This window comes from Rhamphochromis longiceps, linkage group LG22 (assembly GCF_057381845.1).
Source record: "Rhamphochromis longiceps isolate RC_006_pf linkage group LG22, R_longiceps_female_GT1.1, whole genome shotgun sequence".
Lineage (NCBI taxonomy): Eukaryota > Metazoa > Chordata > Actinopteri > Cichliformes > Cichlidae > Rhamphochromis > Rhamphochromis longiceps.
This window is the reverse complement of record NC_140577.1, coordinates 20,226,606-20,368,836: the sequence shown is the minus strand read 5'-3', so window position 1 is coordinate 20,368,836 and position 142,231 is coordinate 20,226,606. Positions and strand designations below refer to the sequence as shown.

The window sequence follows — 142,231 nt, the reverse complement described above, 5'->3', positions numbered from 1 at the left end:
TCATCTTTTTTATTGATTGACTGGAGGAGAGCAGTCTGAGAACAGGAAACAACAGCCATCTGGTCATGCAGCCATACTCCGGCGCTGGACACAGACCCGCCTGGCTGCATCGAGTGGAAGTAGTCATTTATATTGTATATTGTATATTTCTGTCTGAGTACATATGTATGTGTGTGTATCTTGTGTCCAACTCAAGAGAGAGAGCCCTTTCACCTAGATTTAAGCGAAAGTCAACAAGCCAACGCAGGTAACCTTGAAGAAGTAGGAGGAAAGAGTAGAGAGTCATACACTGTCTTGTTATCTGGGAGAATTTGCTGTTCCAGCTTTGGCCCGGGAAATTTTAGCTGGTGAGGGAAGGCCACGTGAAGATAGTGGTTGTTTTGGTTTGGTTTAGGGTGAAAAACTGCATTCCGATTCTGCAGTTGATCTAATGTCCATCACTGGTCCCGAGATCTATCAATTTCCCGTTGTAGAGTCGCTAGCTTCTCCATGATTTTCACTATGTGTTAACATATGGAGGACCACAAGAGCCACGCTCATCGAAATAAAGAATTCTGTGCTGAAATAATGAAATGTAGAATAAATTCTCCATTTGTAAATTCATTTTTGAATTCCAATTTAATAAACTGATTTTTAAAATGCTTTTTAAAAACTTCATTTCAAAAAACATTTTTGAATTCCAATTTAATAAACTTCATACAAAAACCTTTTTCCAATTGCCGTTCAGCCTCGGGATTTACACTCGGCTCGACACGGATATGTGAAGAATGAAGGGACCCTGCAGCGAAACAGAGAGCACAACCTCTGACTGAGTGCCTGTTTACGCAGTCTGACCACCTGTGAAGGTAACGTGCTAACATGGCTAACGCTAGCATCACTGCACGTAGCCCCGTTCAACACGAGGATATCAGATCGTCTTTATTTTAAGGTCATCTTAGCATATGAAAAATTTACGTCGCAGCTGTACGAGCTAGCTACATGTTTTGTAAGCTGCTGTGCTCTTCACAAATAAAGCTGGAAGCAGTTCAGACTATTAGAACCAGCGCTGAGCCCTGTTACATTTATACAGTGTTAGAGCAATGGCTGCAACCTACAGCCTTTAAACTAGCGATTAAAATGCTGACAGTAAACTCGTCAGTCCAGATGTTACCACATTACTTTGTGATATTTAGAGTTAAAACAACTGAGACAGGCTGATTAAAATAACAGCTGTCAGTTGGAGATCACACTACTGATTTTGATTCATTTAATATGTGAGTGCACAGATTCATTCTCAACTGCACATAAATGATGATCAAAGGTTGTATATGTGATGAATTCATCAAATCCCAGCCTCTAACACAGTGCGCTGAATCTAAGCTTTGAATGTCCAGTATATTCTAATCAGTACAATTTAAGCATTCACTGAACCTACAGTATCTACACCTGTGTGGCAAATGTGTGGTAAAGATACAGATAATGAAATTTAATTATTAATATAAAAATGAAAGCTGAAATTGATTCAGTTTAGTACTTTTCTCTGTATGTTCTGTGATTTTTTATTTTTATTTTTATTTTTAAAGGCCTTAAATTCTGTGATATATACTGTAACTCAGCGGTCCACAACCTTTTTTGCGCCACGGACCGGTTTATGCCCGACAATATTTTCACAGACCGGCCTTTTAGGTGTCGCGGATAAATACAACAAAATATAACTAGTACCGGTACCGAAAAAAAGATTTATTCATAACACACCTGAAAAGACCCAGGAAAACCGAGTTAACGATAAAAACGATAACAAAATGACGCTGAAAACCGATTAAAAACCCTGAAAAACATACATTTCACACCTGAGCCTCAACTCTCACGGCCCGGTACCAAACGACTCACGGACCGGTACCGGTCCGAGGCCCGGGGGTTGGGGACCGCTGCTGTAAATGATTTTCACAGAGGTCTTAAAGTAGTTAAATCACTGCTGATAGTCTGGTTGTTTATATTTTCACATGTTTTTGTGTCTGTAGGTCTGTTTGATGACTCCTCTGGGAGATGAGGACACACCCACATCTGTTCCATACTGCAGCCATTGATGGTGTTGCGGCTCTGAGTCAGCTTTGGGGCATCAGACACACACACTGGAAAACCAGCACCTGGAATGCTTCAAGACTGCCTATATCTGTCTACCATGCTGCAGTTGAGTCTAACACACTGCTTACCAGTGTGGTATACAGGCTGCTCTGTAGAAGACAAAACAGGTTTTTGCAAGGAGCGGTGAGAACACCGGAAAAAAAATCGCTGGCTGCCAGCTGCCATCCATGGAGGAAATCACCAACTCTCACTACCTCAAAAGAGCATAACGGTTTTAGGGACTGCCCTCAGCCTGTCCACCATCTGTTTGAACTGTTACCTTCTGGGAGATACAGATCAGCCAAAACACACACCTGTAGATTCACAGACTTCTTCTTTTTAAGAGCCATTTCTGTCCCAAATACTTAAATGCATCAATTAATGTCTGTACTGATAACTAACTTGTGCTGCTACTCTCTCCTTTTAAGTATAATAACTCATTTATAGTATTTGTTTTTCAGCATTTTTATGTTTGATGTTTTATTTTAAACCCCACTTTAGAGTTCCACTCCTAATGTTTTATTGTTTGGTCTGACAATAAAGCTATTACATTCTATTTTCTTATCTGCGATCAATTTAAATGATTTTTAGTTTTAACCTGTTTTTTTTCTGCTCTTATTACTATTACTTTAATTACTACTTATTACTTACTATATTATTTTTCCACCCACGATGAACATTTGACTCATTTTTAGCTCAGATGAATGGAAAACACGCATTCAATTGCTACTCTTCCTACAGTGTGGATGAGAATTTAAGCAAAGTTCAACACATTGATCACCTAATGCAGCGGTCCCCAACCTTTTTTGCGCCACAGATGGGTTTATGTCCGACAATAATTTCATGGACCGGCCTTTAAGGTGTCGCGGATAAATACAACAAAATAAAACCAGGACCATTACCAAAAAAAAGACTTATTCATAACACATGGGAAAAGACCCAGTGAAAGGTGAGTTAACGATAAAAACGATAAATAACAATAAAAACCCTGGAAACCATAAATTTCACACCCGAGCATCAACTCTTGTGGCCCAGTACCAAACGACTCATGGACCGGTACCGGTCTGTGGCCCGGGGGTTGGGGACCGCTGACCTAATGTGTCTTCACCCAAACTGTGATCAAGAGCAGTGTCATATTTGTCATTTCACAGGTGACAACCTGTGAATTGTGACACACTGTGAACTGGATGACTATTTGAGTATGTGACCAAAGGAACAATGGGAACTGTGCCTGCTGCCTCAAAAGAACATGAGCCAGTAATACACATTTGAAGAAAAGACATTATTCCCAATGTCTTTGTTCCTGGACCTCAACAGAGAATAACTTAAACAGCTCTAAATTTTCTACATGTTATCACACTTCAATTACACTTTCATTATTATCGGTTATTTCATTACGATAAACTACACTCCCAGAGTTACTTGCAACAATTTCTGCACATTTTTACACTGTTGGATTCATTTTCTTTGCAGGGCACTATCTCTTGCCAGTGGCACAAACGTTGGGCAACAAGCCCTCTAACCAGCAACTACTAGTGCATATCTTTCACAGGTTTACCAATGTCCTTTTTATACATTATTGGTCACCAGTTTTGAACACAGGACTAAAGTCCACAGTTTTTTTCCAGTGTGTCTGCTACTCACTAAGACCTTCAGTGTGCTAGCCCACTACAAGTAAGTCCCAGTGCTTCATACCCGACTTTTTCCATTGCTTGAGTTACTTTCAGTATTCAAGTAGTCAAACTGAACAGTTTTTAATGTTACTCAATAAAGTATTGAATAACATTTCTCTTTTATTTTTGTTTCAGCCCTGTCATATACAGGGAGTGCAGAATTATTAGGCAAGTTGTATTTCTGAGGAATAATTTTATTATTGAACAACAACCATGTTCTCAATGAACCCAAAAAACTCATTAATATCAAAGCTGAATGTTTTTGGAAGTAGTTTTTAGTTTGTTTTTAGTTTTAGCTATTTTAGGGGGATATCTGTGTGTGCAGGTGACTATTACTGTGCATAATTATTAGGCAACTTAACAAAAAACGAATATATACCCATTTCAATTATTTATTTTTACCAGTGAAACCAATATAACATCTCCACATTCACAAATATACATTTCTGACATTCAAAAACAAAACAAAAACAAATCAGTGACCAATATAGCCACCTTTCTTTGCAAGGACACTCAAAAGCCTGCCATCCATGGATTCTGTCAGTGTTTTGATCTGTTCACCATCAACATTGCGTGCAGCAGCAACCACAGCCTCCCAGACACTGTTCAGAGAGGTGTACTGTTTTCCCTCCTTGTAAATCTCACATTTGATGATGGACCACAGGTTCTCAATGGGGTTCAGATCAGGTGAACAAGGTGGCCATGTCATTAGTTTTTCTTCTTTTATACCCTTTCTTGCCAGCCACGCTGTGGAGTACTTGGACGCGTGTGATGGAGCATTGTCCTGCATGAAAATCATGTTTTTCTTGAAGGATGCAGACTTCTTCCTGTACCACTGCTTGAAGAAGGAGTCTTCCAGAAACTGGCAGTAGGACTGGGAGTTGAGCTTGACTCCATCCTCAACCCGAAAAGGCCCCACAAGCTCATCTTTGATGATACCAGCCCAAACCAGTACTCCACCTCCACCTTGCTGCCGTCTGAGTCGGACTGGAGCTCTCTGCCCTTTACCAATCCAGCCACGGGCCCATCCATCTGGCCCATCAAGACTCACTCTCATTTCATCAGTCCATAAAACCTTAGAAAAAACAGTCTTGAGATATTTCTTGGCCCAGTCTTGACGTTTCAGCTTGTGTGTCTTGTTCAGTGGTGGTCGTCTTTCAGCCTTTCTTACCTTGGCCATGTCTCTGAGTATTGCACACCTTGTGCTTTTGGGCACTCCAGTGATGTTGCAGCTCTGAAATATGGCCAAACTGGTGGCAAGTGGCATCTTGGCAGCTGCACGCTTGACTTTTCTCAGTTCATGGGCAGTTATTTTGCGCCTTGGTTTTTCCACACGCTTCTTGCGACCCTGTTGACTATTTTGAATGAAACGCTTGATTGTTCGATGATCACGCTTCAGAAGCTTTGCAATTTTGAGACTGCTGCATCCCTCTGCAAGATATCTCACTATTTTTGACTTTTCTGAGCCTGTCAAGTCCTTCTTTTGACCCATTTTGCCAAAGGAAAGGACGTTGCCTAATAATTATGCACACCTGATATAGGGTGTTGATGTCATTAGACCACACCCCTTCTCATTACAGAGATGCACATCACCTAATATGCTTAATTGGTAGTAGGCTTTCGAGCCTATACAGCTTGGAGTAAGACAACATGCATGAAGAGGATGATGTGGACAAAATACTCATTTGCCTAATAATTCTGCACTCCCTGTAGAGGGCATTCACAGCTGTAGCACTTTAAACCACAGAAGCCAACTTCTCAGTTTCATTTTACCAAAAAGAAATGTATTTGACCAGATGTTTAAGTTGCCCTGTCTCTCACGCTGTAGGCCGAGTCCGTCTTTCTTTCTTTATCTGATTAAAAGTCATTTTTACCAAAGCATGTAGCCCCCAGCACAGCATCACTACTACAGGCAAAATAAAAATGTAATATCCTGCAGTGTGACATTGAGTAAATCACTGTAAACGCAGGTTGTTTGTTAAAATGTTTTTTTTTTAGCCAAGTGGGTGTTCGTCAGCATCCTTGTGTGAAGTGCAGGGCAGTCATGTCAGATTTCTTGACAACAGCTTTTGTGTAGAATTTGTTAAATTTTGTTTATTTAAAGCTTGTTTATTTATTAGGTTTAGTTTTTGTATTGTAAATTATGTATTGGCAGCTCCTTTCTTAAAATCAGCTGAGGACAGGGTAAATCTGGTGGACCAGAGGTCACTTGCTTTGTCATATGATCATGACTAAAACCACACCTGACAAGTTAATTGCAAAATAAAAGAATGACACAGATTTCACAATAGCTGATTGCACGAGTAACTAAACATGTGCCTTTAAATTGCTGAACTGTTCTGGCTGCCCCAAGCGGTAACTTTTATATATGTTTTTTAGCATGACCAAATTATTGGACAATTCAGGACAGAGATAGGAAGATATGTAGAGAATTTCCTTAAGAGAGCAATGCCCTTTGCCATCTTGGAAACAATATGCTCAACAGGATCAGACTGAAATAAAGAATTATGCATCTACGTGCATCTTGTAGAGAATCCCTCACCTTACACTGCTGCTTTGAAAGCTTTCAAAGTACAGACAGCAACATGTATTTTCAATCTTTATGGGTAAATAATAAACATAATCTTGTGTTTTGTCAACTTGAACTTACAGTGGAGGGCCAGAAAAGTTCTCGTAGCATTAAATTGTCAGATTGGTGTGATTTGGACTGTAAGGCAGGGTTAGGAGAGGTGTGTTCACATGTTGTTGACATACTCTGCACCATTCCGGCAGGTGTAAATAAATGTTGATTTCTGCACAGCAACTATCTGGAATTTTGGCTAAGTTAAACTTGAAGATGTTCATAGACTTGAGACACATTGGCGTGTCCCAGGAGCTTTAGCGTAATGTGGAAACTATGGATACATGGGTTCTGTGCCGCGGTGTTAGCCAGAACATTCCTGTTGGCCAGTACAATAAATTTAATTTTGGCAATGTTCAAAGCCAGTTTAGTACATTTTTGACCTTGTGACCTGACTGCTGGTTGCTGTTGCAGCTGATTATAGAAATTCCATTATTGTGAAATGGTTTTCAGAGACATGTGCTCTTTGTTCTCCCTGTGGTCACATTTCAACTTTTCCAAGAACAAAAAGAGAAGCAGTGAGAAAAAGAAGAAATTCACTGTGAAATGTTCCTTATAATTTCCCATTTCAAGTTACAGTTCACAAAGCAGTTTTCTTGGATAAAGCGATCTTGTATATTAATTGAAAGTCAAATCAATTGCTAAAATGCAGAATATTTTATCATTTTCTTTGCAAGGCACCATCTCTTGCTAGTGCCACAAAAGTTGGGCACCAGCAATTACCAGTACATATCTTTTTGTCCTTTTTATACATTATTAGTCACCAAGTTGGAGTTCTGAACACAGGACTGAAGTCCACAATTTAGCGATCTTGTACATTATTTGAAAGTCAAATTAATTGCTAAAATGCAGAATATCTAGCCCTTCCGAGGGATAGATTTTTTTAATATCATTTATATTAATAAATAACCAATTTGAATGATTATTTCAGTTTGTTTTTATGTGTAAACTTTGATTGTTGTGGATGTGTGCTGTGGTTTTCAGTCTATATAAACATCTAGTGATAGTTGTAAACACAAGCGTTTGTAAACCTGTAAGCATAGAACAAAAGGAAAAAAAACAATACTCACAAGACCTGTAGTTTTCTGCTCTTTTCTCTGCAGTAACAAAATTAAGCAATAAACCATCTGCTGCCTATCAACTAACGGCTCTTCACCTACATTTCGTCATTTAGTAATATGTGAGCTGGATGAGCACCAATTTTGATGTAACTAAAAAAAATTTGTCGTAGTGCCTCATAATTCTAGTAACGCCTTTATATACAATAATATTTTGCTGAAAGTAGAGATACATTTATTTTTAATTTTATGACTTTTTTTCCCCAAGTGTGGAGCCGAAACAATGGGAACTGCTAATGTCGCAACAAAACACACACCAGTGTGACATTATTTCCCACACTGCTCATTTCACTCTGGGCGGCTCCAGTGAGGTATTTTTATATTTAAATGAAAACATTATGGAGAGTCGGAGATAAACATTTTGCATCTTTAGCATGAGTTTGGACCTTTAATGCGTAGTCTTGGGTGCTTCAATCTGTTCTCAAAATGTTCTCATGTGGTAGTCCATTCAATAATTGGCTGCACCATTTTCATTGGAGGGTACTATCCTTAGCTATCTTTTGGAGCAACAACAGGCTACCAATACATATCGTTCTCTTTTTTCAACACAGTAGATTAATGGTCACCATGGACTGAAGTTCACACTTTTTTAGTTTTGTTTTTTTCCTCCCCAGTGTCCTGCACTCACCACCATGCTAGCCCTCTACAAGTTAGCCACTGTGCTAATTACCTAAGGTCTTCCATTGATATACATGAGGCTGTTGGGCTGTGCGATGACTTTGTCATGAACTGCTATCAAAACACTTGGTATAGTTAAGGCATACTTGAAACTCATCCCTTGCTGTAATTGTTGTAGATATGTGATTTGATTTGAGATTTTCTGTAATCAAGACCAGTGTTGCAAGTTTAGCTAGCAATGGCAAGAAGTGGAGAAGAAGTCAGCTCCCGCAGATGGTTATCTTCAGGGTTCTAAGCATGTTCAAGACAGCAGCGTTCACATAGCCACGTTGTGCAAGAAGATACAATAATTGTGACAAAGGTGGTGTGTCTTCTTGTTGTTGTCGTACCATCTATTGTTTAACATAACAGATGTCAAACCGACTTGAACATAAATGGAGGGAAAATAACAAAGACAATCCTGTTGGTGCATCCACCACTGGTGCTTATTGCACACAATGGCACAAAATAGGCAGAAATGTATAATTTATATGTTATTTAAAGTACTACATTCAGCCCTTAAAGCAGGCCAAAATGATCCAAAACAACACTTTTTGGACCAGATGTTTGCAAGTTGCTTCTAGCTAGCACTACAGAAGAGAAGCGAGCATAATGGGAGCAGTGCTTTATAAAATCCAGCATTTCTAACAGGTCAACAAATATTTGCAAACACACAAACTGTTTGTGTGCACTTTCTCACAAAAGTGTGTCTGCTTGCTAAAGGTACGGGTTACACATTTGAGGGAGGGAAAAAAAGTTAATAACTTCAGAGATAGAGAACGATGTGAGAAAGACAGGACAGGAGGGGAAGAACAGGTTATGTACGAACGTAAGGACTGCTCAGCAACTGTGATAAATAGTACTCAGTAGTTCAATCTCTGCTCCTACATATTGAAGAATGTCTGTACTTTTGCCAGCTCTGTTGTACTTTGATCGATAGGTGAGGCTTACAGACCCACTCCTTCTTTATTGTGCATATACAATCATGTCATATGAGGACGTGTGGTGACTGTATATTAAGCTGAGTAATTACAGCAGTTAAGTAGTGGATTTGAACTTCTGCAGTTCCAGAAATTTTCAAAACCTGTCTGTCTTAATATGAGAGTCACGAGATAGAGGGGTGTTACGTGAAGTTAATCTTTCATTCTTACTCAGTGGGAGTGTCTGACCTGTACTATATAGAGCTGTGTGTGATACAGCAGAGGGGAAAGTGTGAAAGGCATCACAGGAAGCTGCTGAATTTCTTCACTGAATTTCTTCAAGGTAACATTGGACTTTAGTGTGTCACATTAAAGTTACAAACTCTGACCTTTTTAGTTCAGAAAGAAAAAAATCTGCAAAGTCATGTTGATTCTGTCTTCCAGATGTTGAGGATCACTCTGTGTTTGTCATTCGGTGTGTTTCTGTGGGGATTTGCTTCATGCTCTATGTGTCCTGATGGGAGTACTTGTTCAGACACTGCCACCTGCTGCAAGACTAATATCGGATATGCCTGCTGCCCATATCCAAATGTAAGTCAGAAACTTTCTGCCAGTGCAGTAACTTGATTGTTGGTTGTTAAAAAGCTCTGCTCGTCTTACTTACTTTGCAGGCCATGTGCTGTAGCGACCTGCTCCACTGCTGCCCGTCAGGATATCGCTGTAACCTGGTTACCATGAATTGTGAGAAATTAGACCAGCCGTGGCTGACCATACCCATGGTGAAGAAGGAAGCTGCAGAGAAACCAGCCCCCCCTGAACTGCCTGGAACTCCACTCCAGGAGCTTAAAGAGAGCCACGTCCCAGATCAAATAAAGACTTCAGTGGTCTACTGTGACAGTTACACCTACTGTCCTGATGGCACTACTTGCTGCAGACACCCACAAGGAGGCTGGACCTGTTGTCCCTACTCTCCTGTGAGTCAGCCTAAACACTCTTGTGCAATAAGACACATGATTTTAATAAAATTCCCTTTATCTTCCACTGACATGAAGCAAGTTTGCAGCTATGATAATTATTCTTTTGAGAGACTAAAAGTGTTTCTTGCAGGGCAAATGTTGTCTGGATGGCTACCACTGCTGTCCAATTGGATTTGACTGTGACCGAACCTACCAGCACTGTGTGAGGGAAAAACTCACATATCCTTTCCTCCGCAAGCCAGCACTACCTTCAGGACCTGCGTCCTTCATCCCAACTTCAGAGGACAAAGAAAACTAGAAGAAGGTAGGAAACACCACATTCTAACCACCTTCACATGTGGAGAACATCCTGGGATAATTTCACTGCATGACTCACTGTTCAGATCAATTTTAAAGGCTACAGACCTTTTTTTGTTTACTGGTGTTTTATCAAGTCATGTGATACCAATGCATACCTGAGCACCAACCAGGATTTAAGCTAAATGTCGTGATAGTCGTGGGCTTGGTCACTGATGTTGACATACTGTCACATGATGAACCCTGTGGTGATGATATCACAGAGAGTTATTACTGACTCATTGGCTTTCTTCAGCTCTGAGTATTTTTTCTTCATAGTTTTGCAGCCTTGAAAGATTTTAATAAATCCGAAGTACACTGGCTTCAAACATGCAAAGAGCATGTAGCAGCTAAATAACCACAAATCTCCCACAGAGAAATTAATATTTTGCGTTGATTCCAGTTCAGTGTCAGCAGTAGAGCTTATTTCTGCTGCCCCTTAGTGATCAAATGAGGCAGAGAGTTACAAGCTGGCTCGATCGTAGAGCAGCAAATATTGCTTTTTGCAGCCCGCCAGGTTTAAGTTTCTCCTTCTCTAAACATCCCACACTGTGATCTGAAGGGGCAACTTAAATAGATGCTGTTTTAGAGTACACAAAACATTCTGACCAAAATATTTTGTTCTAACTGAACAATTTGTAATCATTTCAGGGACACAGGAAGCAGATTTTCAGCTGCTGTGACTATAGATGTACCTGCAACCCCTCTTGCGTTATGGTAACACATGCTGAGATGGCTTTAAAGTCCACTGTGATAGATTTTTTTTGGTTATTTTTGTTAAAAATTGCCCTAAAATTCTTTTTGCCATGCTGAAGAATAGTACACAGGTGTAAAAAATTGTGAAAATTAAATCTTATACTTTCAAATGAACATTTAATTTCTTTTTGTTTTAATTTGTCAGAAGGTTCAATAAATCCTCCACTTTCAGAAAATTTTAATTTTCTGGCAATTATTTCATGGATGAAGCTTTACAGGCTTAAGCTAATGTTACTGCATATTTTATAATGGAGAGTCACCAATTATTGCTTGAGTAATGGAAATGTGGTTTTTTTTATCTATTCCATTGTCTTATATTGCCCCTGTGACTGAGTGTCAGTGAGTATAGACCAGCATGTTGAATTTAAGGTAGTAAGGTGAAAGGCTTCTGATTTGTTTTATGGTTTCTTCCTTCCTTTGTGTACTTTTCACACTTAACCAATAAAAATAACATCTTCTTCCAAACTGGGTCATGGAGTCATTCATTTATCTTCTTTTCACATCGCAGTCTGAGTGCCCATGAACACCACAGCCTGCTCTACACCAGTCCAACATAATGAATTACAACTTTATCGCAATACTTCATTAAGATAAGACTTTGAGGGGACCACTAGGGGGACGTAAGGAAGATGGCAGCATAAACCTGCAGCTCCCGGTCAAAACTCGAAAGAGAACCAGAATTCGAATATTTCCACCGCTAAACCGTGTAATAAATGCCATGGAAGGTGGAAGAAGGTCAAAAAGACAAGGAAACATTAAGGATTTTGTGAAACAAGTGGAGCTGGTAAGAGGGGGCAACGCAGACATGTCCGAGAACAGCGTGCAAGGCGAGCAGATGGAAGGAGATGTAGCTAGCCACCCTCACGCAGACTTCCAGGACATCATTAAGGAAATTCACTCACTTAAAGCAGAGTTTAAAACAGAGTTTGCCACGTTTAAGAAAGACATCACACAAGAAATGAAGGACGAATTCGACAGCTTCAAGAAAGACATTAATACAAAGCTGGCAGAAACTGCGAACGAGCTAGCTAGCCATGAGACCAGACTCGAAGAAGCTGAGAAAAGACTGGAAGAGATGGAAAGGTGGAATTTGGCCGCAAAAGACGCTCTAATCCAGTCGCTTCAGCAACAACGGAATATTCAGACGAAACTGGCTGACTTGGAAGGCCGTAGCCGACGGAACAACATTCGCATTTTTGGCCTAAAAGAGGGCTCTGAAGGAAACTCTGTGCTGCAGTGTGTGGAGGACTTGTTGAGAGCTGAGCTTTCGCTCCCGCCGGATTCTGCTCTAAATATTCAGCGGGCGCACAGAGCTCTGGTGCCAAAACCCGGACCAGAAAAACCGCGATCGGTGGTGGTTAATTTTCTTCAGTTCTCAACCAAGGAGATGGTGCTGAAGGCAGCGTGGAAGAAAAAGGTTGTACATCAGGATAAGCAGCTTTTCTTTGATCATGACTACGCTGCCGACGTGGTTCAAAAGAGGAAGGAATACGCTGGAATTAAGAAAGCCTTAAAAGAGAGAGGAATTCGCTTCCAGACGCCTCTGACCAGAATCAGGATCCACTGGGAGAGCGGCGCCAGGACATATGACAGTGGCCGGGCGGCGGCGGAAGAGCTAAGGAGGAGAGGAATACAGGTGGAGGTGCCGCAGCGGAGCGGGGAAAGCACGATGCTGGAGGAGCGACTGCAAAATGCATTGGGATGGCAGCGATCTAACACCGAGAACTTATAAGTGAGGATACAAACATTTGAATCCGGTGGAAATGACTGAACAGTAGAACTCTGAAACTAAAGGTTCATTACTCTGTTACTTTTCAAGGCAAGGTAGACCGGAAAGTGGTAGGTTTTCTTTTCTTTTTTTTTTCTTTTTTCTTAAGGAACCTATGTTGGATCTCACGGGGGCCCCTAATCTGAAAGGGATATACCCCACGAACCACAGGGACGCTGTGGGTAAGAAATACGTATTTTCAGTTTCTCTTAAGTTTCTTGTTATCTTGTTCCAAGTTCTTAGAGTTAGTGTGGGATGCTATGATAGTGATAAGCCAAAAATAAAGCAAAACTTAACAGTGAAAAGATGAGGAATATAACGCTGGTGTCAATGAATGTCAATGGGATGAATAACCCAATTAAAAGAAGCAAAGTGATACTCAAAATGAGAAAGCTTAATGCCAATGTAATATATCTACAGGAAACACATTTGTCGCAGGAAGAGCATGATAAATTGAAGAAATTTGGGTACAGAAATTCTTACTATAGTACTTGCAAGAAAAGTCGTAAAAGGGGGGTAGCAATACTTATTAAAAATTCAGTTAATTTTGAATGTTCTAAAGAAATTCGGGACAGTGAGGGGAGATACATTATTGTAAGAGGTAAACTAGAAGGGGAGGCGGTGACACTAATCAATCTCTATATTCCCCCTGAGAGCAACCAACAAAATGTGAAGACTCTACTTACTACAGTCATGTCAGAATCTGAAGGGACTGTGCTGTGTGCAGGAGACTTTAATGTGGTATTCGACCATAGAATTGATACAACAAGCACAAATAGAAGCAAAAACAGCCTGGCGAGAATGGTTAATACATTTATGAAGGAGCATGGAATGGTAGATGTATGGAGGGAACACCACCCACTGGATAAGGAGTATACACACTACTCAAAGACTCACAACACTTACTCAAGAATTGACTATGTCTTAATGAACAGATGGGATCTACACAGAGTAACTGAATGCACAATTGGAGTGGCAGATATTGCTGATCACTGTGCCATTCATTTAAAGCTAAATCTAAATAGTAGGCGTAGAAATACCTGTTGGAGGTTAAATCTGAGCTGTCTGAATAATAAAGAAACGAAAGACCAAATCAAGAAAGATATAAAGCAATACATAGAGGAAAACTCCACTGAAGAAATTAGCCCAACGGTGTTTTGGGATGCATTCAAAGCTGTGCTCAGAGGGAAGCTTATTGCTATAACTTCAAAACAACACCAAATGAGGAAGGCCCTGTACCTAAGCCAGGTGGAGGAATTGAAAAACACAGAAATATTATACCGAACAACTCGGAATGTTCAGCTCCAAGACAGAATTAAAACACTAAAAAAGGAAATTGACAATATATTGACTGAAGAAGTGGAAAAAAAACTTAGATTTTTGAAACAGGATTATTATGAGAATGGCCCAAAGGAAGCTAGACTGATAGCACGGCGTCTTAGACAGCAGCAAGCTGTTAATACGATTCACAAGATTAGAGACCCATCTACAAATAACCTGCAGTATACCCAGGAAGCAATAGAAGAAACATTTAAGAAATATTACGAAAACTTGTATAAACAACCATGTTCCTCAAATAAAGATAAGAAAACTGCTTTTCTTAACTTCCTAGACTTACCACGTATTGGTACGCAGCAAAACAGCAAACTGACTGCCCCCATCAGTCATGAAGAAATATCTAGAGCAATTTCCAGTCTGAAAGCTAATAAATCACCGGGGGCCGATGGGTTCCCCTCAGAGTGGTACAAGAACTTTAAGGAGGAGTTGATACCAATGCTTCAATCATCATTCAATCATACCCTTGCGGAGGGTGTAACACCTCCCTCATGGAGAGAGGCGATTATCTCAGTAATCCCTAAAGAGGGAAAAGACACCGAATATTGTAACAACTACAGACCCATATCGGTTCTTAATGTGGACTACAAAATATACACATCTATAATCGCTAAGCGATATGGAGCAATTATGACAGACTTAATTAATGAAGACCAAACTGGCTTTATCTCAGGACGTAGAACTCAAGATAGTATAAGAAGGACCCTCCAAATAGTTAACTCGATACAAACAAAAAAGGGCAGTGCGGCCCTAGTAAGCCTGGATGCAGAGAAGGCTTTCGACAGTGTAGATTGGAACTTCCTATATGCCGTGCTTGAAAGGTTTGGTTTTAATGACGGTGCTGTGATGTGTATCAAATCTATTTACCAATCTCCTACAGCTCGAATTAGAATCAATGGCAGCCTAACGGAGCAAATCTCTCTCGAGAGGGGTACCCGTCAGGGTTGTTGCCTCTCACCTCTTCTCTTCACTCTATATATTGAACCCCTGGCACAGGCCATCCGACAAAGTGAGGAGGTGAGAGGAATAAGTATTAAAGGGGAGGACCACATCATCAGCTTATTTGCAGATGATATCATACTCTACCTAGAAAATCCAAACCAAACTTTAATTCCAATGTTTAATGTAATTAATATCTTTGCTGAACATTCGGGGTACAAAATTAATGTGACCAAAACTCAGATACTGGCTTTCAACTATTTGCCATCTGAAGAGGTTAAAAATAAGTTTAGACTGAACTGGACTGCAAAACAAATGAAATACTTGGGTGTAACCGTGACTAAACAATTGAGTGACCTTTTTAAAACAAATTATGATAGGCTGACCACTCAGATTAAACACGATCTAAACCGATGGTCAACTCTTACACTGGACTTTAGTGCAAGAATCACAACAATAAAAATGAGTGTCCTCCCACGGTTATTGTACCTTTTCCAATCTCTGCCAGTTAAGATCCCAGTGGAAAAATTCAAGGACTGGGATAGGCTCATCTCTAGATTTGTATGGAATGGTAAAAGGCCTAGAATAAAATACACAACATTACAACTATCTAGGAAGCAAGGTGGTGTGGGACTCCCTAATCTAAAAGATTACTATCATGCGGCCCAAACCAGACCGGCGATAAAGTGGTGTGATCAGAACTTTAATGCTAAATGGAAAGATATTGAAATAAAAGTACGGGATGTCCCAGTCCAGACTTTTCTTGGAAATGAGCAACTTAAGAAAACCTTACAGCATTTCCTTGATCCTATAACATCCCACACTCTAGAGATATGGTTTGGCCTAGTTAAACAAAGTAAGTTGGAAAGGGAGGTTAAGATGTTAAACTGGGCTGCCTATGTTGTTGGTGATATACTAAGTGCTCACGACCCAGGATTCAGGAAGTGGGAACAAAAAGGAATAACAGCGATTTGTACAGTAATGAAAGATGGCCATTTGATGAGTTTCCAAGATTTAAAAGATCGGTAGCACAGCATGGAAGCACATCATACGCACGTGTTTTGGGAGTGCCTGAAACTGCATAATTTTTGGAAGAACGTGAGTCTTGTAATAGGCAATATCTTGGGCTACCAATTACCACACAATTTTAAAACTGTATATCTTGGGAATATTAGAGAGTATGTTCTGTACGACGACTTGTATTTGACAAAAATCCTATTGATAGCTGCAAAGAAAGCTATAACAAGAAACTGGTACAAACTGGATCCGCCTTCATCAAAAGACTGGTTAAATATTGTTGGAGAAATCTATGCAATGGAAAAAATGACTTACATTCTCAGATTAAAGGAAGATATTTTCGTTGCTAAGTGGGAGAAGTGGACATTGTATGGCACCAAGGAAAATTAATGAACGAACAAAACATTTAAGGTCTATGACTCTGTATATCTATTGATGCATGCCTGTATAAAAGTACATATATAAGCTGGAGTATGTATGCTGCTGAGCAAAGGCAGGCATGCATACGGTAGTTGATTAGAATTGGCACCCACACCTTTTGTTCGCTTTAGTTCTGTTTTGTTTTGACTGTGTGCTTGCATGGTTATTTCTCCTGTAATGCAAAACATGTCTATGTTTAAACTGTGACAAAACTATCAATAAAAATTACAGTGTCAAAAAAAAAAAAAAAAAAAAAGATAAGACTTTGAAGTTGATGAACAAACTGAAAAAACAAACAAAACAAACCCTTGTTGGTCTTGCCAGCCTAAAAAGCTTCCAAACTGCAGATCCATTACTGCTAACTTATTCCATGTTTTGGTCACTCTTTTGGAAACGGGCTGTTTGCTGCTGACACCTAGTGTTGAAAACACAGAACAACATCACAGCAAATGGAATAAATCTGTCCCCCATTTGCAACATAGATATTTGAGTTGGAGCAAATATTTATCTTAGATTCCTCACGTGGTCAGAAACTACGAGTGGAGCCTGGTGTTGCTAGACAGGTTATCCACATGAACATGCATATCATGAGGAGGGTTTGGAATAAACCCCAGAATACTCAACAACGGCACCATTGAGAGGCTGTATCACAACCTGGTATAGCACTTGTAATGCTCTGGACCACAAAGCTGTGTGGAGGATGGCCAGATATGCACATTGTATCACCAAGTCTGAACTGCCAGCCATCCAGGACCTCTACAGACAGCACTGTAGGAGGACAGCCCAGAGGATCCTCTTTAATCCAGCCACACACTCTTCAAGCTCCTGTAGTCAGGTAGGAGTGTACATGAGCATCCACACCTGCACCAGCAGATTCAGGGATAGCTTTTACACAAAAGCCATCAGGCTACTGAACTGCTGAAATATCAGAATGTTTACAGACAGGTTGTTTACAGCTTGCTTCTGCTGACCCTTAGTGGCCATTTTGAAGGATGGATGGATGGAAGGATGGATAGATGGGTAAGACCCGCCCTCTTCTCATTTCTCAAATTGCACATTCTCAGTTCCTCTCCTTGACTCCTCTCCTCCCTCCCACCGGAGAGTGATCAGGAGACGAGAAGTTGTTTAACTAAATGAGTCATCCTTGCTTTGTCGCTTCATTTTAAATTGTTTCATTAAATCACTTAAATATGTTGTTTGACAGAAGTGCATTGTTAATTCTTTACACTTTATCATTAGGTGTAACACTGTTTATGCCATGTTTTACATTTAAGGCCACGTTCAGTTAAATTCACAGCACGGAGCGAAGTGATGGAGATTATAGGCTACCTTTTTTCAGTCACATAGAAACACCGAAGGGCATGTTAAATAACTGAAGGGTCCCTCTAGCTGTGTGCAGTGGATAGCTTGGCTTTGTCTGACACTAGTGTACATTTTTAAAAGAAATATTTAAAAACTATTCATATATTTATGCATTTATATTGTATTTTCTGTGACGATGAGTGGTTATTGAATTTGTAATCCCCTATATTATAATCATTAAGACAAATAAAAGTTCAGCTAAAACATAAACATTTAAATTAGCATTTCTAGAGAGCTTTTCTACGCACTTTCAAAGTGCTTCACCTCTCCATGCTGCAGCCATCCAGTCACACACACAAGTACACAATACAAGTGATTTTTTTTTCTATGTCTAAGCACTTTTTACACCGAAGTTTCACACACAGACTGATGGATGTGCGAGAGACAACTTGGATGTCAGAATCTTGCCCAAGGACACAGACAGTAAAACTAAACTGAAATAAGCAAGAACACACTGGAACCTCACTCAGAATCAACCGGAAACAAGACAAAGAAAAAAAAAATCCAAATGATATAAATTATTGTGTGTGAACTTACCTTACTTACGGACGTGCTGCTTCACTTTGTGTATTCATATCTTCCTGTTTATTTTTGATGGATGGAACCAGGTACAGAGGGGGAAGAAAACTAGGGATTTGTTTGCTTCAGTTATGTATGCATTATTGTAAAATGTAATGGCTACACTTTAATAGTGTGTTTTGTTGGTGGTAAAAAGCAGCATCAATAAATGGATGAGTATAATATTCAGTCTTACCCATCATATAAAAAATTCCTTTAGAGACTATTTGTTTGGAACGATTGAGAGTATTTAAACAGAAGAACTCAGTTGTTCAGGAGGAGAAGACCAGGTCAGTGTAGCTTGGTGCACTCAATATTAATTTTGGTTGTTTTAAATTCAGTTATATTTATTTGCCCAAGCTTAACATTTGAGCATTTGATTTGTGGAGGTTTTTGCAAAAATAATTTTAGTCACATTGTTTGTTAAAAAAACATCACCTGCTACAATGGACAGCATCTGTTTTCTGCTCTTCTTCAGCCACTTTGGCCACGCTATCTCACACAAACTAATTAAAAGATGCATATTAGAGCTCTACCACATGTCTAGCATGTATAAAAATCAGAAAATGCATCACCCACAATTCGTATCCAGAAGTTCCCTCTTCCCCATACATTTATACCCACATCGAGAAGTAAATCCTTTATTAAATCATATCAGTGTTGTAAAATTGATATATTTTCCTATATCAAAACAGAAGTTTTGGAGTATTGTTACACCTCTAGTTTTCACACCTAAACAGGTAAGCAGATTAGTGGGGTGAGAAAATACCCAGTGAAATAAAAGCTTTCCAAAAACTCTTACAATTAACAATACATAATTTAAAAAAAGAAGAAAGAAAAACACACACAATCATAGTAAGAGAGAGAGAGGAGTTGATAGGGAAGTATTCTTTTTGGACAATACATTCAACTCACTCCACCACAGCTTGTTGTTTAGTAAGAAAAAACAAAGAAACCTGTTTGTGTTGCAAGCTTAAAATACCTCTGAATTCCTCCTTTGGTGCTACCTTCCTGCATGCTTGGCAGTTATGGAATTAAATTCCAGTACAGCTCAGTTGGAAGCAACCTAAAGTGGTGACAGTGAAGCTCATACTTACATGGACAAAAGTACTGAGCCTGCACCTACATACATCTACTCATGGATGTTTATCATTATCATTATTTTGATGGTTGTTACAGTTATTTGACATTTAGACTTTGTTGTGTGAAGTGGTTTCCAGTGACTGTGTGGGCAAATCCCGTGTTTCAGGTTTAGCTAGCAGTAGCAAGAATCCTGCAGGAAGTTCTCAGTACTTGTGATGAAATGTGCATCAGGTCATACAACTATATGTTACAGTAAAACAAAAAAGTAGAAATGAGCCAGTTGAGATCATTATTTTTAAACTGTAAAACCTACTGCTGATACAGCACACTGGAGTGATCACAGTGAATGTTGGGTCGTGTTGTTAGTGTTTTACTGTAATTTAATGGAAATTCTGTTTCACAGTGCGCTGATGGCTTTGGCCCTGTCACACGTGATCAGTGGTTTATGCTTATTATAAAGCACAACAAATACAGCAGGTGAACCTCACTAACATTTCAGTGTTCATCAGTGAACAACTGAAACCGCTACAAATCACACAACTCCTGCAGGAATAGGACGAAACAAATTTTTTAGCACTGGGGAGAAGGCATGCATTGAGGATGTGTTCAAATATACTTTTGTTAACAATGCAAACATTTTATATCAATTAGATCCATTCAAACAGCATCATTTTTTCTCAGTAGAGAGTTTAGCAATAAAAGGCAAACCATCTCTTGGAGCATATTGAGATCTTTAGTGTATGTTTGGAGTCGCTGTTTTGCTGCAGATTAAAACAAATGAGATCTGTCACTGAAGGGATGTAGAGGTGGAAAAAGTAGGTGAGGTTTGCAAACACATTTGCAAGGAGTGGTGGCATAGAGTGAGTTGTAGGGTACAAAGAGGTCATCAGTTTGTTGTCGGGCTAACACAGACAGACAGGCAACCATCTGCACTCACATTTACCCCTCAGGACAATTTAGAATCACCAATTAATAAACCCCCACAATATTCATATCTTTGGACTGTGGGAGGAAGCCAGAATACCAGGAGAGAAACCATAAAGAACACGCAAACATCCAGATGGTGGATTCAAACCCAAAACCCTCTTGCTGTGAGGAAACAACTCTAACCACCACGCCACCATGCTGCCCCATATTTCCTCTTCAGTAAACATAAATGTTTTTGTCAAAGTGTTCATCTGGGTACTGTTTTATATATTCCCATTTATACATGGGTTTATTTTTACTTAAAAATTTATTCTGCTTTCTGTTATTAACGGTTTAGTCTAATAACGGGGAAATGTGCTTCATCACATTACTAAAATCCAGTTAAAGGCTTCCCTTTTTAACACACTTCCCCAGTGAAAATTCTTCCCTACAATCATCATAACAGGCTTAACTGCTCATTATGCAGAATGGCCTTATTGTTATTGTCCCTCTTGTTCTTATCTATTGTGTTTTTGGATTTTAGTGCATTTTAGTGAAATAAAGTATGATTAAAAGAAGTGCATGGTAAGCCATAATGAAAAATGCATTTGTTCCTAACTATACTGCTTGTGCACATGTAGTTAATAGTTTGTTTATTAAGCCAAGCAGAACAGTAGTTGTGGATTTGACCTTCTGCAGTTCTGAAAACCTGTCTGCCTTAATACGAGCATCACGTGACAGAGGGATGTTACAGTTTACGTCAGTGGGAGTGTCTAACCTGCATTATAAAATGTGTAACCTGCATGCTTGATTCAGCAGAGGGGAACGTGTGACAAGAAGCTGCTGAAGCTCTTCACTTGCTGAAGGTAAGTGACTGAAAAAAGGTAAAGTTTCTTTAAAGTCTTGAACTGAAACTTGACATTACCGCAGCCGGCAACAGAAAAATCTGAAGTTTAAGTAACCAAAGAATAAAAAGTCATGGTGACACTCTTCCTTGCAGATGTCGGGGATCACTCTGTGGCTGTCAGTTGGTATGTTTGTGTGGGGATTTGCTTCATGCTCCATCACATGTCCTGATGAGAGTCTTTGTCCAGATGACTGTACCTGCTGCAAGACTGCCCATGGATATAGCTGCTGTCTATATCCAAATGTAAGTCAGGTGTATTCACACACCAGTGTAGTACCTTAATTTGTGGTAGTTGGAAGTTTTGTAGAAATTTGTTTTATTTGCTCTGCAGGCCATGTGCTGCGCCGACCTGCTGCACTGCTGCCCTTCGGGATATCGCTGTAACCTGGTTACCATGAATTGTGAGAAATTAGACCAGCCGTGGCTGACCATACCCATGGTGAAGAAGGAGGCTGCGGAGAAACCAGCCCCCCCTGAACTGTCTGGAACTCCACTCCAGGAGCTTAAAGAGAGCCACGTCCCAGATCAAATAAAGAGTTCAATGGTCTACTGTGACAGTTACACCTACTGTCCCGATGGCACTACCTGCTGCAGACACCCAAAAGGAGGCTGGTTCTGTTGTCCCTACTCTCCCGTGAGTCAGCCTAAATACTCTTGTGCAATACAACACATGAATGTAATGAAATTCCTTTTATCTTCCACTAACATGAAATCAGCTTTCATCTGAACGTCTGCAGCTTTTAATTAAAAAGTGCTCCATTATTATTGTTCGAGAGACTAAAAGTGTTTCTTGTAGGGGAAATGTTGTCTCGATGGATACCACTGCTGTCCATTGGGACTGGACTGTGATCACACCTACACGTACTGTGTGAGAGACAAACTCGCATATTCCTTCCTCTATAAGCCAGCGCTGCCATCAGCACCTGCTTCTCCCATCCCACAGACAAAGGAAAGCAGTAGGAGGTAGGAAGTGCCACACTCTAACCTTCGTTTTGAAGAATATTCTAGGATAACGTCTCTGCACAACTCACCGTTCAGATATTTTAAACTTTCCACAGATGAATGAATATTTCACTTAGGTTCCTCGTGTGGAAAGAAACTCAAAGAAGCAACAAGTAACTCAGTAGTTCATATCATTGTCAGCAGTACAGCAGTACAAAAGGTGACTTTATGGATAGGTAGGCAAGAGTCAGGTTTTACCACCCATAAGGGTCAACAAAACAGTGATCAGTATCACCATGTGTGAACAAAAATGTAAAAAAGAAAAAGTGTTTAATATTTATTTCCTTTTGGTCTAACAGGGGTAAAAACAATTTCAGGGCCGATGCCGCGTAGATGAACGATCTCTGTGAGCACGAATGTAGCCACGGCCCTCCTCCTTCTCATGCAGAAAACTCGAGCCTACCCTTGGGACATCCTAGGATCACAGAAACATGCCTAAAATGTCCTGTGGCTATTTTTTTTTTAAATAGTTTTTTCTTTTATAAGAGTTTCCTTTTACTATTATTATGGTCAGAAATCTGTTGAAATGCATTTTGCATCAAATTTGATATATAAACAGATCAATCTTGGAAAAAGACAGTTGCTGGACAAATGATCTGACATGTGCACAAGATTGTCTGTTTGTCTTTAGACTAGAAAATAAAATATAAGACTGAATGATTTTTAATTGTAATTGTCTTTATTGTGTCTTTGTCTGTTTGAATGTTTTCTATTTTGCCTCACCAATAAAGACCTGTTGTGACCTTTGTAAGTTGGGGGACAGAGCAGATTTTCTGTGTTTACCTGTATATGTGGCATAAATGTCGGACCCGACCACATAGTTCGTTCTTTTAACACTTTATTTCGGTTGCTATTTCCTCTTCTCTCTGCTGCAGCTTTTCAGCTGCCAGCCACACACACAACAACAACACCTCAGGTCCTGGCATACTCTTTTATGCAGGGGAGGCGTGATGAGCTGATGGAGTGTCAGCCTCCCCTGCTGCTGAGCCACAGTATAATTATGGGGAAACGCAGAAGCTGATGGACCAAAAAAAGTGCCTTCAACAAAAAGGAATTACAGTGCTTAATAAATTTAAGTTGTAAGAACAAGACAACACAAATATTTTAAAAAATCTGTAAAAGTAATTTTACTTTTTTTAATGGCTGAATTCACATTTGTATTCACAAAATTTGAAGCTGATGGACCTTCAAATGTTCAACCGCAAACAAACTTTTTAATTATTCATTTATTCAGGTTCAAAAATTCAACCTGCTGAGTAATTGCATATGAGAGCATGAGGGTGGGAATGGCTGTTTGTATCTGTGTGTTTGTATCTGTGTGTGCCTGTTTGTTTGTGTCTATATGTCAGGTTGGGTATCAGGGGGCCTCTGGATGTCTGGAGTTTTGATCTCCTCCATACCCGCTTCACACCCCGGAGGACGGGGCTGTGGCCCCCCCACACACTCCCTAGCAGATCATTACATGGAGAAACCTTTGGAATGCAAGCGCGCAGATCCACACAGGTATGCACACGGGTGTTCACTGCTCGTAGACCCAAATTACACCTTTCTTGGCTGCTACTTCGAAGCACATCTGTCCTGCGTGCTGCACAACAACATTGAATATTTAGTATTTACTGCTGTTTACACTTAGCTAGATTAATGCGATGGTGTTGTTTTTAGTATGTTGCTTTGTTTTTTTTTTCTGCTTGTTTTCTATTCTTCTCTCAACAGGTGATCCAGGAGATTTTTATTTTTTTTCTCCCCCCCTTTCTCACTGTCCCTCTCCCCTTCTGTTTTTCCTTTCCTTCCTCTTTCTTTCTCCCTTTCCTATCCCTCACTCATGTCTGTCCCGTCTGTAACATCTGAAAATAAAATATAATAAATAATAAAAACAAAGATCGACCAAATGGACCAATACGGCAATGCCACGATGATCCATTTGGCAAAGTAAATCCATTGGGTATCCTTGTTGGTCTTCAGACAACAATTCTGATGGCTAAAGAACCAAATGGGACAGGCAGGAAAAAGAAAAAAAAAAAAAAGGTTGGGTATCAGACGCCACCTCTCTAGGGACATCTCAGGCCCTCCATGGTATGGAGGCCTATCTCCCTCCACCACTCCCCCTGCCAGTGGCAGACGCCCTCAGACATCAGTGCATTGGTGGTTCTTTGTGTCCGGGGATGGGCGTCCAGGTACCCGCTGGCTCACTCCTGGTGGCTGCTTGTTGGGGTCTGGAGCCTTGATCTCCTCCATACCTGCTTCATGCCCAGGAGGACGGGGCCGTGGCTCCCCACCCTCTAGCAGATCATTACATGAAGGAACCTTTTAAATACAAGCGCGCTCACGCTCACAGGTGTACACACGGGTGCTCACACACACAAACTACACCCTTTTTGGCTGCTACCTCAAAGCACACTGTGCGCTGTCGATCTCTTGTGCTGCACAATAATGTTTAATATTTAGTATTTACTGTTATATTCACATAGATCATGGCGGTGATGTTGTTTATTATATTGCTCTCTTTTTCTTTGCTTGTTTTCTCTTTTTTCTTTCTCAACAGGTGATCCAGGTGATTGATATATGTATTTTTTGTCTGTTTGTTTTGTGGGTTTTTGTTTTTTGCCCTTTATCAATGTTCCTCTTCCCCGCTCTTTTTCTTTCCCTCTTTCTTTCTCCTGTTTCTTTCCCCAGTCAAGTCTGTCCCATGTTCAGCAAATGAAAATAAAATAAACAAAGGTGAATCAAATAGACCAATACGGCAAGGCTGGGATGGTCCATTTGGTAAAGTAAATCCGTTGGGCATCTTTCTTTGCCTTTAGACAACAATTCTGATGGCAAAAGAGCCAAACGGGACAGGCAAAAAAAAAAAAAAAGGCTCAAAAATTGAAGTAAATGACTGTAATTTTGAAAAAGAAAAAATAATAATAATGTGCTTTCATTTTTTTTCATTAGTTTGTTTTTTTTCTCTGTCACTGAAAACCACAGTAAATAGAATTTTAGCAGTAAAAATGCCAATTTGATTAAAGAGCTTATAGGTGGATTAACCATTACAGAAACCTAAAAAAAATCCCTTCTCTTCCGCTTGCGATTTTAATAATTATAAGTACTGTTCATTCAGGGCAGATGTGGCATAAACCTTAAATTATTTAGTGGTCTAACAAATTTGTTACCAAACGTATATCTGGCAGTACTGAAAGACGGAGTATAAGAGCTTGATAAAACAAAGAATAATAAAGTATGTGCGTACAATTTTAAATAGTTCAAATAAAGTACAACAAAATAACACAATAGAAGCAGTTGTGTCTCCTCATCAGGCTTGACGCACGTTAGGATGAAACTGTTACACTGACACTATGTAACCTTTGGGAGCAGCAGCACCGCTTGTCCCGCAGTTTCCATCGGAGTCGGAAGAAGAAACAGAGGCAGCGGATTCGCCCTGTGGGGTGAAGGTGAGTCAAGTGGAAGAACGGAAGTTGTCTTCAGACGGCTCCAGGCTCCTGCTTCTGAAGTGCTTGGTGAAAAAATACAAGTTACAAGAAGCAGGCGACCCATCCAAACGAAGAAAACGAGCATAACCGCTGGACAGAGATGGGCAGTAACGCGTAATCTGATTATTTTTTTCAAGTAACGAGTAAAGTAAGGGATTACTATTGCAAAAACGGTAATTAGATTACCGTTACTTTCCCGTAGGAACGCTGCGTTACTGCGTTACTAAAACCGTGATTTTTTTGCGAGAATGTCTCACGACAGTGACGTAAGCAAGTGCGCCGTTAGTGACAACAGCTGTGTGCAGATCAACAATGGATCATATATCGATTGTGGGAGAGAGTATGAGCGTGCAGCGTTTAAAGTGTGGAAGTACTGACCTTACTTTGAGTTTGATTCCATAAAAAGTGCCAAAAACATTAGTGTCCGTTGTGCATGGGAAGAAAACTTCTTCTTTTTACAGCGAAAAAAACCCCTAAACTTCCAAGTAAGCACCGAGTGCGCAACGACGTAATGAGAAATTCACAGAGAAACTCGCGGATTCTTCCACTGACCGCTGCGGCACACCTGCACCAGGGTAAACCTCCGCCTACCGCAGTCCTGCTTTACAGGTGAAAATAGAGCAAAAGGACCGCTGAGTCTTTGACTTTATTTATTTTCTGCTGTGTTTTACTTGCATCTATTTGAAAGACTGAGTGTAAACACAAAAAATATTTTATTTCATGTGCTGGAATGTGTAGAAAATAGCTTTAAATGTTAAACTAATTTATTCACGTCAGAGAATGTTGCATATAATTAAATTTTTGCTTGATGCATAAAGTTAAAAGATTAAAACTGATAAAACAAGTTAAAAAAAAGAGACTTTTCCATTTGATTACATTTTGTATGATGGATTATGTAGAAAAAGTAGAATTGGGCTGAAAGATCTATCGCTTTATCACCTCTTCAGGTTGTAAATCGTGTTTTTAAAAAGTAACTAAGTAACTAAGTAATTAATTACTTTTGAAAATAAGTAATCAGTAAAGTAATGGGATTACTTTTTTGGGGAAGTAATCAGTAATTAGTTACTGATTACTTTTTTCAAGTAACTTGACCAACACTGCCGCTGGACAATATCATCAAATCCAACTTAGCCGGGGCTTCAGATTGGTTCATTGAACTAGCAGATGATAAATGCGCCAGAAAATAAACACTTAAAGGGAATGTGCACCAGTCCAGCTGTTTGTTTGTTTGTTTTACTGCTCCATGTATCTGACACCAGTGTTAAACTAAGCAGCTGTATTTATCCTCACTGTGAGGAGGCTTTACTTTCCTCACTTTCAAAGCACATCACCAACTGTGAGAATATCAGTTTACCGGATTGGTAAAATAATATGTAACACGATCAAGATGTATTTAATGGGGGGGATGCACAAATTTTTGTATTTGCACTGTTTCGGCTCAGTGTGACAGTGTTTTTTGGTGTCAGCTCAGATTGCAAGGACATCTCTTGTGCGCAGCCCTCTTCAGGGCACCCCACAGATTTTCTGTAGGATTTAGGTCTGGGCATACATCTTTGTGTTGGTTTGTTTTATTGAATTTGATTTTAATATCACAAAAACAAATTTTATATCCAATATATGATTTTGGGTTTGTTTGTTGTTGTTTATTAGTTTAGTTTTTTTTGTTTTTTTTTTACCCTTCCTCAACTCTCAGTTTCACTGTTTCACTAAGAGTTAAGGTTATGGTTGACAGAAACTATATAGAGAACACATTGGAGTAGAAAAAAGGCTTTCACGTGACTGGTGTATGATTTTAACATACCGGTCAAGCTGCTGATTCTCATTTGTAGCTTTCTGTGCTTTTCCTACAATGACAGCTCAGAAAATAATGTCACAATGTAGCCATTCTTAATGTACCAGCAAAATATTTTATGAAACTATTTGTTTAGTACAATAATGAGTGTGTGTTTTGCCCTTATGTAAAAAGACATTGTTTGTGTTAGTAGTGCCTTTAAATGTGATGCAGACCAGTACATCGCTGGGTAATCATGTCTCAGACTCCAAAGTCCAGAGCAAAAAAATGTAAAAGCTTTGCTTTTTTTTTTTAAATTATATGTAATTTTTCATTGAATGTGGCGCTATTGTATTTGGTTGTGTAAGATTTCACATTTATATGTCACTGAGGTTTAGGCAATACTTTGCTGCTATACCAGAATAATACCCCTATCTCCAGATTATATTCCCTTGTTGTACTGGTCACCTAAATTATTCTCCTCAGTGAAACAAATTCAAGTAAAACTCAACACATGCAACAAATCTCTGACCAGAAATGATTATGAACTGCCCGCAAGCAGATCATCCAGCACTTGCTGTGTTAATGTTTGTCCGGTTACACCTTCCATCAACATTTGACTACTGTTGCAGTGTCTTTTTTAGTAACTAAATCCTCAAATTCACATTTATTTTCCAGACTTGTTGTGTGTCTTCTCCTCATGTGACCTCATTTATCACTGCTGACATCACACCAATCTGTCTGTCACTCTCCCCTCACTCATGAACAAGGGGAAAGTATGTCTGGGTCTTATTGTGTTGTGCTTTTAATGTTTTAAACTGGACTTTAAATAGCTTTGAAAAGGTGAAGGCTTTTAATTCAGCTGTTAAACCTTTGAGTGACAGACACACATCAGACGCAGTGCTCACAACTGCAGATCAAAGACGAGGAAAAAGGTAGCAATCAAATGAGAGAACAAAGTCTAGAGCCAAGCCGCCCCCAGGACTCTGTCGTCATTGACTATGTGAACAGTTTTATTTGAAATATGAGTGAAAGCAGCAAGGGATTCTCTCTTTTTGCACCTTCAGCTCAGGCAATGGAATCTCTTCCCAAATGCATGGTGTGTGATATATCGGCACTGACTTGGGAAACTCTGCACTCTACTGGAATCAGTGCAGGTTCCAAAGATGGAAGATGCAGCAAGACTGAGAAGTCAAAGGACACAAAAACACTTTGCTCAAGTTCAGATGCGCTCAGATCAAAGACAAAGCTGTGTGTGAAAAGATTGTTACCTCCTGTGAAGCCAGATATCGACCAATCAAAGCTCCAGTTTCCTATTCCTGTGTGGGAAGATTTTCCATTACATGTACAGACTGAAAGCCCATGTGCAAACACATACTGTATAAGGGATAAAAACCATGTTTGTGGAATCTGTGGGAGACATTTACCATCTGCAGAGTTTAGTTCAACACCTGCAAAGCCAGACCAAGAGTAACAAGTGCAGTACTTGCGGCAAACAGTTTTCCAGTAATTCCCATCTAGAACGGCGCAGGAGGTTTTACAGACCAAAGGGTCTCAATCCCATGTGATCACCGTGAATGTTATAGCTGGATGGAATTCTGTTAATGCACGAAAACCTGTCGTGTCTTGGTATATGGATCACTATAGGGACATTTACTGACTGGAAAACATCCAGTTTGATAGAAACAATATGTGCATATTTATTGGTTTGTTTGTTTTATGTGTTCAAAATAAAAGCTGTCATCAACATCATTGCATGCATTGTTTATTGTAAATATCTGGTAGCGGTAGTTTGTTTTACAAGTTGTAATCGACTCATAGCCGAGATATGCTTGTGTTATGCCCAGCAACCAGACGCTGATTGCCTCGGTGAGTGCCAGTAAACTTTTTGCACGTTTGCAGAGATGAAGCAGTGGACACATTTATATGTTTTAAAAGATTGTGCAGAATTGTAATGATATGTACAGTTGTATTCAGAAGTTTACATGGACTTATCAAGGACATAAAGGTAATGGTCGTTTTGTATTTTTAATTTATTTGAACCGTAAAACATACATATTTAGTGACTTTAAAAGATCAAGAATTTAATGCATGAGTTTGAATTTATTTTGGATTTTCTCTAATCCACACAGAGTTAAAAGTATACATACAGGCTCAGATATATGTATACATATTGTTCATCCAACTTGATGAGCTCTATTCACTTCTTAGTGATCATGATTGACTACAACTGGTAGCTTCTCTTTGCCAGCATAATAAGGGTTTGCTTGACAGCACTCGGTGGATTGACCAAACAGAAAAGTCCAGTGAACTTGGTGAATACCTAAGAAGGAAAATTGTAGAAACTTTTGGAGAAATTTCTAAGAAACTGTTTAGATCATCAGTTATTATTCAGATGTTCTCCCAAGGTCTGTGAGAAGACCCAAACTCTCACCCTCAGATGAGAAGAATTTGGTTAGGACTTTCAGGAATAACCCAGGAACCACCAAGGCTCAAGCCTGCAAGAAACTGGAAACTGCTGAAACAGCATGACTGTCCACAATAAAGTGAGTTTTATATTGCCAGGGACGGAGAGGGTGCTGACCAAGAAAGACGCCCCTGCTTCAAAATCAACACCTTCAAGATGTACTGAAATTTGCAGCTGCCCACATAGCCAAGCCAAATGCCTTCTGGGAGAAGGTTTTATGCTCAGATGACACAGAATTTGAGATGCCTCAATGATAAGTGGTATGTTTGGAGGACTAAAGGTGGGGCTTTAAAACTAAGAACACTGTGCCAGCTGGTGGTAGCATCATGCCTCACATGCATCATGTCAGTAAAAAAAAAGTGGTTGGAATAGTAAAGAAGAAGAAGGGATACCTCAAACTTCTTCAACGTCACCTCAAATTAACAACAAGACGACTGAAACTTGGATACAATTGGCTGTTCTAACAGGACAGTGATCTGAAACACATCGCATATTTGGATGGATAAAGCAGGCTAACATTAAGCTTCTGGAATGGATTCAACCATATTGAAAATTTATGGACTATGCTTGAAATTCGGGTCTGTGCAAGGAAAGAAACCAATCTTAATGAATTCTACTAAATTTGCAAATAAGAGTGGTCCAAACAGAATTATGCCGAGAGGTTTTTTGATGACTACTAAAAGCAATGTCCCCTTGAAGAACCAAATATTTGTGGGGGTGTATGTACATATTTGAGCCTGTGTGACAAAATCCAAAACTAAATTCAAACTTGTGCACTCAATTCTTATTTCTGAAAGTAATTAAAGATGATTTTAAGACTTTAAAATTTTGAAATAAAGCAGTTAGGCCAGAAATTCACTGGCACTATCTAAGACAACTTCCGTTCTTCCACTTGACTCACCTTCACCCCACTGACTGAGTTGAGAACGAGTCATTCCAAAATATTCCACTTCCTCACCTTCAAGAAAACAAATGCAACACATACAATGATGTGATTACCCTTAAACTAAAGCCGGTGTTCCGTTCTCAAATTCATTTTATAATAATAATAATAAGCTTCTGTTACCAATTAAATTTAAAAATGGTGTTGTGTTTCTGTTAATTATATATTGACCTAACTATATGTTTTTATAATACTGAACGCTGAAAATTAAATAAAAAAATATTTTACTTCATATGTTTGTCTATAGTTGCTTCATGCCTTCACACTATGTGGCACAATGATTGTTTTTACTCTGTACAAACAGGAAAAAATGTGATTTTGAATTTATCTCAGCGTAGTTAATACAAAACTACTTTATTTTCAATCAGTATACAATTCATATTGACATATGGCGAGGGCGCTGGAGTCTGCGTTTTGTGTTTATGGGAAACAAGATGATGATTTCCCTGATAAGTGGGATACATAACAGTGAAAATATGGGGAAGTTGATGCTGTGTATTCCCAGTGAGTGCGTCCGTGACAGGAAGAGGGAGAAGCCGCCGCGGAGCGTCTTTTCCCTTTCAGTCTACCCCGGGTAATTTACAGTAACTCCCGTGCGAGTTGCTGCCTCCTTTGGTCTTAACTCAAGGAATATGGCTGTGTTGAAGATACAAGACCAGGTAATGCTCACCTATGAATTCAGTTAGTTGGGGTGTAGTCAGCTCGACACTTTTGAGGAAAACTGATTAACGCCAGTTTGCTCGAGTTTTTACAGTATGGAGATAAGGAGCGGCGTGTCACGTCGACTGCTTATTTTTCCTTAAACTTGTGTAACATAAAACTATTAGATTTGTCGATAGTGACTTAAGCCTGCCGTGCAAATGTTATTTTTGAAATAAAAGTCTAAATGCTAGGCTAATGTTGCATCATTCTTATCATTAAGTCAACTAACATGTTAGCTAACTAGCTATAGCAGTAAACAGAAAAAAAGAAAAAAAGAGCAAGAAGTATGCTAACGTGTGGCCATCTGTTGCCTTACATTAACTTTGTCCAGTTAAAGTAGTTTCATGCCAAAGGCTCGGTGCTTTTGACTGTTTGTGTGTGTGTTGCTGGTGGTGATGGACCGATGAACACAGCTGGATAGCTACGAGGTTATCTGGGTGGCTAGCTAACTCCTGCGCCCTGTTAAATGTGAATAAGCAACCGCAATCCTTAACGCGCGGTACACCTTGCCAGGTTAATAACGTAAAAGTTAGCCGATATCGTGGATTGGATTGCACCTTCCAAATTAAAAGACTGCAGATCGAATTTGTTGCCCAGTAGGTTTGTCAGCTGTCCGTCTCAGCCCCCGAGGGCAGCTTCGGGCAGTCACCTGTTGCTGGAGATAAGAAAGGCTGTCACAGGAAGTAGCAGCTGGTGCTGGCCCTCAAGTCTGCTCAGCTGTGTTCACCGGTCAGACATTATCCTCAGATCAGCTGCTGGAAACGCTCCTGTCTTCAGGGTGGTGATAGCAAGTGGGCGGGTTGATCATTAGCCAAAGGTCGGATTAATGTTTTTGCCACACACTATTTATTTATTTATATTCCACGTTTGGCCCACTGGGAAGCCAGCCACATTAACAGCAGTTTGTATGTTATATAACATTTGAAAGGAAAATTGGTTGGTTGATTGGTTGATAGATAGATGTAATAAATTAGGAAATCAAGTGTGTAAGCTCATATACATGTATGCATTTTACTTAACAGAAATAAAAATAGAATTATATATATGTATATTTAAAAAGAAAATAGTATTGTGGAGCAATCTATTTAAAAGACAGAATATTTTTTGGCATGGAATTTGTTGATTTGTCAACATACATAAAGAACAGGTTAACTTAGACTCAGACTTTTACACCGTGAGTCAAAGTACTGTGTTTCTGTTCGAGTGCTGGTGCTAAACTTCTTAAATAATACATTTTATAATAAAGATGATGAAACTGCATTAGGCTAAAATTATCGATTTAACTCTTTCATTTTTTAAATTTATGTTTTATGCTCTTAATGACTTATCAGGGGTTCAGTATAGTGACACTGACTGCTTAGAAATTCAGTTATATGTTGAGTCACAATTGGCTTTGATTGAAGCTCTGATGAGTTTGGTCAAGAAAAAGTGGGTCAGGTATTGTGGGGCTCAGTGTCCTGTCCTGGCCTGAACAGTCTTCCAGTCTTACATCAAGCACGCAACGAGCGGAAGAGTGTGTGTGGTCAGATCTCCCTCTCTATTCTCTATTGTTCTCTGTGCTGTTTGCTGACAAGTTGACAAAGGGACAAAAATAGTCACACTTAGAGTGCTCAGAGGGCCAAAGTGAAGACGAGAATGTCATTTTTCTTGGCAACGGCGTATGTTTGTCCTGCAGAGGGCGTCCTGTTGCTTAGAAACCAGGCTGTTTGACCCAGCTAAGAAGTAGGGCTGCTCGATTATGGCAAAAATGATAATCACGATTATTTTCACTGAAATTGAGATCACGATTATTTGACGATATTTATTTAACCCTTTAAGACCTACCATAGAACCAAGTCCGCCAGAGCTTATATTATTTTTTTACATGTTGTAGTGCCATTTGTGGGAGCATTTCAAGTTGCTATACATCAATACAACTGTTATAGCCCAAATTTTAATAATATGTCTGCATTAAGTCCATAGTAATTACATTAATTGCAAAAAAGCGCAATAAACTACAAAAAAAATTGAAAATCGTTTTTGTTTTTTTTTACATATATTTCTACTTGGAGAAATTTAAGAGGTTTATCCCTCAAAACTTTAAATACAAAAAAGTTGCAAAAAATAGTTTACAACAACAGGAAATTTATTTTGAGTGTCTTCATAGTTTTATTTTGGAGATACACCAATTTTTATATATACTGCAGGAAAAACAAAAAAAAAACAATCCTATGATGCAAATTTGCAAAGAAAACAGCATGTGCATCAAAATAAACTATTTCTAGCAGTGCAATTCGAGTTCTAAGCATCACGGAATCTATTCAGAAAAGTCAAACATGACTTATAAAAACACCAGTATAGGCTTTTAAGGCCTACAAGTAAAAAACTACATTTTCCGCGAAAATGACGTCACTTCCGGTTTCGGGCAGGAAATGCGACAGTTCACGTTGACGTCTTTTTCAATGTGGGAAGTGTTAAGAACAGCTGATCAGATCGGCAAAGTGTTTCTGGAATATTATGTTTTTGTTCCTGCAAGTGCTTTTTATGCAATTTTTGCAAAGCTTTATGTGGAAGCAAACCGTGACTTAGGACAAGCTGATGGCATAAGATGTAAGTACAACTCCTCTGGTTTCATATGCAAAACAAATTATTGCGCTAGCTTACATGGTTCAGGTTCTACAGGGATTTAAAAATAGTTACACAAAACAGAGCATGCTGCTCTGACTGGCTTTAAAGGGTTAATAATAACAATGTATTGAATAATGACTTTAAAAAATAATATAAAATAGTGTGCAAATACTGATAACAGTGCAAATGTTTGCAATATAAGAAATAAATGAAAAATGTAAACATCTATGTTTAGTGAACTTTGCAGTGTTGCTCTGTGGTGCAGCTACTACACCATAGCAAAGTTTACACACTGTGTCTACTTGATCCACGTCTGACTCCGCGAACCCATAATGTTTCCACACCACTGAAGTTTTTTTTTTTACCTCTCTTTTCAACCAACGGCAGTCACTCTCCTGTCCAAATAACTTCTGCTTAGCTTTCCGAGCTTTCCTCGGGTCCTCTTAATTGTTGTGACGCGTGTTCGAAATGCAGAGAGGTGCGCTCGATTTACCACACGGAGCAGCGCGAGAGTAAAGCACGAGGGAGGGAGGGGCTAATAATCGGCTCAGTCATTTTTAATGATCGTTGAAAGCCCAGATCGTAATCGTGATTAAAATTCGATTAATTGAGCAGCCCTACTAAGAAGTGATTGAATCATTTCTTCTTCTCCTTTTTTTTTTTTTTTTTTAAATATACTATCATTAGTATTTCAAATGTTTCTCCTTCTATGTGTTTACTGGCCTGCGACTTCTCAAAAGAACTGTCTCTATTCAGCAGAATCGTGCGATGCAATAGCCGGTCACCAGAGAGCTTCTGACCATCATGCACCAAGTTGTTTGGATAAGTGCAGTGTGTGCAGAATTTATACAGCTTAATTGCTTTATTGCTTTAGTTTTCAGTTTTATAGTCCTGGAGAGTATGTAGTCTATTCTAGGTTAATCTGGCTAAAAGTAGTGACTTATACAAGAAAAACCATTAGGAGTCACAGTTTGTTTTAGTTTATTTAGTCATAGTTAGTGTAAGTTTGATCAGAATTTGCAGATCTGCGAGTCAGCTGGGGTCCGCTTGAGGCCGCTTGTGTCTGAGTGACATCAACTACACGTGCGCCCAAGGAAGTGGAATTTAGGCATAGTTCATAGAATTATAACGGGAATAACTCCTAGTCTGTTGGGTCTCCAGCTGTCCGTGTCTGTGTCTGAGTATAATCAAAGCGTAAGCTGACCCAGTGGTTAAAACTGACTGTTCTGTGTTCTTGTTCTTTATCGGCGTTCCTGTTTCTCCCGCATTAACAATACATTAAAGATGATCTTGGCTCAAGGTTAGATGGTGTTAAAATAAATCTGCAGAGTTCTTCTTACAGTTCAAATAAAGGATTTTAAAAGAAAAAGGTAGAACTTCACATCACATCAGATTTTCACTAAACAATTAACCAATTATCCATTTAAAACTAAATTAATCAGAACAATATAATTGCCAGTGCTATAGAAAATCTGCCAAAAATATTTTAAAAAGCAATAACTGAATCAGTCAAATTCTTTAACTCTGTTTATTTTTGTTTAGTATTTTTTGGAAAATGAATTAAAGTCAAAGAGATGGTGAGAATCTGTGACCTTACATTTAAAAAAAGCCCAAAGCCAAATCAGAGTTATTTAGATTCATATGAATGTCACTGATACAATATTGATATTTCATTTTTAAATATCACAGTTATTGTCAGCGCAGTCATTGTGACATACCTAGTACACATCATACCAGTTGTGTCGCATTACCAGTAAGTTAGTAATCGTTATCAATATCTTGAGGCCAGTTCAATATCACAGTAATAATAATCCGGTTGTTCAGTGATGACACGACGAATCCTACTTCCGGTAGTAGTCTGCGTTTAATATGGCTTTTGTGTTGTTAACATGTTTAATGTTATGTATTTTCTTCTATTTAATCTCAAAAAGCTCCTAAAACAGTCAGTGATCACTGTTGACCTCCCTCGGCTTTTATTACCGCTAATCATTTATTTAAGCTCAGTTTTTAAAACCTTAGGATGTAACTACAGCCCAGCCCATGCAGCAGTATATGAATGACTAACCTCGTATTGTGGATGGATTATCTCAGTTGTTCTCCTGGCTGAAGTTTGGTCCTTTTACAGCATCCTGCCATGCGATTACATTTGTTCCTGACCACCGTGAACACTCACGTTAACTTTTATCGAGTGGAAAAAAAGTTAGCTTGTTTATATTATGCTAACATAGCTGTGTCGCTAGCGGTCACGTAGCACATCATTATATACCAGCTAGCCCAACTTCAGTAACCCTACAAACGTCACTGCTGTTTAGTTTTCTGTCTTCATTTATGCTGGAAGTGATAACAGAGCTGTAATTTGTTTCCAAAACCCCGCAGTCAGGACATGCTATATTGTATTTAGATAGAAGCTAGCGAGCTAACTCCCTGCTAACTTCTAACTCGTTAAATGTCATAAATTCCGTTTTCATGGATGCCTGGATGTTAAACTCAATTGTTACACCTGGTAGAACAGAACGCTGATCATTTTATTAAAGATGAAAGACTTTAGGCAGTTTTTCTACTCTCAGTAATGCCATAGTGATCGTTTGATATATGGACCTGCAGCGGAGTTTAGGCCCAGACACGGCTAGTGACGTCAGACTGAACAACCGGATAATTAAAAAAGTCTATCCCGCGTACTAGTTCAAAAGTTGTATTAAAACACTGACGTGATGGTAGCAGACCATTTATTTAAAATGTTTAAATAATTTGTTGATGGGAGACAGATTAAAGTGTTGAATGGATGCAGAGTAGGTGGTTAACGATACTATGAGGTATAAAGTTAGTTAGATTATCTTAGCTTAAGCAATTTACAACATTAGCCATTACAAACATTTCAGCCTATCATACAGATGATTTCATAACGGTAATATCAGCTTTCTTGAGCAAAATGGTAACCTGTATTTTAGGATAGCAACGCACAGTACTTTCATACATAATGAGTCAGGGGAGAGCTATCGCAGCAGCTGCACTAATCGCCATCTTCCACTTGTAGTTTTTGCTGCTCTGTTTGTAGTTTTTCTAGAGATATAATAGCTCTAGATGGCTCTGGCTACACATCAAAACAGCAAAGTTATACTACAGATGATCTCATGATGATCGTTGAAACCTTTTAATATATCTCACGGTATCAGCTGATATCAGCAGGTTTATTACTGCTGTCTGTGCCAGCACACACACTCACACACTGCCCTTTGTGTTTCTGGGATTATGTTACACACACCGTGCATCCTATTGCTGGGTCAGAGCAGAGGTCAGTGCAGGCCTGCATACTTTCTCTTACACATGCACACTGTCACGCCAGGTCTCTCATGAAGTAGCTGCAGTCACACTGGACTTTTCATACCACACAAGACCAACCTAACAAAATGTTTATTTATTTGTTAGATTGTTTTTTCACATGATGTTGATCATTCATTTTACTGTATCTGGAGTTTTCCAGCCTGTTCCACATCCACTGCTTTGGCTTTGCTTTTGAGTTTGGGTGGATACAGACAGAAATACTCACTTCTGTTTAGCGGATTACAACAAATTTGCTTTGTAAATATCTTCGGGCTGCTCTGCTTAGAGTTTCCCCAGTGCTAGCAAGTGGGATAGACAAAACGCTGGTTGTTTACATGCTTTGCTTCGTGAAAATCATTCTTTGTTTGTGCTTTTGATGCAAATCTGTAATGGCAGAGTGATTACTGTAGGAAAAAAGAAATTGTATGTTGTGTTTCATATTATGTTTCTAAATGCTAAAACCATTAGACTTAAAATTTAGGCCTGCACAAAGGCTCTTTCTAAATGAATCGCTCTCTCTCATTTGCCTTGCGCCGTCCCTCCCACTGAGTTAATAGGGATGTGTGGCTTGGCAAGATTGCTCTTTTTAGGATCTGCGTTGAATATGAAGGAGACACACACACACACACACACACACACACACACACACACACACACACACACACACACACACACACACACACACACAGTATTGCACGCACAGACTGGTCTTGTTAGCTACCCTCACATTCTCTGGCAAAGCCATTTGGTTCCAGTTTTATAATGAGGAGATGGGAACTTCTAAAGCTATACCACCAGTACACCAAAGAGGACAGGGGCACACACACAAACTAAAACAACAACAATGTGGTATTCATTTTCTTTGATTCTTCAGCATACAAAATGAAAGGGGACTTCTATTGTAGCACCAGTTTTATAAAATGCAGATAATTTACACCCCATTTAGCTAAAAACAGCACTACATTTAAGTGTGTATGTGTATTTGTTGTTGTTGTTGTTGCTTTTAACAATCTATGTTGAATATAGCTTTTAAGATGCCTGAAGATGCCTGGCCAGTTAACAAAATATGAGCAGCCTTTGACATTATTACTTTAATGTGCAATAACAGACACAGGAGTTTTATTACATCGGTACTTAATGATAAGGCAAAGGGTAGACTGAGTCAGGTAGAGTTGTAAACAAGCAGGGATCTGGACCGAGCTCAAACGTCCAACAAACAGCATGGTTTCTGTTCCTTGAGAGGGAAGCTTTTACTCTAAAAGCATTATTAGACTTTCGCTTTTGTTCTTACAGTTAAAACAGTGGAAGTATTGTCATACTCGTTAGCTGGACAGTCAGGATAAGCCCTGACCAGGAAGTGACCTGGTTACAGTGACGCATCAAATAGCTGTCCTTTGTCCCAGTAAATCTTACTTCTCTCGTCACTCTTTTTATAACTTGATTCTCTTTTATCTGCTCTTCTTTTTTTCCACTGTCAACTTACACAGCTGTTCTGTAGTGCTCCAGGTACCTGCCTACAATCATCCCCTCCCATTCCCACTCCTTTTCTTTTTATTTCTCTCTGTCTCTCACCCCTTTTATCTCTACTCCCCTTTCCCTCCCTTCTCTTTCTCTTCCCTGGCTCTCTTTTTCTCTCTCCTCTCCCCTCCCCCTCCTTTCCCTCTCCTATCCCTCTCTTCTTTTGAAAGAGCTGGCTTCAGCAGTCTGCCTGAAATGAGCGATGCATACCCACACATACATTAGGTGCTGCTGCCCCCTCCCACGTTTATGCTAATCTGTGTGTGTGCGCACGCGTGTGTGTTTGCATCAGTTGCGTATGTGCTCCTGGCTGCAGCACAGCAGCGAGGATATGTAGCTTCCTGTGCGCAGCTCATTCTGCCGCATGCCTCTTACTGCCACCATTACGCAAAGGAATTCCCTGCCGTCTCCGCTACTGCCGCTCACAGAGTGTGAGTGTGGAGACGAGAGAGGAGGAGGAGGAGGATAAAAAGACATGCCGCAAAGCAACACTGACAGATAGAGGACAGAGCCGGATTTCAGAGTGGTTTTTTTTCTGCGAAGATGTGCAGCGCTTGTTTACGAGGAAAACACTATGTGTGCGGGATTTACTGCTGACCTTTGTGCCGCTGAATTGTGCACATATGTGAGAAGGAACACTCTGTATTCATGTGCGTGAGTGACAGAGCGTGTGTGTGAGTGAGTGAGTGATTGTGTGGCGTGTGAATGTTTGTTCCCGATGCGGTCTGAGCGGGCTAGCCGTGTGTGTATTGTGGTACTGGAGGAGGTAGAGGAGGATGAGTCCTGCTCTTCATCCCCACCTCCACGGCCCAAATCATCCCCAGACCGCAGATCCCATCATGCCTCTCGAAAGGTAGTCGCTGAGGATGACAAGGTGAGATGGGACTGTTTGCTGAATCTCTAAATTGCTGGTTTTAATGAGGGTACCATCTACAGTTTTGTGTGTAAATGACAGCATTAACTAGGATTTAAGGTAGACCACTGCACTTTTTAGTTCTGGTCTGATGTTTATACCTGTACTGTTTCATGTGCCATTCTATAAAAATACAGTGCACTTTCAGCACATGGTTTGTGCCACTAAATATAGCGCTAGTATTGTCCTGCCACATGAGAACTGCTCTGGTTTGTATAGATTAAAAGCAAGCCCTGGTCTTTGTAGTCTCCGCTGTTGGATGTATAAAGGGCAAGCTTTCTGCTGGAACATGCTAATAAGTCTTTTCAACTTATGATGACTGCTCTTTGAAGCATGCACTGAAGAGGGTGAAGCCAAAGAAGATGTGCCGGCTGTGATGACAGGGTTTATGCATGGGGACCTCCTTCAGTCACTTACATTAGCTTAGTGGTCATCATTGTAATAGGCAAGAGATGGATGCCGGCATGCTAGACAGCCCTACTTATTTTTAGTTTGGAGGTAATGAGAGCAGGTTGGGGAAAACAGAAGAAGGCTGAAGTGTTTGTTGTAGTGCTTATTAACACTAGATCGTACTAAGTATAGACTGAACAGCAGTGTTTGACCATGACGAGCCACTCTAGCAAAAAAGGTTTGTCAGTAAGAGACATGGAGCCTCAGTAGACATACTTGATAGGTTGCAAAAGAGCAAACGGCAGCATTTGAAGATTAGAGCCTCGCCAAAATCAGCACCATCATATTAGCGTTAGGCACTTTCACTACTGTTGCAGCAAATGAAAAACACTTTTTTATTTATAGGTTTTGAAAGAAGGAAGCTGCAATTAGAGAACAGTAGCATTAATTTAAAATTTCTACATTGCTCAAATCTTGGTAACAAAGATGAGGCTCACTAGGGGAGTCTTTAAGGCGATTTATTATAATACCAAATGTCTGCTGTGCTGCATGAGTTTTGTTATTTTTCTCTATCAAACACAGAAACAGTTAAATCTCAGAGATGACAAATTACCCTTTTATTATGAATTCATCACTTCTGAAAGCCGAAAGCAGTTTTAAAATAAAGGCTGATGCAAGGAAAAGGAGGATGCTGTTTTTGTCTTAATCTTACTTTTATCATGACTGCAGGGCATCGCTGGCTACAAATCCTGCTCAGTATGCTGTCAACCTCATGGCAGCTGTTTACATTTATGACCGTGAGCATAGATTAAACGGAGGCTAAAGATAAACCATGTGCCTGTCATTCATTCACAGTTTCTTTCTTGAGGAGGACCTTGTATAACTTGTTTAAATTTAGGAAATGTACTCAAAATTCTTCTTTATTCATAAATGTATTTTATTCATTTTTATTTTATTCTATATTTACATTTTATTTACTTTCTGTTGCAGCACAACGTGGCAAGAATGCTCAGGATTAACCCAGATTTGAACAGTTTTGTGCCAAAACAGCCACTCATAAACAAATAGGTGATATACAGCCATATGTGACCTATGGCTCTGTCCCAGCCTGGGATTATACTCTGTGTGTGTGCAAGACTCTTCCGTCTGAAACACTCATAACTCTCTCTGATAACACACTTGTCAGCATAGAAAATTACTGCCTTTCCAATAGTGCTATACGCTGGCATTTCTCATCATTCTTTCTTTTTTTAATCTCTATAGCCATCTCTGTTGAGAGCCATCTTCAATGTGGACCCAGATGAAGTTCGCGCCCTCATATTCAAGAAAGAAGATGTCAACATTCAGGTAAATCACACACTTTTGTTGCTTCAGGTCGTTTAGTTTTAGAATAATTTACACAAACACATTAGCATTGCCTTTCACTGCCACAGGGCACATAAACAACAGCGAGGGGAGCAGCAGGCAGCCGGCAGCCCACAGCTGATCTGGGTTTATCGATTGGCTGGCGGAGTGCTTTTTTGGCAGCTTTCTGTATTCTGCATCCTATGTAGCTGCCAGCCAGACAGGACATATGAACTGTTTGTAACACTCTAACCTTTCAGATGAGAAAGGACACGACCTTCACTGGCTCTCTCCTTTTTCCCCAATTTCATTCAGTCTGTGTCCCAGTCTTCCTGAGCGTGTTTTTCCAGTGTGATTTCTGTGGTTCTATAATGGTGGGGTCATAACACCAGCTCTCCCTGGAGCCAGCTACACTAGCCCAGGCCTATTCCAGTCACATGAGATTTGTTTATAGCCCCACCTCACTGATTGGTCTCAGTTGTACTGAAAGGGCGAGATGTGTGTTGAAGTGATGAAGTGAAGTGAAGAATAAAAGGGAAACGATGATAGATATTTTTACTGAATGGCACTTCCTGTGGTCTGCAACACTGTAAGGTCTATTGATTCTGTTCTGGCATGCAGCAAATGATGTCACAGCTCAGGATGTGTGTCCTGAACGAGAAGTGAAACCTATTTTTTACTGATTGTTTTTGTTTCGTAACGTCCTCCCAGGACAACGAGAAGCGGACCCCGCTGCATGCTGCAGCTTACCTGGGAGATGCTGAGATCATTGAACTTCTCATCCTCTCAGGTAAACATTACACCCCAGCTCACCTGTTAAGCTAATCATCCATCCATTCGCGTATCCTTTTCAGGGTCGCGGGGGGCGCTGGAGCCTATCCCAGCTGTCATAGGGCGAGAGGCGGGGTACACCCTGGACAGGTCGCCAGTCTGTCGCAGGGCCAACACACAGGGACAGACAACCATTCGCACTCACATTCACACCAATTAACCTATCCCCAGAAGCTGCATGTCTTTGGGCGGTGAGAGGAAGCCGGAGTACCCGGAGGGAACCCACGCAAACACGGGGAGAACATGCAAACTCCACACAGAAAGACCGGCCTGATGGTGGAATTGAACTCAGGACCTTCTTGCTGTGCGGCAACAGTGCTAACCACCGTGCCACCGTGCTGCTGTTAAGCCAATCATTTGATTTCATTTCTACCTAATTATGGACCTCTAGTTATAATGCCTGGGTGGATGGAGAAATACAGTTATGTCTGTATCCTCATTACCTCTTCTGTATGTTTATATCCCTTCACTCAAACTGTAGTATTTTTTAGGCACAAGTCTTAAAAGCGTTATTTACATCATGCTGATTGCTCGGTAAGATACTCAAAGCAATACTGAATAATTAGCTGTTCTCTCCTTATTAAAATGTGCAATTTGTAAGAGCCTCGTGGGAGTGTCCTCCCAAGAGGGACGCTTTTCTTTCCAAGCTTCTTAGACTATGATGACCTGGATGACTGAGAACCTTCACAGACAACTTTTTTTTTTGTATTTCATTAATGCCATGTTACTCTTTTCCCCCCTGTAGTTCCCTACTTCCATACAGCTCAGTGCATTTTAAACTGGAATAAAAGCCTGACTGTTTGTCATCTCTTTTATCATAACATGCAGTTTCTCAGTAATTTCCATGCTGTGCTCACTGCTCAGTTACCGTCTCATGGTGACTAGTGACCGCTCTTGTGATCTGTCAACAATCTGATACGAGTGTTTTTTTGGCTTCATTTTCTGTGAAGTAAGCTGAGCACATCAGTGGGAGGAGCTTACACTTAAACGCCTGAGTGTAAGCATACGTGTAACACGAGTGAGTAGGGTGCTGTAGTGCGCGAATAAATGTGAGACTGTGTGTGCATTCAGTGTTTCTCAATGAAGAGCAAGTAACAGGTGCAGCTGCAGGGCTATTTTAACACACGGGTCGTGCCAAAAGGGGATCATGGGCATTTTATATCTTCCAGCCACTGTTGGCTCATCCTCCTTCTCATAAAATCCTTTTTTATTTATTTTTTTTACAAGATATTTTTTAAGATATTTAGCTCTTCCCCTCCTTTTTGTACATTCTGCGATTCTGCGTATGCCACTATGTGACTGCTCTGACATCTCCTTTTTCTTACCCTGTCTCACTCTCTTCTTCTCACTCAAGGAGCCCGAGTTAATGCCAAAGATAACAAGTGGTTAACTCCTCTTCACCGAGCTGTGGCTTCTTGTAGTGAGGTAACACATTACACAAACACACATGCAAATGTGACCTCTGGGGAATCCGCTACAACTTTGACCCTGTCACAAGTAATGGTAAACAAATCCTTTTTTAAGGGAGATTTCGCAAACACTTTCTGCTTAGAATATCTTTTAGCTGCTTTACTGACAAGGTTTCGAGAAAGGTCTGTCGTGATAAAGTTAAGAGAATCTTTCCCAGAATCTGGCCTTAAAGGGGCAAATGGAAATAACCCCTGTGTTATGGCTTTGTGTTTGATAAACGTCAAAATGTCTGCCTATTCTTCTTAGTCCTGGGCGACATGCCCAAACTAACATAGTCCCTTGTGTAGTTTCTACTTTCCAGCATTTTGATTTCAGGATGAAAGCCCTCTATGAATAGAATATGAACTTTCTAAACACCCACACAGCCACCTGTAAACCTTGGTGCTTACATTCTTAGAGCACTGAGACTGTTTTCCAGTAGACCTTATGTTTGCTCACTCTTTATTCAGGATGCTGTGGCAGTGTTACTAAAGCACAGTGCGGATGTGAATGCTCGTGACAAGAACTGGCAGACGCCGCTCCATGTAGCAGCTAGCAATAAGGCGGTACGCTGTGCTGAGGCTTTGGTCCCGTTGCTAAGCAATGTCAACGTATCTGATCGGGCGGGACGCACTGCCCTGCACCACGCTGCCTTCAGTGGACATGTAGAGGTCAGTCTTTCTTCACTCCCACACACACAGATACAGAGGTGACTACACATCAGCTCCTTGTCAATCTGATTCTGTGTGTCAGATGGTGAAGTTGCTGCTGTCAAGAGGAGCCAACATTAATGCGTTTGATAAGAAGGACAGGAGAGCCATCCACTGGGCAGCCTACATGGGTAAGAGTGTTCATAGTGGTCATAGTGTTGATGTGAATGGGAGATGCTGGCATGTAGTTCTTGACAGAAGTGAATTTGACTCATCTCTTTCTCACTTCTCTGTATTAGGTCACCTGGAGGTAGTGAAGTTCTTGGTTGCCAGTGGAGCTGAGGTGGACTGTAAGGACAAGAAGGCTTATACCCCACTGCATGCAGCTGCCTCCAGTGGCATGAGCAGCACAGTGCACTACCTGCTGAGCCTCGGGGTTAACGTCAGTACAGACATACTGACAGTGTCCTTAAAATGCCGTCTGTGTCACCAAAATTTCTTACTGTAGTTAGTAATGGTTAAATTGAAAATGTTGTTCCTCTGTGCATAGGTAAATGAGGCTAATGCCTATGGCAACACACCACTCCATTTGGCTTGTTACAATGGACAGGATGTGGTTGTCGGTGAGCTGATCAAGGCAGGAGCCAGTGTTAACCAGGTGTGTGCGCATCACTCTCTGCCACGTTGCATGTGCATAGTAATTGTGTGTTTAATCCTGTTACTTGGTCCCCTGGCTTCAGGTGAACGAGAGGGGCTTCTCTGCCCTCCACTTTGCTTCCTCCTCACGCCAGGGGGCGCTGTGCCAGGAGCTGCTGTTGGCCCATGGGGCTCACATCAACTTGCAGGTAATGTTAACATGCAGTTAAAAAAGCTGAAACTAGAAATTCATCCAAGGGAGAGTATTTGCTTTCCAAAGAAGGAAGTATGTGCATAATGCTCCTATGTCTATGTATTAAAAAAGGATAAATTTTATCTTGTATGTCCTCAGTGTTTACTAGTATGCATCCTGCTCAGAATTTAGTTGAAAGCTAGAGGGACTGTGTTTTTAGCACTTTGGTAGCAGTGATGGAAACTGATATTGGGTCCCTACAGCAACAAGGTGCAAGGCCATATGGATGATGGAGGGGGAGGGAGACTCCCTAAGGCAGCAAGCTGCTCAAGCATTTTGTGTGTGTGGGTGGTCCACAGTGGCGTCTGTGATAGCTTCTGTTCATTTTATCTTTCTAACACTTCTGAGTTAGACTCATAGTTGAATAGCTGATGTTTTAATTATTTCATATTTGTAATATGTACATTTTGCAATAATAAATGTCTCTTTCTCTGCCTTCTCTCTCTTCAGAGTAAAGATGGGAAGACTCCCCTGCACATGGCAGCTACACATGGAAGGTTCTCCTGCTCTCAGGCTCTTATTCAAAATGGTGAGAGCCCTCGCCCAGTGCTGTCTGTCTCATGCATGGATTCAAATTAGTTTGGATCTCAGAGTGTGCTGTATGCCGCATATGTTGCACAATATGCTCTTTTTTTTTCTTGAGATTGCTCCGGCTTTTTTAATGGAAAATATAATTCTATCTGATTTATGTGGGTGTAGGAGCTGAAATTGATTGTGAGGACAAGAGCAGAAACACTGCCCTTCACATTTCTGCCCGCTATGGCCACGAGCTAATTATTACAGCGCTCATCAAACACGGAGCCAACACAGCCAAGTTAGTAACAACTGACATTCACCATCTGTCTGTCTTCTTGCTTCATGTTATCTGTGCAGTAGTGTTAAAGGATCAGATGCAAGTGAGCAGCTCTAAGCCTGGAAACGGTTAAGTCAGGATAAATAAAATCTTTTTTTTCTGTCATAAAAATGCTTGCATGCAATGGCTTGTCTTTTAAGGAGAGGCATTCACGGGATGTTCCCCCTACACCTGGCAGCTCTCAGCGGCTTCTCAGATTGCTGCAGGAAGCTGCTGTCCTCAGGTACATTAATGCTGACACCATTCAGGCCTGTGGAATCACCCAGTTGACATCCAAATTAATGCAGCTTGCATATTTGTGCAGGGTTTGTCATAGACACTCCCGACGACTTTGGAAGGACCTGTCTACATGCTGCTGCAGCTGGAGGGTGATTGTTTTTGCTTACTGCTTCAGTATTATTAGTTTACTTATTCTCCTGTCATTGTACTCTTTCTTTCTCTTTTCAACAATCTGATACACGTTTTGGTTGAACTGAAAGTTTGTGTATGTACTTTGTAAATGTCATGCAGTTGACTGTTGTACCAGTGAGTGGTACATTAACACAGCTGTCCCCCTCTCCACACAGGAACCTGGAGTGTCTGAACCTGCTGTTAAACATTGGAGCAGACTTTAACAGGAAAGACAACTTTGGCAGGTAAGATAAAATGTGAAAATTGGATTAAGAGTACAGTGCTGGTGTCACAAAGGTGGATGCTAGAAATGGAGTAAAATAAGAGATGGAGACAATGGTAAAGTTTTGACCACATTAAATCTGCGAATAGTGGCTAACTTAATTTATTGATCTTCACAGAGCTCCGCTACACTATGCATCAGCCAACTGTAACTACCAGTGTGTGTTTGCCTTGGTGGGCTCTGGGGCAAGCATCAATGAGCTGGACAAGAGAGGCTGTAGCCCCTTGCACTACGCTGCTGCTGCTGATATTGATGGGAAGTAAGTTCTGCTCTGTGTTCAAAGTGTAAATATTATGTTTTAGAGAATCCCTAATGCCAAGTTTAAAGTGTTTCTTTAAAAGAGATAAAAGAAACACTTTAAACTTACCCTGTCTATTGTCTTTCCCAGATGTGTGGAATACCTTCTGAGGAATGACGCAGATCCAGGTGTGAGAGACAAACAGGGTTATAGTGCTGTGCACTATGCCTCGGCCTACGGACGCACACTCTGCCTGGAGCTGGTGTGTACAGCTGCTGCACTGAATGGGGAAAAATTGGCCATAAAGGCTGATAAATCTGTTTTCTGACACTATATCAAAAAGTCTCTTTGTTTCTTTTAGATGGCAACTGAGACGCCCCTTGATGTGGTAAGAGGAATTTCAGTCTCTCACTGTAGCACCATTGAGCTTTGTGAGGAGCTCCCTCTGTTGTAGTGTAGTGGCTACGACAACTGCTAAACAGATAAAGCTGTGAACCCTCCTCTGGCTTATTATGGCATCAAATTAAAAAGGCTGTTTTTATCTGTATTTTGTACAAAACTAAAATCTGTTTATTTATATATATATATATATATATATATATATATATATATATATATATATATATATATATATATATATATATATATATATATATATATATATATATATATATATATATATATATATATATATATAGATGTACTTTTTGAAATCATGACACATTTCTATGTAAATAAAGCCCTTTTTTCTCATGTTATGTTGTTTTACCTTTTACCTTACCTAATCTTATGCCCTCCTACCTTTTATAGTCTTTCAGTTTTCAACCAATTTTCATCCATCAGTATATGTATTGCACATACTGGCATTTGTGCAAACCTGGATCTGAAATGAGTAATATTGCTGTTTCAGCTAATGGAGACATCAGGAACAGACATGCTGAGTGATTCAGAGAGCCACGCTCCCATTAGTCCACTCCATCTGGCAGTGAGTTTTAAGATTTTTTTCTTTAAAGCATGTTTTCTTTTCTATCTATCTTTGACTCTGCATTCATTAAAGAAGTATTAGTACTTATTTAGGGCTTTTCTATTCTATCTGAACACTCACCCACTCATACAAGCACTTTCTCCTATGCTCAAGCAGTTTTAATGTCACACACTCATCCTTTTGACAGTTAGATAGAGGAGCTGGGTATTGAACCACCAACCTTCAGATTAGTAAGCCACAGCCACCCCATTTAACATAATGTGTGTGTGTGTGTGTGCTTTTTCACTTTGTCCAGGCTTATCATGGACACTGTGGAGCCTTAGAGGTGCTCTTGTCATCCCTGCTTGATGTGGATGTTCGGAGCCCAGAGGGATGCACCCCCCTCATTCTGGCCTGCTCAAGAGGTCATCAGGAGTGTGTGTCTCTGCTGCTGCACCACGGCGCGTCACCCATGACTCGGGATTACATTCACAAACAGACAGCCATACATACTGCAGGTATATAAGCAGGCAGTCGCCTTCCCATCGCGTGAAAAGGGTGAATTTTCTGGCTTTTAAAGTTAAAATTTCATTTTGCTGTAGCTATGAATGGCCACCCAGAGTGCCTGCGCCTGCTGTTGAACAACAATGACCAACACATTGATGTGGATGCACAAGACAGCAACGGACAGTGAGTGTGTGCATGTGTGTTTAAATACATAAATAAAAAAATATATAAATCTTAGGCTACTGTTTTGTGCGATTCAACTGATCACTTAAATATTCTTACTGAGTTGTGCCTGATCTCCACACTGTGTTCAGGACTCCTCTGATGTTGGCAGTGCTGAGCGGACATACAGACTGTGTGTACTCTCTGCTCAGTCAAGGAGCCAGTGTGGAGAATCAGGACCGCTGGGGCAGGACAGCACTACACCGAGGGGTGAGATAGGCACACGTGTCTACTGAGATCGCATATTAAATTTTAATATATGCTTTTTAAAAATTTCTTTTGGTATTTATACTCTCTAGTGTTTTCTGTATGTTTCACATAGGCTGTGACAGGCCAGGAGGAATGTGTAGAGGCCCTTCTCCAGCGGGGAGCCAGCGTGAGTGTAAAGGACATCCGGGGCCGCTCCCCCCTGCACCTGGCATCTGCTTCTGGCCGTGTGGGTGCCCTGGGTGCCCTGCTGCAGGCCACCAACACTTCACACAGTCACACAAACCTCACTGACAGCAAGGGCTACACACCACTGCACTGGGCCTGCTATAACGGTATTGGGACACAACGTGAAATGTTTGAGAACCATGTCAATCTGGGTTTTTTTAAGACACAGCACTGTACTTTCTTCTGTTTTTACATCTGTCTTTCTCTGTTTTCCAGGGTATGACGCATGTGTGGAGGTGTTGTTAGATCAGGAGGTGTTCAGGAAGATTACAGGGAACTCATTCAGCCCACTGCACTGTGCTGTGTAAGGCTCTGTCTGTTTATATCCACGAATGTTTATGAGGATCGATTTGCTCTGAGGGTGTGTGACAGGCTGCGTTGTGTGTTTTAGGATAAACGATAATGAGGGAGTGGCAGAGATGTTAATTGACTCCCTGGGTGCAAATATTGTGAATGCAACTGACTCCAAGGGCAGGTGAGAGATGCAGACTTAAAATCATGCGTGGAGGGATTTTTTTGTTGTTGTTTTTTTGTATTTGTTCTTAGTGAGCAGGAACGTATTTACAATAACTGTATTGATGTTGATGCAGGACTCCTCTTCATGCTGCAGCTTTTTCTGACCATGTGGAGTGCGTTTCCCTTCTTCTGAGCCATGGAGCTCAGGCAAATGTTGTTGACACCCACATGCACAGAACACCACTGATGATGGCAGCTCTAAATGGACAGACCAATGCTGTGGGTCAGTACACTAACTGATACAGGGATAAACTTGTGGAAATAATGGTCCCTGATTTGTTAACCTTTCACTTGTATTAATCTCCACTGTTGTGTTGTGTTACAGAGGTGATGGCGAGCGTTGCTAAGGCAGACTTGGCACTGCAAGATGCAGACAGGAACACAGCATTGCATTTGGCTTGCAGCAAGGTAAAGGCATTTCAGAGACAGGAAATGTTATTTAGTCATTCAGTATTAAAAATGTTGCGATTTTCTTGTGGTCTCAGTGTCTCAGATTTTAAGTTGAAAGTAGTTACCATTCAGATTTTATATTTTTGCAATGTGTGGGACGTGTATGTTTTGGCCCTGGCTCTTGGAACATTTATGTATCACTTTGGACACATCTGGCAGACACATTTAACCACATCATCACATGTTTCACTTGCATCACTAAAAGGCACAATTTGGAGAATGTCATATTATTGTGAACAATAATATTTGCCACACACACGAGCACTGGTCTGTAACTGTCACACAAAGAGCTTTTTAAAGCTTTGCGCGAGATTAACATTTATGTGAAGCTCAGAACGTCATCTCTTTAACATATTGACAAAGGCAGGATTGTTGCACATCTCACGTGGTCACTGCAGATGACTTTGGTACTCTCTGCTCTTCTCAGGGTCACGAGACAAGTGCCTTGTTGATTCTGGAGAAAATCAGCGACAGGAATCTCATTAACTGCACCAACGCTGCTCTGCAGACGTATGTAGAACCTGAAGGTTGCACCTACTGTAAGCAGCAGGATAACCGCCAAAACCCAGTGTGAACTTACTGTAGCACTCTTCTACCTGCAGGCCCTTGCATGTAGCAGCCAAGAAGGGATTGACAGTGGTGGTCCAGGAGCTGCTGGTGAAAGGAGCCAGTGTGTTAGCTGTGGATGAGAATGGTCAGCTTTCATCTCACTGCACTCACACGTACTCTTCAGGTGTAATTCTAATGTGTACTATGAACCCCTTTTCTCCTTTTATTCCCAGGTTACACTCCAGCTTTGGCTTGTGCTCCCAATCGGGATGTAGCTGACTGCTTGGCCCTCATCCTTAACTCAATGATGCCCACCTCGCCCATGGTCACCATAGCAGCTTTGCCCACTCTCTCGCTTACTCAAACAGTCATCAACCACCACCCTATTTCAAACCACATTTCCAAAGGTGTGGCCTTTGATACTCCAGCCCCACTGAGGCCTGACCACGCCTCCTACTGCAGGCCAGAACGTCCGCTGTCCTCTGTTTCTGGAGATGATGAAATGAACGACTCAGATTCAGAAACGTACTGAGGACTAGTGGAACCTCAATACTGGCAGGTTAGCCAGCCACTCAGGAGCCTTAATAGATTACTGACAAAAGCTTGACAGGGCAGTAAATACAAGCAGAGTATTCTTAGGTAAGTCTCTTCAAATCTAAAAATAATCCTCGTCTGAACCACATGCTTGCTTCCTTCAGGTGCATACACAGTGGAAAAGATGCACTAATGTAATAATTTGGTAAAATAAAGAATAATTTGCCACTTTTTTTTCTCCACGGCATCACTGTACGACCAGTAACATGCCCAGCGTCCTTTTCAATTTAAAGCAGTGTTTTTATTTTTATGTTGAACTCTTTCTGTTTGAGGATACTTTCTGGAGTGGTTTTAAAGATTTTTCATTCACATTTACTAATGGAGCATCTGGTGAAGAAAAGCTCAGAGGACTGCTTTTTTTTTCTTTGTTAAGACAGAAACTGAGGGACAATCTTATGGGACCAGCTGAAGAAGCGTTTTCCCTACTGTACTTGAGATTTTATTCAGAGTTCTTTGAGCTTTCACAGCAGCCACTGACTGTCACTCTGGGACACTTATAATGCTGCATTCATGATTAGGATCGACTTCTTGATTCCTAGGAGAGAAAGTCAATATTGAAACCTACGTATTTATTCCAGGTGGAGATTGAATCGTTGAGAGCGGATTGTGACAGCAGGTGGATGTAAGACCAATGTACTGTACAACTGATGAACTGAATGAGCAGCCCAAGGAATGGATAACTTGCAATGCTGTACTTTCTTAATGTTTGTGTTGTGTACAAGAGACAAGAGAAGGTGGCTGTCACTGTGTGTGTGTGTGAGTGTGTGTGAGTGTGTGTGAGAGAGAAACTATCAAATATTGCCTTTTGAGGAATATGCAACATTCAAACAGAGGATGAATGCTACATGGTGAAATGTTTGTATTGTAAAGATTAAGTAACAGATGATTAAAGACATTTGTTTTGGTTTATTTTATAAGACATAAAACAAATGTGTAACAGCTGAAGTTTGGAGCAGTTCTTAACCATAACACTGAACTTTATTTTCCTGATCCCTCCAAATTTCATTCATTATCCAGGTGGTACATTCGTCCATACAGGCAGGCAGTGACCAGGCCACCCTTCGTGTTTGAATGTTTTATGGTCACTCTCATGTCTGCAGCTTTCTCCAGACTCTCGGGCTGCTCCAGGACCAGTCGGCTTGTCAGAATAGATGGGTACACGTATTTGGTGTCAAAGTTCCCCTCCAACAGGAAGTCCATTTTAGACTCTGCTTCTTCCACTTCCTGTCCACAAGAGCTCTGATCCAACCCTCCACAACGGACTACTGCACAAACCTGTAGATATTTAACATGTGGCAAATAAAAATAGTGAGTTGTCAGTTTTAACCTTTTTAGAAATATTAAAATTCATGTGATTCTTGCCTGCAGTGCGTAACGTCCGTTGACTGTGTGTATTCCTGCAAATGCGCCGAGAGCATAGAGCTCTTTATGGTCTTGCAGTAACCACCTGTACTGCAGGCGGCAGCAGAAAGTGCCGTTGCACACTTTAACGTCACCTTGTGTCTCATTTAAGAGGACAAATGTAAATGTGTCATACATCATAGAGGAGATGAAGGTGGGGTAGGAGGGAGGAGGAGGGTCATCACAGTTGTCTTGGTAGCAGTATCCAGAGTCTGTAGCCACTGATATTGTTGACTCACCACCACCAGCCTCAACCTCAGGTGGCTCCAAAACTGGCACTCTGGCCACCAGCAGCCTGCCCTCCTCTGGGTCTCCTTTCCTGGCGTGGTGGTAGGTGGCAGAAAAAGGGGTGTAGATGCCACTTCCTGTCATGATGAGCCTGTCATTACGAATGTTGACAGCTAGTAGGGTGACATTGGCACCCAGGCTGAATGCCTGCTGAAACTGGATTGAATCCAGCAGGGGGAGCTGGTTCATCCAGGCTGTTGGAAAGATCAACTGACGCACACCCTAAAAAAAAGGCATAAACAAGAAGTGTTGAATTTCAGAGAAGATTTTAAAATGTTACATATATACTCTGAGTGCATATGTGGTTATATTTTATACCCTCTGCACTAGGAGCACTGTAGGATCGTGAAAGAGGATGTCGAAGCAGATGAAGAGGCCAAACTTCCCAGCAAAAGGAGTGTCAAATGTTATGATTTCCGGTTCTGGAGGTGTGTCACAGGAGGCCTCAAAGTATAGGTTGTGTTTGTGGTAGCGTGCCACCAGAAGACCATCTGACCTGTATGAAAGAAGACATATTTGATTCAGAGTTGTAATAATTACTATACTTGGTAGTTCTTGTAGTAGTTTCTGTTATAGCTATTGAAACAAGAAGTGTTAACTTTGACTCCAGGAAATGTTTGGTGTTTTTGGCACTAGGGTCAATCATTTTTGTGGGAATTGTGGAGAACTGGTCTTTATTTAGGCACAAACACATGCACTCCATCTGTGGAGAGGAGGCCATAGAAAAGAAGTGTTTATTTGTCCGCTCCCTTCATTTTCATTTTAAGAGTTAACATGTACCTGAAAGCCACATTTGTGTTGAACTGCCAGCGCCCATCAGGAGGACAGGTGGAGGAGGGGCTGGTCTTCAGGGGACAGGGTTGCAGGTCGGGCATGTTGGCCACCAGGTAGAGGTTGTTACGACGAGCCATACAGCTCAATCTCTGGAGAACCTTTGAGTCACAAACATAATCAAATATGATGAGATTCAGACACAGTGAGATGTTACATCCAACAGAGTAGATGGGTCAGCTCCCCTGGGGCCCTGAAGATAAGAGTGCCCAGTCAAAGACTATCAAAAGTGCTCTTCCTGTACTTTAAACTGGATTCTCATATTCAGAGTATTACAGTAAAGTGGACAAATTATTAGTTCCACTATATGTTTAAGTCAGCACTCTATCTGGTGAACGTAAGTCTAACTTTATTTATCCTGTATATGTTTTCTTTAGGGCAGCACGGTGGCATGGTGGTTAGCACTGTTGCCTCAAAAAAGAAAAAATCCTGAGTTCCACCATCAGGCCGGGGTCTTTCTATGTGGAGTTTGCATTTTCTCCCCGTGTTTGCGTGGCTTTTCTCTGGGTACACCGGTTTCCTCGCACAGTCCAACGACATGCAGTTAGTGGGGTTGGGTTAATTGGAAACCCAAAATTGCCTATAGGTGTGAGTGCGAATGGCTGTCTGTGTCTATGTGTTAGCCCGGTGACAGACTGGGGACCTGTGCCTGCCTCTTGCCCTAAGACAGCTGGGATAGGCTCCAGCCCCCCTGTGACCCTGAAAAGGATAAGTGGAAAAGAATGGATCGATGGATGTTTTCTTTAGCTTTTACCACTTCAAACATTGGCTCAGTAGTCCATGGTGCTGATCAAGAAAAAAAAACATCACAGCAGTGTTAAGCCTGTGGTGCTTGCCATCACCAAGATTGAAATATATGACTGTGAACCTCAGTGTTGTTGTGTCTTTCTGGCTCCATGCATGGATTCCAGCTCTCCTCCTGAGGGTCAGGAATGGTTTCCAGGTAGCTAGTGATGGATAATCGAGTGAAGTTAAATCCATGAATACCATCTTCTGGAAACACCAGGATCTGGGCCCCCTGAGAGAGACGACAGTGAGAGAGAGGAAGATTCAGTAATCTGTTGCAGTGAAAGTAAACACCTTTATACAGGGGAAGAATCAGTGGTTGTTTACTTAGAAACATAATGCTGATACAATATAAAGAATTTCTTGTTTTAAGTAGTACTAAAGGGTGGACAGCTTTTATACCTATTCTGAAGCAGCAATGACTGCTTCAGTAAAAAGTCTGTTAAAAATTGACTATGACAGATCACAGTTTGACAGTTTTCATAAAAAACAGAAAAATGTGACAAGGTTAAAAGAGGTTGGTCCTGTAAGGCTTCTGAACACTGTTCGTCTTCACTTTCTTCTGCAGTCGACTTAATTTAATTCATTCGTTAATTTGAAGGACATGCCAACAGAATTCTGTAAAGGTCAATGAGTAATACTGTTTTAAATATGTGCATACCTGCTGGGCTGCCCGGGCTGCCTGCTCCTCGTAGATATCCAGGTTTTTCTGCATGTGCTGCAGGGCATCGTGGCGGGACACGGGCACGCGCGGATCTAGGTTCAGGATTACTTTGTGCTCGTACACAGCGGCAACATACCACGAGTCTGGAGTGGAGTCAGTTACACCGACAACAGACGCTAAATAAACACTGACAACAGCTATAACGAACAACATCGTTTCTCCACCGTCAGGCACGACACCTATGTGCTAACACAGACCATAAATAAGCGGTCAGAAGTCTTCCACGAGGCATGATGACTCAGACGATAATTTTCTAGTTAAAAAGTGATAAGAAGCTCCTCGTGCCAAACAGTGTTATATCCCCACAAATAGCCCCTGTTACGCTGCGGTTTATCTCGTGACCTCTTCCCCCCAATTTTTTTCCCAAATAACTTTATTGGCATGTAACCGGACAGAAAAACGTTAAAGAAATATTAAACATTTATGTAACATGTAACTTTAAGACTAAAGTGCAGTTAAAATCTCAATGATAATAAATAACAAAAATTTTAGTACCGAAAAAGAAAAGTTCATCTATGAAATATATAACTATAGTGGTTTAAATAACCAAGTAACCATCCAATAATACTAAATATTACATATATTTATCGTTTACTTTTAGAATATAGAAATGTTTGAAATGTATGCTTAGATGTTTGTTTATGTGTAAAAATTTTAACTTTCTTTTTCTTTTGCGGGGATGGGGTTCCTTTTATAAATTTAAAGTGTGGCTAAAATAATAATAATAAACATTTACATTTTAACTGAATTCGTTAGGACTGTTTTTTTTTTTTTACTGAAACATGACTTCAGTGGAAAAAATACATAAACACCCAGCTTTTATTTTGAAAATATCCCATCGGAAACGTCTGCACATAACCGATAAATTCAGCCAGTGAAAGGAGGAGTTATGTTAAAGTTTAGACCAAGTTATGATAATTCAGCTAAACCCAGTTCTTAAATCAAAACATCTTATTACTCATTTTATTATCAGACTCATTTATTATCAGGTAATTTATTGTAGCACAATAATTACAGTTTGGTACGGAATGCTCTGCCAGCAGCCGTAAATCACTACAGAGGGTCGTGAAAGCAGCAGAGCACATAACTGGCATGAGGCTTCCTACCATTCAGGACATCTTCAACGGTGCCTCCGGAAAGCACACAGCATCATCAAGGACCACAGCCACCCAGCACGTCAGCTGTTCTCCTTGTTACCATCTGGCAGATGTTACAGGAGTCTGTATGCTCGGACTACAAGACTCAAAAACAGCTTTTATCATCCATCCGTTCGACACCTCAACTACAACACTGTAATTTGTAACTTCTTAAATGACTGGTTATATTAAAAAGGCCATTTCACAACAGCCATTTACTCTTATCCCAGAGGGGTAAGCACAGGTATAATGTACCAGTGACAAAATTACTATCCCGTTTTTAGAAGAAAAAAAACAACAACAAGCAAATAAATCACAGGGTAAAGTAATGTTTTCATTTTTAAATTAAGCTCCTTCTGTTTTGAGTATTTTTAGAGATTTTGATTAGCATTTACTAGAGATAATAATAATAATAATCTGGGATTTTTTAAAATAAATATGCCTAGACAGATGTGTTTAAATGTAAAATAAATTGACAACATCTATAAAAGAATTTCCTGTTGTAAATGTGTAGTGTGGCTATAATAATGAGACAGTTATGTAACTGTCAAAATACATGTAAATGTAGACAATAAGGGTTCATTTGGTCAACTAATTTGGTAAATAATCATTGTCTACACAAACAGGAACATTTAATAAAATGCACGGCTCTCATGATAATATATTTTTCTTTTAGCAAAAGGCATTTTAAACACAGGTACGATAAATTGTTGATAAGTGTATCGGACATACCAGTGAACCAGTTTATCTCAGTGGAGCAGAGCATTGATAAACGTTAATAATTGACTTTGTGTTTACACTGCAAGGACACATTCAAACAGCTGCTGTGACAAAGGCCAATCAGCAGCTATAAAACAAGACTAGGGTCCAGTCTCAGTGTCCACACTAAAAAACATCACCTCTTTGTGTAGCAAGATCGCTTGAGTGTGAGGGATCGTGGTAACAGAATGGTCCCATGACAGAATTTCATGATATATTATGTGACATTAATTTAAAAAAAGCTTCATTATATTTCTTACTGTTGTGTTATGAGACTATTTATTTGCCATGTTTACATCTGAGCCATGGAGTTTCAGGGACTGACTGTCTGATTTGGAAGTTTTTTGCATTTGCTTGATGGTGCTAACGAGAGAACTATTCCTGAAAGAAATGACAAGAAAACTTGTACAAGAATATCAGGCGCATTGAAGAATAAAGGTGGTCATGCTAATTAGTGGCTTTCAAACCCTGCAGAATTGCTTTATATACTGTATTTCAAACTGCAGAGAAGGACCACATTAGTAATACTTGGCATGAACAGTGGTAACTGGAATGGGCTGGCTCTTAGTACATCACTCACCACCATATCTCCAACAAGCACAAAGCTTCATGATACTTTGCCCCTCTGAGGGCCTGACCACACCTCCTACAGCAAGCAAGAGCACCTGCTGTCTCTGCAGACAGTGAAGTGAATGAGTTAGTTTCAGACCAGGGGCAGTTTTAACACTTTTAACATTTTCCTTCATAACTCACAGGTCCATGGAAATACACGAGTCATCTTTTGACTAAAAACTACACAAATATGTGCAGGACTACTAATATGTTTCCACTAATAAGGACAAAACAACAAAATCTATTTTAATGCACGGAATCAAATAGTATCCATAAAACCAATTCTATTAACCATCTGTCTCTTAACACGAAGCAGTCTTCTTTGTGACCACATTACTGTAGTTGCGTCTAATAATGTAACTTTAAAAGATGTTCAGCCTATAAATTTTAGATGTCGGGTATTGTAAGGTGTGGGTCTCATTTACTAAATGGAGTGTAATAGAGAGTGAGAGCAATCCTGAAATGGTGCTCATAGGTATGGTTAGTTTTATGGGTAATTCATATATAGGCTTTTGTTATTAACACAGGTCATTTTAAAATAAAGTGCAAAAAAAAAAGATTTTGGGGGGGAAATTAAATAAAAATGCACAATTAGCATTAAGTTGCATGAGACAAACATTGTTTAATCAATTTGAATGATTCATTTGAATATTCTCTTCCTTATAATTTGTGCCTTGAGAAAGGAACACCCAGAAAAGATCAAGTAACAGATGACTAAAGACATTTGTTTTCCTTTAGCTGGGACAGACTCCAGCCTACCCTGATAAGCATAAGTAGAAGGGAATGGATACAGATGGAGAACACAGAACAGCTCTTATCCATAACACTGAACTTTATTTTCCTGATCCCTCCAAACTTTATTCATTGTCCAGGTGGTACATTCGTCCATACAGGCAGGTGGTGACCAGGCCACCCTTCATGTTTGAATGTTTCATGGTCACTTTCCCGTCTGGAGCTTTCTGCAGACTCTCGGGCTGCTCCAGGAACATTCGGCTTGTCAGAATAGATGGGTACACGTATTTGGTGTCAAAGTTCCCCGCCAACAGGAAGTCCATTTTTGACTCTGCTTCTTCTACTACTTGTCCACAGGAGTTCTGATCCAACCCTGCACAACGGACTACTGCACAAACCTGTAGATATTTGACATGTAACAAATAAAAGTCAGCAGGGTCCTGGTCAGTTTCTAAAAGTTTATAAATATTAAAAATTCTTTCATTCCTACCTGCAGTGCATAACGTCCATCAACGGTGTGCAGTCCTGCAAATGCACCGAGAGCATAGAGCTCTTTATGGTCTTGCAGTAACCACCTGTACTGCAGGCGGCAGCAGAAAGTGCCGTTGCACACTTTAACGTCACCTTGTGTCTCGTTTAAGAGGACAAACGTAAACGGGTCGTGGAACATGAATGAGATGAAGGTGGAGTGAGAGGGATGGACCGAATCAGGAGAGTGATCATCACAGCTGTCTTGATGACAGCGTCCAGAGTCTGTAGCCACTGATGATGCAGACTCAACACCACCAGCCTCCACCTCTTTGGCTGCACTTTGTTTTACCTCCAGTGGCTCCAAAACTGGCACTCTGGCCACCAGCAGCCTGCCCTCCTCTGGGTCTCCCTTCCAGGCATGGTGGTAGGTGGCAGAAAAGGGGGTGTAGATACCGCTTCCTTTCATGATGCGTTGATCATTGCGAATGTTGGCAGATAGTAGAGTGACGTTGGCACCCAGACTGAATGCACTGTGAAACTGAACTGAATCCAGCAGGGGGAGCGCATTCATCCACGCTGTTGGAAAGATCAACTGACGCACACCCTTAAAAAGCCACAAAGAAGAAACGATGGATATCAAAGTCAATCCCAACAATGTTGGATATATATTCTGAGTGCGTATGTGATTATATTTTATACCATCTCCACCAGCACCACTGCAGGATCATGAAAGAGGATGTCAAAGCAGATGAAGAGGCCAAACTTCCCAGCAAAAGGTGTATCAAATGTTATGACTTCAACTTCTGGAGGTGTGTCAAAGGATTGCTCAAAGAAAAGGTTTTGCTTGTGGTAGCGTGCAATTAGAAGGCCGTCTGACCTGTATGAAAGAGGATATTTTACGCAGGTCACTAACAGCTCTTTTTCACTGATGCAGTCAGTTCAGGATATATTACTGAATTATATTTATGTCATAACAAAAGTGCGAGCAAAAACATAATCCGAGCAAATCATTTCGGGCACAATGAAATTCCTCGCGCGTAAATTCGACAACTGTGCGCGTGGAACTCTGCAGCTGCACACACAAAGAAGCCATCACACACACGAATGTCTGCTCTGCGTGCGCTGCTGCTGTTTCAATCTGTGGCAGGCAGCTCTCTGCGCTCGGAGAGAAATCCTGTTCGTGCGAATCAACTCACTTTTAACTTTGTTTGAAGGCGGAGCCCAAAGGAGGATGGGTTCCTAATGAGATTATTCAGTTTGATGGACACTTCAGGCTGCTGCGTTAAACCGAGTTACACTGTGGCAACGACAGAAATGTCGTTTTAAGCCATATTTGTTTACAATTTGAAAAGTAAAGTTTGCCAAATTAATTATCAGTCGTTATCGTTGCTGTGCAGCAGTGGAAATACTGACAACTGTCACTGGATTATGACTATGGTCATGTAAAACCAAAATCAACCCGCTTTGCTTGGAGGAAGAGAAATGTTAACTCTAAACCAAAGAACACAATCGCTACAGTCAAGCACAGAGGTGGAAACATCTTGCTTTGGGGCTGTTTGTCTGGGTACAGGACAACTTCACTGTACTGAGGGGGCAATGAACAGGGTCATGTACTGTAAAACCTTGGACGATAACCTCCTTCCTTCAGCTAGAACATTGAAGATGGGTCGTGGATGGGTCGTCCTGACATGACAATGACCCAAAACACACAACCAATGCAACAAAGGAGTGGCTGAAGAAGAAGCACATTAATGTCAGGGAGTGGCGTAGCCAGGCTCCAGACCTCAGTCTTATAGAAAATCTGAGGAGGGAGCTGAAACGGCAGATTGCCAAGCAGGAGCCAAGAAACCTAAAGGATTTCAAAGGTTTCTGTATAGAAGAGTGGGCCAAAGCCCCCGCCTGAAATCTGCAAACTTGGTAACCAACTACAACAAATGTTGTACCACTGCTTGCCAAAAAGGGTTTCTTTGCCAATCATAAAGTTTTGCTTGGGGATAAAATATTTATTTAACTTAATGCCATCAAAATCAATTTATTACTAAATATTTTTTCTGGATTTTTGGTTGATAGTTTGTCTCTTTCCATTCATTTGATTGGATGTGACCAGAATTACACATTCGGCAGGGGATCAAATAATTATTTCCACCACTGTAGTTGTTGTATTCAGTGTAGCTGGTATTTCTTACAGTAGCTTCTCCAGTAGCTACTGACAAGAGAAGTTTCAACTTTGACTCTGTGGTATTTTTGGCAGTCGTGCCAACATTTTTTGATGGAAATGTGGAGAACTGCTCTTTTATTTAGGCACAAGCACTGCATCTGTGGACAATAAGTCATAGAAAAATAAACCTTTTATTTGTCCGTTCTCTAGAAATCCATTTTAAGAGTTAACATGTACCTGAAAGCCACATTTGTGTTGAACTGCCAGCGCCCATCAGGAGGACAGGTGGAGGAGGGGCTGGTCTTCAGGGGACAGGGTTGCAGGTCGGGCATGTTGGCCACCAGGTAGAGGTTGTTACGACGAGCCATACAGCTCAATCTCTGGAGAACCTTTGAGTCACAAACATAATCAAATATGATGAGATTCAGACACAGTGAGATGTTGTGAGAGTAGAGTTTTCTTGCCATCACAAAATCTAAATATATGATTGTGAACCTCAGTGTTGTTGTGTCTTTCCGGCTCTGTGCACGGATTCCAGCTCTCCTCCTGAGGGTTGGGAATGGTTTCCAGGTAGCCAATGATGGATGACCGAGTGAAGTTAAACCCATGAATACCATCTTCTGGAAACACCAGGATCTGGGCACCCTGAGAGTGAAACGAAGATGACAGAGAGATATGAGATCTGTTGCAGTAACTTTTGAGTTACTTATTTCTACTTGCTCAAATGTCACACTGAATTTAACAACATAAAGTGATCTGTGTGATGATGTTCATCAGCTCTCCTCTCTGGATGTCTTTTTAGTTGCCTGTCTCTCTCCACGTTTGATTCCATCTCTCTCACTCAGGTATTCTCTCGTGAACTTAAAGTTAAAGTCAGAGTTTTATAAACACATTTACATTCAAACATTTTACATGCATGTATGTACACACACACACACACACACACACACACACACACACACACACACACATATATATATAGTTGTGTGTATACAGACATATATACATATAGTTTACGATATAGTCTGCTCCTATGCGTTATGGCAGGACTACACCTCTGGTAGTGACAGTAAACTTCATACAGGGTGAAGCATTAATAACTGTCGACCAACAGCTATAAAGTGATACTAAAGGGTGGACAGTTGTCATATTAGAGCATATGAACATCAATTACCAGTTCAGTAAAAAGTCAGAGATAAAGGAAGCCTTACTGTAAGGCTTTGAATCATGTTTGTCTTGATTTTCTTCTGCAGTAGCCTTAACTATATTAATTCTTGTCCATTACAAGTTCATTCATTTGAAGAACATCTCAACAGAAGTTGCTACAATTCATTGAGTAATGCTATCATGTGACTAAAAACATGAAACACAACATTTAAATGTGTGCATACTTGCTGGGCTGCCCGGGCTGCCTGCTCCTCGTAGATATCCAGGTTTTTCTGCATGTGCTGCAGAGCTTCGTGGCGGGACACGGGTGTGCGGGGGCCTGGGTTCAGGATTACTTTGTGCTCGTACACAGCGGCAACATATGATGAGTCTGCAGTGGAGTCCGTTGGACTGATGACCAATGCCAAATAAACACTGACAACAGCTATGACGAACAACATATTTCTTCCAGTTTGCTTCACACGAGGCATGCCGGCTGTGCGCTAACACACACTATAAGAAGAGGGCAAAAGTCGTCCACGAGTCACGATGACTCAGCTCAATTTTCTAGTTAAGATGTTATAAGAAACTCCTCGTGCCAAGCAGAGTGATTTTCCAAAAACAGACCCAAGGATTTGTTACATTAGCTGGAAAATTGAAAAAAAAAAAAACAGAGCAAAACAACTTTATTTAGGACATTACCATACAACAGAAGATTATTTTGTACCATCAAGACTTTAAGTACATGCAAAAATAAATAACAGCACTCAAGGTCAGATGATTAGAAACTTTAGTAGGCCGGGCTCTGTACTGTGATTGACCATGAAACCTGACTGGAACTTTCTAAAAAGGTTTTGTTGTAAGTGAGGACAAAGTTAATGAAGAATGACTTTTTCCAAAACGTATGAAAGGAATTGAAGTTTAGAGATATGTTGATCATTTTTAGCAGAGGCTGAACAACCACCTGCCTGCTTGAAGACAGATGGCATAACACTAGTAGACAAAGAATTGTTGATGATGGAGAGGATACTTGGGCCTATTCCCTCTTTGCATTTGTGGCTGCCATCTTTGCAATTTCTCTTTCAATCGTTGCATTTTCTTTTTTGTTATTTCATTTTCTCTCTTTTCCTCTTCTATTCCTTTTTAAATTTCTTCAAGGGCTCTTGGATTTCCAGGAACTTCTTCTTTGCTGTTTCAGTTTTCTGTTTTACAATGTCTGTGTTATTGTTTACTTTTTGATTTTCCATGTTTGCCTCTTCTAATTCATTTTTTACTTATTTCTGCTCTCTCTGGAGTTTCATTAGTTCCATTAGTTTCATTAGTTTGATGGTCCATGTTTATCTTTCCATTTCCTTTCTCCCCTCTTTCAGTTCTATTTGTACTTCTTGCATTTCAATCTTTGACTCTTGGGCTTGAGTTCTGCCACCTGTTCTTGCCGCTATGCTACTTCAGTTGCTTTCATTGCCTTCTTTATTTCCTTTTTGTTTTTTTTCTAGGGCTCTGTGAACTTCCTTCATTTCCATCGTTTCCTTGTCCGTTGCCTTCTTCACTGTTTCACTTTCCTTCTTTACTTTTTGTATTTCTTTTATCTTCTGCTTCAGTGCTCTCTGGACTTCAGTCATTTTCAGTATTGCTTTTTCAGTTGTCTTCTTTGCTATTTCCCTTTCCTTCTTTGCCTTCTGGATTGCTTTGTTCTCTTTTTCAGTTCTCTCTGAGAAAAGCTCACTTGTTTGAATTTATTTGCAGTCACAGTTTTAAACAATTCTGACAGTAAGCAGCTTTGATATAATTTGACACTAGATATCAGGTTTATGGGATTTTATTTAAAGGTTCCAATGAGGCCGCCTGCACGGCCACAGATGTGCTAGAAGCTAGAAGAGCTAGAAGCTCTACTCACGGAGAAACTTGCTAAGCCTAGGAGGAGACAGGTATTCCAGCCAAAGCTGCCATGACATAACCTCACATACAGCTCAGCCACAAAGTGAACTAAGTTGTTTAGTTAAAGACAGCATGGGACCAAATGCACCGAACCAGCCTGACATTTCTTCCTCTTAAGTTCAATGAATGGATGGAAGTTAAATGACTACAAACATAAAATCATAAAAGCCGCTAGTACCGACACTGGAGTTCCCTGAAACTGACTGTTCATTGTACTGAGCCTATATATAACGCACAGAGCTACCTGAGACACTGCACTGAATTATTGTTTCTATCTTAATGACTCCACCTGGCTGGTTTGAGTTCAGATATTCTGCTTTTTCCTTTCGGTAGATCAAAGCATCTCGTGTTGCTTTTGCTTCCATTTTGATGGAAGAAGAAGAAGAATGCTTCAAAGAAGTGGCATTCATGGTCTCAGTGAACAGTGTGCCAATCGTGGTCACACATTGCACGTGATTTTCAAAGCAGCATGCCTGTTCACTGCAACAGTCAATACATTGATAAAAAACTTTGAAATATATATATTGCTGTTTAGAGATGTGTAATGTTAGTGCATGCTAAGGTTTGTTATTGGAAATTGTTCAGTTCTGTTCTCTATTTTGATGACCACCTACACCACACGATGCTGTTTGAAAAAAAATGTTGTTTTCAAACTATTCCTTAAACTATGGACATTAGCTCTAGCTCTATGGACATAAGGCTGCAGGTCTCTTAAGTAAGCAGCACCTGATTCAATTATCAGAAGGTTCAATAAGTCTGGCAGTTATTTTTTTGTGAGTCAGGCTTTTCCTTTTATTACCATATGCACCTGTATAATGAGATCTGGCACTTCACCAAACTGAATACGGAATATGAATTCAATATACCTTTGGGTGCCTTGAAAAGCGCTATATAAATCCAATCCATTATTATTATTATTATTATTTAGATCGGTAAGTTTACATTTAAAATGAAATTGCAACTTCTTTTGGAAAGAAATTTCCTCATAGAAATAGATGAAATAAGACAATATGTTTTTATTAATGGAAAATTGTTAAATATTTATCACAATGTTTTTATGTTTTCTGTCGATCTTTGTCCCTCCCCCCAAAGACCAGCGTTTGTTCCGAATGGTAAAGTACAACTTTTATTTTGAAAATACCAGATAGGAAACATTAGGGCCATGACCTGGACCCACTTTGCTAAATCCGACCTTTCTTCAGCCAGTGAAAATAGCATTTGTGTTAAGTCTCTAACTTTGTTCTTCATTTGGGCGAGTCATTCAAACAAAACCGGAACAGTTTCCGGTTTATTTTTCATGTTTGACGTTTCTAGGAGTTTATAACCAAGGGCATTAGCATTAGCATTAGCAGCACCCTGTGGTACAATGTCAACAGGGCTAGAGCCGCCAACAGGAGGAGCAGATGCCCCCGTGTCCAAACCCAGCCAGATGTTTAAGAGCTGCTGGAGCTGCAGGCTTATCTCCGGAGGTGGGCTGATTCTGTCCGGAGCTTATGTGTTTCACGCAGCGCGGAAGGTGATGCGGCAGGGAGGACCCACCTCAATGGGGACAGTGGCACAGATCACTTTCGCTGCAAGTAAGTCAATCAGTTTTCTGACTGTTTGCTGCATTAGGAGTCTTTTAATGAACAAATGCGCACTTGTGTTCAAGGTTTGGCTGCCTGGGGGATAGTAGTCATCACGGATCCTGTAGGAAAAGCGCAGAGGAAGACTTGAGGACTCTTTAGAAAGCGTGCGTGTAAATGAGCTCAGGACTGCGTGGGGTCATTCACCGGACACCGAGGCAAAGACACTGCTCTGGACAGCCTGCAGAGACCTGTAATGACAGTGGATGTGTGCTGACGTTGTATGGCTGGACTATGTACTCTACTGCTGGAAGCTGCTGACTTCTTAAATTAAAACAACTATTTGTTTATATGTGTGAGTTTAAGTCTCTTTGTCAGCATCAGACGTGTTTGGTAAACCGTGTTGTTAAAGTTACTAGAAAAAAGTAATCAGTAACTAATTACTTCCCCCAAAAGTAATCCCGTTACTTTACTGATTACTTATTTTCAAAAGTAATTAATTACTTTATTTTTATTTATTTTTTTTAAATTACAATTAAAAACTGTTATCAGTTTTAATCTTAACTTCATGCATCAAGTAAAATTAAATTATATGCACCATTCTCTGTCTCTAATTACCGTTTTTGCGATAGTAATCCCTTACTTGTTACTTAAAAAAAGTAATCAGATTACAGTCTGCCCATCTCTGGTGGTAAATAATGTTGACTCGTTTTATTACCTGCATTAAAGACTATTTATTGTAGTACAAAAATGTGAAACCAATGGTGATGCACACTACTCGTATGTATACTCAGCTCTCATCATTATGTTGTCACTGACTGACCTTTTTCACTCTTTTTAAAATGTCAAAACAGAAAAAGCACGGTTAAACTGACAGTGGGTGCATGAAACCGTGCCATTTTGCATCTTGGTTCACTAGTATATCACTGGAACACTACCTGGAGATTACAGTTCAAAACCTCTGCAGGTAGTACACAGTTTGTGACTAAATAGTTACTATAAAAACAGTGAATTAGGTCAAACTGCCTTGATGTCTCAGGACAACCTCCCAAGTATTAAAAACAGTTCAAGTCTTGAGTCGACATGGTGATTATCAAAAAGATTACTGAATTAACTCTGTTTAATAAAGCACATGACCCTGATTTAACTTTAACTTCTGTAGCTTTCTTGTCAGTTGCTGCTCCTGTGTTTGTTTTTTCATACTTTGCATTTGTGTTTTTTGCTGCATGTGGCAGCCATCTGTGTTACTGATAAAGAAACAGTGCCCAAAAGTGTCAGGACTGCACTTATCACTAGAGATGGCACGATACCACTTTTTTATGTCCGATACTGATATCATAAATTTGGATATCTGCTGATACCGATATGAATCCGATATAGTGTGTTTTAATCAACAAAACTGTTTTTTAAATATCTTGCTGCATTTTGTATAAGTTCATACTCAAGTTTAAAACAACAACTACACTAAAGCTATTCTGTTATACCTGTATGCAAAAAAAAATATTTCATAGTTCAGCAATACTGATCAATCTAATAAACTTAAACCTACACCATCCTCCCTATTCTGGTATTTTAAAGTAAATATTAAGCAACCTAACTAATAGGGTTCCAACTCCCAGCAACAACAAAAATAAATAAATAAAAAATAGGGAACCACCCCTCACGCTCCACCTCATGATGCTTAATCGACGTAATCAACCTTAATTTGATGCAGTGTGAAAAAAAATGCACAGAAATCAATTATTTTTCAAGAAATATTAAATAGATTCAACATCTTTCTTCATCAAAATTGCAGACTGCACAGATGGTACCTTCCCAAAGGAAAAAGTACTATAGCTTACTAGGGTATATATATTAGACTTAATAGTCACTATATACATTAATTGACTTCTATTCATTTTACATCAAATTAAAACTTTGGGTGTCAGATAATTATTTATTAAAAGCTAGACGTTTTAAATGAGAATAAGAAAGAAAAGTATGTCTTTGTGCCCCCTTTTCCCTGTTCATGCCCTATCGGGCCCCCTGGCTAAACTTTGCTAGATCCGCCCCTGCACAGTTACCAGCCGTCAGCTACGTAGAAAAAGATCCTCGAGTAGAAAGTAATATTAAATAACTTCTAACAACAGCTTATCAAGCTTAAACGTGCTGCTGTTGTTCAGCCGCTGGTTTCCTCTTTCTGGTGCAAAGTGGGACAAAAACAAACAAGAGACACGGACTCGCGACAGAAAAGCCGATCAGCTGATCATTAAGCAGTTTCATGATTGAAGTAGCAGCAAGAAGAGGCAGTCACTTGTTAAGCTTAACGCAGGAATGCTTTACAAACATTCAGAGATGGACTTACACACTTGCTTTACTTCTCTCGGGATAACTTTGTCGGAGATGAAATGCCGGGTTGCTAGCGAAGCTCCACATGCTATCCAGACCACCGACAGGTCCCGCATGCCACAGCCGCTCTATCACGTGATGCATACTGCTCCGACGTGCTAACGTTCTGAGGTGAGTTACAGCGTGTTGCAAGTTTTGTGAGATGCTTTCGTGATATTTAATGGATCGGATTACATTTTTTATTTTTCTCCGATATCCGATCCAGTAATTTAGGTCAGTATCGGACCGATACCGATACGTAATATCGGATCGGTCCATCTCTACTTATCACACTATAGCAGCTCACACAGAAGCTCTTCACACCTGTTGCAGGACTTTCCAATTTCCAGAGCACCAATAAGTCCGCCTCATGTGACTGATCTTCCAGAAGCTGTTAGGAAACCCTTCAGCAGTGTGAAAAAAAAAAATAGCAGTTACATACCGTTTCCAATTGAATGGAGTCTTTACAAAAAAAGAAATGCTGCAAGCAAATACTTACACACTGTTGTTCAGTTAGTCGGAGTTACCTTTTTATTAGTGTTGTACTGTTCTGAGCACAATGCTCACAAGGAAAATTTTGATAAGCATGATGCCAAAATAAACCAAAACACCCTAAAGTCATTTTTCAGTTGCTTAAAATGATCATGACATCCTGATGTTTTCTTTTTTTTTTTAGGTTAAAGAAAAATATGAAAATAGAGTTGACAGTACATTTAGGCACACTATTAACACATACTGTACACAGATATGCACAATTTTCATTATCATATTCATATATACTGGGGTTAAAAAAAACATGAGCCTTCCTGTATGGAGAGGTGTGCAGAAAGTTAAAGGTGATACCGCCTTCGCCATCATAAGGGACACATTATTCACCTCCCAGTAAGCGAGGCTCCAGTCCAGTCCAAGCCATGTTGTCCTGCTCAGCCAATCAGAGTCCATCGGGGCAGCTCGGTGCAAGCAAATCACAGCAGACGAGGAAGTTTCCGTCCAATGACTGCAGCAGAATGGGGCGCCGTTTGGTCAATGGGGGAGTGGGACTCCCACACTTGCTACAGTAAGTGCTTATTAGTAGTGATTCTAGTGGTCACAAGACACAGCTCTTCTGTGAACCTGTCTCACCCAATTTTTGGGTGGGGGGGGGGGGGGGGGGTCTTTTCAGCGGTCAGTTCATAATAACAAACCTCTTTTCACACTTCACAGGCTTCAATGCATGAAAGAAAGAGCAGTTGTTCAAGGCCACCTCTGAAGTAGCTGTCCCCCCGCCACAGTCTAATAATCATCTCTGATTATTTCTGCAAGAGTCAGCTGGGGATAAATGGGAAAATAACCCCCTGCACACCGAAAAGAAAAAAAAGAAAAAAATCTAAAAAAGAAAAATCAGACTTATAAAACAAGTCTGTAAAATTAAACATTGTACTTTTATAACAACGGAATGTTAAGTTGTCGGGGGTAAGAGGACATCTCTGGGAAAAGAGCTCTCGCTTTTTCTACTATTAAAATAATTTTCAGTAATACAATGATTCAAAAATGCACATGCCTTAAAGAAAAGAAAAAAATATTGCACCAAATCCAAGTCGTTTTTCCTCTGACCAAAGGTGGTTAGGGACACATCTCCATATCTCTGTCCTGATTTCCTTGTTATGTTCAGTCATGTGAAGGAGAGCTACCTCTAGCGTGCATCTCTTGATCAGTGTACACTGTATATAGACTTAAGGCTGGTTCCCCTAGCTCACACTGGCACAGTTTCTGACAGAAGAGGGTTGCATCTTTGTGCTAACCACGCACGCACGCACGCACGCACGCACGCACGCACGCACACACACACGCACACACACACGCACACACACACACACACACACACACACACACACACACACACACACACACACACACACACACAGACTTCTGCTCAAGCCAGATACAGAACAGACCAGAGAGTACATTCTTGAATAGTTCCTGACAATAACACACCTCAGTGTGTCGTCACAGCCTCACCTTAAGGGTCATTAAAGGTCAACGTTGCATTCTTTTTCTTTGCGTGATATGAAACACAGTAATGTTTCCCCAATGTCAGAACAGTACACACACATACGAACAGCATGAGCTTTGGTTGCTGCAGGATATGAGAGTAGCATTAGAAAGGGTTCTTTGATTGGATGATCGAGGGAAGTACAGGTGATCTAAGACTTGAGAGAGAGAGAGAGAAAGGGTGGAAGAAAGTCAAGACAAGCACTGAGGCTGAGGAGAGAAAAAAAAGGATATTTGTCACATTTTAAAAACAGCGGCTCTTAAACCCAGTGCAATCGACGTTTTTTGGTTGCGAAAACACAGTTTGCAAGTGATTTTTGCAGCTTAGATGTCTACAGCATGAGGGTGGGTTTGATTACAGCTGTGCGGCCACTTCGCTGACGTGGAGGAGGACCGCACTGGCCAACAGATAGAAGGAGGAAGGTAAGGCAAGGTGTGGGTCTAATGCTATTGAGTCCTGCAGTTTAAAAACAACGATACCTGTGGTTGGGCTCTCTGGACCATGATAAAGCAGCATCAGCTGGCCCAGAATGACGCTCAACACAACAACAACAAAAAAAGTCTCAAATGGAGCAGGGGAACTAAAAAGAAAACACAGCCAAGTTCAGTCTTGGTGCAAATTATGAGATTTGTGTTTGCGCGTGTGTCCAAGTGTTACACATCCTTCGTTTCTGTCTTGACAGAAATAATCAGCCAGATAAAATAGAGTGATTTCACCTTCAGCAATGTGTGAGGGAAGAGGAAGGGCAGAATTCTCTCTCTCTCTCTCTCTCTCTCTCACACACACACACACCCACCCCCCTCAACAACAGTCATATCAATCCCCACCACTGCCACTCACATCCTCAGCTCTCAAGTCTGTGTATCTTATCGGCCCTTGTCCTGCTGCCTCTGTCCTCTCCTGTCACCTCTTGAGGGAGGTGGATTTCAGTTTCTGGTTGTATCTATGGATGCGTGGCGAACGGGAGTGCAGCTTGACAAAGAGCTCGGGGAATTTGTACTGAGGGAACATGGTCTCCAGGAAGCCCTCCAGGAAAACGTAGACTAGGCGACGGTTCATGGGTTGGTACTGAAACATGTCAAAGACGCGGAGGATGCCCTTCCTCGTGGTATCGGCTCCGATGATGTGCTTCAGCTCATCTGAGGAAGAAGGGGGAGGGAGACGTAGATATCAGCAGCGTGAACAAGTTTGGTTCTGTCAGAGGTTACTTCCTGTTAAAACTGTGTCTTTCCTTCCCACTGTCACCAAATGCTTGCTCAGGGGGAGTTTTCTGTTGTTTTTTATTGTTCTCTCTAACGCTTCAGCATCTTTACTTTTAAGGCGACAGGTATTTGGCGCTTAATAATTAAAACTGAATGAAACTGATTTTTTGTATGAGTTTACAGCACTGCAAAGAATTCCACCTTTCCTTTGGTTCGCATTAATATTACTGGAATTTTTAGTCTGACAGCAGAAACAAAGTAAAGATATGGCACTAAAGAAAAGTGAGCATGAGTCATACAGATGTCCTCACTGCACCTCATTAGGGCTTGGCTACCTTCACATAGACACCTGATAATACAGCCTCTCAATTCTTGTATTTTCTGTGTACAAATATATTTCTAGCTCTGTGCTTTATCAGAGGTGCAAACCATCAAGGAAAGTGTGTAACTGGCAAAAATGGTCTAGTTTGATGTCTGCCTCATTCTAGTGCGCTGACTCATAATTGAACAAATGATGGTTAAACAGCATTTATACCGCCTGGACACAAGAGGGGGGCAGTGAGTTCATTTCAGTCATTTCTTAAAAGCAGACTTGGACAAATCATACAGAGGTCAGTCTCTGGGTGGTTCTCACTAACTTACTCCAGATTCACTCCTAAACTAGAATACTATTGTGCTGTACTTCAATCGTTTCTTCACACATACCAGATATCGTCTTACATCGAAATTGTTTGTCATAGTTTGGAGTGGTAGTACACAGAAGAGCAGTGGATTAAACCCCTTTATTAAAAAGCTGTTGGTGACACCCAGAAAGATGTCACAGATTCCTCCCTCCTCACAGCTTTTACTTCCATATTCAGTGGGACAAGCAGGGACTGAGAACTGCTTTTCATTTTAAGTATGAATGCTTCAAAGATAATGAGTAAGTAGATGTGGTTGTCTCTATTTATGGCTAGGTGCTAGCTTTATAAAGTGTGAGTGTGTGTGTGTTTTCACCTGGCATGATTCCCAGAAGGCTGGTTTTGGCAGCTACTCGTGTCCTCATGCGGATGTTCTTGTCCCGGCGGGGCGGGGTCTCAGCTAGAATACCATTGGGCCAGTAGGAATCCCTGTTCGGAGGCGGAGCACTAAAAGTTATACAGTACTCCTCTGACTAATCAGAGGTCTTTAAAACAAAAGGCGATGAGTTACCTGAACCTCTTGACGTAATCTGCCACCTGCTCTGGTGACGTCAGGTAGTCCACATGATCTACGATTTTCCTACAGAAAGAAGCAAACTTTAAATATTTCAAACTACTATTTGTATAAGTGATAACATTTTCCCACCTTTAACTGTATGTCAGTCTTTTTTGCAGGTTTAATGTGACACTCACCTGTTGATTGTGTCCCCATATGTGGCCCTGATGAGTTGCTGCAGAAGGTTCTTAATATTCCTGCGCAGCCACTGGTTCTTCTCTTTGAGATCAAACACCTCGTCCATCAGCAGCAGCATTACCCGGAGTGGGATATTATCATCCACCTGGAAGCAGTTTAATTTAAAGCACGGTTAAAGGAATGAAACAGCAGCACACTGACTCACATCAGAGACTTTTGCAGAGACATGTCAACGCAAAGAATGCTGAATTAAAATCTACAGGGTTATTCCTAACAGCAAAGATAATGGCAGAAGGATAAAAGCTTTTCAAATCCTCATTTTAGTGGGAACTTTTTAAGCAGTTTCTCATCACATTTAACTGATGAGCCGATGTTTGTACTCTGAGGCATTTCAAGAAAACTTTGGAAGGACTTTGCTCACATTGTCATCGAGCTGAGCAGAGACTCGACAGTGCTCAGGGTCGATTTCAGACTTGGGGAGGATTGGAGGCACCTGGGAAAATCAGAGGTTAGATTAACGACTACAGAGGATCAAGCGAAGCCCGTGCTTCACAACGTTAACTCAAAACACTTGCAGTATTAAACGGTTCTACCTTCAGTATGGATTGTTTGATATCCTGACCCAGTTTTTCTGACATGCGGCCCATGTTATCGGAGACTTTGGTCACTCCCTCTGCTAAACTGTCTGGGAAGGCTTTTACTGCATTGGACACGTTTCTCATGGAGCTCCGCAGAGGGTTCACAAATGTGTCTATCTGATGGGGGAATAAAACAAAAGCAGAAAATGTACTTTATAGACAAAATGCCAGTCACATGGTGAATAAACAGCTGATCAGTAATGAATGATTCTCCAACATACTAAAACGTTATAACACAATATCTACATATAACATCTACTATAATATATGTAGTAATTAAAATAAAAAACAAAAAAAACTGCACAACAGTTAAACAGGTATTTGCATTTGAGAAAAGGAAATACCTTCCGTGCAAACTCTCCTTTGCCCTTGCTATAGGCCTTGTTCTCTAGGAAGTCATACACGTAAGGGATCAGAGTTGGGCAGGCCTTCACCATCTCTGGGTTCAGCAGCAACTGCAACAAATGCGCACCAAGAACTATTAATGGAAGGAAAAATGCATGACAATAAAAAAAGAATAACATATATAAACTATCACATAACAACATTACCTGTAGGTAAGCATTGAGGTCTTTTTTTCTCTTCTCCAAGAAGTCTCTGTCCATGTTATTGAAGGTCTTCTTTCCTGGCAGCTTGAGGATTGATGCCAGGTTCTCAAACTAAAGCAGAGCAAGATTACAAACTGAGACTCAGAAGAAGAAAATGCAGCTGATGACTTTCCCTTATTTTCTGTCACGTTTACATTTATCGTAACAATGTTGGATGCCAGGCCAAAGTTTCTATGATAGAAATAATGAGGTCAGTGTGTCTATAAGTAATTCCAGTGAGTCTGACGTTTAGGCTCACAAACTTGCCTCCAACATTTTTTTTCTCTTGTGCCGTCAATATGGCGATACGGTCACGTCAGCCACCAGGCACCACCGGCCTTTGTTTTTTACTTTAAACCGTGTAAAAGTGGTGTAATAGAGTTAAGTCCCACACACACCTGTTCAGTGATTCTCATATGGAAGTCATGGAAGTCTGAGTAGCGGCGGTAGGTCTTCCAGGCATCCTCACTGCCATCTTGGTTGCGTCTAACCACAGTGATGGTGTACAGTGCGTAGGTCTTACCGTGGTCATTGCACACCCCTGCAGCACCCCAGAAGCCGGGGAGACAAGCATCAGCTACCCGATCCGGTAATACATCCAACATAGGGAATTGGAAAATGGGGGATGGGTTGAAAAGAGCAGCGGAAAGACAGGAAGTGGGCAAAAGGGAAGTGTTGCAGGTGTAATATAGGGCAGTAAAAGAGCAAGCAGAGGGGAAAAGTGTGTATGAATGGGATAAAAGGGAGGAAAAGTGTAACAGAATGGCAGGAAAGGTGAGGGAGGGAGGGAGGAGGGGAAAAAGGAAAAACAGAAAAGTAGTGAAGGTAATGGAGTGATAGAAATAAAGAATACTGGAACAATGTGGCACGAAACAGCAGGCACATGCAGATGAAACGAGCTTAGAGGTGAAATGCTGATAGAAAACATGCAGGGAAGGACTAAAAGGAAGTAACAGATACCCAATATCCAAAAGAAAAATCACACACACACAATTCAACATGTTAGAAGAATATAAAACTAAACCACTCGGTTGGCGTACCTGTGTCAGAGATGAAGGCATGAAGGTGCATAGATTCATCATGGCAGGAATTGGGCAAGTCATCCAAAGACTGAAATCACAGGAAACAAATGATCATAAACTAATAATAATAAACAGCACAGACAGATAACCCATAAATATTAAATGAAAAGGACTCACTAGGTTTATGCTTCCTGTTGGAGAACCATTAAAGGACTCTCCATCACCATCGTCAGACCCTCGGTAGCTTGGCTCTTTCAACATGTCCAGCTCTGCAAGCATGCGGACATAGAGAGGGCTCTGCTTGAAGGACGGGTAATACCGCTCATCGCGTAGCATCATGTCATACACCTGTTGTAAAGTACAAGCAGTAGTATTTGTTAGACTGGGAGGGAAAATGCAGCGCAAGCAGGAAAAAAAAAACAAAAACAAAGGGCCCCCTCCCTTTCTCTGGATTTCATCAAATATCTCTGGCGTGGGGTCGTCTTTCCGTAGCTTCTCCCCAAGCCTTGTTAGTGATGCCTCGTCCACCTGCACCCTGGGGGACGCCTGTTAGAGCAGACAGAGCAAAGAGGTTAACTTTTCACATTTATAACTACAGAAATGAAAGACAGCTCTTTAAATTTATCTATAAATAAACGTCCCTGTTTCTAAAAGAGAAGTTCAGACACTGTGTAAAATATAGCTGAAATGAGTCTGGCTTAAAATATCGGAGGAGGCTGTGGATGCATGACATTTTCAGCTACCTTGTCAGAGAGGTATTGTTCATAGACACCCAGTGCAGCTGCCTTCAGCAGCCCTTTAGTGTCACTAGGCTGCTTCTTGCCGTCCTTCTGCCAGCTCTGCATGGCCTCCAGCTGCTGCTGCGCCGTCACCCTGTATCCCTCCACTGTGAGCCAGAAGAACAGCTCGGCCTGGGCCCCCGCTGCCTGCATGAAGTCTGGGTCAACAGACAGACAGCATTTAGTCTCCTAAATCATATGATGCATATGATATACTCACAGGTGTCTGCTTATGATTAAGACTCTGGCTACACATACATACACGGCAATCACGGCCAGTAAGTTTTATACTCAGTATTTTTGGCAGCCTCTGGTTTCTGGCAGCCTCGTTTCTAAAGATCAAGTTATGATATCAAACTTCTACTTGTTTAGTTTTGAGTTTTGCTTTGATCTATGTACAAAAATGTTACACGGCATTTGAAAACCAAGCTATAGCACAAAATGTCTTTCCCTCAAAATTTCTAGATTACTCACAGCTGAGTGTTTGCTGATTGAGCATTTGGGGCAAAAAAGGCAAGTGATTTATTGACAGTTTATGGATCGGACACTGATCAATTGTCAGACAGTTCTAAGAGACATTTGGAGACGGTGAAGTTATGATATTGGAGATATTGGAGAGTCCAACTGTTTAGAATTGCAGCATTGCTTGGCTGTTTTTGTGCACAGGTGGGATTTTCATTCTGACTTTTCCTATGCTGTGTCACAAATTAAAACATTTTAGGCAGCATAAACGTTAGCATGCTTTTGTTTTTGTTTCTTGGTGCAGCCAAGATCTCAGCTGAAGTCTAGAGTAGGGATGGGTATCATTTAGGTTTTATCCGATACCGGTGCCAAACCGCTACTTTTGAAACGGTGCCGGTGCGTAAACCGGTGCTCGAACCGGTGCTTAAAGAATGGAGAACACAAACTTTGTCCAAAAACCTCTCATGTTTAACTGTTTTCCACTTTTTCTTTGGTCATTTTAGCCTTTTTTGCCAGGGTGAAGGGAGCATCTGCCATCAAACAGGAAGACAGCCGCATGTAACTACGACGGTGTTTGCTAGTTCACCTTACGTGCATTAATTTAATAACGTGGTTAGCCTACTCAACGTAAATTACACACGAACAACATTAAGCTACTCACGCAGAGAAGAACGGCTGCTGCTGCCATCATCATCCTCATCATTTCTGCTACACTGACAGGGCTAGGGGCCAGGACTCTCCTCTTCGGGTTTTTGGGGGATGTTGCTAACTCCGGGTCCGATAACAGGCACCACACCCGCACTCGGTGTGAGGTCTTGCAGCAAGCTATCAAATACGGTGCATTTCTCGACTTTTAAAAAAAACGCTATGCGTCGCCAGGTGTTTCATCAGATTCCAGGTGATACTGTGCAAAGGAGGTAACATCTTAAAGCACTTGTTGCAGGCTGCTGAGTTTGCATCTTTTGCTGTGAAGTACAGCCAGACTTTTGACCGCTTCGCCTTGGGCATTTTTAATCTGTAGCTCTGCTCTAAGAGAACGTACGTACCTGGGCCCGCCTACTATCCTCGGAAAGGTAAAATGATTGGCTAGAATCCAAAGTGTATGACATCTCAGGAAAAAAAAAAAGCACCGAAATAAAGCACTGAAATGTGCGCTGCTTTTCGGTCTGGTTACTACCGTTTATGTCAGAACCGAGGTGACCGTGCATTTGCCTTGGCTGCACCCGATTTGTGGAATAACCTTCCTATTGCCATCCGCGCATCCGATTCTATCCAATCATTGAAATCATGGTTAAAAACCTTTTTATTTAACCTTGCCTTTCCTGCTCGTTAATGCCTGTATCTGATTCCTACACTTACTCTATTTTCCCTTTTATACATATCTTTTATGGCTTTGTGCTTTTAACATGTTTTTACTTGATATGCATTTTATGCTATTCTTGTGTGTTAGTGACATTGACCTGTTAGCACATTTGGTACTTTGTTATGGTCTTATAGTATTTATGTTTTATTTTCTTTTATGTGAAGCACTTTGGTATATCGTTGGTTTTTAAATGTGCTCTATAAATAAAGTTGTATTGTATTGTATTGTTTTTGTCATTATGTTTAGGCTAATGGGAATTCTCCAACCTTTAAAGATTCTCACACCGACATAAGCGACAGCAAAAGAGCATGTCTAAAAAAAAAACAGAGGCTGGAGTCCTACACTAAAGCCCTAACATTCATGTGTTAGGGCTTTAAAAAACATATGATTAACAGAAAAGTTCAGAGTTATAACTACAGTGACCTTTGGCGTCTATGTGATACGTGAGGTGTTGATGCACTTACCCATGAAGAACTGCAGGGCTATGTTGTGGACGAGGATGTGATCCAGCGGGATGACACACAGCTTTCCAAAGTTGGCTGCCAGCTTAAAGGCATCAACCTCCTACACAACACAGGAACCGAATAAGTAAAGAAGAAGAGAGCAAAGCATTAACATAACCAACGCGGACTTTGAGCAAAACCAGCTGACACCTGTGCAGACAAGGCTGTGCGATGCATGTTTACTCCCCTGCAGTTTCTCACCTTGCCAGACTGCAGTCTCTGGATCCTGGTCTCACACACCTTCTTCACAAACAGAAGACTGTTGATCTGGTTCTTGATCACGTTAATGTCTGAAGGACAGAGAAACAAAAAGCCATCAGGGCAGAAGAGGAAAGCAGTGTGCTGTTTCAATTAACATTCTGTAGTTACTGAATGAAAACAATCAGTTTTGAGTGTGTGTGTCTGATGCAAATGGAAAGAAAAAAGCGAGCGCCCACCGTCTCCAGCAGTGTCCAGGGAGCGGAGAAACTGCAGCTCCTCCAGCACCTTGTCTCTAACGGCCTCCAGCTCAGCAGGCTTATCTGTTAACTTCAGGATGTTCATGAAGGCTTCATAGTTACAGCTGTTATCCCGGATCTACACATAAAACAGGACATACAGCTACAAACACCAGCACCAAATCTCATTTGGTCTCCCAACCCTTAAATTAAACTGTTTCTTGGACAGTTTGGGGTGGTGTTAAACCTCACCATCCATATGACAAACTGGTTGATGTAGTCTGGGTCACTCAGCTGGTTGATCAAAGGAAGCAGCACACCACGCGCTAGCACCTCCTAAAAAACACACCACAGTGTATTTCCAGGCATGCTCGCTGTAATTTACACTACAAACATGTCACTGTACAGCACATTCAGGGGGATGCCGTGGCGGCCTGGCAACCAACATGGCAGCATTTGGCATGTGGCTTTTTTGTGATGAACACACAAACACTGGTTAATGGCATACATATGCATTTTTTATCTCTTATTTGCACCTCACACTAGTTTTTTTTCATGCACTCACCCTTAGGAAGTATCTCATATTCTTATTGTGGAAGTCTCCAGGAGGTAGTAACAGGTACAGAAGCAATTCACACAAGTCCCGAAGAAACCCTGACACACACATGCAGAACAGGGTTACAAGCTAGAACAAAAAAGTTCCTCATAACTGTGAAATGTAAGGCCAGAAACAGAGGCGTGTTTACCTTCTTCATCTTTGTGTGAGGTGCACACAACATCTCGACAAATCTTCCTTTCCATCTCCACCTCAGCCTCAAAGAAAGACTCCATCAGATCATCTGTTATGTCCCCTGTTCAGAAATCACTATTTAGTTACAGTCGTCACTATTCTTAAAACAGCTCTCAAGACATGGCAAACACGTTAATAAGTGCAGGGAGTGTGATGTATGCACGTACTTAGTTTGTCTTCTCTGTCACCGAGGCGATCCTGGGCTTTTCTGAAAACACGTAAATGTGTGGCAAAGTCGTCCACCAGGCGAGTGGTGAAGTAAGGCTGCCAGTCCACCTCTTTGGACCTTTGCATACAAATATACACAAAATATAGATTGCTTGATTTTTTGCTAAATATATTAGACATATAATGCGTTTGAGTGTGTGTGTGTGTGTGTGTGTGTGTGTGTGTTACCGTGTGGAGAACTGGACAAGGGCATTTTGCAGCGTCTGTCTGATCTCTAGTAAGAAGGACTCATCTTCACTCAGGGTGTAGTACCAGTATTGGATGTAGTCTCTCAGTGCAAACTGGATCACCTAAAGAGACATAAGGAAAAAGTGAGGAGTTAGGCAAAATTCTGTAAAGACAATTCAGACTGAGTGAAGTGAGAACTAGAGAGAGGGATCTGACTGAATTGTCAACACAAACCTGGATAACCCTCTGATTCATCGAACAAACATGGAAGTAGATAAGAACAGTGATTAAAAGTCAAAATGCCAAGGTGACCATTTTAATCACATTTTCTGAAATAATCTCCACTGATAAACTGCCGGTAAGCAGAAATCTCACGACAGCTCAATTACACAGGAGCTGAGTAAACAGGAAGCAGAGGGCTGGCTGTTTGTGCAAAACATTACAGAGACACAACATTAATGGAAGACTGAAGACTTCTTTGTTTAATTCAAAAATGAGATGAAAGTGTTACTGTAAGTATAGGGCTCGGGATTATACTCTCTTAAGGATGCACAGATGGGAGTACATGGATACAGATACAGTTTTATTCACCCTTTGATGACAATATCTATGCCACTTGAACTCAAACAGACCACATTACCCCCTCAGGTAGAAAACAGGGCTTTGGTGGTATAAAAGAGATTGGGAGAGACTGCAATGTGAATAACTGTATATATTGCTACAGTAAAGGGAACAAGCAGTCATGTGCAAAAGGTAATTTTCACAGCTGCCAAAAACTAAGTACAACTTTACTGCTTTCATAGCTATTGAGGGTCAGTAACACCCAGGTGCTGCTAATCAAGTGCCATGTGAGGCAACAAGGCTTAGGCTTGCAAAGTTGGATCTGAACAAACCACAAGACTTCTGGAACAATGTGCTTTGAACAGCCCAGACCAAAGTGGAGACATTTGGCCCCGAAAACCAAATACAGCAAATCAGCACAAACACTTCATACCATGTGTCAGCACAGTGGTGGAGGGGTGATGATATTGGCTTGTTTTGCAGCCACTAAGTCGACCGTGAACTCCTCTGCATGCCCAAGTATTCTGGTTAAAGGTGTCATCTGTCCAACAACTAAGCCACTTAAGCCTGGATCAAACTGGGTCATGCAACAGGACAGAAAGTCAGAGAAAGTCCAAACCTCAACCTGACTGATAAGATCAAACACTAAAATTCCTTGATGACACGATTGTCTGCGAAATCATTTACCAAAAAAAAAAAAAAAAAAAAAAAAGGACACCAATTCTGCAATAAAACACAAACCAGGACTTTTCTAACTAAAACTACACCAGCAATGTTTCTGACTGGAGCCGTGGATGCCAAGTATAAACCACGTAAAAAGTTACAGGTTTTAAAACGAAAGGGTGTGGAAGTCCCATCAGCTGAAGCTACAATATGAATCAGTGTAATACAGGATGAGAGGGAGCTGTGACTAATGAAAAAAGTGCTTATGTGAGCACATACAAGAGGGAAAAAAATGCCCAGACAATGTGTCAGAAAATAGTGACCACACATTTATTTCAGGGCGCAAGATTCAGCATTGTGCGACTTTACATTTCTCTGTGCAAGATCTCAAGGTTCACATGGAACTGAAAAGATAAATGAGAATTCCTAGAAACGGGCAAGGGGAGAGGAGATGCCATGCTAGAGCCGTTAGCGTCATCTGACCGGCACTAACTGCTGTGTCTGCACTTAACTCTGCCGGCCACACCGCTTTGCTGAGGACGTGCTAAAAAGTTTTCTGCTGCAAGTGTGGTAATCACAGAGCGGCATGGAAAGAGAAACTGACTAATAAACACAAGCCACAAAGTCGTTCTTTCCATTCTGCAATGCTTGCATAGGAACCATCAGTTAGACGATCAACTTGCAAATGTGTCAAGATGAGTTTAAAAAAAAAAAAAAAGCAGTACAAACACTGTTGCATCACATGTCTCACATGTCACAGTCTGCAATGTCCACAGTTTACAAAGGACAAATTACACAAAGAGCTTTGGTGTAATCGTACAGAGTTTCCAATGATGTCAGACTAGTTGTCTAATAAAACAATAAAAAGAATCTCACTGTGAAAAAGTCACTGTGTGACAGATGTAAGGATTTTTATATAAAAACTGGGGAAATAAAGACAAAACATTGCAAGCTGTGCCAGAAAATAAACGTTTAACAACACCGGAGGAGCTTCATTCTGCTTAATGTGAAGAATGCCGCTGGAAACATGTACCACCAACATGGTTTCTATTACAAAGCACGACACTGGTACACAAAATAATTTAATTAAGTCATTTTATAATTGAATCATGTCACATTTTCCTGCTTTTGGCATGTTGGAAAAATGAATTTTGCTCTGACAAAACAATACATCACAAGAAAGACACAGAGCTCACAGAAGAAAACACCTGAAATGCAGACGTTACTGGGTCATGCAGTGTTTGACAGCCAGTACTTCTCTCTGATGCCATTAAGTCACTGACCTGGGCCAGCTGAGCTGATGGGTCAGACAGAGATTTAAAGGAGCCGGAATCCAAAAAGTCTGGAGTATTAGCATTTGTCAGGCAGGGACCTTCTCTAAGCTTCTCCCTGTAGCTGCTGTCCCATTATCACAAGTGCACTGCCCACTCTTAGCTGGGTGGGCACTGATTAAACCTCTCTTAAACCCACATTAGCTAAAACTTTTTATTGTAAATGTCTGAATGTTAAACAAGTAAAAAAAAGTGTTCTACCATAATTCTTTCAGTTTCCTGTAACTGCCTTTGGGCTAATTTGTATGTAATTCCTTATAATGATTTTTGACACTTAGTCTCACTCAGGTAATAATAGGCCCTTTTTTTAGTGGGCTGGAGACATTAATGTAATGAGCTGAGCCAAAAATGTGACATCAACAGACTGAATGGAGTGGTGTCACTGCATGAATCATGACTCCTTCACAAGAATCAAACCTGGCACTGAGGAATATGGACATGCATGCCGCCTCCTTGGCTCTCTAATTTTAGGAAGTCTGACAAAAAGCCATACACCGAGCAGCACGTATAACATCTTCATGTATTCCGTTTTTGTGTAATTATCAAATGACATCGCAGGATGTTTGGGCCACCTTGCTGTAACAACTCTACCTACATTGAGGTGGTACTCAAATTTAATAGAAAATAACCAAAACTGAGTAGAGCAAAGTCCAGCAGTGTTGAGTAGATGCTAGTGGAAAAGAAGCTTTAATGATCATGAGTGTCATTTTCTGAAGTTAGACCCAGCTCCTTTAAAGGCAGTGCTATCAAGGCATTACAAGTAATATAAAATTTTGAATTTAGAAAATAATACTTATCAAAACTCAACCAATTTCTTGCAAATTATTAGCTAATCATCTTATAAAATGTAAACATGCACTTGCTGTGGTAGTGACATGATGAAAGGGGCAAGGTGTGCTTATAAAGAAATGAATACAATTAGTACTGACACAGAGCTTTGGCCATGTGTTGTATGCCATACGATAAAACTGGTCATCTATGCTTCCCTACCTATGAAACACATGTACAGGGAATCACAAGACCTATCACAAAGACAGGCACATAAACACACACCTGCTGTAGTGGTTCATCTATGAAACTCGAGCCTGTGAGTCTTCTGTCAATTTTTATAGGCTTCATCTCCAGCTTCATCTCATCCAACGTCTGAAAGAGACAAAACATAACCCACAGTGAGACAGGAGTAAAGTAATCAGAGAAAACTTTAGTGACCTCCGTGACATCTGGCAGGCCGGGTCATCTGTTTGCACAGGCGAGGTCGAAGTGCGTGTATTTTACCTTCAGTATACCAATTTGTGTGGGTGGTAAGTACGAGTGCTCGCACTTTTCCAGGTGTTTCTCCGAGTTAATCTTTCCATAAAGCAAAGTGACCGCAAAGCCCCTGCAAAACAGAAATGTAATTTAGAAATCAGCAAAAAACTTATGAGCCAAGCTCCTGATGTGTTGTGGTTAACTGTGAAGCTTAAAGAGGTTAGATTGGCTTCAAACGTCTCACTGCTCACCCTCCAATGAAGCAGAAGATATAAAAGGCCAGGTAGAATATGGCAAAGGGTCCAAAAGTGACGAGGAACAGCACAACTCCAAGACCCCCCCATCCCCAGATGGACAGACTGGCCTGAAACACACAAGACAAAAAAAAACACATACTCAATACACAATTCAATTCACCCCATACTCAGCTAGACTGATGATAATATTCTATAAACACATATAATGACCATTAATGGTCCTCCACAGAGCAGAGGGGAGGGAGATGTCTGCGCAGGAAGACATTACATAAAAGAGTGTCAGACAGAAACTGTGTGTGTGTATAATCCTGTACAATCACATCCTATGGTGTTCCTGTTGTTGTCAGTACAGGAAACAGAGCTCGTTTCAACCCTTTTCCAGCTCCAACTTTAGCCCATAGTTACTTGAGTATCTCCTTTTTTAGCCTTATCATAGTAACAGGTACAGAAGAAGCTTTTTAAAAAACAAAACAAATGAAAACACAAGCTATACTGATAAGTTATGTCCCCTAAGTGTATGCTTAAGGTCATGATAGCAGGTATGAAACCTCAGGAGGGGTCTGCTGCACATATTAAACCAGGCCGCGGCACCTTAGAAAATAGCTGTGAATGTGTTGTTATGAGTTACAGCTGCTTATACAAGGATCCTTAAATGTTCAAGGAAAAAAAAGCCTTCAAAAATGTTCTCACTGTGAAGCCATCAGATAGAGTCACTGACAGGCATCACGATCAGTGGTGATGATCTTCGGCTGCCTTACGTTCATGTTAGAGTTCCTTAGATAAACAAATCCTGTGACGGAGCCAGAGAGGAGCACACAGAGCTTCCTTTGGACACTGAGACATTGTTCTCACTGTTACAGTCGACTGCCACCAGTCGGATGACACACATTAGACTAGCTGCCAACAGTGTCACATCCATAAACAGAGGCCAGTCAGTTTACTGTGTAGATACAGAGCTAGACTAATTAGTAGGGCTGTTCGATATAACGATATATATCGGATGACGATATAAAAACATCTATCGTTTCATTTTATGCTATCGTTTGTTTTGTGGTGTCGCAAAATAAACTGTTTACCGCAATGTTTTTCATTGTTTTGATTGTCACTGTAGTGGCTATATTAATTTCTTAAAGTTCTCTCTTTTGCTCATATTTCATATAACCACACTACGGACAGACAAGCGCCTGTTTTTATGTGTTGTCGTTAGCAACAACGACGGTAAAACCATCGCGTGTCTGCTTGTTTATGTTCCACAGAAACCTTTCACAATAAAGCTCAAGATCTTGATGAGACTTTTCAAAATAAACTGAATCATGTGAAAGAGTATGCAGAGTATTTACGGATGAGAAGCAAAAAAGAGCCGTCAGGTGCTGAAAAATAAACCTTAGATTCAAACGTTAGAACAGGCTTTTACGCTGTGTAATAAATACTCACAAAGAAAACGGCAGCCGTTACAACTTATGTCTAAAAATGCATCCTTTAATGCATCGGTTAAAACACTCGACTCCAGGTACACGACGCCCAGCTGGAAACACTTCACGCAAGACGAGCTGCCCGAGATTCACAGAATTTACAAAAAATGTTAAAACTTTGTGATTTATATTGTTATCGGACGACAGATGTCTTATATCGGGATATGAGTTTTGGTCATATCACACAGCCCTACTAATTAGTGCCAAATACTATTAAGGCATATGGACAAATGAAAAGAATAATGAAGAGTAATCTGTGGCTCCACAGACATGCAAATGCACAGTTTTCTTGCTTAACGCTAAAAGATAACTTAGCTATCCAAACATCCATCTTCTTCAGTTCATCCAAGGCCTGGTTCTGGGGGCAGCAGTCCAAGCACAGAAGCCTAGACCTTCAGTTTATCTGGGGGAACACCAAAGTGCTCGGGGGCCACCCGAGAGACATAATCTCTCCAGCGTGTTCTAGGTCTGCCCCAGGGCCTCAGACTTGGAGGTGCCGATTCTCATTCCCGGTGCTTCACACTCAGCTGTAAATTGCTCCAGTGCGAGCTGGAGGCCACCACTTGATAAAGCCAACAGAATCACATCATTTGCGAAAAGCAGAGACGAGATTCTGAGACCACCCAAGTGGAAATCCTCCGCCACTTGACTACGCCATAACAACTATGAACAGAATCGGTGATCTAGATAAATGATGATAAAAGAGGAGTGAACATGTTTGAATTAATGAACCTCAATTTACAGTACTGGCTTAAATGTACACTCTACACTGTAGCCTGATGTGAAAAGTACACATATGAAAGCTATGTTAGGTCTTTCAATAATATCCAGTTACACATTTTGTTACCATTATAATTTAGGAGTAAAAATATGCTATATCTACGGTAAATGGACTGGTTCTTATATTACACTATTCTACTCATCATAGCACTTTACTAATTGACTCATTTACCAATTCACACAATCACTTTTTTCTATGCTCTTTCTATGTAAGTGCTTTCATTCACGCACATTCATTCTCTGACAGACACATTGGAGAGCAACTTGGGGTTAGTATCTTGCCCAAGCATATTGTGCCATGCAAACAAATGCAGGCTGCATGAACACCAACCTTCCGATTAGCAGAAGACCTGCTCTACCACCTGAGCTACAGCCACCGCCCATGAAGACCGTGAGGCACCAATCTGTTTATTAACTTAATTAGCACTGGTGTCACCGGTTTTATGCATTTCAGTTTTAAAACAACGACAACAAAACAAACCGCACAATATTCATTACGTTTGTGACAATTGTAATAGCAGAAGAATACACAAACACCAGCACATTGCCCACTGCAATATTGGCTCGATGGAGGAGTTCAAGACTATAAATCAAGCTTCAAGCTACTGTGGAGGAGCTGCTGTGATGCATTGACAGATTATGACGTTAAGGACCAACAATGGTCAGAGCTATAGGCAATAGAGAGGTATTTTTTCCCCACTGATGCATTACTCAATATCATTCATAATAAATTTAATCTGTCTCGCTATAGTTTGATGTCGCACATGCAGCCCCAGAGCACACAGGTAAGTGTACACACATTATTGCAAGGTGTACTTACGAGGTAATTAGAGGAAACAGGAGGATATTTCAAACTTCAGCCTGACATTTTTGTTTGTATGGCAGAACTCTAATTAAAAATAAGTTAATAAATTAAATTAATAAATTAAAAAGAAAAAGGAAAGAGCCAGTGAATTTTATGACATCAGCGATGTCATAAAAACCTGCTATGATGTACGACTTGGAGATGGCTGCACTGAAAAAAAAGACAGGAGACCGAACTGCAGGTGGCAGAGTTGAACATGCTAAAATTTTATACAGAGCTGCCAAGCGGGAGGAAAAGAAGAAGATTCCTGCATGCAGTAAAGGAGGACATGCAAAGGTTTGGTGTGACTAAAAAGGATGCTGAGGATAGGGTGAGATGGAAGCAGATTATCTGCTGTGGTGTCCCCACAGGGACAGGCCTGAAGAAGAAGAAGAAGAAAGGGACAGGTATCCTAACATCTGAGTCATGATAGGTTTAAAGACAACTATGAAGCTTCTTTTCATTCAAAGCAAAGTTCCTAGACGCAGGAATGCTCAGTGAGGAGTACAATGTACAACTCTCTTTTTTGTCTACTACAGAGCCCAATATGTTTATGAATGTTTTTCATGTTAAAAAAATGTGAAATATGTACATTTTAGAATGCAATGCCCACTTGCTTCATACAATATCTCTGAATTTATAGATTATGAATTTAAGCAGTCTAATACTGGTTGCTATTGTTCAGATGGGTTTGCTTGCTGACTTGACCTTGTCAGCATGAACGTCTTTATTAAAACTGGCCATAATTGTTTGTCCTGGTCCAGAACTGGAGCAGATAAAACTAGAACAAACACAGCCTCTCAGTTGGATCAGGTTTGAAAAAGCTGATAACGGGCAATTTGAAACAATAACTTCACTAGTACTGGTTCAGATCTTAAAGCAAAGCATTTTTAAAGTCTTACTCTGAAGCACTTTGGACCGCATATGCGCACGAATAGTGTTACATAAGTAAATCTGACTTGAGGTGAACTTGTGACGTCCCTCCTCACCACATCAGCTGAGGCTAGTTTCACAGTAAATAGGATAAATTAAAACCTGAGGCTGATGGCTGTCACTGAGGACCTTCTGACCCTGATGTTGCTTACTCATCAGAGTCAACTAGACAGGCACTGACAGTGTGCAGGCCAAGACATATGGGTCACATTAACAGAACAGCAGGATCTTTGAGAGTGCCTTGGAATAAATGCTGCATACCTGCCTGTCACTTTGTTTACAAATGTGGTTATGGGAGAGGCAGGAAGTATTAGAGGACATTTATATTAGGGCTGAACGATTATGGAAAATAATCTAATTGCGATTTTTTGCCCCAATATTGCGATTGCGATGCGATATGCGATTATTTTTTAAGGTATTTGTCTTCTGTATTATTAAACAAAGACAAGCAATACATCATATAGTATGGCCAATACTATATTACATTAATTTTAAACTGTTCTTTCCTGGAAGACAGACCTCTGTTATGATGACATGAGGTGATGCATGAATTGATGACTGACATTTTTATTTAACTTCTTCAATCACAACAGTATATTTGAACATACACAATAGTTTATTTTTAGCTTACAAACATCTGAGCATAAAGTGCTGACAAGGAACCCTGGTGTAAACATTAAAATGAAAGTCAGTACAATGTGCAGATTGCAGAAATATACATAAAAAAAAATCAGTGGCTTTACCACACTCAGTTTTTCGACATCTGTGAACTACTAGACAGTCATTCAATTAAAAAATAATATTAAATAAATAAAACTAATAAATAAAAAATACACACATCTTACTGATCTCTGCAGTCAGTAACATTACACATAAAGTGCAAACATAATAGCAATTGTATAAACACACACACAAACACGCCTTTAAAATTTAAAGGCGTGAAATTGGACGGTCTAGTTCTGATTAGCGTCACCGCTGTCTCGGTGGAGTTTAATAAACTCGGCCGTCTGCTTCTTGCTATCTAAAATATAACCAGACACTGGTGTAAATTCTCGACTGTCTCATATTTCTGTTTAATAAGTTTTCTGTTTGACGTTTAGTCAGCTGTGTGAAAACCAAGGAGGAACCCACCCGGGGGATTAATAAAGTTTTATTTTATCTAATCTAATAACTTTAATCTCAGCCAAACCGATTTACTCACGAACAAACAAAACACTGAAAAAAGCCCAACAATAACATTTTTAGGTTGTCTAAGTGACTTATATATTACGTTTAACCCGAGCAGCGAAACTCCGCGGTGATCTGAAAATGATGTGCCGGGAGTTGTGCCGTTCTCGGCCGCATCAGTAACCCTCGAGCTCCCGGCTAGCTGTCGAGCTGGTGGGTAGCAGACGCCTCTGAAAACGTCGAAGCACTTTTGCAAATATGGGATATCTTGATAAACCGAGCAGATATTTGATGTTTACACAACTACTTTCTCGCCTGAAAATATGTTAAAAGTTTATTTTGTGACCCAGAAAGATTAGTATGAGTAATTTTAAAACTTAGTAGCGGCCGCCATTGCTGGAAACTGGAGTTTGGCTGGGCCGCGCTATGAATTCTGGGATATGGTAGTAATTTGGACAGCCTTCGGCGCGTCGCTGTGACGTAATCGGTCTACAAATGCGGCCTCAGGAGGATGCAGCCCATGAATTGTATAATATAATCGCAGTATAATCGCAGCCTTTGCGGTTAGAAAATTGCACTTGATCATGTCGCGATATTATCGCAAATGCGATATATCGTTCAGCCCTAATTTATATGCAGTGTAATAACCCTGTTGGGTACATGCAGTTCTCCACCCTATATTTCACCCTGTCTTGTACCAAGGGTGACATAATTTCACTATCTCGGTTGCATAAGACATTGCAGTTTTTCTTATTGTTGAAACACCTTAACTGACTACACAAACACAGGAAGGACAATTTCCAACCTTTTCCTCAATTTCTTGCCTCTATTATAAAAAGCACAATTTTGATCTATATGGATGTAAAGAAATCAACTACTGCGAACATTGACTATAATAAAATGTCTCAAACTTATATGAATAAACTGAAGTCCAGGCTGCAGAATGTGTTCAAACTGGCTAGACTAACCCTCTTCCTTAAGTCATAAAGGGCGAGAACAAAGTCACTGATTGTAGGGTTGGGAGGAGAAATAGGGCTGGCCAGCAGAGAGAACCATTATTACAATTTAACTAGGAGTGTAGCAACACAGAGGAATGCTTTTCAGAAAGGTTGCCACAAAATGTGACCATCAAAAACAGATCCACGTGTCCTGATATCTAACACAACCAAGAGAACTATAACATATCAGCCAGAATCCTTTTATCATTTAAAGGAGATCCAAATTAAACCGCCGTGCAAACAAAGAAACAGTCTGAACTGTTGTTCAATTTCCTCCCACACTTACATCACAGGGAACCAAGCAGGTATATTTTCAGGAGAGTTTGAAAACTTTTTGCCAAACCAACAAAGTCATATTTACTACCATAATCTACATCCTCAGCCTGATGGTAGTAAAGAACAATTATAATACATCACCATCACACACGCTAACAGTGTGATGGTGTAGTAGTAACTTATGGATTTTGTTAAAGATTTTTGCTAAACAAGATCCGGGTCCAAAGTTAGCAAAGCTAATGCTTGTGACTAACATCTGAATAAAGGCAGAGTGCAACTAAATTTAGCCCACGGTGGAGGGGCAACCAACTTTCCACTGACTTTGTATTTGGTGAAGGTGCCTCCCTATCAAGTGGCTTCACTAAACTACAGCAGCTTGTCAACACGGAGCCAACATAAGACGTAACTGAAGCTAGCTAGAAGCATTTCATTTGCATTTCAGCTCCTAGATACATATAATATTTATTTGTGTTTTCCTTCCAGCTGGTGCAGAGTGTAAAGTGTTGTGCTTTGTCTATACTAAAATAGGACCAAAACAGGGACATATGTAACTGTACTCACCAGAGCAAACCACAAGCTATGCTGTGCTTACTGCAGCATCCAGCAGTTAGTTAGGCAAATCATCTTATTAATCATCTTAAACATGTTTTTTAATAAATAACACAAAAGGTAAGTAATGTGTACACTTATGAGAAAGAGTGTTTTTAGACGTACTGAAGCATATACAGTCTGATCAATTACACCCTTTAAAATTCTGTGACTCCTGAGAAAGAGACTGAATGTAGTTCAAAAGGGAAATGCAAGTATATGTTTGACGTCAGTGGTGCTAGTAAGCAGCAGTGAATGTGCACGCTATCAGTAGGACTGTGTGATGAGACTGTGGAGGCTTGGCTCTGTAGAAGAGATGATAACTGACACTCGTGAGTCATTACAGCTTACACAGGGCTTAAAACATGAACCATCTGTTCCAGTGATTAACACCCAAGCCCATCAGGGATCCTCACATCTGAATATCTAGGCAATTCCTTATGCAATACACACTAAACAGACACTCATTAACACAAAAGTGACAGTATTAAAGGCACTGGGCGAGATCACAGATGCAGATGGGCACTGAAGTACCGCTCTCATGCATTTCAAATTGTTAGTGGCTGGATGTTACAGCATGGCTTCAAAGAGAATTTCAGAAGACATGTTTAAAAACATCTGTCAAAACCTGCTTCATCATCCTGAAAGGATGCTCAGGGATAAAAATCATTACCTGTGTGAATATGCTGGCCAAGGATCAAATACAAAAATATAATTGTGGACTTTACTAGGCTTCAAACAAAGACATATTTTTATTTTCTAAACTTTAATATAACCAATTTAATATTTTGAAATGAATCTATATATTTGTGTTTTAATATTTCTTACAAATTTACTTACAAAGAAGTAGAAGACAATCTAGAATTTAAAAGGAGTAAAACACACAGAGGCAGTGTGTTTTGAAGAACGCTCTGGATGCCCTTGACTCCAGGCACATTCAGATATTCACACGTAGCCTCTTATCAGTGTGTCTGAGAATATTTTTTCCCTAACTTTCCACCATGGACGTGCACACACACGCATGAAGAACTACTCAAGGGTGGATATTTCTATTTTTGTGATCAATGTAAGTCCTCAAGTGCTTAGCTGCAAACCCTGGGTAGTGTAGTCATTAGGTGAAAGGTTAACTAGGCCCATTAAAGCTCTCCTGTGGGAGATCATGCCTGAGAGAGAGAGAAAGTAAATGGGTCTGACTGATCGTGCTGGCCTAATCCACCAGGACCACTGAAATGCAAAGAGCTGCTATATTAACCTTAGGATCAAAAAGGCAGAAGTAGTAATGATGTTAATTTCCAGAGAGGACAAGAAATGTTGTAGTTCACTTCTCTCCAGGATTTGAACTTTATTACAAATTAATAACAGCATACTAATGACCCTGAAAACTGAATGAGCAAATGGTCCAGCTTGTTTTGTCTAGTTCCCCTGAGTTGTGGTTTGATACTGTTATTACCCTGGGGAGGGTAAAGTAAGCCACACCCCTCCTCTGTCACAAACAGTGTCCCTAGCTGCTACTTTTCACCTTCCAGTGAGAAGCAGCTCCAGGAAGGCAATAACTGGTTATTTATACTCATTATGTATTCAGCTAGTAGCGATCATCAGGTTGGCAGTAACCCAACTAGAACTGAAACTGTAACACACAACCAATGAGCATGCGGTGGGAACTGAACTTAAGCCTTATCGAGGCGCTGCAGTAATCATGACTGTTAACAACTCCAAATCTGATGAATCATGTGAGCTGCGTCGTGTCTCGGCATGACCTAGACACACTGTACATATATCTGGATGAAAAGACAGGTCTGAACAGAGCTTAATTCATGAGAGCTGTGAGCCTCTTTGGCAGGGAAACAACTTGAACAGCACGTAGAAGGAAGAGGAGATACACTAGCAGGCCTGATGTGACAGCATGCTGGACTTAATATCTACCAAGCTTTGATTAAGGGAGCTTAACGAGGTTTAGCAAGTGCTAAAAAGCACAGAGATAACGCTGTGTGGCTGTGGACGAGCACACGTGCACTCCCATCAAACTCAATATACAAAGGTGAATTGATCAAGTTGTGTAGACAGGCCACTCACTCACAGAAGCAACTGAACTACAAAGGACTACATAAAACAAAGCGATATCTTTCATTGATTTCTTACTAAGGTTACCAGAGACTAACATTTCCAAATAGCAACTAAGCCAACTAAGTGTAACACGTGACTGCCCACCTCACCTGCAGCTCAGATGAGGTGGGCAGTCTGCTCTTTTAGCTGTCCTTTCAGGTCGCTAAACTGGGGGGCATCCCGTGAGATGTAAAAAAAAAAATCTCTGCAACCACTGATCAACAACAATGGCCTTTATTAATATTTCAAGACAAGCCTGCGTTAGGCCGTTTAGATGTGTATGAAAGGAGGGAAGAAGCCGGTATGACTGACAAGCTTATCCACTACATCTCAACTTGACATCAGTCATTAATGCCTGAAAATTGATTTCCCACACCATTCACACTGTCTGCATCTAGGTGTAACAGCGCAACACGTTTATTATCGACATAAATGTTTGCATCCAATGCAGATTGATCAACAGTGGACCGCAACTGCGCCGATACAAAAATGTAACTTTCCTTAGTTAGTCTCTCTAGCCGTCAGCCAATCTAACGCCCAGCTCACCTGTATTCGTTGTAATGTAGAAATTCGTTTGTGAGTATCTTCATTCATAATATAAACGCAGACTACCGACATTGCCTGTGTCGAGCTAATTCCAGCGCAGTGTTGACAGTGCGGATATCCTAAGCCCGTCGTATTAACTTAGCGTTAACGGTGTAATCCCGCGCTGACTGCCACTTATAGCTGACATGCTTTGTGAAAACACAGCGGCAGCGAACAGTCCTCTCTCCCGGCTCCCGTGTTTACCTGCGGGGCTAGGCGCTAGCTGCTCCAAGCTAACTAGCTATGTCAGCCACAAACTACTGTACCAACACGCGCGAGACTTTTTCACGGGAGATAACTTACCTCTGCAAACATCGTCTAAAAGGCTGTAAGTTGCGGCGGCTCTGGCTAACCCCACCACATTGTAACATGCGAAGAGGAGGTGATTTTCTTGGTTAAAATCGGTCGTATTTCCAATCTCCGTACTGTCTTCGGAGCGTCGCCATGTTTGCAAGGTTTACGTCGTGGGTGCCCCGTTTCTGGACGTGGTCACGCCATTGGCTGGGAGGCGATGACGCCACATGCAGCGATAATCACGATTGGCTGACCTAAATAAATTATTAGTTCACAAATTTCTGACAGACTGTACCCAAACTGTAAGTCATTTTCAGCCAATGTTTTTTTTTTTTTTTTATCTCTTGTTATCTCGCACCAGGCCTTATGAAATAGAGAAAATAATCATCAAGTTAACAACAGCATTAACAGTTTCCAGTAAATGCAATTACAGCAAGTCGTTGAAGCCTAAAGCATCAGCAGACCATCACACTACCAGCCCTATGATTGACTGTTGACTGTTTTATGTTCTTATTATGAAATGCGGTGTTAGTTTTACACCAAATGAAACCAAATCTAAACCTTCCAAAAAGTTCAGCTCTTTTTCTTGTAATGCCACAGAATATTTTCCCAAAAGTCATGAAGATGATTTTTTGCTAATGTGAGTCAAGCCTTTGACTTCTTTTTGGTCAGCAGTGGTTTTCTCTTTGGATCTCTCCCATGGTTGCCATTTTTTCCCACGCTCTTTCTTATTGTTGAATCATAAACTCTTTAGATGTTTTTCTGGGTTCTTTGTGATCTGGATGAGTCATCGATGCACTCTTGGGGTAATTTTGGTAGGTTGACCACTCCTGGGAAGGTTCACTACTGTTCCAAGTTTTTATCATTTTTAAATAATGGCTCTCGTCGTGGTTCACTGGAGTCTCAAAGCTTTAAAAACGGCTTTGTAAACCTTTCTAGACTGAGGGACGTCAATGAATTTGTTTCTCACCTGCTTCTTAAGATTGTGGCAGTAAGTGCTGTATTTCTAAATCTTTTAGCCTACTCCACTTTGACTTGCTCTATTTAAGTGATTTCTTGACCCAACAGGTCTGGCAGTAATCAAGCCTGGATGTGGCTACTTAAACTGAACTCAGCTTTCCAGAAAATCTAGTTTATCACAGTCAGTTCATGGCTTAGATAGCTTTTCCCTTAATAAATAGAATCTTGGTTGAAAAACTGCATTTTGTTTGGTTTACTAAGATTATTTTTTATCAGTATAAACATTTGTTTAATAACGTGAAAAATGTAAGTGTGAAAAATGTGCAAAAAACAGGAAAACATCAGGAAGCTGGCAAATACTGTTTCTTGGCACTGCATTAGTTCATTTACTGCAAAAGATTCTGTACAGAGGTCATAGCTTGCACCACCCAGTAAAACACAAAGCAGTTAACAATGGCTCCACCTACATAAACAGACCTCTTTCACTACATGAAAATGGTAGGTAAACAGAGGTGCCACTAATAATGTTAATTAAGGCTTTGCACCTGAAACAGCCAAACCTTCCTTAATGTTATTTGTAACAAGTTTTACATAATATTTCATGTCAAAATAGCTACAATTTTAAAGAAACGTCAATAATTAAATGCTAGCATGACTTTCTTTCACTCAGTGGTATTTAGTAGTTTTGATTTGATTCTCCAGTGCTCTAATAAATAGAAGAATTTTTTACTGCAGTATGTTAACCCTAATAAATGTATGGTTTAATAATATGCCTGGCAGTCAACCTCATCAAATACATGATAACAAAGAAAGATCAGTGTGCAGTTTGATCACGTGTTTGGCAGTGGCTACCTGCAAACATGGTACCAATGCATAATTCATTGCCCAACTGCGATCTTCATTAACCTGTGCTCTACCTTACATTGCCTGGCAAAGAGAGGACATTGGAGGAGGTTGTACAAAGGGGCAGAGACAAAGGATCTCAGAGTGAATAAAAAAGATGGATGCAACAGAGATCTATGTTTTGTTCTAGGTCACAGTACCTGTCTCCGAAGTGACAGCCACATCTGAGTCACACAGCAGGTAAGGGTGAAAGAAGACAAAACAGGTGCCTGCAGGTCCACGAGAGCAGAGAGCACACGTCGGACTATCCATTCTTTAATACACAGCAACACATAAGAGAGAGCTCCTTAAGCCTTTCATGTTTCTTATGTCTCTAAATCCCTTTACTGTTTCTTGTTTCTGTCAGCTGATTGCTTGCTCTCAGTCTCACACGGGCACAGTGAAAGTTAATAACAGTAGACTTTATACCCTTGGTTTATGAGTTACACCGCTGTTGTAATCAAAACAGGTAATGAACTAAATGGTGCCTTTGCAAGGTGTAGATACACCTAGGTTAATATTAGGCTATTTATCATATGCAGTAACAAAAATAACAATCACTTGTTGATCAACCTGTTTGGGAGGTATGCTCATGTTTGCATCATAGGGCTTGGCTTTTAAAAAAAAAAAAAAAATAAGGCCAATACAAAAAGTAACTTTGTTTCATGATTTTGCATCAAACACATGAAATGCACTTGCTCAAAAAACATAAAAACCGAGGCATCTTCAGAAACTACAGCATGTGCAGCGTCTAATTGACGTTGTTGCATCTTTACCACTAGATGTCACCGTCAACCCAAGTTAAACTCCAATGGGGGAAACTCCAGTGTCAAATAAATCATCCTGTACACCAGGGGTGTGCCGTGACTTCTACACGAAGGCAAACCGTGAGGACCCCCACCTCCAATATAAACAAGCAGACAAGCAAACAAACTTTCCTTCAATCTTCCACTCTGGACCTCATTAAAACATACAATTCTGACAGCCTCTTGCTGCGCATTTTCAGGATGTCTACTCCTTTCTGTACTTCTGAGGAAGAATTGCTTATGTACTTATGTGTTTATAATCTAAAAATCTACTATTAGTTGACAATGATGAGTGGTGAAATTTAAAAAACAAACAAGAACAAGAACAAGAACAACATTTACTTTAGCAAAAGTGTCAATAAAGCATAAAGAAAACACCTCACTATGCATAAATATGTATTATTGGCAAATTTTACATAAAGTATCAAAAGTAAAAGTATTTATTCTACAGAATCAGAACATCAGTGTTATATGGATAATTTCTATTACTGCTGTAGACACCTTTTATTCTGTTTATTCCACAGTAGTACATCACATGTTTGTAATGTAGCTGTCCCAAACCATGTAGCTGTAATGTGAGAGTCACATGTTTCTAAAAAACAAACAAACCCATAAACAAATACAGCTTTTAACTGGGTCAGAAACACAGAAATATCTTTGAGAAGTATATTAAAAATATTTAATATAGACTGTGTGATGTTGTTAACTGTTTATATCAACAGCAGGCTTCAAATATTTTTGGAAAATTAAGTTGGCGTATAACTAGCTGTATCAAAACAGCGTTGTACATTTGGGAAATTGAGTAATTTTTCTGGTAATTTGAAATTGTTTGTGGAGCCTGCATCTCTTTAACTTCTTGTTTTTTTTAAACTCGACATGTTAGGAGCTCATCTCTCTGTCATTAAAGGTTTCATTACTAACAGGCTAAACAAGCTTTTAAAAGTCACAAATGTTGGCCAAGGTGGTTATTAAGAGAATAGTTATCTGTTAAAATGATAAATGTGAGTGCTTATTTTCTTGCTAATGCTTCTTCTGTTTCCACACAAAGCAGATGGTAACTGATCTCAGAGACGTGGAAGCAGTCAACAGCACCTTGTCTAGCATGTTAATCTACCATCAGTTTCCCATCAAAGACCAGAGGTTTATTCACAATATGCATTTACAAAAAATAGAAGAAGCTGCTGCCTTTTAGCTTGACAAACACCAGCCGCTGTTAACTTTGAGACCACTTACCCACACTGATTTTAGTCACTCTATATGGAAGAGGAGTTAATCCTGCTTCCAGAGACAACAGCCAACTCCAGCCAAAAGATGGGAGTAATGTAAAGGATGCATGGGAACAGGCATGGCAGAAGACTGAGAGAAAAGGAGAGCAGTCACTTTACTTTGGTATCTTTAGTTGGCGTCTGTTTATAAGTGTCAGGCAAGCACTGCTTTCCTTGCTTGCCCCGATGGAACACCTCTGCCGTACACATGAGTTACCTACACAAATCATTTCATTCACATTGTAAAATTTGAACAACAAATGAAAACTGCAGGAAAAAAATCACCTGCTGATCGTTTGTAGAAAACAACATTGACGCATTTAATAAAATGGTAATCAATCCCATAAATAGATACCATGAAAAGGTAGTTATTGTCATTAACAGTCAACATACTTCTTCCTAGTTATTCTCTTTCCTTTTAAATCTCCTCTGCATTTGAACAAAAGCATTTGACTCACTGAATTCAGGCATATCATGGACTAGTGAGTTCTAGTATATGATTACACTGAATCACAGTGATCATCTTTTACTGTATATGTTCATGATCGCCCATTCAAGAGGTCTGGCTGAAACAACACTACAGCACACTAGCAGATGTGACGTTGCTTTTGGCATGTGGCACTGTTTGCAAGGGTAGCATCAGGTGTAATATACCTTAATATTTTCATTATGTCCTCCTCCCTCCAGTGGTTTTGTTCAATCTTTTCTAGACAGGCGAGAAACTGTGTTAGTTTGCAACAGAAATATTAGTCAGTCAAGGTATTATTCATAGTTTTTATTATTCAAATTAATCTTCTTTTCTAATTATTATTATTGCATTAATGATAATGCAGCATTTAGTGATTCAAAGATGTTCTAACACCACCCCACTACCCGGGGCTGTTGCCCTGACAGATGGCTGTGCCACTGCTCTATCTGTAAATGGAAGCTGTAAACCAGCAAGGGGGAAAGCAAACAGATGACAGCTATCCTCACCAGCACTGTTCTGAGGTACTTTGATGTAGAAAAAAGAATTGGCTGTAGGTCAGATTTGTCTGAATAAGCTAGAATATAAGCAAGCAACTGCCACCTGCAAGCATGTTTCTGTAACAGGATGTGGACACAAACATGGAAGAAATCAAAGCTGGTGCTGCTAGCTGTGCTGAGGTTATCCCAAATCTGTAACACTAATCTAAACCTTTTTATGTTTACATCTTTAAACATGATACACAGTGTCACTAATAGAGACGCACAAATCCACCAGTCAGGCATTCTTACATATGTTAGATTATGAATTGGTACTTTACATACACATGCACAGTGGTGCAGATAAACAGCGCCTCACACACTTACGTTTGGCTGTGGGTATCAGTCAGTTTTTCACTGTGAGTGAGGAAGATACAAAGTTCACTAAACTAAAGTGTAGAAGAACCACACTAAAAATGTTCATAACTAAAAAGCTAATGAGACAGCTGAATCACCAACACCCAAATGAGCTAAAGCTAAAGCTAAAGCTTGCTATAGCTCAGATACTTTTGACTCTGAGAGACTAGATTTTCCAGGTTGAGGGAAAAAATTGCACTAAAGCTACAAAAGAGCAGAAAGGACCAAGGACCATTTATCAGTTAACCTTATTGTGTAGTCACATACAACTTGACAATTATTACTTAAAAAAAAAAGATTTGCTAACTTCTTAATAAGTATAGTACACTCCTGCTCTTTTTTGTAAGCCATCAAGTGACCCGAGCCATGGCACTCATGATGGTTTGGCCTAGAGGAAGTCATAGTTCAAAGGTTAGGAGGTGGAATGTGACAGCCAATGGTAATGTAATGACTAAAAAAAATAATCTGATATAGATATGTGATATATGTCTTTGTTGCTGAATAAAAACATTACTGTTAATTACTGTTTCTGTCAAAAATGACACTATAAAATGTCCATAGACACCCTTGTATGGAGGGTCACAAGTGCCAAAATGAACGAACTAAATATATCATTAACTATTTAAATAAATATGTAATTAATTAATTAAATCTATAAATAATGAATTGAAGCTCAAAGAGTTGCATTTAAAACATTTTATAAATAATTGATTTCCAGTTTTAATTAATCAAGGCCACATTTAACCATTTAGTAATGTATTTAATTGAATTAATTTGGCAGTCCTGGCCCTCCATACATTTTGATATTAACTTTGTCTCTCCAAATACATTTTACATATATTGTTCTTAAATGTTTTGCACTTGTCTATAGTGATGGGGGAAGATGAACTTTGCGGCACAATGCTGATCTTTGGTTGCATGTTTTGGTTGGTTTGGTAGTGTGTTGCTATCTCCTGTAGGTTATAGTGGCAGGGTGACATGAGGAAGATTAGGGGTGACACTGGCTAAATGTTTGCAGATGAGGGCTCCCAATATTTAATCACCATGGTAACAAGGGTCACCAGGATGGGCCAATGGGCCAACTAGCCCAGGGGTATTATGGGGCAAGATGTTTATTTCAGAATCAGATTGTGGGTATGAATGTGTGCATGAGGAAGCTGTTTGTGTGTGCGCGCACACTTGCGTACGTGTGTATGCCCTCAATTGTCCCTTGACCACATGCCTGAGGGAAAAGTGTGCTTGGTCAGTGCTCTTCTAAACTTCACTTAACACGACCTCCTCCCCCCTAACCTCAGCATAATAATCCACACTGTCATAGTCTTGGCAGGATGAGGTGAGTGGAGACTTCCTAATGGCCAACAACGCATTCATTTTAATGCTGTGTGCACATTCCCGTGGTCCAGTAGTAGCCATGGCAGGCATACACAACATAAGCTGGCTAGTTCACTGTCCTCGTGGGAAATATACTTCTCACTGAATAACATTTGGTTTGATATTGCACAAAGACAGAATAACAAGCCACATGCCACCTCAGCGCAGAGAGCAGGCTCCAAAATTACATCACAGAGCTGCACAGAGGTCTTGAGAATGCCACATACTCACCAAAAGGCATTACAGGTTGGGAGGAGGTCACATTTAAAAATTACTCTTGCTAACATGTATTGAGCATTTTTTAAAGATGTCTAGTAACAGGCACTTTGCAGATATGTTAAAACGCAATTACCCATATAGCAAGCAGGTATAGCCCCGATCTGGTATCAAGCTGGCACTGTTGGCTGACTTCTGGCATGATAAGATGTGTGTCATCCAGATATGGGCCAGGCCTGGCATAGACAGCACTGTCTATGTAATGGTATGCCACATCTGGCTCAATTGTGGTTTGGTTTATGTGGCCCAGGCTAATAGAAAACAGGTCTGGCCCAGATCTGGCATCAAGCTGGCACTTCTGACTGACTGGTGTCATGGCAGAGTGTATGTCAACCAGATGTGGGCCAGGTCTGGATGGCACTATTTATGTTCCTATTTTCCTATTTTAGTTAGAAGATCCAAATGTCATATTGCAATACTATACTGCTATGGTAGCCAATGTTTCAAAAGCAGGTTTGTGAGTGTACACTTTATCCAAACCTAGTGAGGGTTTACTCATGTTTACCGCTGGGTGGCTGTAGCTCAGGCAGTAGCGCAGGTCCCCTATTAATCGGAAGGTTAGTGGTTCAATCCCTGGTTCCTCCTGTCTGCATGTCAAGAGTATGAATGTAGTTAGGAAGCACTCAGTTTAGAGAGATTGGGTGAATATTGTATAGAGCACTTTAAATAATCTAGGAGGGTAGAAAAATGCTATAAAAGAATCAGTCCCATTCACTGTCTGAACAGAGTTTCATGATGTTATTGCTATTATGTTCCAGCACATGTTTTTATTACATGACTTGATTAAAGTACACATCAGACTGACATCTGGCCCAGCACAGGGCCAGCAGTGTGTCTGCAACTGGCCCGTGGCTGCACACAACTTACGCATGGCCCACATACTGCAAACGATGATAGCCCTTTGGTGGCCCAGATTTGCCAGATGTAATCCACACATGGGCCAGCACAGGACCACCAGTGTGTCTGCAACTGACCTTGTGATGGCCCATGTGTGGGCCACCTCTGGCAAACCAGATCTGGGCCACCAAAAGGCCGTCATTCTTTGTGGTATGTGGGCCATGTGTAAGCACATTGTGTGGGCCAAATCGGGGCCATACCGATTTTGCTATGTGGGTACAAGTCCCACTCACCTGCTATTCAAACCTCCTGTTTGCAAAAAGGCAGCATATCACATGAAAGTTACCTTTTTTTCAAACAGTGAGTAGTGGCTGCGAGGGACAGATAAATAAGGTTTAACGTAAAGAGTGAATCAGACTGCAGCAGAGTCCAAGGATTATATGCATCTGAAAATAAGAATAAAAGGTCCCTTTTTTTTACCACAAAAATGTAGTTTGCACCTTTTAATAACAGGAGAGTTTAAACCAGCATTTAAACCACCAAGCATTTTTGCTAGTTTCAGTTTTACCATTTTCATCCCACATCAGTTTATAGTCAAAATCAGGCTTGTGTAAAAACTCTCTGTATCTAATTTTAATAATATTTTTTTTAAAAGGAAGAAAGAAAAAAAGGTATTTTTCATCCTGTTTTGACTGGACGTGCTAAGAAAAGCGGTGAGGTCACTAAAAGGAGCTTATTTTTTACAATGTCATTCGCCCACACTTTGTGTTCAGCCGGGTGGTTTTATTGTCTTTTCAACTCTATTTTCATCCTACCAGTACAAAAAAGTTCTTTTTAGTCTCCCCCTCACCCTTTTTGCAGTTTGGTTTATACAGTAAAATAATACGTCTGTGGCGATAAGGTAGATCTGTGAATGTTTCACTGTTCAGAAGAGTTCAAATAAACCTGCTTTATATCCATTTAGGAAATTCCACAAAAGCGTTGTGGGCAGGAATACCACAAGTCTTCAGGGAACACCAGAGCAGAATATTTCCCGGAATTTTGGGGGCCTGTACACCCACAGCAACAGCAGCAACGGCGGTTCGTTTTGAGTCAGAGCACAGCTCATTTTGAGATATCACAGGTAGCAAAGCTTGTTTGTCTCCCTGACTGTGACTCTCTAGAGGACCAGAAATTAAATCCAGTAAACGGAGAGAAGGAGACAAGGCAGGAGTATTGGGTGCAGGGTAGGGAAAATACAGGAGATGAGAAAAAGTGCATTTTTTAAATGGTGAATAATTTGTACGCCCTGACATGATGCTGTGCAGGACCACTTCCTGTGGCTCAGGTTTCAGTGTGTAAATGTGCTATGGGGGGAGGGTCTGCTTCCTGAGCTTTTTGCAGGGGTTATGGAAAAAGTTGGGAACAATATGCAGCAAGTTGAGGATTTTCTTAAAGATCAAAAAAAACTTTATTGTAGATTTATAATGGAGTGCAATGGGGATAAACTGAGAAGTTACACCCCCTTTCCAAAAACGCTTTGGAGAGACAGCATTTATTTATTTATTTTTAAAAAGAGGTTATAAAGTGCAAATGGAAACATTTACATTTCATATACCAAATATAGACCATATGAAAAATTAAAAAGTTTTAACAGTGTGGATCTATATTATATCAGTATTTAAGCTTCTTTACCTGCAATTTTATTAAGTATGGGATAAAAATGAGGATGTATACCTTAGTCCATGCAGGTGCTGATTACATGTGTGTGGCCTTGGGAAGTGTTAGCCACTTCTAAGCTAAACAACCTTGTTCAGACATGATGTTTTTCCTCCCTCTGTACATTCACACCAGCCCACCTTTTAATAGGAGAGTTGATATCCCAGCGGTGCCTTTCCTAATAACCCGTGTTTACCTTAAAGCTACAGAGCCGAGATTTAACAACAGTCACGGTCTGTTATTGCGTAAGACTCTCCCTCTCAGATGTCCCACCTTTTTATTTTGATCAGTTCTTTGCTTTATCCCTTTAATTTTGTTAAATTAATTTGCCTCTCTTCATTAATTTCCTTCTTTTTCTCTCTTCTTCTCTTTATGCTTTGCTGTGTGCACGTGTGTGTCCAGCTTAGGGCTTGGCAGCGTCTCCTCTGAGGTTTCTGTGGCTGCAGGTAGCGGACCTGTTCACTTAAACACTGTACCTCTAATGTACTCCAGATGATCCAACTATTTATAACTCACACACACACACACACACACACACACACACACACACACACACACACACACACACACACACACACACACACACACACACACACACACACACACACACACACACACAACTTTACTACTCTCGCCTGTTGTAATCCCACTGCCTGGATTTTTACTATGCCATCATTTCTTGAGATGAGTTTGTTCGAAACACACGCACATACAAACACACACACACGGTTTCTCTAATATGTCTGTCTTCGCATTTTACTCTACTTTTAGTCTCAGGACCTTTTGCCACCCCTTTTTAAGAGGCGGTGTTACTTTACACTTTTCCTGTTGGTATGCCATGTCTAGAGTTTACCCATGTGTGTCTAAGCGTGTGTGTGTGTGTGTGTGTGGAGAAAGAGTGTGGGTGGGTGGGGAGGGTTTGAAAGTTGGCACTTACCTTTACCAGGCAGCCGGGGGAACAGAATTATGGGGCATTCAGGCCAGTTTTACTGGACTTGAAAAAACATGCAAATAGGTCATATGACACCAACCTCCAGGCTTATAAAATCACAGAAGGGGGGGGGGGGAGAAGAGGCAGAGACAGAAAAACAACAGTCAGAAGAGCAAAATTACAATACTAAACTAATACTGAACAGAGTAAAGCACACACACACAGATTCAGAGCACAATTGGCTAAAAAATGCTGGCCCACAATAATCATTGCATCAGCAAGACTTTGTTTTCATGCAGTCCCTGAATCGTTCTCTTTATCTCGCTGTGGTTTTATTCCTTTCACCTACATTCTCCAGCTTTGTGCGCACACACTCACACACACGCAAATTTTTAGCCAGCAAATATAGAGGCCTGATGGATGTTTTTGTCTTTGTGCATGCCAGTAAACAAAATCAGGAGAAAAGGAAGGAGTTTGAGAAAGACGAGGAAATGAGAGCACAGAGAGAGAGAGAGAGAGAGATGATTTGATGATAAAAGGAGTAAGCAAAGGAGCAAATATGACCAAGAGGAGGGAGGAGTGGGGTGGGTGGAGGGGATTTGGGCTAGGAAAGAGGGAACTGGAGAGAGCTGGAAAGACAGAAACAGACCACCTCAAAGTAATGAGAGAGGGACCGAGGAGATAGAAATATTGAAAAGTGGGGAAAGAAACCAAGAGAGACCACCCCACAGTGAACACCAGTGGGAACGCCGTGCAGATTTTAAAATCTTATTTCTCTCCCAGCACAGCTCTCCTTAAACCAACACCCGAAGCAGGAGTCGATCTTACTGCCAAGCCATCCCTCACTCTGCCCTTCTGCATGTGTGCACGCACATACTGACTCATGACAGGGCCCCCAGAACGCTAGTAAACCACGGCTGCGCTCTGCTTATTGCCTGCAACGAGGAAAAGCTCGAAAACTTTATATAAGACGGGATGATGCAACACTCTGTTGCGCATCAGAAAAGCCTTGGTTACTGTGAACAGAGTTGAAACTATCATCTCTGCTATTAACGCAGCCAGGAAACATGCATTTCCCCTGCAGAAAGCCACAATCCCATCTGTGTGAATGGCCCTATGTGGTGTCAGACAATTCCCTCTCTCTGTGGAAATAACACACAACGTGTTGTGCTTGAACTGGGCCTTTTCAGTACTGATAGTCCACAGATCTGTGCATGATAAGAAACCACTGTGGTTTTCTAACGTAAACATATGAAGCCCCTTTAACCTTCATCAACAGACACCCCCCGCCACCACCACCAAAGTTCCCCATTAAACATTTGGAAAGCTTAAATCCAATAAAGGATCTTTGTATAGGGTGCAGTAAATTAAGTTAGGACAAAGAGCCTATATGTTTGAATGAGTCGTGCTGCCCTTTGATAAAGAGCCTATGTTTATACTGGTATGTGGAGAGTTATAAGAGGCTTATGTTTAACTCAGTCTGAAAGATAAACAGCCTTAGGCAAGAGAGCTGAGAGGATGCGTATACTTTTTTTTCCCTCTTGAGTTTTCTTCTTCTTTTGCTTTTTCTCACTGCTTTATCAGCGTGTTCATTTTTCACCTCCCACTGTAATCCAGACTCCATCTTTCTTGCTGTTCTCATACTCTGTGCTGCATTTGACAAGTATTAGAGAACTGAGTGGGGCATTTTGTGGAGGTGAATTGGTGGCCCGTGGTCCAGCTTGGGGGTCACAGCATTCTGGGGACAGGGTCAGTTTGAGAGGTCACAGGTCAGCACTGATGGGTGCAGTTGGCACCGACCTCAGGGAACGTGTGCAAATTAGAGCTCATTCTATTAACGGTTTCTACCCGGACTTCCTGCCACTCTCTGTTCCTGTACCATTAAAACAACAAACCATTTTATTATATACCTCAACATCATCTCGTCCTCCTGCCAGATAGGATTTGGTTATTTTTCTCTTTTCTGACTTCAGAGACATTGTCACGTCATGACAAGGAAACTTAAATTCTTTTGCAAAATAAATAAATAAACAGAAGAAAACTGAGTACCATTTTTGACTTAATGCATTCTTATTTGACTTAGATGAATACATTGTTTTAATAACAAACACATGGGAAGTTTAAAATATTAAGAAGGTTTTATTATTCTTTGGTAAATTTCAGACTGCGCTCCTCGACAAGATGCACAGTATTGTGCAAAACTCTTGATCCACCCTTTATTTCTTTATATTTTACCATGAAAATGGAAAATAGACGCAACAGTTTATTAAAATATGTGAAAACATGAATAGAAGCTACACAGTTTATAAGGCAAAAACAGTTTGAAAGGCAATAATCGGTATGACCACCTTTATTTTTCAACACAGTCTGACTTCTCTTAGGAAGCCTTTCTTGTCGTTTCTTGTCATAGTCTTCAGGAATACTTCTCTAGGCTCTCTCTTTTGATGTTTCTGCCTTTAGTTCTGTTCTTTGTCAAGATGATCTCACACTGCTCTAAAAATGTAGAGGTCCAGGATCTGGGAATACCAATACATCTATACGCTTTATATGCTTTTATTGCATTAGCATCTGTGTTTGGGATCATTCACAAACAGAAAAATTTCCAGCCAATCAAACACTTTCCAAATGATTTTGCATGGTGGAAATCTGTCAATACTTTTCTGTGATCATAATTCTATCAGTTTGGCAAAATCTCCAAAACCACTAGCTGAATTGCAGCCACAAACCATGCCACAGCCTCCGCCATTTTTTGCAGATGACTGACACTCACTGTCGTTCCTCTGTGCGGACGTCCTCCATTTCTGATGAGGCTTCTTTGCTAAGCTGTGTGTTGTGTGAAGACAAAACGCTGGCTCATCCCTTGAGTTAGGTGCTTTTTTCATGTCTGAATGATTCATCAGTCAGTGTTAAGTGGCTTAACAAACAAATAAACATTACTCTGAAAATGGTAAGATGCAGGAACTGGACTAAAAATGAGTGAAAAAGCAGCCAATGTCCACAGACAAACTTTGAAAGACCTTCAGAAAGCCTGAAGACCTACTGCTCAAGACCACTTTAAAGATTACAACAAAGTCTGGCACAGAGGAGGAGGGCAACTCTAAAGCAATAATAAATCTAAAAATGCTCATTACTACTCTTATATAGCAAAAACCAAAGAAGTGTATGGACTCTATTTTTGTCCAGTTTACTGATATATTACATCACTGACCAGCAGACATGGAGGGTTGGAGTGATACGCAAAGCACCATTTGTTTAATTTCACTTCAGAGAGTCAGAGAATGCTATGCAGATCTTAATTTGAGATATATGACGAAAACGCAACAGAGCACAAGTAAAAAAGAAACTCCAGCATACACACAAATACATATATACACCTACACACACACACACACACACACACATGCTAACTGCCTCAGGTTGCGATGAAACACAGATAATTAGCTCTAATGGAAACCAGACTTAGAAATTGAGTCGCCCCCCCTCCGTCTGTCTCACCCAACTTCCTCCCCCTCCACCTTGTCTTTTTGTGGTGTTGAGGGTTAATGTAAACCAGGGCTTGTTACCCCATAATGGGGAACTTCACAGAGAGATGGGAAGTGAAGGAGACACAACACTAAAAGAAGTAAAGGAGACAAGTAAACCACTGTTAAACTACCTGGTCTTGCTTTCCATGTATAGCAGTGAGAAATCCATGTTTGGAAAGATTTACAGCTCCTGGCGTTACTAAAATACACACAGGCCTGCACCTTTGGCTTTTAGATCAGTTTAAGGACTGCAAGCTCAAAGCGAGGAGATATAAATGGTGATTAATGAGAGAGAGAGAGAGAGCGAGTGCGTGTGTGTGTCAGTATTCAAAGAGCCTATAAATCATAGCACACTTAAAACTAGAGAGCCAGATGCCTTCACACTGATAACAAGCGGTCATCCCATTACTTTCAAACATCAAAGTCGAGCAGGAGCTGAGGTTCAGGAGCCCCCCCCCTCCCGATTAGTTTCTCCCTCTCTCTCCTTCTCTGTGTGAAATGTATTTCCCTGTTTGGTAGGCGTGAGAAATCTCCCTGTGTGTGTGTATTAACCTATATGTGTTTGTGTGCACGTGTGTGTTTTGAAGCCTCAGAGGTGACATTCCTCTGTGTCAGAGCAACAGCCTCAAGTTTAAGATAACACGTCCACGGTGATCTAAGGGTGGGAATCGATTCCCCCCGGTGGCTGGCGAGGGCTTTGGGTCAGCGCAGATGGCTTTACCTTCCGCACGCAACCCGTGATACAAAAACACAGCGATGCTCCCATCATCATCTCTTAACAACCCTACAGAGAGATAGAGAACTCCCTTAAGTGAGTCATGAATGACATCGGTGTGTTTCATCTCAAAGTGATATTCCTGTTGCACTCATAAAATAGCCTAATCCTACTTTATTTTATGGGAAATTGTAGCCTTGAAGCATTCAGTCAGGACTTATATTTGGTAGATATAGCATCAGCCAATGAGATACTTCCCATGTAGTCTTCTTGTCTTAATATAATCTAGTCCTTCCCTTCTTGACTTTAATGGTGTGTAACAGCCCAGATGCTGATTTGGTATTTGGACATATCACATTCAGCATTTAGGTGGAAAGATTATTTCTGTCCAAACTTGTGGTAAACCATCCAAAAAATATAATAAAAATAATTTAAAAAACCCACGATTATTCCTTTTCACATAATTTGCAATTTGTTTGTTTGTTTTTTGGCTTTTGTTATTTAACAGCTACATGGAGTTTTATTAATTAATCCCGTTTACAGTTTGGGCCAATTTTATCAGCTGTTTTGTTGTTAAGAAGAAATACTCTGATAATCCAATGTGTTTTATGTGGACTATAACTTGTTGGTATTTGTAAATTCCATCCAGCCTATTCTGTTTGCATTTTCACTTCTCTCCACCCCATCAATCTGTCAAGCCTCTCTGGGTATAACTGCTGCAGCACCTGCAGGAGACTCCCATGCTGACCTGCAGCTCAGTGGACATCTGGGAATATCATGCATGCCCCCCACAGCTCCAGATTCACCTTGTTCAAACAGACCATTGGCTAATTATGGCTTTCCCAGATCCCCAAGCTCAAGAAATCACTACGAAATAAGCCACTGGAATGAGATGTTTTCTTTTGCCCCGCTCCACTGTAGTTTGGTTACATGGGGATTCAACATCAAGCAAGAAAATAAGCTCTCTACAAAGACTCAAAGTACAAAGACCATGAAAATTGAATATGTTTCCCCTAACAAAAAAATAAATAAATAAAAAACATTTCTTTAAAAAAGTGACATTTATTCTTCTGTGTAAAAACAGAGGCTTCTAAATTCAGCTGATGGGCATGAAATTTATTTGACGCAGCCTCTAGTTAGACCTTCAAGGAATATCCAGACCAGAAGAATGTACAATACTTTCATAATTTTATTTAAGATATTACCAAATATTTACAACACTCAAAATGCAAAGACTCTAGGTCCATTTGGAATTCTGTGATACTGCAAAAATAAATAACCGTTATTTGAAATAGGGGGAGGAAGAAGTTTCCGACCTGTGTAGAAAAATAAATACAAAATACTTCATTTTCTGTGATGCGGTGTCACAGGGAATGTGGAATGGTCTGTCATCTTTCTCTCGTGTTTCAAAACGGAGCCGTTTGTCAGTTTTTTTTCTTTACAACATTCATAGTCGCAGTGGTCTTTCTTTCTTCATATCCGTCCTGTCTGTCCTAAGTGCTCCCTTGCAAACATTTCAGTCCGTGCAAAGGGAAATATGAAAAAAGCTGCTTTCCTCTGAGGCCTGAAGCACAGCAGCCGAGACTGGGGCCCAGGTGTGTTTGGCCTATTTTAGTCTGTCTGATCCACTGGTTCCTCAGTCTGAGTAATCTGTGAAAGAAATACTCTGGTTAAAACAAGTGAAAACAAGATGTTGGTGCGTGTTGGCCATGTATGTAAATGACAAAACCTGGTTGTGGGCTTAGGTGAAGAAAATAAACATGAAGCTTGGATTTCGTGGAAGAAATGCTATGTCTATTTCTTTGTAGCTATAATATGATATGAGAATGCCATGTTTACAGCGATAACTCTGGTCTGTTGGCGCATAAAGTTGTAGTTGACATCTCTTTCATAATGAAATTAATCAAGCCTAATTAATATTAGACGAAGTTTAAAAGAGTGAGACAGAAAAACTACAGCGACCTACTGGAGGATTATACATTAGTTTGTTTATCTTGGGCCTGTGCGTAAAATGCGCATAACCGGAACATTTTGGCACGGCTCGAGTTCCTGCTGGATGAAAAGTGAAAGGAGCTCAACCTACCGTACTGTGCCACCAAGAGCAGCCCTTCTAGTGGGACGTAGTCGACAAGGACCACGCGCCCCCCATCCTCCAGACTGAGAACGCATAGCTCAGGCGCTCGTGCGCCACGTAGTTGCAGCTGGTCCCTCGCGCGTCCAGCTCGTCGCTTTGTAGAACTTGGCAAAGGAAGTCGATGTACCGCGCTGCCAGCTTCAGGGTCTGGATCTTGCTGAGTTTGTCCGACGGCAGGGTGGGAATGATCGTACGTAACGACGTGAATGCCTCGTTGAGGGACTGCGTCCTTTGGCGCTCGCGGATGTTGGCCATCACGCGCTGCGTCTGCAGGTCGTCAAATGAGCGCGCTGGGCTACTGCTGGCCTCGCTGCCGCCGCTCCCGGTGCTGCCTCCTCCTCCGTCTCCGCTCTTCCTGCATTTCTTTTTCACCGGACCGGGGCTCTCCACGTCCGCTTCCTCCTCTTCGTCCGTGCTCCTCCGCGCCGTCCGCCTCTTCCTCGCGCCTCTCCGCGGCAGCTGTCGGTCGGTCTCCTCCTCACTGTTACCAGCGCTATCCATTGGGGAGGAGTCGTCTTCCCGCATTGTCTTTTCAGAAAGGTTTTCTGTGTCCTGTCAGAGAGTCACGAATCCCTGACTCAAATCCACTGAAGCGGTCACAACATCAACAAACACGAGAGGTAACAGGAGCGTGTGTGAGCTGGTATTACGGTAAATCTCGTGCGCCACAGAATGGGAGAGGTGTCTGCCAGACTGGGACGACCCGAGTTCTTATAACGGGGAGCAGGCAGGAGGATTTTGGGGCTTGCTGTGATTGGGTGGGGAGGGCTGTAACATAATACCGCAGAAAAAGAGAGTTCTTGCTATAATATTAGGAATTAAGAGATGGAGTGTTTTTTATTCGAGACTGGAAGGATGTAGTGGGGGCAGTGTTTGCTATTGGATCATTGTGCAAGCACTGTAAGACCTGTCATAGAGATAAATTATTTGTCTCTGCTCCACCCCAAATTATTTCTTCCCCAAAAGCACAATGCCACCCCCCCCACACACACACACCGCATTTATTACAGATGCGGAGTTATAAGAATAATAATAATTATTATTATTTTTTTTTTATTTACTTTTTATTTTTTATTTTTTACATTGAATTAGAGCAGACCTCATTAAATGTCCAGGCTCTTTTTTTTGCTCAGTGTTAAATAAAGACCTGTTGTTGTTGTTTTCTTGTGTTATTTATTATTTAGTTTCAGGCTCGATTTTTTAAAGTGTGAATAGCAGGTTTTGTTGTTTTTCCAAATTTGCTGCACAGACTATCCACTGTTTGCGTCACTGACAATAAAACTTACAAATGGAAATCGCCCAGCAGTTTTACCGCTGTGTCATCGTGTGTGGAAATTTCATGCTTTCCCCCTCTTGCTGAAAACAATTCAAAGCCAATGACACAGAACAGAACTCTTCCTCTAGTTTTAAACATTAAAGTGTTTCTGTGCAGGCGTTTGACAAGGGAGCAGCGATCAGGCCCACTGAAAAACACATGAGGCTGTCACAGCAGGAGGTCGCTGCTCTAGTAGACCTGTGTGTTTATTTTGCCGTCAACGGCCTCGCGGTTGAGGTATGCACTTAAAGGGTTTGACTCCCGCAGGGATCTCGGCACCGCGGCTCAGGTTTAAAAGACGGCCCGTCACAGGGAGCTCTCAGGGCGGATCCGTGCTCACAGCAGGGACGCTGAAAGGCGGTGTTCGGCTGGAGCACAACGCAAATACCGGACGTGATAAAGATGGACCGAGGAGAGAGGAAAAAAGCACTTCACTGGCTCACACAGAGTCGAAACACCTACACATGGCCACCCAGCTCCGTGGCCTGCTCTGCTGTGATCTAATATCCTAGTCCAAAAACTAAAAATACGTCTTCATGTGGTTGAAACTAGACCTGGAAACTTCTTGGAGGTAGTCTGTGGTGTGAATGGCCCACCGAGAAGCCTCACTTCTGATGAGGAAAGATGACACAAGAGGACCACAGAGGGCCCAGCCCCGCTCTCTTGTGGAGACACGGTCCCCCAGCGCTAAACAGCTTTGCCTCTACCATCAATCCAGGACTGAAAGAGGGCATCTGGTGTGGGTGGTGTTTTTGTCACTCAGTTTACCGTCATCTCACCTCCGTGAATAACTCAATTTACACCTTAGTGACAAAGATAATCTGCAGCTTCATGCCGTGAGCCCTTGATTTGTGATTTAGATCCACTTTTAAACTCTTTTGAGGATATTTGGCCATCAAGGAGAAAACAATCATGATTCATGTGCTCTCGCTTTCTGAGTGAGGAAAACCTCGAGTTGCTTTTTTTTTTTTTGCCACACCCTTCAAGTGGCCAGGTGAGGCGCGTGCCTCTGTAGCTCTCCACGGTGCTGAAAACCACACCACTTCAGAGCTGTATAACAACAACCATAAGATGCTGACATTCATGTGTATCTCCTCTTAACGGATTTATTAAATGCGACAGTGTAAATATGTTTTGATCCAACACTGGCTGTAAACTGTCCATTTAAGCAGACATTATGGTCTTATTAATTTTAGTAAGGTTAGTCAAAATTAAATTTCACTTTGCTTTCTTTGTCGTGGCAGTCCAGGCAAAGAACACAAACATGACCATAGCGGTACTTTTATTTTCAAGCAACATCGATTCACATGCAACTAATGAAATCTCGGTTCTCACTGACCTAGTGAGCTTTCTCCAACGATGTATGTGTTTTTACAGCCACAAAAAATCTGACATTTCTTAATAGAATCCCTCTTGTTGGTCCATACACGGAAAGTCAGCTGCTCATTTATGTCCGTGTCATTGGTGGGTTGAGTGGCGCCTTCAGTCTAGTTCAGTCTGCCATAGATAAAGCTGAGCTGTTGTGTCTCAGGTGTTCTCCAGCAGGTCCATCATGAAGGAGATGTAGACGATGGCCAGACGCAGCGTCTCGATACGGGACAGCCTCTTCTCGTATGCGAATGTAGGAACTTTTCTCCTTAGTTCGTCAAACGCCTCATTCAGACTGAACATTCGCTTTCTCTCCCGCACATTGGCCGCCTGCCGCTGGACCACCGTGATGATCCTCCTCCGCTTGGCCTTCGTGTTCCCCCGGGCCCCGCGGCTGTAGTATCTCGGCGAGCACATCGCCACCTGAGCAGTGCGCACACCGTCCTCCGCTTCCCGGCTCCAGGAAGGTTCGTTTAACTGCCTTTGGCTGATTGGACAGGATGGAGCAGCATCCACCTGCTGCTTTGGTGCTAAAGCATATTTGTGGGGATACTCCATAACATTAATGTTCATCACCGTGGAGTCAATAAATCGGCCCTGCATTTCCATCTTCAATGCGCTGCAGTTTGAGAGAAAGTCTCTCTTTTGTTTTTCTGTTAAGAAACTGACTCCAATCAGAGCTCTCAGACGGACTAAAGTCGTTCACCAGACACAGAATCCAAAGCGCCCAATCAGATAAATCCAACTTTCTCCAAATCCGGTCAGTGCGCTACGGGGTTAGATCCTATTGGGCCCAAGTCCAAGAGCTTCTTCCTGCTGTTTTAATAAGTCGCCTATACCACCTCACAGCGCGACATCTTTCATGTCCCTCTTGCTCTTAATTGAGCCCATTTTTGCCGTCAGTCGACCGGTGACTGGGATGAGAAAGACTTTTATTTTTTTTAAAAAAGGCAAGCTCGACGGCCCTGCCAGTTGATGCACTGTCCTCCTGGAGGCCTTTAATGAGCATCTGAAGAACGAGGGCTCTTAACAGAGGGTCATGCAGTCTTGTTTGCACTCTCTCCTCTGCCTCAGAGGCTAAATAATGACACTTTTATCACTTAAACCAGCCAGGAGAAGGCCAAACAGAACATTCTCTAACAGTCACTACACACCACAAGCTTTTCTGTTGCAAATTAAAGCAAATAACTGTCCGTTCCCATGGCAGGACAGTGTCCACACTGCAGGGACCAACAAGAGAGCCACTGCTCAGCCTAAAACACTGCACTCTCAGAAAATAATGCACTTTAAGGCAAGGTAATTCCAATAAACTCATCAGGTTACTGCACACTTGTGGTTTGTAACTTATACAGACACCTTTTATGCCTGTATTGATAACATTATGACTTTGATTTAATCACAGCATTTTTGGCATTTTAAAAGTTGCAGATCAGTTTTATACTTACTCATTCACGTTACCTTAGCATATCTTGAATATCTCAGGGTTATAGGAGAAACCCTGGAGATATGGAGGTATAAGGGTGGACAAAAGGATGGAGGCTTTAAAGCCAGAGGCTCCTTGCTGTGTTTATGATCTAAAAATAATGATTTTTGTCAGACTGTATTCAGCTAACCTAAATAAATTCACAGCAATAACCCAAATTCCAAGAGTAAAATCATTATTTTACTCTACTCCTACTTCTGTGAGTTTAGAGTGTTTTTCACTGACATTATCTGAGCGTTCACTTGAACGGCGCATCAATCCCTTATTTTATTTTTCTTGATCATTTAAAATTTTCCAGCTTAATGTGATATTACCTTAACCAGCCACAAAGACCAAGAGCATAAATTCAGATCCAGCTGAGTAGAAAAGTGCTATATAAGTACAGTCCATTTGCTGTTTTACCTTTTACCTCATAAATGAATTGCCAGCAGAAAGGGTCACCTGCATGTGCATATTTAGCAACAGGAATTATTGTGGTGTCGGGAAGTGAATGCGCTGGTCTGAAAGTTGCTGAATTCAGCTTTGCCGGTGTTTTTGCAGCACACTCATATGCTGACAAGCATATGAGTGTGCCTAACATTCATAAGATGTTTTATGAATCATCTGAAAATGAGCTAATCTTTAATTAGTTTTCTTTTCTTTTTCCATCTTGGAAAGTTTGGTTTTATTCTGGATCCCAGAATTGCATCTCAGGAGTATCGCTGAGCACTGATTATGTCTGAAAGACCTCAAGCTGCCCCTCTTTTTTTATATTTTTCTTCCAAGAAGCCAGACTTTCTTCTGATTTCTTAAAGTGGACTTTCAAAGTTTTTCTTTGGACATTCACTATTTTATTCCCACTAATTTTCTCTTCTGTCCACTTTTTCTGATGAATGTTTGTTTGCGTGTTTTATTGTTTTAACTATTTAACACTGATTTAAGAGTCACTGAAGCATAAAAGGCATCTAACTCAAGGAAGAATCCGTGTTGTGTCTGTACATAACAGACAACATAGCAGAGAGCCAATTTTAAATTGTATCCTTTGTCACTAGCAGTCTCTTGCAAAAACACATACTTTGTTCCAATTTCGTTAGTTGAATCTACATAGAAATGCCAAAGATAACACAATTTGTATTTTTTGAGCAACAAGTTGATTCCCAAAGAGCAAAAGAAGAACACAAGAAGATGTGGCAGGCTTAAAACTTCTTCAGCAGCAGATGAACAGTTTCTGAAATTCATACAGTTAAGAAAGTATTGTTTGCTGAAGCCTCATTAGACACGTTATCAATCAGTGACAACAGGTCTCATGGAGTGATGATTACAAACTTGAAATTATTTATACAAATCCTTGTCAGTAAGTCAGGAGGAGGTCGTGAGAGAGGTACAAACGGGAGTGTCTACAGCCATCTGTAAACCACAGTGGAGGCTCTGTCATGGTTTGGGGTTGCACTTAGAGATCAGGTTTGATCCACCATGCAATACCATATCAAAAGCATCTGACTAGCTATAGTTTCATTTTTCATCATGACAATGATCCTAAACACACTGACACACTGACAGTAAAAGCATACCTGGAAATAAAAACACCCACTGGAACACTATTAGTCATGGATTAGGCTCCCCACAGCTCAGACCTCAACATTACTGATGGTGTGCGATCATCTTGACAGAGAACATAAAAAAAGGCATCAAACATCCAAAGAAGAGCTTTGAAGGTCCTTCAAGGAGCCTGGAAAACTATTCCTGAAGACTACTTAAAGGGACGCTTTCCTAAGAGAGTTCAGACTGTGTTGAAGAATAAAGGTGTTCGTATCAAATATGGACTTCTAAGCTTGTTAGAATTGTAGCAACTCCGATTTTGTTTATAAAATTTATAAAATGTTTATAAAAAAATTGCTACACATATTTCCCATCTTACTAGCAGAATATAAAAAATAAATATTTGTCATAGATTTTAAGTTCACTTTAACCTTACCCACCTTGAATCCATAGTGGGCATTTAGACTTTTCTCATGAAAGTAGAACACCAAGAGTGTGATTAACACAGCTAATCCTCCAGTAGGATGTTGAATGTCCTCCTGGTTGAGTTAACACTGACATCAAGAGCATGCTCACAAGTTTTTTTTTTATTTAAAGTTTTTTATGCATTCTTGTGTGATTATTCCATACCCAAGAGTGTGAATGTACAAGTGTCTGTCATGTATACACACTCCAACCTAAGCATACTTCTCCATCTCCCTCTGCTGCCTCTTCTTCCTCTCTTTCTGTGTTTTCCTGGCACGCAGATAAACATGATGGGACATTCCTCTGGTTGTGGTGGAAACGCTGAGAAAGCACAGCTGGGCGGGAGAATATGAGGTAATCTCACCCTGGGGCTACTTTGTAAATATTGGTCTTAAATAAGGAGTAAAACCCCAAAAGAGGCACACACACACACACACACACACACACACACACACACACACACACACACACACACACACACACACACACACACACACACACACACACACACACACACCTACAAGGGTTTATCCCAACTTTGTGTGAGACAGGACAGACCTTCACACAGACACTCATAATGGTTCATTTCCTGCTCTGCTCTGTTATTACTGGTTACACAGGGTGAAATTAATGATAGTTTGTGGTGTGACTAAATGTTTATGGAAGTAAATAGTCGGCGTTTTAGTAGATACAAACTGAGTGTTAAACCAAATCCTTTCCACAAAGTCTGGATGCTCAGTCGAAGAAGGTGGTTTTTCAGCGATTGTATAACTGTGCCGTGAATTTCATTAACGCATTTTGAAGTATTTGTGAAATCAATGCGGAGTTTGTGCTGAGTAAATGAACAGTCGCTCGGCCCCCACAGAAAGAGCATCTCGACACTTAATCCTAACGGATTAGGGGTCCGCAAATCAACATAATACTGCAGTAAATGTAAGAGGGAACCCTGAAAGGAACATACTTTGTTTCATGTCAGTTAAGAAATCACACATTTCATCAAGTCACACTTCTGAGGGTGACATTTCTTGGTTGTATTTTTACACGGTGATGGCTTCCATATATTAGTTTTTAAGCTGCTCTGGAGCTGCTCTGGAGCTATGGCCGCTCCAGAGCAGCCATAGCTGTCCTCACCATGTAAATCTGTCCTCCTCCTCCTCTGGCTGTGTCCTCTGTGTGCTGTAAGAGCATGGCCAAATCTCGCCCACCACCACCACTGTAAATCTGAAACTAGACACCTCTCTCTCTCTCGCTCTGTTTCTTTCTGTCTCTCTCCGTGTCTCTTTCTCAGGTTTTTTTGTGCTGAACTGTTTCATTGCTTGTTTTCACAACGGTGATTTAATACACATCCATGCTGAGACACTCACCGTTTCTTACTTACAGAGGCACAAAGTTGTTATTCAGTTTGTGTGCGGATTACACTCATGTGTGTGAAAGAATAATTTCACCCACCCTGCAAATCGTGTTTCTGCCAAACATTTCATAACATACTAATAAAGCAAATTTTCAAATTTGAAAATCTGAGAGGGAGGAGAGTCAAAGTGAAAGGGAGGGAGTGAGGAAGATGAGTTTAACTCCTGACCTGTGTGCCTAGTCTTCATTGTGTCACTCTGGCTCTCTGCACATCCTGAAGCTGACTCAACTGTTCACTCGCTCCACCTTCTGCTACATCTCCCCCCTCCCATTGGCCGGACCCTTTAGCCAGCAACCAGTCACGGGCTGTTTAGACAGCTGGGTGGCCATGTGAAAGATAGGGCTCATGCCGTGGACAAACCCTGATACCACATAATATATCTTCTTAACCCCACCCTCCCATACCTCCCCCTCCTCCTCCAGATCTACACCTTCCATTCGCCAAACCGCTGCATGCCTTCAGTTACTCTGTTCTGAAAAACCCTCCTTCTTTTAATCCAAGCTCACTCACCACGTGACTCCTCTATCCACCCTCACCCATGTCAGCACCTTTCCCCTCCCCCCCTCGCCCTCCCCAGCCCTCCCCACACCCGTTCTGTCTGAGTAATGTCTGTGTTTACTCTCACCCACTCTTTACTGTGTATTTTTAGGGTGCCGTGTTTCATTTGTTTTAAGAGTCATATTCTCAACCTTCAGCCCGTGTGCTCAGATGTCTGAGTTTCCTAGGCAACAGATGTTATTCTTTGATGATGATGATGATGATGATGACAACGTAGATAGTAGCAGAACGAGTATGTGCTTCGGCACTCTGGGTTTGCCCTTGTCTGGGTTTGTTTGTATGTAGCTCGAGACATTGTTTTCTCCTCTTTACACCAAGATTATTTATGTGGAACAGGTTAGTAGAAAAACTTCTGAGTGTTTCACAGATTAGGATTTTTTTTGTAGGACGAACAAGCTTGAAAATATGCACAGCACCAAAGAGAAATGCCAGTAACTCTCACACAAATAAATAACATTTTTAATCTCCCAGGGGAACTATTGATAATAGGCAGACCTGCATGAGCTACACCTCTGTTAGCACGTCTGGGCTTCCAGCCAGTTTCATCAGATACAATCATGCAGAAAAAATGTCAAGCAATAACTTGAAGTAATCATTTTTTGTAGGACTATCAGTCTCTCACATTGTTGTAAAGGAATTGTTGCCCACTCTTTTTTACAACATTACTTCACACCATTGAGGTTTGCAGACCAGTCCTGTGATTTCTTTTTCCACAGGACTCTACCTTAACATTTAGCAAGGAACACAGCATCAGTCTTTTCAGTGTTTTTATGCAGTGTCAGATAGCTCTTCTCTGATACTGCTCTACTTTTCCTGTGTTGTTGATGCATTACATAACTTTCACACAGAGATGTATCCAATTTGGGGTTCGGTCTTCCAGCACGTGGACTGGAGGAGCAGGGGTTCAGGCCACCTTTTGCTTATCTCTAAGTGCACTTTTGCTCAACACAAAAATATCTGCAGATTTGTTTTTCTTTGTTTTCCATTCAAAAATATTATATTCACTAAACTGTTTTTTACTCCATATTTGTTTTCCTGGTCATCTGCATCCTATCTGAAGTGTTTCTATTAGTGATTAGATGAGACGTTTGAGAAGCACAGCTTCACGTGGATTTGCTGCTCCTAGCAAACAGAAGGTTTGAACAGTGAGTTGGTGGGACTGCTGTTCTCACAGGCAAAGCTGTGTGTCTGAAATGACCATATTAAGGATATCCCCTCTCTAAGCCATCACGTGGGTACAAAAATAACAAAAACTGTCTGAAACTTAGCCGGAGCTTTTGACTCGCGGGGATTATTTGCACATGCACTGACCTCATTAGTGGAAATGTTGTCTGTGTTTCAAAGGAACATCTGCTACAAGAGTATATGTATGCATATAAAAGAAAGCATGGAAAGTTTTCAGTGTCACTAGTCTATCACAAATGATGACAGTTCACTAAAAGATGTGTTTGTGCAAGTATATATCATCCATCCATCCATCCATCCGTCCGTCCGTCCATCCATCCATCCATCCATCCATCCGTCCGTCCATCCGTCCATCCGTCCACCCGTCCGTCCGTCCGTCCCGCCATCCATCCGGCCATCCGTCCGTCCGTCCGTCCGTCTGTCCGTCTGTCCGTCCTTCCATCCATCCATCAATCCATCCATCCATCCATCCATCCGTCCGTCCGTCCGTCCGTCCGTCCGTCCGTCCGTCCGTCCGTCCGTCCGTCAGTCCATTCATCCATCCATCCATCCATTCATCCTTCCGTCCGTCCATCCGTCCGTCCGTCCGTCCGTCCATCCATCCATTCATCCATCCATTCATCCATCCATCCATCCATTCATCCTTCCGTCCATCCGTCCGTCCGTCCGTCCGTCCGTCCGTCCGTCCGTCCATCCATCCATTCATCCATCCATTCATCCATCCATCCATCCGTCCGTCCGTCCGTCCGTCCGTCCATCCATCCATTCATCCATCCATTCATCCATCCATCCATCCATCCATCCATCCATCCATCCGTCCGTCCGTCCGTCCGTCCGTCCGTCCATCCATCCGTCCATCCGTCCATCCATCCGTCTATCCATCCATCCATCTGTCCATCCATCCATCATCCATCTGTCCGTCTGTCCATCCATCCATCCGTCCATCCATTCATCCATCCATCCGTCTATCCGTCCGTCCGTCCGTCCATCCATCCATCATCCATCCCTCCATCTGTCCATCCATCCATCCATCCATCCATCCATCCATCCATCCATCTGGGTGGCAGGGATTGGAGCCTCTTCCAGGATACGCCCTGGACAGTCTATCACAGTGCTAACACAGAAAGACAGACAACCATTCACACTAAATTCACACCTAGAGCCGGTTTACAATCACCCATTAAGCTAACACGCCTGTCTTTGGACTGCAGGAAGGAGCCGAGGGACTCAGAGAGAGCCCAGGCAGACACAGGGAGAACATTCAAACTCTGAACAGAATGGTCCTGATGCACCACTTTGCTGCTCTGGGCAAAATTCAAAAGATGGAAATGCTTTTACTCAGTATGAATAATATGAGTGCCTGGGATTTCTTGGAAGTTGAGAGAACACACACTGGAAAGGCTGGTAATTTCCAGTTTTACCTCAGTTCTTGGGAATATACATCATCTTCTGAAAATGTGCTTGCACCATGATGCAGACTTAAAATAAAAGTGAAAGAAGACAAATAATTATGTTGTTGTTTTTGGGGAAAAAAGAAAAACTCCTCTCCAGCCTGTATGTACACGACTTCATCCTGTTATTAAAGAGATGTTCGGTAGTTGCTGTTGCACCTGTCGCATGCGTTGATCCTTGCTCTTTTCGCACCATAATCATAGTGGCAATGATTTAATAGCTATATTATCTTTCTGCAGTATTTTTTAGTTTTCTGTAATCAAAATTTGTTTGCACATTAGAGTCAGAAGATGGCTCACTGATCAGGGGACATACTTTTCCTGTAAGTGCTTTTCCAGAATCCGGCTCTAAATGCACGCATCACCAGCAGTACAGGCCACCCAGGTTTCACTTTCTTTTCATCTTACTCCCATCTCAGTGTTGCCCAGCAGTGCCTTCAGTCTCATCTGCAGTTTGACAAGGTCGTCATTAAAATACAATAATAAAACATTTAGTTGCATCCTGGGTATTGTCCTGAAAAGCTACGTGACTAAACATGAGATCATTTTTTCCAGTCCTAAATTTTTTTCCCCCTCTTGGCTTATTTATTTTTCTGTGGTTTCGGGAGGTTGGGCTGAATGTCTGATGATATGCTGTGTGTGTTCCTCTCCTTACCCCTCCCCTTATAACTCCTCTCCATGTTTGCTTTTCTTTAAATCTATATACAAAAGGTATAAGGAGTGATAAAGATTTATTTTAAAATTCAGCTTGTTTTGTAATTCTCATCTGCTCATATGTTATAGCCTCTTTCTTTTAATTATCTTTGTATCTGCAGATCACCATAATAGCAGCATACTTCATTTTAATCTTAACTGTAACTCCCAGTATGTACCCGTTGTCCTTTCCCTGCTTTTTTTTCTCACTGTTTTGGGTGTAGGAGTTATAGTCTGTCTGCTCTGGACACTGTCTAGACGCCTATGAGCCTCCCATTACCTCCTGATTATACTGAGCCCTGTGCAGGCTCTAAGACACTCAAATAAAATCTTTTCTTGCCCTTTCCAACCCTTTTTGGAAGGTGTTGCATAAAATTCAGTTCATATAGGTTGCAACATGTGATGCGTCTCAACCATTTTCAGTTAAATATGGCTTCAAATCATTTGCAAGTCATTGCGTTCTTTTTGGGTTAAAAGAAACAAGCTTACACATTTTTATACTTTCTGTGAATTCTAAAACTGAACATCCTTCATTAAACACTGAAGCAAGAAAATCAGCTAACGCTCAGCAGTCCTGAGTCTTCTTTATCCTATTTTTATTTAATGATGCTCTAAATGTTTGCAAGGCCTTGACTGAAAAAGACAGCATCTGTATGTGACTATATGTTTCTCTAAAACCTTTGAGCATTGATGGTTCCTTTCCAGATGTGCAAGCTGCCAAATCCAAAGGCAGTAATGAACCCCAATACCATCAGAAAGACCAAAGTTAGTCAAAGTTAGTTACCAAAAGTTACGAAAGTTAGCCCTGATAAGAAGCGGGATGGTCCCTGTTTTCTTTAATCCAGAGGATGTGGTGTCCATTTTTTCCATGACAGTCATTTTTGGAAGTGTTTCTGAGCCCGCGCAGTGTTTTTCATTTTTAACACAGTGCAGTGTGAGGACCCAAAAATCAAAGGCTTCCAATACTGATTTTTGGGCTTGTCCCTTGAGCACAGAGATTTCTCCAGATTCTCATAACCTTGGTATGATATTATGAATGGTACACAATGAGACACCAGGGTAACATTATTCTATAATTGCCTCTCTAAGATGCTCTTTTTATACTTAATCTTGTTACTGATCAGGTGCCAATAAACATAATACGATTTCCTCCAGCTGTTCCTTTTTTAGTACTTTTTCAGCCTCTTGTTACCCCCTCATGTTGCTGCCATCAAATTAGCTTATTTTTTTTTATTAAATTGGCACATTTTCTCAGTTTAAATATTTTGTTTTCTGTTTTATTGTAAAATAAAATACATTGTTTTTTTTTAATTTTCATGTTAGACAGCTTCTCACACAAAACCACTCCCTTGAGCAAAATGTAGTTGTAGACATCTGTAGTTGTGAAGGTTACTAAGGACAGGATTGCGCCAAAGAAAACAAACTAAGCATGGCAGTGAAACTGGTCACCAACCATATGTGATGTTTACTTTGGGTGTTAGTAGTGTGTGCGCGTATGCTTGAATATGTTTGTGTGCAGATCCCTCGAGGAAGATCTGAACACTTGATCCGGTGCGACTGTGGCGCGAGCGCGGGCTATTCGCCTACCTGAGCGAGCACGAAAAGCAGAGACGCAAAGCAGAAGTGCCACAAAAAATCTCCCAGAAATGCCTTTGAAAATGCCATAAAGAGATTTCATGGATGTCAGTAGGCCTGTGAGAGATGGGCTTTGATACAAGTCGGCCCTGCCTGAGTCGTGTTGGGAGGATATATGACCACAGTTGCACGGCTCTGACTGGTGGAACACTTAAGGTTTTATGACCTGCTGCCATTTGGGGCTCTGGGATAGAGCAGAGTGCCGACCACATAACTAATTAGACTTGGCCAACAGAGGTGTGTAAGGATGGGGATTTGTGGATTGTGGGTTGTGGATGTGGTGTGTCTGCATGACTGAATTAGCTAGCGAGCCAGTGAATGTATGGCACAGGTTGTGTGTGTGTGTGCATGCATGCACGCGTGTGTGCATATGTCCCGAACCTGGAGAATTGCGTCAGAGCGCCGTTTGTTCTCCATAAAGACTCTACTGGGCCTTTCATGTAGGTGAGGAGCCGCCAGGCCTGGAAACTTTGACACAGGAGATAGAGGCCGGCAGCCAGCCTACACACTCATTAACACTTACACACAAGCACACACACATACTCAGATAGTACTCCTATCAAGGCTGACAGAAGTCTATGAAGTATATGAAAAGACAGTCTGGCCTCCTCAGCAAAAACAACACTCCTCCTATTGTCTCATCTCTCCCACCCTCCCTCTTCTTCTTCCCATCCGAGGATCACAAAGATAAATGACCGTGCACAGATATGAGAGTCCAGTTGCAGGAGGGGGAGGTGGTGGTGGTGGTGGGCTGAGGGGTGTCAGAAGTGGAATGTGTGTGAACTGCACACTGCCTCGTATAAATCAGGGAGACAAGTAGGAGAAGGAGGAGGAGGCCAAGAAGGAGAGGTAAAGCAGGAAAGGGGGGCAGTCAGCTTTAGGGAGTGATAGGAGGAATGACAAGAGGAATGAGCGAAGATGGAGGGAGGGGAGGGTACAGGTGCAAAAGAAGTGCACCCGGGCTGGGGTTGGAACTGGGCGAATGAAAGTGAAGACGCACGAAGGAGGTCACGGGGGGACGGATTGCAGCGAACAATCACTTGAACTTCTCACATAATTGTTTCTAAATGTCTTTAAGATTACAAGTGTTTTGCGTATTTTCACAGTTGTGCAATTTGAGGTCATCCACGGCATTCTGGGAACGCTGTAATGACTGTGTGATTACAAGAACGCAAGATGGTGAAAACTTAAATGGAGTAGTTGTTTTTTTTTTTCTGCAGAGGAATGAAATATGTGTAATGTGAGCATTTATATGTGTGCATTTTGTGTGCCCGTGTTTCAATATACGAAACACTCGGGTTATTTTGGGTCAACGCTATCTACTTACTCACACTTGATAAGTTGTAAAAAATGTCTTTATCAAAGATTTTCTTTTCAAGCCAAGTCATAAAAAATAGGAATTCTGACAATTCGTTCAAGGAACAGCTTGAAATGTTGTGAAATATCCCCCTTTACCCTTTCGCTGAGGTTTGGATGTAAAGGGTTAATGCCGCGATTAAGTATTTAAAAATGTGAACTATTTCTGGGCTTACATTAAATGCTAGGGAACCAGCAGAGACTCCAGGAAGTAGCTGATCCCAGCCAAGAAATAGTCTGATACTCATAATTCTCTGTAAAATGCCAGTTTTTTTTTCCTTTTCTCCTAGACTTTGGTTCTTGCACAGGTTAAACAAAGATGATATAATGTCTTTATCTGTAACTTTTAGACATGCTATCTTAACCTGCAGGGTTTCTCACAGTTTTAATGACTGAGTGCCAGTTTAGGAAGCCAACATATACACCTCAAACAGTTTGAGTTAATGTTTTTATTGTGTCTGTTGAGGAGATGATGGTTTATGTTGGTAACTGACATTTTTATGCTGAAATGTTTGTTTTTCTTTTTTCTTGTTAACCATTAGTGAGGTACAGTCTTGTGAGACAGAAAGTTTTCACGTGACTTTGTGCAGTTCTGTCAACAAGTAGGTCTGTCCTTACTGCTAGCATAGGAATTAAGAAGGTAAGAAGCAGCGAGTGCAGCTAATCAAGTGCACCTAGTTTACTGATCACTAGCAAGTGGAAAACATTGAAGACAATTGCTAATCCCAGCAAATTCATCCCAGCATCAGACCATGCAATGCTCAGAAAAATTACAAAAAACCAAAAGGTAGAGCTACATCTCAGACTCTACAAATCTCAGTTTGCAAATTAAAATTTAAAGTTTATGACAGCACAGTTTGTTTGGAAGGCTTGCCAGAAGAAACTTCTCTATAAGAAGAACATGACATCATGGTTTGGGTTTATAAAGTTGGATCTGAACAAACTACAGGAATAGTGGAGCAGTCCTTTTGGTCAGACAAGACCAAATAAACCTGGCAGTCACTCAGTCGACCATGAACTCCTCTGTGGACCAAAGTATTCAAGAAGCAAACTTGAGACCATCTGTCTGACTAGTAAAGCAACAGGACGATGATTAAAAGTACAGCAATGGCTGAAAAAGAAAAGAATCAAGGTAAAAGTAAAAGTCCAGAGCCTACAACAAAACGTTTGAGATTTTGAGATATCTCCATTTGGAGCTGTTTGGCCATAATGCACAGCGCCACATTTGGTGAACACCAAAAGCCAAATACAGTAGCAGCTGTCAAGCACGGAGGTGGAGACGTGTTGATTTGGGCTTGTTTTGCAGAGACAGGACATTCTAGAGTCAAATGCGAGACCATCTGTCCGACAGCTAAAACTTGAGCCGGTCTGATTCATGCAACAGGACAATGTTCCCAAGCACAGCAGTGAATCTACAACGAAAGGACCCGGTCATTGCAAACCCTTGATTCTCCTCCTCCAACTAAAGCTCCAACCCGAACCTGACTGAAATGCTGTGAGAGAGCTGTGCTTAAAAACATCTCTGCAAGCCTCAATAAAATTAAGCAACACTGTGTACAGACAGCTGAAGATTTAAAAGAAAAATGGAATGGAAATATTTCGCAAGTTTTTCTTATTAATGTTTTTTTTCCTGTTAGTGTATGATTGATAAACAGTTTAAAAAAAGTTCACGATGAAGTTTTGCTGTTGTTTCTTGTCAGACTGGATGCTTTGGATACAAGCAGCCCTTTTTTTTAAGACCTATTTGAATGGCTCTCTGCAGTGTTCTCCGATCTGTCCACCCAAAAAAGATGCACACACAGATGGTGCAGCTCATGCAGATGACAGAAAAGTAAGATCAGGTGTGACTGATGAAAATGAGCCAAGTTAATCGCATCCCCTTATCTCTCCTCTTAGGCAGCTTCCGATAAGCTCTCCAACTCTTAGCACCTAGCAGCTAATTAGACTCCCCACTGAAAAGCAGGAGGATTTCTCTCCCTCACTCTGTGTGTGTGTGTGTGAGAGAGCGAGAGAGAGAGTAAAGAAAACACTTAGATCTTTAGTCTTATCTCTCAGCTTTTTATCACTCGACTCCCATCGGTCAAAGCAAAAGAGCTTGCTGCAAACCTTTTCACGGCACACTGCAAAAATACAGGAATTTCTGTCTCTCTGAAATCGAAGCGCTGTTCAGGAGTGTGTTTACAAAGCACAGGTGTGTCAAATCATCACTGAAAAGTAGACATCATGACAAAATATCAAAATAAAGAACTCTTTAAAAGGGTGAGAATAATATATTTTTTTATTGTCAGCTAATTTCTGCTCTCGGTCAAAGAAAATCCATTTAAAGACAAAAGGAAGTGAGCGACACGAAAGTAATATTCCATGGCTTCACTGTCACTGTGCCTGATTCATTTCCAGGCCTTTCACTGAATACTGTGGATTTAAGTAAAACGTTCTCCTTGCTTTGCAGTCACAATCAGAACAATTTGTTAAAGACCTGTATGGAAGCATGAGCCAAAGTCTAGAAGTCAGCTGGGCAGCATTAGTCGTTTGGCTTTTGTTTCTTAAATGCTGAACAGGAGAAAACATATAAACAGCAGCAAAGCAAAAGATGATCAAACTGTTTCTGCTGGTGAGTTTTTGCCTCTGGATTTTTGTCTGCCAGACTGATTGTAAGAAGCAGTTTGGCTCCACCATGTGGCGAAGGCTGGAACTACAAGTGAGGAAAATCTGTCAAGCCCACTCCTGATCTCTCATTTCCATGTTCTCTTGCATGTCCGACATTATGTTTATGAGGCGAGGAGCCAACTTTGGGATGACAGCCAGGCTCTATAATGATTAAGGCACGTCAGGATATTCCTCCAGGGCCGTCGCTGTCACTAACACACTCAGTATGTACTTGATTATTCCAAATGTTTCACTTAATTTGTAAAGATACCATTTTTTAGGCATGCTGCTCTATTTTGACTTTTCTCTTTTTCTTTGGTTTCACCGGGTCGGGATCTTCACTAAAAGATGATGTCACATCGTTTCCTGATTCACGTTTCCTTTTCTTGCTTGGCTTGTCACTAATGTAACCGTTGGAGTCGCTCCCGTGGACCGCCACCTGAGAGACATCCATCTCCTCCTCCTCTTCTTTTATACGTTTTTCCTTCTTCTTTTTCTTCTTCTTTTTGTTCTCTGCGGCTTCATTGCCGTTTACCTCATCCCTCATCCCATTCGGCTCTGGTGTTACACCGTTGTCCAGCTGGCATGCAGATATGGTTGGTATCTCTTCTTCTATCTCCTCTTCTTTGACTTTCTTCTTTTTCTTTTTCTTCTTCGGGGTTTCTTCAGAAGCATCCTGGGTGGGTTCTGGGTCCTCCTCGCCTGCAGGCACACTGGTTTCTGTGCCCTCACACATGGCCAGCAGCTCCTGCACCCTGAGGCACACAAAGACAAAAACAATCAATATAGGCCAGCGCCATACCAGCGCTGATGTGAAGGTCTGAGTTGCTCGCCTATTGTTCAGGAAAAAACTGCAGTGACTACTGGTGTGATGATGCTACCGGCAGCCACAAAGCGGCGAGCATACTGAGGCCTTTAGCTTTGCCCCGAAGCTACTAAAATCCTCATCACTGATACTGCACACTTGCCTGGTCTTGTCCAGTCGTCCTCTGATCAGCAGCACCCCAGCAGTGTCGGCGTCGAGCGCCGTCACATCAAACTCCACCTCCGATCCGATCCTCGGCCCCGCGTCTCTCCATGTTTCCACAGTAACCAGATTCGGTCTGGGAATGCTGGCGTTGAAGCAGCCGTGCACCAAGCAGCCCACGTGGCTTATTCCCAGTTTATTTACCTTACCCTACAAACAGACGAATACGTGATACACGCTGTTAGTTATTGTATTTTATCAGAGGCAATTTATCACTCCCACAAAGTACAGGTACGCCTCAAAGCCCCAGGTTTTAATATGTCACTTGTATATTATAACAATAGTAAACACTGAAAAGTGCAGGTCTCTCTTAACAGACACTATGTCAGGTAAGGTCCCGTCAGCTTCTCTGCTTCTACTAAATAATGTGAATGTAAATCTCACCCGTAGTTTTTGTCCTTTTTGTGGCTGAAAAACAATAAAGCTGGCTTCCACGTCCACGTGGACGTAGCCGCTGTCGTCGTAAATGTCTCCGAGGTGTCTCACTATCCTGATGTTGTTGTAGGCCAAGGGGACTCCGTTCAGACTGAAAGAGACAACAGTAACAGGGTCATCTCGTCCATTAACAGTTTATTTAAACTGACAATGCTTTACTTAAAGGAGAAGACCAAACCTTTTTGCGTTACCATTACTGGTTTTAATGCTTTTAAAAGCTGACTGGTGTATGAAAGGATTTAAAAAGGCCGCACGCAGTGATTCATGCATAAAATACATTTTGCAGACAATCACACGTTGTTGGTACTTTTACCTCCGCAGAGCACCACAGTGGATTCTAAAACAAACAATTAAGATGTGATTCAAGTTCAGATTATAAACTTTAACTCAAGGGGTTTAACAAAATAATTACATTAACTGTTTAATCCAAGTTTCAGAGGCTCACAAGTAACAGGACAGTAACAGGTGTTTGTTTTTAGCCAGGAGAGGCCTGCTCTCTCTGTGTTAAACAATAAATTAAGCAGATAAAGAATTTTAAACTTGTATTTTGTAGCTGTTCACTGGAACTATCATTATGTGGCCCATAGAGATATCAGTGCATACAAAGATGATCTTCATCAGGCTGAAAAACCAAAGTAAAGCTATAAGAGAGAGCAAAATCATCCGTCATCCCGGTGGAGGAAGTGTTAAAGCATGAGCATGCATGGCTGCCAGTGGAGCCGGATCACTGGTGTTTATAGATGATGTGACAGCAGGACGACCTGGCGATCGTCTCTGCTCAGATTCAGACAAATGCTGCAAAACTGATTTCACAGTGCAAATGGACAATGGCCCGAAGCACACAAACCCAAGGGTTTCCCGAGGCAAAGAGCAGAGATAATCGTCAATGGCCAAGTCAGTCACCTGAGCTCTACTAAATACAGCAAGTTTTCAGTTACTGAACAAACAACTGAATGCAGTTATTGCCCACAAATAAGCAGCAACTGGTGGCTGCAGTAGAGACCTGGTAGAGCTTCTCAAAGGAAGAAACAGCAGTTGGTGATGTGACGTTCATGACTTTTAGACTTTAGGCACTCATTGACTGTAAAGGATTTAAAAACACATTGGCTGTATTTTCCGGACAATCAATGCCCTGAATTAAAGCTAAAAGTCTGCATTTCAGTGACAGCCTCCCAACACCACCTTCTTAACCCCTAAAAGCACCACCTCGTCAGCAGGTGTGTGTCCGATAAAGGACCTAACAGGATGTTTCATGAGTAGCTACTAGGTTCTTTCACAACACAGGAGACAGCAACACGAAAACTCAGCGGCTAGAGGACATCACAGCTCGTGTGCGTGTTTGTGTTCGTGGGAAAGTGGACTGTCCGGCTCAAAATGCTTCATTGACTGGATAAAAACGTCGGCGGGGGGAAAAAAAAGAAGCACCTTTGAGAGAACTTGAGCAGCTCGGCCTCCAGCTCCTCCTTAATCCCCGTCTTCTTCTTGTTTAGATACACGGGCGGCAGGGCGATGTGTCTCCGGTGGGTGTTCACGACCAGACACGAGTAAGGCGCTGACAACAGCTCGGAGGCAGCGGCGAACGACGGGATCGATAACGGGAGAGCGGCAGCAGTGTTTACCGGTGCTGGGGTCTCTTGGGCCGCCTGGTCCGGGACGGACACGTCGGGAGTTTCACCGGACATTCTCACATGTTTTGGATTGTCCTCACCATGCTCCAAATTCGCCATGCTGCGTAGAAAGACCGGAAGACAAACAAGAGGTGACTTCCGCTTTGCGGATTGTTGAACTGCTGTTAAAAGCATTTGTTATTGTTGCCCCCTGCTGGTGAAGAAGAGAAGCGCCCTCCACAAACTTCATACTGCAAGCTTATTTAATAGTTTATTTTAGGTCCCATTCACTATCTTTAAGTAATGGTTGTCAAAAAGTATTGTGTTTAATTGTTTTTTTAGACACAGAAATATTGTAAAATCCTTGAAAGCATTAGAAGATATGAAGAATTGTATGACTCACTGCCCCTTTTGTCTGCAGAGCACAGACTGAATCATCATCAAAACACTTTTACACTCTTTAACGATTATAAATGAGCGACTGCAGACTTAATGGCTGTACATGGCTAGTCTGCGTGCAGTAATGCTTTAATGTTTCCTGGCATAACATGTTGATGGATTTAAATGTTGCATGTGGCCAAACTGTCTGTTAGTTTAAATAATGAATGTCCTGTGTAACATGGTGAACTTATTCTGAGTGGCTATTTCATTTTCACATTTTAAATTTATAAATAAAATTTAGCCCTGCAAAGTAACTGCAGCCACAGATAAATGTGTTTCATTTGAGCAAACACCTGGCGGCAGTGGGAAGGAAGAACTCCTCTTTAACAGGAAGAAACCTCCTGCAGAAGTAGGCTCAGACATTTGCCAGCATCACTTTTAACTTTAGACAAAATGACAAAATTTTAGCAAATTAAAATGAACACCATGCAGCTTTGCTGTTGTATATAGCTGTTATGATGCTTACGTAAGTTACCTGATGCCCTTTGTTATGTAATCTACAAGTTCGGCCCTGATAGTCCTAGCAGGGATGCTGTTAGGGAGCTCGTGGGGTAGGAGATGATCATTGATTCTGTATCCCATTCTCACCTGCAGAGCCACATTAAGATCATTAGGGTGACCTGAGGTGTCAATTAGTGCAACTAGTGCAGCGTGTCCAGCCATACACACAGGCATGCACTGAAAATATCCTGACACATGCACAGATGAATCTAGTGTTACTGTTTTCTGACAGGGCAGCACCGCAGGAGGTCACATGATTCAGCGTTTCTCTCTTTATCACACACACTCTCACAGGAATCGCAGACCCGGTGCTCTGTTAGGAGCCATGGCCCTTTCCTGTCTGTTGTCACGGTGATAAATAGTGCATGGTTTCTTAGCTCCCTGTGGCTTCTGCTGCTGTGGGCCCCAGTCAACACACAAACATGCATAAATGCACGCAGATGCACACACATCTCTGTTTGGAGCTTCTCTCGGGAGTTGGCAAACACTGTAATGAGGTGCTGAGCAGCAATGACGTTGTCAGAGCTTATCTTCATAACAGGTCACAGCTGTGTTTGTGTGCAAGCATGTGTGTGTGGAGGAAACAGGTTTTTATTGCTCTTCCTCCTCTGTGAAGCATTTTAAGCTTGCAGGTCTGACGGGTGCTATGAAACTGATTTACTTTGTTACTTAACTTTACGCCAAGTGTGGGAACCCTGAACAGCATCATCATTGCCTTAAACTGTGGTCTCATAAGAATGCAGTGGCTTTCTGAATTGATGATGCTATGAAGGACTGAAACTGCTAAAATCTAAAATTCAACCCAACAAATATATTATTGTCATTATATCCATGGATATCAACATGGATATTGTGATTTTCTTTGTATTTAATTCAATCTCTATAAATTCCCCTGTTATGTATTTTTCAATATAACTTCCCTTGTTATTTACTGATTGTATCATTATTTAATAGCTTAGTTATAAAAGAACCATACTGGATAAAGAAATTAAAAATGTTAAATATATTGGGGACAAATATGGTAGAGGAAATAGTGCATAAGTACATAGTTTGTAAATAACTCAATAAATAAAATGGCACATAAAATGAAAGAAGAACAAGTATAAGGCATGTGTTTACAAGAGAAAATAGATAACTGGTGGATGGTATTACACAGGGATTACATGAAGATGTGGGACCTATGGGTTCTTTGACACCCAGCATTTAGACTAACATCAAAACTTGAACTTCAGTGCTCCAACATCCACAAGATACAACTACTATTGCAATAAGTGACTGATGAGGTATAACACAAAAAATAAGGACCATCATGGAAGGACAGGCACTGCATATGCACAGATAGAGGAAGTGGCTGAAATCCAGAAATCATACAAGTGGTAGACAAAGCTGGACTGAAAGACCGCAACAGCACAGAGGCACCAACAATGGCAGCACAGGAACAAGCTCTAAGTACAAGATCCATAGAGGGGGTCTACCACACCAGGTAAGACCACAGGTGCAGGCTGTATAAAGATGCCCCTGAGACAATCCAACACATAACAGCAGGATGCAAGATGCTAACAGGCATGGCACACGTGGAATGCCATAACCAAGTGGCCGACATAGGATACAGAAACATCCGTGCTGAGTATCACCTTGAAGTCCCAAGATCAAAATGGGACCCACCCCCTGGGTTGTCGAGAATGACCAAGCTAAGATCCTGTGGGACAAACTGGTGACGGCTAACCAACCAGTAGTAGTGGACAAACAGAGGAAGACGGCTGTATACCGATAGCAATTAGGAAGAAGGATCATGAGAAGCTTGAGAAGTACCACTGGCTGAGAGAGGAACTCGGAGGGTGTGGAGGGTGAAGGTAACAGTGGTCCCAGTGGTAATCGGATTACTCTGTGCAGTGACTCTCTGAACAGGGCAAGTAGCTCCAGCAGATCCCAGGAACAACACCCGAGATCTGTGTACAGAAGAGCACAGTCCTAGAAACAGCAAAGATACTGCGCAGGACCCTCAAGCTCAAGAGGACCTGAGCTTGAAGACAGCCCGCAAGGTGTGAGATGGTTGCTCTGTGTGTGTTTTTGTTTTTTTTTGTTTTTAAAAAACACCTGGATCTCGTTAATATGACTAAGTCATTTAAATACGGTTCTTCATAGTGTGCGATTTTTCAGTGTGTTATTTTAACCTTTGGATCTTACTATCACCTACAATGATGTAGTGTATTGATTAAAATGCTGTAATCTGGCTTACAAACTGAAAAGTCACTCCCATCACATTTTTACTCAAACCTCACATACTTCACAAACACAAACACACTTCCACAAACATGTGTGTTCATGTACTATAAACACACAAATTGGCAACTGTATAATTAAAAAAAGGCTAATCTGCATAAACTGTGATCATAAAACCAGATTCATCTCAACACGTATTTAACACAGCAACAGTAAAACAACATGCAAGACTGTGCAATTCTTTTATTAGTCGTACTTTAATTGAATGAACTTTATAAGAAGCATTATAAAAATATGTTTGATTTACAAGCATGGATACATACAGTACATTGTGCATCACTGTAACTTTTCTCTCAAAGCATTCCATTATCAGATGATACATACAGTTTACCAAAGGCTATCTCAAGATCTGGCTTCCATAAACCAATAACATGACAGAGAGAGAGAGAATAAGGACGATGAGACTGAAATAGCTCTTCTAAACAAGTGAATCAGTTGCATGCTTGGTTTGTGCTCATCGCTTTGATCTGACTGGATGAAATGTATCCTTCACGCTCACAAATTGGAGGATTTCACGCAGATGTCTGTCGCTTCATTTGTCATCCAAACCGCAGCTCACCATCCCGGCTTTGGTGAGATTTAAACCGAAGGTATTTGAACCCATGTTTGCATAATATTCAGAAGCACAAACGGCTCCTTCATGCTCTCCGTTTCATCAGGCAGCAGGTAAACGGGTTCCAAGGCGACAAATTTGGTTCAGTTCCTGCAGTCAGGATACAGTTAAATGCAGTCTACTACAAGCTGCATTAGCTGCGTGACAGCACGAGTTTTAGTAACTGCTTCTGTTTAAGTCTGCAAGTCACCTCCTGCTGAAACTTCCTCAAGGAGATGCCGCGGTGTGTCCATTATAGGAGATCTGAGGAATACCATTACTGGAGTTGTCCAGGACCTCCTGTTAGAGACACACAAACACAAACCTGCTTAGGAAAAAAACTTCCGACAGCAGCTAAAGATGAGTCATGCAGTTTACTACCTTCTCTGTCATCTCATGGGAATGATGTAGCGAGTGTTCCCTCTCCAAGAACATCCTTTGCTGCTCCGAGCTTGCCAGACGACAAGTCAGCCACGTGGATAAGGTACAGGTCGAGATCCCTGGATAAGACCGGAAAAGGAAATTTTACACAGAAGTGAACAGAAAAACACTCAGTCCCCAGAGGATAAAACATACTGTACTGGATGATCGTCTGATTTCTATTTTTTAGTGCTAGTATGGAAAGAGTTTCACTTATGAAGTCCTATGTCTCAGCCAAAGTCTGTATATGGACTGCATAAAAGATGGACGTAGCCTTCGGGTACAAGTAAAGCCGACGCTGCAATGCCTCGTTTGATTTCAGTTATTTAGTTATCAAGCCATCCATTTTCTTCCACTTATCCAATTCAGAGTTGTGAGTGTGTGTGTGTGTGTGTGTGTAATAATATCTATGAGAAAATTAAACTACCTCGCTCTTGATTTATGTCCTCGGTAAATTCTCTCCTAATGGGCTTATGGACTCAGTTGCTGGTTGATTACTTTTGAAATTATGGCCCCATTCAGAGACTTCTATGGCATTTAATCCCTGACAATTTCTTTAAGCCAAAATGACTTTGATGTATCGCTAACTAGCAAATATTATGTCCCTAATGTGGTTTGCATACTAAAACTGTTACATACCTACTAAAGGATCCATTTTAACACTGGCATCAACATTTAGCCACAAGCACAACCTCATGGAGCGACTAGTACGCTGGCAGACCTTCAGAAAAGAAATGAAGAGGCACTTCTTCTCTGAATAAAACTGACAAAGCTTTTTTGGGGAGGGTGGAGGAGCACTGGAGAGTTGTTGAGATAGTGTTGAGATAAAAGTGATTAGCAGTAATAAGAAATGCTTGGTATACTGTTAGTATTGACAGGTGACTAATAAAGAAATGCTTTATCTTTACCCCCACATTTAGTCCCTTTCAAATACTTGAACAGAGACTAATAACGTTCTTATCTTACGATGAAAAATAGACAAAGACATGAGTTGTTTTCAATTGCGTCACATCAGATTGTGTTACGTCTTGCGTCCTTGTTATTATCTTTACCTAGACAAGCCAGAGTCATTGCAGCCAGGTGAATTGTTTGCATCTTGTCCGGCCGTTTGTTCAGTGCCCGAACAAACTGGACGTTTAAGATCCCGGCAATGAGACCACAGATGCAGCACGCTGAAAAGAGGATCATCTGAAAGACAAGGGGGGTGAGCCGCAAAATTGAGACCTTATCAACCAATCTGTAAACCAAGTGACAAAATGCGATGAGACCGGAGATATACAAATTACTACTGAGCTTCCATCTCCATCATTCTGCTGTTTTGGAACGAGGCTGCGGCGATGAGTAATGCCTATCAGTCAAAATAAATCTCATTCGCCATTATAAAATAGGATCACTCTCAAAGCCGACTGCCTGTTCCAGGAGCGATGTGCGGCTTGTAAATATGCTTGCATCACTCACTTGCTGTATTTGTGTGTGCGTGTCTGTGTTAAAGTGTGTGTCTGATTTGTGTGTTTAATGAATCGCATTTTACAGATTACTTCTCCGGAAATTGTGATCGGGACCAGGAAAACTAAATCCCAGTTTCAGAATCTGATTTTTTCATCTTTTTATTTATTTGTTTCTGGGTAGAATCTGATGAGAAAACAGTTAGACTTCCATCACCTTCTTATCAAGATAATAAAATCCAGATGATTCATATACTTCCCACTAATTGTGAATGTGTTTGTATTCCATCTGGAGTGCAAGCCCTCTTTCACCGCTCCCTGTGCAGATGCCGTTAGTGCCTTTAACCACATGGAAAACGGCATCTCGTATTTCAGTCGTTACCCAGGGAAGTGTGGAAAGTGGCTGGCAGGGGTCCGGAGCCAAACCAACCTAATGCAATCATCACCCCACAGGCAGACATGGGGAGGGCGCTGGAGGAAGATGGAGAGAAAAATGGAGAGAGTCGCAGCGTCGACATAACGGCTGGGACAGAGTGAATGGAAGAGGCAGATGGATAGATATAGTGATGAAAAAAAGGAAAAGCATGAGTAGGAGGAGATAGACAGGGAGACAAAAGTTGGACAGGGTGAGATGGGGGGAAAGAAAGGTTGAGGGATGTCTCTGTTACAGCAGATTGCGCTGACATTGATCCATCATTAGTCTCCTCCCTGCAGGAGACAGGGAGTCAGAGAGAAACACCAGGACTGGGAGACACTGAGAGACTGTAAAAAAGACAGAAAGAGTGACAGAAAGGGAAGAGAGGTGACTGCTTGTCTCCTCTTATTTCCTCAGATGTCTCTCTCAGAGCATACTGACTGCACCTGCTGCAACACACACACACACACGCACACACACACACACACACACACACACACACACCTTTAGGTGTTCTTTCGTTGTCGAATATGCAGACTCTGTGTATGCTTTGCGTTCAGTATTCCTGATACAGATGACTTTGCATCTGACATCCACAACAGAAGACATCTGCATCATAATTCCAGCAAATACTGAATGAAAAAGGCTCCCAGGCACGTGACAGTTAGCTTGACTGAGCTCAGCATAAAAGGTAGAAACAAGAAAACAACCTGGCTCAGCTCAAAGCTAAAAAAAACAAAATCTACCTTCTACCTCTAGCAAAGGCTACAGGCCTTCTTGAACTATTTCCTGGTGTCTCTGCCTAATTCCTAGAAACTGGTACCATCCTGGAAATAGCTCAGTACAAACTGCTGAAATGTGAATCACTAACTAAACTAAAAGGAAATTACTTGGAGAAATAAACTGAGCTCATTCAGTATGTATGTACTTACAATAAGGCCAGTCCTCTTTCGAGCACACAGCACGCCGCACATCCCGCAGACCAGAAACTGGAAACAAAGAAAGACAGCAAGTAAATTAACACCTCTGTGAGTTCAAGTTAGTTTGTCATGAGAAATTTTTAGATGTTTCTTTTTTTTATGGCACCCGTCCCTGATGCAACAATGGGAAATGCTGAAAATAACAGTCATTGAAATCAGTTATCCACGTGTGGTTTTCTCCCTCTAAAAATAACATTTCCAGAAGGATGTTGGTGGAAAAAGGAGACACGTCCTCTTATTTTTTATTTCAGGATAATTTACACTGTCTGGTTATTATTATTTAATATATAAATGTTTCTAGACAGCCTCTCCGTGTTAGCCTCGCCTCTCGCCCTATGGCAGCTGGGATAAACACCAGCCCCACCCCAACCTTAGATAATTGGATAAGGAGAAGAAAATGGATGGATAAATATTTCTAAGAGCCAGGTGCACTTATTAGAGTCCCTCAAGAGCTTTCAGCTCTTTATAAAGTCTCCTACCTATGGATCAAGTTGTTGAGCTGACACACACACACACACACACACACACACACACACACACACACACACACACACACACACACACACACACACACACACACACACACACACACACACACACAAATCTTCATGTGTACTTTAGGTCATTAAATTGTTTCACTGTAAAAACATTCTTACAATTTTATAACTATACTGCCCTATTCACCTAATCAGGTAATTAGACAGTAGATAGATTAGAATATATGATTTTATCATTTTAGGGCTCTGCCTGCTTTCAAAACTGGAGATCTTTTAAATAGACAATTCTCCTGTTTCACAAAAACTCTCACGATTCAGGTTTGCTGTTCATTGCAAAGAAAACAAACCAAAACCCAAACTGCTCCACTGTTCTGAAACTTAATCCAAAGTTGCAGAAATGATAAATTATTAATCACAATGTTTCAACACAATAAGGCACCAAAGGTTGGAGAGTCAGTGTCCTCTAAAGTCACTGGTCAGTGGGTTACAATAATTTCCAGGTCCCGAAAGAAGACTGAAACTCTTGGACAGCTGGGTGGCTGACTCAGCAGACAGAGCTCAACAGCTGCGTGATTGAACTCACAGACGACCCGTTGCATAACATCTTTGCAGGAACTTCATCTACACTGCTGGAATCACGCGCACTTTAAGTGCACTCACGCCCAGATATGGAACCTATATACTGTGATATATCAGTAAATGCTTTTTTTTCCCTCTGTCTGATGCACACCCACATATTTACACTTAAGCAGTCTTTCAAAGCAGCCGTCTCACACCGATGATAATGTTATAGATGACTCTGTATGACTCATAGTGCTTCAGCTCCTGGCATTTATAGTAATTCTCAGCTATAACTGCTGACAGATAGACTATATATCCCCCGGTGGAGCGACTGTCACAGTAAAGTAGATGATTCAAGGTATGTGGCTGCTTAAGATGCCAGGAACAAACTTTTTAAATGTTCTGTGGCAAAATCGAGACAATGAGGCTCAGAGCAGCACAGAAACAGGAGCAGACACATTCAATAGACTGAGAGGATGTAGATGGGTCTAAAAGCTCCGACCCTTCCAAGCAATGAGCAGTAAATCAAGCATCAATTAATAAAGCCGATCTTTAGCTCCAGTGCGCCAGGCCAAATGGCTGTGTGTCTGCCAGGCTTTTATAGGCAAATACCATATGAAGCTGTGTCAGCAAAACCACACCAGGTATTGAAAGTTTGAAAACAACCACAAATATGAACAGAAATTCCACTTTTTCAAACAAAGAATTTCTGTAAGCAGAATGGATTTATTTGATAGGAGCTTAAATAAGACAAAAATATTTGAAGTCAATTAGTTTTTTGAGAAGTTTTAGAGGGAAAAATACAAAAATCTTTCAGATTTTTCTTTGATTTTCTGCACATTTTAAATATCAGTGTTAACCTAGGTGCTGTAATTTATGGTGTATAAATATATTAAAGTTCTAGTCTAGTCCTTTAGCCCTTATATGACCAGAATATGTTTCCCTTATTTTGATATTCTAATGCTTACAGACATGCAGCGCATGCTGTCTCTAGCAGGCTCTATAAAGAGCAAGGTAATTCCCTCGAGTTTTAACGGTCTCATCTTTCAGCACGATCCCTGGAGATACTTATCCTCTGGGAAAGTGAGACAAAGACAAAAAGTAGCGACAAGAGTTGCTCCAAGGACGTACACAGAGTCCACTCCAGACCGGAGAAGCGTCTCCCTGCTGCGGTTTATGATCGCCCCGGACCCAGCTGATGCCCACCGCTCCCAGGACGATGCTCGCCACACCCAGGCCCACCTCCACCAAGGACAGCAGGAGCAGGCTCCACAGAATCTTGCGGCTGGAGCACATCCTGCCCCGGGCATCTCTCCAGCTCCAGCAGGAGGGAGGCGCTGAGGCGGGAGTCCGCTTCTCGATGCTCCGAGGGCGGCGCTGCTCTACTGCTTCATATCCGACTGGAAGAGGCGAAAAAAGTATATCCAAGCGTAAAGAGAAGAGGAGCGAACTTACAGAAGCGGCTAACAAACTATTTAAACAAGGAGGTGGGGGAAGCGTTGGCTCTCTGGTTGGAGATTATTGTGGTAAAGGAGCGTTCGGCTGAAGTTCCTCTGTGCACAACGCACGGCGCTGTCCAGGGTACTTAAACGCCATGGCGCGCGCGCAAGCATGCACCCATATACACACACAAACAGTGCACGCGCGCACATCCAGGGCCGTTACTAGGAGTTCGTGAGTCTCAGCCTCCGCCCACAGCGATGAAGCGTAACGTTCGTTAAACGGAACCACAGACAGGAAACACCTGTCACTTAAATATAAATATAAAAGCTACACTGATATGTACGTTTTATAAATAGATAAAACAGAACAGCGATTATTTTATCAAAAACTGAAAAAACTTGTTTAGTTCTTGGTTTTTTGGGGTTTTTTTGGGTTTTTTTTGTTTTCTTCAAACATTCTGGAACTCGGTGTTTGTTCTCTTTATATATTAGTTCCAGCTTTGGGTAGTAGATTTATTTATTCTTTAGTGATATTTACAGTCTTTGATTAAGAAGGTGACAGCTCGTGACTCTGCTTTTCCAGCATGTGCATGTCTACAACCAGAAATGATTAACCATGTTTTCACACTTCTGCGCTCTTCTATTCCTGGATTTAATTCGCTTTTCTGAGAGTTTCACCTGAAGGAAGTTGCATTTAATATAGTTAACTCAATAACAGTGAATGTTAGTTTAGATCGTGAGCATCTGCTGTGATCTCTGCTCTCTATCAACTCATAAATATTTAAGCAACATGGGACATTTTGAGTGACGTAATCTGAAGCTGATGTGGAAAACAAGACTCTAGAGGCAGGTGACTCGCTGTTATTTGTGAAAATGTGACAAATTTTTTTTTAAATAATATGTACTTATCATGAAATTGAGCATGTGTTAGTTCTGCAAACTAAAAATTACAGCTTCTGGGTCAAGAAAGAACCAATCCAGTGGTGTATTAGTTGTTTCGTGTGTGCTATATTGAATTAAATAGATTGTTTAAGCTGAAGGACAGCAAAGCTTTGCAATCATGATGCTAATAATGGACGTTGGGTAGAAATTCATGTCAGAGCTGTTCTCTAAATAAAAACTTAACCACTGTAATTTATTGATTTATTTTAAGCACAGTTCACACTGTTATTGTCACGGCTGGCGGAGGGAGCCGTGTGGTGTGGAGGAAAAGGAGGACCCAAGATGCAGCAAACTGATGATACGAGTGATGTTTTATTTACAAAGGTGGTGGTGACAAAAACAGGCAACGAGGTATGAGTACTTTACAAACGGAAACCTAAACTGGGAGAAACTAAATAGCAAACCTGAGACCGTACAAAGGGGGTGCGGGACAGAGGGACGCAGAGACAGGACACCATGGAACGCAGATGAATGCA

General features: G+C 41.1%; 11 protein-coding genes across 13 annotated transcripts; 4 read left to right on the top strand and 7 right to left on the bottom strand.

The window, feature by feature from the left end:
- Positions 1-9,507: 9,507 nt before the first annotated feature.
- On the top strand, positions 9,508-11,619 carry LOC146643999 (progranulin-like). Its single transcript, XM_085396872.1, has 4 exons — positions 9,508-9,682; positions 9,763-10,065; positions 10,199-10,372; positions 11,056-11,619. The coding sequence occupies exons 1-3, from the start codon at positions 9,536-9,538 to the stop codon at positions 10,364-10,366; spliced, it is 618 nt and encodes a 205-aa protein (XP_085252998.1). The 5' UTR covers positions 9,508-9,535; the 3' UTR covers positions 10,367-10,372; positions 11,056-11,619.
- A 9,734-nt stretch (positions 11,620-21,353) lies between these two features.
- Positions 21,354-23,059, top strand: LOC146643998 (progranulin-like). Its single transcript, XM_085396869.1, has 5 exons — positions 21,354-21,414; positions 21,549-21,698; positions 21,787-22,089; positions 22,252-22,418; positions 22,757-23,059. Exons 2-5 carry the CDS (start codon positions 21,549-21,551, stop codon positions 22,788-22,790), a joined length of 654 nt encoding a protein of 217 aa, XP_085252995.1. The 5' UTR covers positions 21,354-21,414; the 3' UTR covers positions 22,791-23,059.
- Positions 23,060-39,528: 16,469 nt separating this feature from the next.
- On the top strand, positions 39,529-52,765 carry ankrd28a (ankyrin repeat domain 28a). Its single transcript, XM_085395508.1, has 29 exons — positions 39,529-40,130; positions 41,823-41,906; positions 42,615-42,693; positions 44,089-44,159; positions 44,654-44,854; positions 44,937-45,024; positions 45,133-45,275; positions 45,384-45,491; positions 45,574-45,678; positions 46,173-46,251; positions 46,422-46,536; positions 46,716-46,798; positions 46,880-46,943; positions 47,142-47,210; positions 47,367-47,507; positions 47,637-47,748; positions 47,848-47,874; positions 48,397-48,471; positions 48,767-48,968; positions 49,053-49,140; positions 49,272-49,389; positions 49,502-49,721; positions 49,831-49,918; positions 50,006-50,089; positions 50,205-50,353; positions 50,456-50,538; positions 51,008-51,090; positions 51,183-51,274; positions 51,363-52,765. Exons 1-29 carry the CDS (start codon positions 39,975-39,977, stop codon positions 51,659-51,661), a joined length of 3,306 nt encoding a protein of 1,101 aa, XP_085251634.1. The 5' UTR covers positions 39,529-39,974; the 3' UTR covers positions 51,662-52,765.
- On the bottom strand, positions 52,610-56,101 carry LOC146643996 (biotinidase-like). The gene is made up of 6 exons (XM_085395509.1): positions 55,691-56,101; positions 55,112-55,261; positions 54,193-54,344; positions 53,731-53,908; positions 53,086-53,634; positions 52,610-52,998 (listed from the first exon to the last, which is right to left on the bottom strand). Exons 1-6 carry the CDS (start codon positions 55,904-55,906, stop codon positions 52,726-52,728), a joined length of 1,518 nt encoding a protein of 505 aa, XP_085251635.1. The 5' UTR covers positions 55,907-56,101; the 3' UTR covers positions 52,610-52,725.
- A 2,991-nt stretch (positions 56,102-59,092) lies between these two features.
- On the bottom strand, positions 59,093-63,258 carry LOC146643995 (biotinidase-like). Its single transcript, XM_085396088.1, has 6 exons — positions 63,013-63,258; positions 62,117-62,266; positions 61,859-62,010; positions 60,163-60,340; positions 59,483-60,067; positions 59,093-59,390 (listed from the first exon to the last, which is right to left on the bottom strand). Exons 1-6 carry the CDS (start codon positions 63,256-63,258, stop codon positions 59,118-59,120), a joined length of 1,584 nt encoding a protein of 527 aa, XP_085252214.1. The 3' UTR covers positions 59,093-59,117.
- A 2,586-nt stretch (positions 63,259-65,844) lies between these two features.
- Positions 65,845-66,622, top strand: LOC146643994 (distal membrane-arm assembly complex protein 1-like). Its single transcript, XM_085395980.1, has 2 exons — positions 65,845-66,282; positions 66,357-66,622. The coding sequence occupies exons 1-2, from the start codon at positions 66,072-66,074 to the stop codon at positions 66,419-66,421; spliced, it is 276 nt and encodes a 91-aa protein (XP_085252106.1). The 5' UTR covers positions 65,845-66,071; the 3' UTR covers positions 66,422-66,622.
- Positions 66,623-69,764: 3,142 nt separating this feature from the next.
- Positions 69,765-94,496, bottom strand: snx13 (sorting nexin 13). Of its 3 annotated transcripts, none has more exons than XR_014909270.1 (26): positions 94,332-94,496; positions 84,277-84,389; positions 84,053-84,155; positions 83,831-83,920; positions 80,223-80,344; positions 79,994-80,112; positions 79,783-79,887; positions 79,602-79,690; positions 79,289-79,372; positions 79,037-79,175; positions 78,801-78,889; positions 78,561-78,660; positions 76,236-76,429; positions 75,936-76,038; positions 75,670-75,842; positions 75,511-75,580; positions 74,869-75,011; positions 74,435-74,542; positions 74,228-74,338; positions 73,839-74,000; positions 73,667-73,738; positions 73,245-73,390; positions 73,063-73,131; positions 72,868-72,980; positions 70,478-71,808; positions 69,765-70,413 (listed from the first exon to the last, which is right to left on the bottom strand). XR_014909270.1 is itself a non-coding variant. In XM_085395966.1 (25 exons), the coding sequence occupies exons 1-25, from the start codon at positions 94,341-94,343 to the stop codon at positions 71,573-71,575; spliced, it is 2,865 nt and encodes a 954-aa protein (XP_085252092.1). In that variant the 5' UTR covers positions 94,344-94,496; the 3' UTR covers positions 69,765-71,572. The 3 variants fall into 3 exon arrangements, 1 of the variants encoding a protein (XP_085252092.1); XR_014909271.1 differs by having other exon boundaries at positions 70,482-71,808; XM_085395966.1 differs by having other exon boundaries at positions 69,765-71,808.
- Positions 94,497-110,124: 15,628 nt separating this feature from the next.
- On the bottom strand, positions 110,125-111,853 carry twist1a (twist family bHLH transcription factor 1a). Its single transcript, XM_085396600.1, has 2 exons — positions 111,033-111,853; positions 110,125-110,599 (listed from the first exon to the last, which is right to left on the bottom strand). The coding sequence occupies exon 1, from the start codon at positions 111,606-111,608 to the stop codon at positions 111,060-111,062; it is 549 nt and encodes a 182-aa protein (XP_085252726.1). The 5' UTR covers positions 111,609-111,853; the 3' UTR covers positions 110,125-110,599; positions 111,033-111,059.
- A 221-nt stretch (positions 111,854-112,074) lies between these two features.
- Positions 112,075-114,834, bottom strand: LOC146643991 (protein Fer3-like). The gene has a single exon (XM_085396134.1). It carries the CDS (start codon positions 114,373-114,375, stop codon positions 113,926-113,928), a length of 450 nt encoding a protein of 149 aa, XP_085252260.1. The 5' UTR covers positions 114,376-114,834; the 3' UTR covers positions 112,075-113,925.
- Positions 114,835-127,781: 12,947 nt separating this feature from the next.
- polr1f (RNA polymerase I subunit F) lies at positions 127,782-131,385 on the bottom strand. The gene is made up of 4 exons (XM_085396460.1): positions 131,055-131,385; positions 129,579-129,720; positions 129,136-129,344; positions 127,782-128,922 (listed from the first exon to the last, which is right to left on the bottom strand). Exons 1-4 carry the CDS (start codon positions 131,354-131,356, stop codon positions 128,445-128,447), a joined length of 1,131 nt encoding a protein of 376 aa, XP_085252586.1. The 5' UTR covers positions 131,357-131,385; the 3' UTR covers positions 127,782-128,444.
- Positions 131,386-134,641: 3,256 nt separating this feature from the next.
- tmem196 (transmembrane protein 196) lies at positions 134,642-141,923 on the bottom strand. Its single transcript, XM_085395940.1, has 5 exons — positions 140,503-141,923; positions 138,266-138,322; positions 136,526-136,661; positions 135,435-135,553; positions 134,642-135,353 (listed from the first exon to the last, which is right to left on the bottom strand). Exons 1-5 carry the CDS (start codon positions 140,665-140,667, stop codon positions 135,282-135,284), a joined length of 549 nt encoding a protein of 182 aa, XP_085252066.1. The 5' UTR covers positions 140,668-141,923; the 3' UTR covers positions 134,642-135,281.
- Positions 141,924-142,231: the final 308 nt, after the last annotated feature.

Bases quoted from the DNA above. Each gene is read 5' to 3' on its own strand.
- LOC146643999 (XM_085396872.1), top strand. From the start codon at position 9,536: ATGTTGAGGATCACTCTGTGTTTGTCATTCGGTGTGTTTCTGTGGGGA. The intron at 9,683-9,762 runs GTAAGTCAGAAA...CTTACTTTGCAG, and splicing joins CCTGCTGCCCATATCCAAAT to GCCATGTGCTGTAGCGACCT. The intron at 10,066-10,198 runs GTGAGTCAGCCT...TGTTTCTTGCAG, and splicing joins CCTGTTGTCCCTACTCTCCT to GGCAAATGTTGTCTGGATGG.
- LOC146643998 (XM_085396869.1), top strand. From the start codon at position 21,549: ATGTCGGGGATCACTCTGTGGCTGTCAGTTGGTATGTTTGTGTGGGGA. The intron at 21,699-21,786 runs GTAAGTCAGGTG...TTTGCTCTGCAG, and splicing joins GCTGCTGTCTATATCCAAAT to GCCATGTGCTGCGCCGACCT. The intron at 22,090-22,251 runs GTGAGTCAGCCT...TGTTTCTTGTAG, and splicing joins TCTGTTGTCCCTACTCTCCC to GGGAAATGTTGTCTCGATGG.
- ankrd28a (XM_085395508.1), top strand. From the start codon at position 39,975: ATGCGGTCTGAGCGGGCTAGCCGTGTGTGTATTGTGGTACTGGAGGAG. The intron at 47,508-47,636 runs GTAAGTTCTGCT...TGTCTTTCCCAG, and splicing joins GCTGCTGATATTGATGGGAA to ATGTGTGGAATACCTTCTGA. The intron at 51,091-51,182 runs GTATGTAGAACC...TTCTACCTGCAG, and splicing joins ACCAACGCTGCTCTGCAGAC to GCCCTTGCATGTAGCAGCCA.
- LOC146643996 (XM_085395509.1), bottom strand. From the start codon at position 55,906: ATGTTGTTCGTTATAGCTGTTGTCAGTGTTTATTTAGCGTCTGTTGTC. The intron at 55,262-55,690 runs GTATGCACATAT...CGTCTCTCTCAG, and splicing joins CAGCCCGGGCAGCCCAGCAG to GGGGCCCAGATCCTGGTGTT. The intron at 52,999-53,085 runs GCAAGAATCACA...AAATATCTACAG, and splicing joins ACGGACGTTACGCACTGCAG to GTTTGTGCAGTAGTCCGTTG.
- LOC146643995 (XM_085396088.1), bottom strand. From the start codon at position 63,258: ATGCCTCGTGTGAAGCAAACTGGAAGAAATATGTTGTTCGTCATAGCT. The intron at 60,341-61,858 runs GTACATGTTAAC...TCTTTCATACAG, and splicing joins AACACAAATGTGGCTTTCAG to GTCAGACGGCCTTCTAATTG. The intron at 59,391-59,482 runs GTAGGAATGAAA...AAATATCTACAG, and splicing joins ATGGACGTTATGCACTGCAG to GTTTGTGCAGTAGTCCGTTG.
- LOC146643994 (XM_085395980.1), top strand. From the start codon at position 66,072: ATGTCAACAGGGCTAGAGCCGCCAACAGGAGGAGCAGATGCCCCCGTG. The intron at 66,283-66,356 runs GTAAGTCAATCA...CTTGTGTTCAAG, and splicing joins ACAGATCACTTTCGCTGCAA to GTTTGGCTGCCTGGGGGATA.
- snx13 (XM_085395966.1), bottom strand. The intron at 75,581-75,669 runs GTGAGTCCTTTT...CTGTGATTTCAG, and splicing joins CAACAGGAAGCATAAACCTA to TCTTTGGATGACTTGCCCAA. The intron at 71,809-72,867 runs GTGAAAACACAC...CTTCTTCCTCAG, and splicing joins CCTTCTGGGAATCATGCCAG to ATGAGCTGAAGCACATCATC.
- twist1a (XM_085396600.1), bottom strand. From the start codon at position 111,608: ATGCGGGAAGACGACTCCTCCCCAATGGATAGCGCTGGTAACAGTGAG.
- LOC146643991 (XM_085396134.1), bottom strand. From the start codon at position 114,375: ATGGAAATGCAGGGCCGATTTATTGACTCCACGGTGATGAACATTAAT.
- polr1f (XM_085396460.1), bottom strand. From the start codon at position 131,356: ATGGCGAATTTGGAGCATGGTGAGGACAATCCAAAACATGTGAGAATG. The intron at 129,345-129,578 runs GTGAGATTTACA...GTCTGTTTGTAG, and splicing joins AAAAAGGACAAAAACTACGG to GGTAAGGTAAATAAACTGGG. The intron at 128,923-129,135 runs GCAAGTGTGCAG...TGTGTGCCTCAG, and splicing joins GGACGACTGGACAAGACCAG to GGTGCAGGAGCTGCTGGCCA.
- tmem196 (XM_085395940.1), bottom strand. From the start codon at position 140,667: ATGTGCTCCAGCCGCAAGATTCTGTGGAGCCTGCTCCTGCTGTCCTTG. The intron at 135,554-136,525 runs GTAAAGATAATA...GGTCTTATCCAG, and splicing joins AATGACTCTGGCTTGTCTAG to GGATCTCGACCTGTACCTTA. The intron at 135,354-135,434 runs GTAGTAAACTGC...TGTCTCTAACAG, and splicing joins CCCATGAGATGACAGAGAAG to GAGGTCCTGGACAACTCCAG.